Raw genomic sequence first — 144,179 nt, forward strand, 5'->3', positions numbered from 1 at the left:
AAACATCTTACTTTAAGCCAAACATGATCAAGGGAGCAATTTTGGAAAAGAAGAGGCTGCTGCACAATGAGATAGTGGTGTAGAATGGTAGACCTTTTGAAGGAAAGGCAGCACAACATTTCAAAGTTCAAAGGAAGGTGGAAGCGGGAAGGCCCTTGTCAGAGAAAATGTCAGACTAGATTCTATCTTCATGTCCAAAGATCTTGTGAGAATAAAAAACCAATCTCCACATTAATGTAGCACGCTTGTACCTACATAAAGTATTGTTTCTTTTATCTATTTTCTCTTATTTTTGTGAATTTCCAACGTTACGTTGGGCCTCTATTGATTGGTTGAGAGCTTATTTTTCCAAACCGTAAAAGGCCCCAAAATGAGCTTCCTTTTTTCCTAATGAACACTCCTGCAAGAAATATATAATTGCTAATGGGAGGAAGAGACCTTGGAGGAGCTGGAACTTCCAACATATCTTACTGAAAAGATCCCTAGGATTTTGGTTGGATAAGAGTTTTCAAATAAAATCACCATAGCTCAAGCACAACTTTATCCAACACGAGAACACAATCTCATGACCCTCAAGCTATGGGATTTGTTAGGTCAACCAACACTCACGGCACATCCTAAAAGAATTCCCTTTACAGAAGACTTGAACATGCCATGTTTGGGGTACTTTGAACATACAATGTATATTGAAATTAACCCCCGCACTTGCAAGTTTTTTGTGGTTGAGTATGTGTTGGAAGCAGATTTAATCTTGGGGCATAAATGGACTATTGATGCCCAAGCACCATTGTGCTTTGCTATCGATAGAGTCATCATGATGGTCAACGATAAAAAGTTGACAATACCATACTGCAAGAAAGAGGATCCAACTTTAATGGATTTCTTTGATGCTGAATGCAAAAGGTTACGAGCCTCTTCCCAGAAGCCCCTCTACACAATAACCTACCATCTACGCCTATAACCGACTCCGTTAGAGCATCTACTCCTTCAAACCCATCCTCACCTACTACGAAGTTCGATGCCAAAACCTCGCAATCAACAACTATTCCTAAAGAAGCTCCCATAGCTCAACCTTTTATCTCTAACAAGGGACTCAAAGGAAAAGCTCTAGAGCCTATTCATCTTCATCGACAAACCTCACCCAAAGGAGACAAGCACATGCTCGAAGGCCTTGTCATCGATAGCCACTCCACAAGAGACTCTAGCCTCATCATCATCAACAATGTCCATGAGTCTCAAACATGTAGCCTCCACGCCAACTTAAGTCAATGAGGGCCCCAAACCTTCCACATCAACCCAAAAGAAAACTCCACCAAGAAAACCACAATCAAGGTATCTTAATAGTATAAAGATATGGGTGGAGAAGCAGCTACTTGTAGCTCAAGGCTACTATGAAGGTGCCAATCAAATTTGGGTGCCTTGACAGTCAAAGCCTCTTCCCCAACGCAGCACTAAGAGGCCAAGAAAAAAGAAAATACTCCACAAAGTCCACAAAAGCCTATGCGAATTCCTCAAAAGAACTCCACCAAGTCAACAAGTGTGGGTAAAACACTACTGCAAGCCACACAAGAGTACTACCAAAGAAATACCAAAGCTTGGGTCCCCAAGCACATCACAAAATCCCCTAAGCTTGCACAAAGAAGGAAGCCTCAACACCAAGCACATCGGCCACCAGTTTATAATGTTCATCAAAGATGAATGCCTATGCATGTGCTTCAAACAACATGGATACTATAATGGTAATCCCATCATATGGTTGCCAAAATCGAACAATGTGAAGAAAGCCTCACTACTAGCTTCAATCTCAACAGCTTCACCTAAGGTTCAACAAGAATGGAGGCCCAAGAAAAAACAAGCAAATCACTCAACCACTCTCATGCATTCAGTACCAACACAAGAGCTTGAGTGTTCAAGTAAACAATTAGCAGTCTTCCCTATTGCCTCGACAACATTTGAGCAACAAATTCAAGAATCAATACCCACGTCTGCAACGGAGACTTATAAGCACATCAAGTACAAATTAACAATGCTCTTGTCACCCCTCTGGATGATGTGAGCTATAAGTGAACAAGAACCTGTTGTTCACAAGCCATGACCTAGCTGACCCATAAAATCATTTAAAATCAAAAAACCATCAAGGTCAAAACCTACAACTTCACAGGGTCAAAACCTGTATCGGATTGGCATTGGAGATGGTGTGTGGGGTTGGACCTCTCGTGAGAGCTTGTCACGCCTCTGAGCAACCGTGCTTCTCATTTGATAGTGATGTGATTGTGGTGAATACATTCGTGGAACCACTACTGTAGGTTTTTACTAGCAAGAGAGCTTAGATGAAGGAGGCATAGGCAAACATTGGAACGACGATTATGTAATCATGCCCATCAATAATCCCTATGATGCATTGTGAGATGCTTTATTGGCACCAACATCATAACATTGGACTATTGTATATTTAGTACTATCTTTCATGCTACCTTTCTTTATGCTTGAGGTTATGTTGGGCTTTGTATTTTCTTGCCATGCTTTTTTCTATGCTATCCTACTTTGAAATATAGATTATAACCTTATGATGCTTTGAAATGTAAGTAGTTCTTTCCCATGCTACGCGGAAAATCTTGACGAACCTAGATACACACACAGTTTTAATGGTGTTATTGTTGATAAGGCACAAATAGAGTTTGGTCATATACACAGATCAATTGCTTATTTAAGTAAGGTTAGAACTGTCATATTTTCTTATAGCAACATGGCAGATCTTGGCCTCTAATGCCTAATGCCAATTGGGATGTTACCATGTGCGAATGGAAAAGGTGTAAACCAACCACTTATGCACACCTCGCATAATTTTGAAGAGTCTTTTGACTTTTTTGGGAAGAAAAACATATTTGGAAAGAAAGCAAGAAGACATATAAACATGCTACTTCGGCATATATTTCAATCTAGACCCTGAGAGAGAGAGAGAGAGAGAGAGAGAGAGAGAGAGAGAGAGAAACTTGCATTAGCTCACACCATGAAAGGATAAAAGTGTCATGACAAAGATGAAACCCTAAAATCAAGCCTAACTTGGGTTCACATGAGAAGTAATGGGTTTTAAATTAAAACAAATAGGTTTAAGGTAGTACAAGCGCCCAAAGTATAAATGAGGCCAATAATGAGTTACACAACAAAGAATCAATGAGGATATGTCCCACAATCCCCCTTAATATCCAAAGTGGTTGAATAACTCAAAAAAAAATATGTGACATAATCCTCAGAGTCTACTAAAGCTACATGACAAGGATAAAGGGATGTCCCAAAAGATGTTTGCACTTGCGAATTTTTCATATGAAAGTGCCTTTGTGTAGATGCCTAATAGATGGATAGCTAATTGTTGTGTGCCACTGATTAAGGGAAATTGACTTCACAGCACTCTTGGAGATGAATGTGTCAAGATGTCCATCCAAGGTCTTGTGATCCCTCATTTACATGGTTAGCTGATATCACAACGAAATCATCTAGTTTCAATGGTATAGAGAAAGGGAATCCACAAGCTATGTTTACTGAGCTAATGGAATGCAAGCTTTCATCTTGATGGACCTAGATACACACATAGTTTTAATGGTTGTTGTTGATAAGGCACAAATGAAGTTTAGTCATATACACAGATCGATTGCTTGTTTCAGGTTTAGAACTGCCATATTTGCTTATAGAAACATGGCAGTGTCAAATCTTGGCCTCTAGTGCCTATTGCCAATTGGGACGTTACCATGTGAGAATGAAAAGGAGTAAACGAAGCACTAAGCACATCTTGTATAATTCCCAAGAGACTTTGGCTTTTTTGGAAAGAAAAACCATATTTCTTAGGAAAGCAAGTAAGAAGACATAAACACACTGCTTTGCCATAAATTTTAGTATGGAGAGAGAGAGAGAGAGAGAGAGAGAGAGAGAGAGAGAGAGAGAGAGAAACTTGCATTAGCTCACACCATAAAAGGATTAAAGTGTCATGACAAAGATGAAACCCTAAACTCAAGCCTAACTTGGGTTCACTAACTTGGGTTCACACGAGAAGTAATGAGTTTTAAATTAAAACAAATAGGCCTAAGGTAGTACAAGTGCCCAAAGTATAAATGAGGCCAATAATGAGTTACACAACAAAGAATCAATGAGGATATGTCCCACAATCCCCCTTAATATCCGAAGTGGTTGAATAACTCAAAAAAATATGTGACATAATCCTCAGAGTCTACTAAAGCTACATGACAAGGATAAAGGGCTGCCCAAAAGATGTTTGCACTTGTAAATTTTTCATATGAAAGTGCCTTTGTGTGTAGATGTCTAATAGATGGATAGCTAATTGTTGTGTGCCATTGATTAAGGGAAATTGACTTCATAGCACTCTTGGAGATGAATGTGTCGAGATGTCCACCCAAGGTCTTGATCCCTCATTTACACGGTTAGCTGACATCACAACAAAATCATCTAGTTTCAATGGTATAGAGAAAGGAAATGCACAAGCTATGTTTACTGAGCTAATGGAATGCAAGCTTTCATCTTGATGGACCTAGATACATACATAGTTTTAATGGTTGTTATTGATAAGGCACAAATGAAGTTTAGTCATATACACAGATCAATTGCTTGTTTCAAGTTTGAGAGAGAGAGAGGGAGAGTTACTAAGCAAACTTGCATCAGTTAACTCCAAGACAGGATAAAAGTGACGCTATTGAGATGAAATACTAGACCCAACCCTAACTTTGGGTTCACACCAGAAGTTTCAAACTAATAAGCCTAAGCTAGTACAAGTTCCCAAAGTATAAATGAGAGCAATAATGAGTTATACAACAAAACTATCAATGAGGATATATCCCACAATTCCCTTCAAGATCTGAAGTGGCTGAATAACTCAAAAAGAAGATGTGACATACTCCTCAAGAGTCTACTGTAGCTATTGCATGACAAGGATAAAGTTGTGCAATCCCAAAGATGTTTGCACTTGCTGAATTTGTCATATGAAAGTGCCTTTGTGTAGAAAAGTGTCTTAAGGGGTTGAAGTAATGGATTTCAAACTAAAACTAATAAGCCTAAGACAGTACAAGCACCCAAAGTATAAATGAGAGCAATATTGAGTTATACGACAAAATGATCTCTCAATGAGGATATATCCCACAATTCTCCTCAATACCCAAAGTGGTTTAATGACTCAAAACAAAGATGTGACATAATCCTCAAAGTCTACTGTAAATGCATGACAAGGATAAAGTTGTGCAATCCCAAAAGATGTTTGCACTCACTAAATTTGTCATATAAAAGTGCTTTTTGGTAGATGTATTAGGGGTTCAAAGTCATGAGCTTGACCCCCGCTTGTTGCAGTAAAGGCCAAGTTATTAATAAATAAAGAAGGAAGAGGCTAAATGAGAAACCATCTCAAAAAAATAAAGTCTAATGGACTATCTTCTATAGGAAGATAGATCACCCACTTCACCTTCTTCAATTCTTTCTTGAATGTAGTAAAATCTTGTACCAATATGCTTTGACCTCTAGTGATGGATTTATCTCCAAATTTGCTACCCCCCAACCTACCACCTACACTGACAATCTTCTCGATTGAACTAGACCAAGAGGCAAGCCAATCCTCACTAAAGAGGCAACACAAGGGGATCCGGACTACTGCAAAGGGGTTGAATTCATGAGTTCAACTCCCATTTGCTATTGCAAGGCATGACTTATTAAATAAAAGAAGCTACAGGATAAATAACTTGTGGTGAGAAACCATCTCAAAAAATAAATTATGATGGATTGTCTTCTGTATGAACATAGGTCACCTACTTCACCTTCTTCAATTCTTGCTTGACTATAGTAAAACTTGGTACCAATATGCTTTGACCTCTAGTGATCAATGTCTCTCCACATTGGCTAGATCCCATCCCCACTCCCCACACATTCCCCCCTCCCCACTACATTAACGATAATCTTTTCGAGTGGAACTAGACCAGGAGGCAAGCCGATCCTCACCAAAAGGCCACAGAGGATGATCTCTGAGGACTACTATAGGGGGTTTGGTTTTGTGACCAAACTTAGCATAAATGATCCCTCTCCCTCCAGGATCATATCTTGTATCTCTGGATCTAGGACCCATTGCCTACTTGCAGTGGGACCAAGAAGAGTGGCGTGGGTGAGATCCCTTTGCTCGAGACCTCACCCAAATAGTTTTCACCCAGCTTGGGAGATATATCCAGCTGTACACAAGCACCTATTCCAATCATCTGGAAATGTCTATGGAGCAACTTCCATCTCCACATGGTCTCATATTTTCTATCACTTATCACTCATAGAGGTCTTGTTATTATGAAGACTTGGCTTGCCAATATGGTTCACCCTACAAATGTATTTCACCCCAGATCCCCATGGAAATCAATGCTAGAATTAATGGATGAGTTCCTCCCAAGGATTAAACATCTCAAGGAGAAGCTCTTGCATATATTGATGAGGCCTATTCAAACAATTCATTAGTGTCTACTGTTCTCACAGCTTTACCATATTCATACCAAGGTTTTGCATCCACACTTTGGCTCTTGATGAAGGGTAATCCCAATGCCCTTACATTTGATGAGTTGGTTGCAGTGCTCTTGCAAGTGTTTCTATGGCTGAAAATGTGTCTATGTAAAGTTGGCACCCTTCATATAGATTGAGGGGGGGAGTATATCTCAAAGGAGTTTCATGCATATATGGCTAAAAGACGCATACAATATCAATGCATAGTGCTTCATACAACTCAATAAAATGGTGTGGTTGAGAGAAAGAATAGAACTCTCATGGAGATGGCACGTTGCATGGTTAAAGGTTATATATGCGACTTACGTGTGCTAAATAAATTCCCCACCAAGGCCTTATAGGTTATGAAGCTTAGAATGGAAGGAAGCCCTTTATGGCTCATTTGCGTGTTTTTGGTTGTCTTGCTTATTGCAACAGTCCAACTGAGAGTACCCTCAATGTGAAGAGGAGTTAACATTATTTTTTTTGTTATAGTTTTATACATTGATAACATGTTGCACCAGCTCTAATGAGGAGAAAATTTCAGTCTCCAAGGCTAAATTACATGTGTCATTTGAGATCACAGATCTGGGCTCATTGCATTATTATTTGGGCATATAGTTTATACACCATGATGATGGTATTGATATGTTACAGTCAAAGTAAAACAAAGACTACTTACATGGTTTAGTCTTGAAGACTATAAGCATGTTGCTACACTAGTAGAGATAGGGTGCTAGGCTTAGTATTGAGGATGGAGGTGAACCATTTGATGAATCACTTTATCAGCAGAGACAGCAGGTTGTTGGATGCCTTATCTATCTATGTAATATGAGACCATACGTTCAGTTCGGGGTCTTCCAGTTGAATGCACAGTCCCATAAGTAAGCATTAGCAGGCTGCTAATAATAAGCAAGTATTTCAATACTTATTGTAGAGGTAAATTGTAGCCATTTATATAGTAGTGATGTGTGGACATAAGCTAATAATGGATCGAGGTACTTTTTCCCTCCTTAGGAAGTCTTTTTTTCTGAGCATGTGTATACACTCTTATGAGTGTGTATAAGTAACCTTATCATGTCACTTCACTTGTACTTCACTCATTCTCATCAATCTACTTTAAGTGTTTTACTTCTCTCCATCTCTACTTGCTTGCTACATCTGTGTTACCTTTACCTCCACTCCAATAGGTGCTATCAGTGGGAGAGAGTGGTTTTTTATTCATAATATAAAGACTAGTGGGTGTGAGACCTCTCTCCGACAGGCTGAGCTAAGCACACCATTAAAAAAGACAACTTCGTGAGAGGAGACAACCCATCCCCATCCTCTCGACATGAGGGTACCATAGAGTAGGCCTTAAATTTGAAGACAGTCATGGACATCTCTCTCTCTCTCTCTCTCTCTCTCTCTCTCTCTCTCATGTTTATACACACACACACACACACAAAATCTCTTTGCATATACATACACACATACATCTATACTTTAGGAACTGGCACACATATATACATATACACATACATCTACAATGTCTATCCATATATATTTACATACACACACATATATGCCTAAATAGAAATGCACATATTTAAGTTTTTGTAAATATATATGTTTACACATATATATACATTATATATACACATTCATACATATACATCCATATGTATCCATGCATAGAACCAATCAAGTATACATACATGTATATGAATTTTCAACTTATCCTTATGTAAATGCATATATTTGCACATATATGTGTACATGGTACTCACATAGACTACCTATACATATGAACAACATCTATCTATATATGTGTACATGGTACTCACATAGACTACCTATACATAGACTACCTATACATATGAACAACATCTATCTATCTCACATAGACCACCTATGCATATGAACAACATCTATCTATCTCTAGATATGCATAAGTACAAACATAGCATACATGTACCTATACACACACACACTTACTTATTTACACACTCACACAGTGGTACTCGTACCTAGTGGCATGACCAGTCCCTAACGGGCAAGAGTATGCATCAGCTTGTCATGGGGTGTTAGTAGAGAGAAGCCCTATATTTGAAGCCCTTTTTAGGCCTCATCCTCAACTTTCCAACCTACATATATACACACCATACTTGCCATATATATCCATGTAGAAGCTCCTAAAACACTTACATTTCTTTGAATAAAGTACCAAACTTGGCATAAAGATATACATCTGGAATTCCAACCAAAATAGTGTTGACAATCTTAATACACCTAAACAAGCATTAAAACAATCTTTGGGCGACTGGATTATCTCTCCTTGTAAGCCTAAACTCCTCGCCTCCATCTGTCAATATTTAAGATAATAACATTAGCTATTGCAAGATTTAATTTATGCCGAGAAGAAGCAAAAAGAAAAAACCTTACAAAACTCATCTGGTGGATCAACATTTGAGACAAATGGCATTTCAATAGGCTTGTAGACAGCAAAGCATAATATTATGTAATGTCCAGTGTCTTTGCACCGAAAATCTAACTTATTAGGCTTTCCATAGTCTACAAACATTACATGTACATGAAACTAATCTGCAATCTTCTGCAATCTTCTGCAATCTTAGGCTCGTAAATTCCAATGAGCCCAAAACTATAGTTGTAGGTGTCTCGACCATACAAACCTAGCAATAATCTAGGTTCCAAAAAAAAAAGATATTCCCTGTTACAAAAAAAAGATACTCCCTATTACAAAAAAAAGCAATTATATTTTTTATCAACATAAAATACAAAAGCTATATAAAAAGTCAGTTTTCATACCGTAATACACATGTGCTCTCTAATAGTTCGATTATTAGAGATGATGTTGCTTGTCCTTCCCAAAATAGCAGGTCTACAATTGAACCATGAAAATTAAATAGATTATGGTAAACAATGATGAGTATATTATTAGCGAAAGTCAAGAAGGATATCTTCAAATCTTGTTCATCACCCCCATAAATAAATATAAATGATCTCATTTCCACATCCATGCTAAGCAATATACTTGTGATATCAAATCAAGATTTTGAGGTCAGTCTCTCTCTCTCTCTCTCTCTCTCTCTCTCTCTCTCTCTCTCTCTCTCTCTCTCTCTCTCTGGAACGTTCGATATTTCAAGTAAAGCAAGAAAAATAAATAAATCCATTGTAAATAGAAGCAAGTCAGAAGCTAAATATTTGCTTATCCAAATGTTAAAAAAACAAACATGAACCCACCAAGCCCCTACAGCCATATCAACAATTTGAACCATCCCTTGAACAATAGATGGGTCACTCCATATTGTGCATCTGTATAGTGGCTTTACCTCAATGTGAGCCATTTAATCTATGAAAGGAAATTGAAAGGATCATGTAGCTATGGCGGATCAAAGCATATATGTATGCCATCACCAGAAGATGATTAACAATATGATTAAGATATGATTAAACTAATTACACAAGCATGAAGAGGGTATGGATCAAAACACTTGTACTAATTTCTCATTCCCAAAGGTTCCTTTTCTAGGCCAAGAGTACATCCTTGAATATAGGAGAGGTGACTTGATTTTAGGAGAGGTGTGGAGAGGACTGTGGAGAGGACTGTGGAGAGGTGGATTGATTGTAGGAGAGGTGGAGAGAATATAGCTGGGCACCCCTCTCATATATCTCCTTGATTTAGAGGAGGGTGCCTACTTCTCACCCCTTTGAGTGGATTCTTATGCCTTTACAATGCTGAAGTTACATAGACAAATAACCTTTGAACCTTAGGGTTTAATATTGGGTATATGTTTGGATTATTTCCAACAATCCATAGAATGTAAGTAGATTTATATATATCAATTCAATATTACCGGAAAGGGTAACGCCATTGTGAGATAAATTGAAGAAAATTTACCATCCAACTCCTATTGAACTTTATGTCTTCACATCACAATAAAATAGTTATCATTCTAAAAGAAACATCAATCAACTTAAAAAGCATGCACACTTACAGAAAGACAACATAAGGTAGCACATGCCACATCTCTGCAAAGCATTCTCCTTTCAAATGCTTGCTTGAATAATACAGAGATATCTAGGAATGTAGTCTCTACCATTTGTAGGCTGCAATATCAATAGCTCACTCTCAACCTTTTGGCCATAGATTACATTTACATTCTTCTACATACCATTTGCAATACCTCTTTGTAGACAACATTGGCTGTGTAGACTTCTTTTGAACCTTCTATGCTGCTTTCATGTTCCATAGTATCCTTTTTACACACACTTTCATTGCATCAAATGATCTAACACGTGACATAGCAACATACAACTGTCCATGTGTGACATAGCAACATACAATTGTCCATGTGTGAATACTTGTGTGGCTAAATAAAGTCCCAAAACACACACAATGTTTGTCCTTGGGACTTATTTATTAACATACCAAAAGCTAGCCTCACAGGAAACTGTCTCCTTCTCATGTCAAAAGGCAATTCAAGCATAGTTGGTATGAATGTTGCCTAGGAAATAAAGACCCTGTCTCCAATGTTTGTACCTATAATAATTTCTACTTCTATCATCGTTGAGTGAAATTGCTTGCATATCAATCTGGTACCATTACAAAGCCCCTAGTGAGGGTCCAAATTGCGGAGCAACATGATAGGAGTTTTCATCTTTAGAAGCAAGCGGTGAGGTGGATACCCACCACCTAAATTCAAACTATTCAAGTACTCAATTGGATACATTATTATGTCATTATCTCATGAAACAATCGTGTCTACACTGAGGTATTCTCTTTCAGGAGACCGGGTAATGCACTCAAGGCTAGTTCATTGATCTCATCAACCTCTAGATTTTGTGGTGAACGAATAGCATGGTCTTTGAAGAAGCATGCATATTCCTCCACTCTTTGAACATCTTTGTACACCCATTCAACCAAACTCAAAAGGGAGTTTCCATAGACCAACATTCGTGGTAGAATTTGGATGGGGTCTAAAGAGCCATCTCCAATTTGTTAAGTTCATTTAATAAATTCTAGTTTTGTGTAATCAAATGCACTCTGTCTGACCTGCATGTTTTGGGTGAGCTTTAAAACATTCACATATCTCCAAATATATAACCAGCATAACGTTGCATATTAACGATATCCTCATGCGATCCCTTTGCCACCACAACTGGTAAGATTTAGCTGAAGTCACCACCAAAAAAGTATAATTTTCCTACCAAAACACAATCTCACTTTGCATAATGTCATGTCCAATGCTTCATAGGCATACCGATACATCATTGGAGCCTCATCCCAAATGATCAACCTTACAAGCTTGAACACCTCAGCCAATGGCTATTACCTTTGATACCACATGTGCTAGAAGCATTGAGAACCAATGGGATTTTGAAACATGAGTGATAGTAACAATGCAGCAATTTTGGATGATGCACATGCCAAAGCAACTTCACATCATCGAGATAGCAAGGCATTATAATAATATGTTTTGCCTAATCCACCTGGTTCATCAAGGAAAAAAACACCACCATTGTTCAAAGCAACAGCCTCAAGGATAGTATCAAATGCTCTTGATTGACAACTATTTAGACTCCTTTCCATGGAGACAGACAAGTCAGCTTGTTGAACTGCAGCAAACATCATCTCTTTCATTAGCAAACCATTGTTGACAGTAGCAACACTTGATCTATCAGGAATAGGCAACCCTTCAAAATCATGTAGTCGTATACCATATTGTTGTAAGAGCTCTTACATGTGCAACAGAGCTTGGTTCTTCGCTATATTAAGACAAACACCATCATCAGCACACTCTCTTTACAAGCCATGAAAAAAATCATCTGAAAGTTCTATAAAAAATCATCTGAAAGTTCTATGTAGAATTTTCTCCAAAGCTGTCCAGGGGATATAGGCTAAGAAAAAACCAGTATAGTGACAAATAGTTGACGTAGTTAGAATCCTGTTTTCTGCAATGCAACTTCTTGAATACACATACACCACTCCTCATCACTCTCGAGCATTCCTTTGGCTTCACATGCAGCCTTTAAGCAAGGATACAATTGTCCACTTACAATTCGTACATCCTCAAAAGATTTACAGCCTTTACACACTGTGAGTAACATGCGTAGGTAGTATTGCTACTCACCTGCACTTGGGCCAAGGGAAATCAACATACAACAAGCTATTTGCATCTACATGTAACTCATTAGCTCTGAACCATTCGGTGAGAGCAATTCTTTGGTTTCTACCACAACTAATTACATCACACAAATCATCGTGGTCATTGAATATCACATTATTTTGCATCGAAAGATGAACATGCAACCTTTGTATATCATGATTTTCATCATAAAAATCATATTGGTATAAGAGCCAGTATGTCTCAGACACAGACACGTACCATGCATCCAGATATTAACTAATCTCGTCAATAACCCCATGCGTATCATGCAACTCTATAGTAGCTCTATCATGTCCTTTATGTACATACCTATACAAATACTTCACTTATGTAATAGTAGATCATAATTCTATGTTAATATGCGCTTTATATCTCATAGAGAGAAAAGGATTATATAGAACAGCCCACTGACTATCCACCCTATGATTTTTTACTTGGATGAAACTACCATCATCTCGCCGCAATGTTGGATACCCATTGTCATCAATAATAGTAGTCTCATAAAGCTTCCGAGGATATCGATGTTTGAAACTCCTATTAACCATGCAAGGAGAGCGCATATTTAGTTCCCCACATGGTCCATGAATATTACAAATGACTAATTATGTTGTGCAAGTCAAGAAACATCACCTTATCTGGAAGTTCAGCACATACTAGCATATCATAGTGAGCAATCTCAGTCGGTTTACATCTACGTTTCAATATCAATAATATATGTGCATGTGGCAAACCTCTTTTTTGAAATTCAATAATAGAAACAAATCCTTCTACCCTTCCAAATAATGCTTTTTTCACCAATAAGTGCATCATATCCAAACTCATGCCATCAAGTCCGATCAATCTTGGTGGGCAATTTGATCCAACACTAAAGAATTGCTTATTTCATCTCACTTAAGATTGCAAGTAAAGGTAATAAAGAGGTCAGGCTTACCCATCTTCCTAACAATTGCCATTGAATCCTGATACAATTGATGCATATATCGAGGACCCCCAGTATAAGATGGTAGAACTATCCTACGTCCAGCAATGCCTCCAAAGACTCTATTGACCCCATCGCTTATATTAACCATATCTGCAAGCCCTTGGTATACTTTGGCATGCAATGCTTTTTGGCTATTACGTATCCATACTAATCTTGATTCTTCCATGCTAATATATGCATCAATAATGAACTGTTGCAAAAGTCCGACACCGAGCGCAGAAGGCATGCATTTGTATCAATATACATAATATTGCTGTTGAGTTACAGTCTTTGACTCCTCATTTAAATCTTGTCTATTCCTACCATGAAGTGTAATTCCAAGATTCCAGCTGTCCTCTCCTAGAGAAAACAAAAGAACATATAATAGAGGCATATATGAACGATGTAAGTTAGATATTCTTTTTATAGCACCTGTTCGGGACATTATTTGAATATCTCTATTACTAAGGTCCATATATTCTCTCTCTACAATCTCAAAGGTAGTGGTCGAACAAAGAAAATGTAGACGTGGCAAAGATCGTAATTACATAAATATTTACCATAAAAATCATCAATATTAAAACACCCATAAGATAGAAAGAGATATAGATATTATTGGAATTCGCAATCTCTTCTCTCTCTCTCTCTCTCTCTCTCTCTCTCTCTCTCTCTCTCTCTCTCTCTCTCTTTACTAACCAAGCATATCAACATTTAAATAATATATTTATCTATGCATTACATATTAACTCCAAACTCACAAATAGATAGAGATAAAAGCGCAACAATAAAACTAACCTCAAGTTGAGGAGAGAATGGTATTCAAAACCAGCAACTTTGATGCTATCTCCCTCGTGCTTGCCTCTACACAATCACACAAACATCAAAACAATTATAACTCTTATGGTCTCTCTATTTTTCTCACCCTGTCCTAGCTATGTTTCACATCGAATATACAAAAAAAAAGGACAGAGTAGTTGTATGTAGATATCAATCAATAATCTTCAAGATTATTACATTATCTTTACCAATTTCCTTAATGGAATGCACTTCAGTATTTCTTTAAAAATAAAGCGCTTTTCCTCCAAGCTACTACATCTGCTACTACCCACAAGGTAAAATTCATCTACTAATGCCAATGCCTCCTTGATTCAGAGGAGCTTGAGATTATCATCTAGCTTATAGGGGTCTAAGACTATATAAATATAGCATGGATTACGATCATCCCATCCATCAAATCAAAAGAACTTCCCATTTTGGGTGAGGTTGGTATCCAAAAAAACCCAATTGTAGGATCTCCTGAAAGAAGATTGTATCTGACAATTTATTATTGTCATAGGTCAACTTTAGAATGCTTAATGCCATGTTCTACATAAAAAATAATCAAACTATACATTAATAATAATCATGAAAAGAATGAGACAGACAAACACAGTATTTTATTTTTATAAAAACAAACCATTCAAATACCATAAAGGACCTGCTAGCACCAATGGACATAGAAGAAGAACACAACCATATTTATCTTCGAATTAACTTTTTCTTTGGGATACATTTAATAACTTGATCAAATACTTGCCCTACTTGATCTCTATCACCAAAATTATAGTCTATTTCATAAAAATCAATCAAGCCTAGGCTTTCTTTAATATTCATTAGCGTAATATTTTTATTTAACTTTGGTAAATCTAAATATATAATAATTTTAAAAATATCATTCCATCCAACATCATGAACTACCCATGGTCCAAAAAACCAGTGTGAACCACTATGTGGACCACTAAAATAGCAATGCTCAAATTCTTTAGCCAACTTCACCCTTTTCTCAAAGGAAAGAGTACTTGTGCACGAAAAAAAAATCCAAGTCACCTCCATCTCTGTCAAACATACATGCATACATATAAGCAAGTTGATGCATGACTACTATATGCAAGTGTATGAATCATAATTGTAACTACTATATGCGTATACATGGGTATAAGAATCATGATTGCAACTACTATATGCGTGCACATGGATGTAAACAGCATAATTATAACTACTATGTGTATATACATGTGTGTTTCAATTTATACATATGGGTGTTTTTCCTTTAGTGTGTGTACATGTGTGTTTGAATAAATACATGTGTGTCCTTATATTTTTCTCCATGGATGTGTGTGTGTGTGTGTGTGTGTGTGTGTGTGTGTGTGTGTGTGAGAGAGAGAGAGAGAGAGATCACTTCATTATTTACAACATGTGTGTTCTTATCCTTTTCTTGGTGGGTGTTGTGGTGGGCGGGTGTGTGTGTATGTCTCTGTGTTAGATCTCCATAGCGCCACTACGGGGCTACCACAAGAGGGGACGGCCTCTGGCTCATCACCACCCAACCCCACAGAGGAAGAATGAGGATTGCCCCTCATCCCGCAAGCTATATAGTGTGTGGCCTACCGTCCGAACTATCCTGGACGCCTATGACTCAACATGGGCGTCCTCTCCCACTGAACCCCGGATGGCCACATCCTCGGCCATTCGGTATGCCGCCGTCAGTCTCACAGGCGTTACAGCCTACGTGACATTACTCCCCCCTTAAGAAGAGTTTTCGTCCTCGAAAACAAACTGGGAAAACCTCTTGGAAATTGCACTACGGCGTTTCCAAGTGGCAGGACGAGTTGTCAAACTCATCCACCACTTGTACGTTTTGTCGGTTAATGAGAGGCTAGCTACGGGGCTGCACCCAGCTAGGCTGTTGTCGCAGCGCGTGCAAGTCTGACCACTTCACTAGAAACATGTTGACCGAGTCCTTGTTTTTGTCCTCCTCCTCGCCACCAAAACTAGGCGGCTTCAAGTCTTTTAATAATGACGAAGCTGTCTGTACGGACGGCCCCGCAGGCGCATCGCCCTGTACTCCTGCAACCACTGGCGAGGCTATGCTCACTCGTGTCGCAGGAGCTCGTCTATCACGAGGAGTCGGAGTACTAGCCGAGGCGGCTGTCAGTGCGTCTAACCATGTGGAGATGCTCTGTAGCATCGTGACTAAGCCAGCCTCTGGACTTTACCCATATTGTTCAGTTTTGCATTAAGATATTTAAAAAGTCCACTAGAGAGCTCCGTCTCTGTCAAGACGTCATAGGTCATAATCGTTGTCGTCATATTCCAAGAGGTCCTCCTCGGTCCCCTTGGCGAGGTCGGTGTTCATGTCATCGGCTCATCGGCGCCAGAAAGGAGTCATCTGCTACTCCGGCCTACTGCGGGCTCACTGGGTCCTAAGGCGGGGTCAACAGACGGGGAGGGCGCTTGGCGGATCACATGTGATCACCGAGCACACTCCGGACCGGACAACGGTCGGGCATATACAGCCTGACAATTCGGTCAGGGTCAAACTCGCGAGCGAGGACAAGAGACCTGAAAATCCTAGAGAAGTAGAAGGCGGTGGTGGGGACACACTACGCCTAGCAGACATATTTTAATTCTTGCACAAAAAAAAATGCGAGAACTCAAAAATTACAAAAAACGCTAATAAAATGAGCAGTAGAGAAAGAATAGTCACCCCCCTTATTACGGTCACTGCGACTGTCGTCGTCGACTGCCGATTTGTGTTGCGCTGCGAGCCTTTTTAAGCGTCGCTACTCCGGGATGCTCCGATCCGAGAGAAAGGTGCCTAAAGATAAATCTACATTCCCATTCCAGTCTGCATTAGAAACTTGAGAGACCTGAGCACGAGCAGCCTAGCCGTGTCTTTTGTTGATATGCCAATGCACCTTCTGCTTTCTAGAAGATAGACCACCTCCGGTGCAAGCCAAAACATTCCAAATACCCAAAAAATGTATGGAAAACGTGGTAAGGCGATGCCAGGCTTGTGTGCGGGCGCACGCAGTAGGCCGTGGGGGAGGGAAGGCCAAGTAGGGGCTGGCGTATTGCATCCATAGCTCTTTACTGCCTAATAAGCGTCTTCTACCAAGTTCAAAGCATGAGGCTAAAGGTGCTTGGCCAATGAGATGTTATGGACTGCACATCCAAGATTGGATTTTATTTTTATTTTTATTTTTTTTTCCAATCCTGCATCCGGTCGGGCTACCGCCGGCGCTGGGGCTGGCCGCCCCCGCCGATGCTAGCCTCGCTGGCCGGGGGGCTGACCGCCCGTTTCACGGAGTTGAATTTTCCCGGCCTCGCACGCGGTCCCCCCCCACTGCAGGGAATGGCAGACAACCTCACCCTCCGGCAAGGTGCCAACACCTCCACTCCAGGCTTGGAGATGGGTGCGCCACAGTTTGAGTGCGAGCAACCAGTCCTGCACAATGGCGCCAAGCATCCAAATTTTCCTAGCCCAAATTCCTCCACTGTCGCGGATCGAAGGCACTGGTGCTGGCCGCCGACAGCGCCACGCAGGTCGCCCGTCAGGGCTAGCCGCCGACTGCGACTATTCTCCAGCCGTCTTCCCCCTGGCTGGCCGTCTTCCCCCCCACACACAATGGGCTATTACACAGTCGACCTCTTCTCCTACACAGAATTAAACACAAAATTGACAAGCTCCAAAGCAAAAAAACACAGAAATTGCTTACCTGCAATGGAGAGCTTGGGTGTGTGCAAGGGAGAGAGAGAGAATAGAGGAAAACCTTTCTTCCAGCTATGGCCAACTTCTTCTCTATACACGTCTTCTTGCTGTAGAAGATGATGAAGACCCTTGGGATAAGGTTATCCCCCCAGTTTTGATTGAGAGCCAATCATTAAACGGCTGGGCCCGCTTCGCACGCCACTCGCAATCCCAACGCCAAGCTCTGATACCAATGTTAGATCTCCATAGCGCCACTACGGGTGCTACCACAGGAGGGGACGGGCTCTGGCTCACCACCCAACCACAGAGAGGAAGAATGAGGATTGCCCCTCATCCCCCAGGCTATATAGTGTGTGGCCTGCCGTCCACACTAGCCTAGCCGCCCATGACTCTGCATGGGCGTCCTCTCCCACTGAACCCCGGACGGCCACGTCCTCGGCCATCCGGTCTGTCGTCAGTCGCTCGCAGGCGTTACAGCTTACGTGACACTCTGTGTGTATGTGTGTGTGTGTGTGTGTGTGTGTGTGTGTGTGTGTGTGTGTGTGTGTGTGTGTGAGAGAGAGAGAGAGAGAGAGGAAACACTTCTTCATTATTTACAACATCATAATTCATCGAATAAGAAAGTAAAATGTGTCTCACTCCCCCTAGGTGAAAGTTTAACTTGGTTTCTTATAAACCCTAGGTGTAAGTTTAACTTGGTTTCTTATAAACCTACTATAAGATACTAAATGTGTCTCTCTCTCTAGGTGTTAAGTGTAACTTGGTTTCTTAAGATAGTAAATGTGTCTCTCCCCCTAGGTATAAGTGCAACTTGGATTCAAAGAAAGAGAGAGAGAGTAAGAAAAGCATGAAAAGTCAAACATAGTGTTTGTATTCAAAAAAAATAAAAACTATTCAAATACAATGGTCACAGAAGAATAACACAATAACATTTATTTTCCAATTAACTCATGCTTTAGGATACATTTAATAACTTCGTCAAATACTTGACGTACTTGATCTCTATCACTAAAGACATTATAGTTTATTTCATAAAAATCAATCAAGCCTAGACTTTCTTTAATATTCATTAGCGTAATATTTTCATCTAATTGATCTGAATCTAAACGTACAATAATTTTTAAAACATCGTTCCATTCATTATCTTGAATCGACCATGGCCCAAACCAGCCTAGCGTAGGAAAAAAGTGACACTCAAATTTAGTAGCCAACTTCACCCTTTCCTCAAAGGAAAGAGTACTCCTCATATTCTCAAAAAAAAAAAGAGTCACCTCTTCCATCTCTGTCAAGTAAGTAGATTCGTAACTACTATGTGCGAATGTGTTAAATCATAATTGTAACTACTATATTAGTGCGCATGGATGTAAAAATCATAATTGATGTGTGTTTGAATTACTACATGTGTGTTTGAATGACTACATTTCGGTGCTTACCATTTTGTGTGTGGAACATGTGTGTTTGAATTAATACATGTGTGTGTGTGTGTGTGTGTGTGTGAGAGAGAGAGAGAGAGAGAGAGAGAGAGAGAGAGACCATCATAATTAATCAAATGATATAGTAAAATGTGTCTTTTTAACACACTAACCATGAATATAAAGAAGTTTTTTGTTAAAACATTATAAAAACTCACCTTCATTTAAAAAACTCACACACACACACAATAAAACCAATCTCTCTCTCTCTCTCTCTCTCTCTCTCTCTCTCTCTCTCTCTCTCACACACACACACACACACACAAAATGTAAATAATCACTCTCTCTCTCTCTCTCTCTCTCTCTCTCTCTCTCTCTCTCATATACGGCCTACTACAATGGTCAATCTCGTACATTATAACTCCCAAAAATATTACACACAAACTTAAAGCACATAAACATCATATTTAAACAAAGTAAGAAGAAATTAAAAGGTTGCACTTACTAATAATATTAGCATCATGCTTAAAAAAGTAAGAAGTAAGAAGAAAACAATAAAATGTAAACAATCTCTCTCTCTCTCTCTCTCTCTCTCTCTCTCTCTCTCTCTCTCTCTCTCACACACACACACACACGCACACGCACACGCACACGCAATCCAATTGCTTGCTATTCAAATTATTAAAAATAAATAAATAAAATTCACCTTCAATCAAAAAACTCTCTCAAATACACACACACACACACAATGAATCCAATCTCTCTCTCTCTCTCTCTCTCTCTCTCTCTCTCTCTCTCTCTCTCACACACACACACACACACACACACACACACATGTAAGCCACCTACTTGCTATTCAAATTATTAAAACATTTTCTTAAAAAAATCCACCTTCAATAAAAAAACTATCTCAAATACACACACACACACACAATGAAACCAATCTCTCTCTCTCTCTCTCTCTCTCTCTCTCTCTCTCTCTCTCTCACACACACACACACACACACTTAAACAAATAAAAAGGATATTAAAGTGTCTTTTTTTTTTTAGGCTCCACTTAATCTCTCTCTCTCTCTCTCTCTCTCTCTCTCTCTCTCTCTCTCTCTCTCTCTCTCCTCTCTCTCCTATTTACTGCACATAACCAGACGGAGGAGGGACTCGAGGAGAGGAGACGGAGTTGCTTGCTGCATGCACATCAGGCTCTCTCTCTCTCTCTCTCTCTCTCTCTCTCTCTCTCTCTCTCTCTCTCTCTCTCTCTCTCTCTCTCTCTCTCTCTCTCTCTCTCTCTCACACACACACACACACCCAATAAATTATTGCATGCGCATCGAGCTATCTCTCTCTCACGCGGCGATTTATTGCACGAACCAGACGGAGGAGGGGACTCAAGGAAGCAGACCGGGCTTACCTCAGACGCTTGCAAAACTCGAGGGAGCACACGAAATAGGGGAGCTCACCCTAATAGCAACCCACAGAAATCAATCTCTCTCTCTCTCTCTCTCTCTCTCTCTCTCTCTCTCTCTCTCTCTCTCTCTCTCTCTCTCTCTCTCTCTCTCTCTCGTGTGCTTCTGGTGACCACAGAAATCTCTCTCACTATTGTGCCGATCCATAAAGCGGGAGGTGTACTAGACCCCGGGAACTACAGGACCATCATGATTGGCCATATATTGGCCAAACTATACCGGGCAGTTTTGGAGGCAGAGCTAAGAACTCATGCAGAGTATGGGGGATTGAGAGCAACAGGCCAGGCAGGCTTCTGACGAGCCTTCTCGACCATTGACCACATTTTTACATTGAGGTGCCTGATTGATCAGGCCAAGGCATGGAGACAACGGCTTTATTGTTGCTTTGTGGATTTCCGCAAGGCATTTGATACTGTGTCCAGAGAGCGCCTCTTTTGGCGACTACAGACTCTAGGCATACCCTCAGACATGATGATGTGGGGCATATACAGGCTATATGAGCAGGTCTTTGAAAGAGTCCCATGCCCAGGAGGCTTGTCCGACAAAGTTGCTAGCACCATTGGTGTGAAGCAGGGGTGCCCACTCTCCCCCACGCTCTTTGGGCTCTATATTGATGAGGTGGTGGACTACATCACACAGGGAGGAGGCTCTGGGGATGAGCTGTCAGGTATTACTGTCCATGTTATGTTTTATGCTGATGACATCGTCTTGGTATCCGACACGCAGGTTGGGCTTCAAAGACACCTTGTGGCTCTTGATGACTTCTGCGCACAGCAGGGTCTCACAAAATGAACCTTGGGAAAACCAAGGTTATGATCTTCCACACCTCACCCGCAGTCAGGAGCCACACTACTCACATTAGCAGGAGAGTGGGTCGAGGTGGTGAGCTCTTATGTTTACCTTGGCATCACATTTACTAGCTCAGCTGGACGCTTCTCCATCGCTCAGGCAGTCCGAGACAGGGTGACCCAGGGGTATGTAGCTCTTGCTGGCCTTGAGCGTCAGTGTCATTAGGCACATTTTCAGGAACCCCACACGAAGGGGTGGCTCTTTGATACATTAGTGACACCAACCTTGATGTATGCAGCAGCGGTTTGGGCACCAGGGCTTGCAGCCTCCACATGGGTACAGCTGGAGAGACCACAGATCTTGATGCTCTCGAGGATGATACGCAGCAAACCATCCGTCCTGCACGACATTGTTCGAGCTGAGTTTGCTGCACCACCTATGGTAGTGGAGGCATTGTTCCAAACAACCTCCTTTATATATAGGATGAGGGAGATGCCCACGGAGAGATTATCCCGCCGAGCTTTTGAGGCATCCACAGAGCTGGCCGAGGCTGGGACACACTGGATCTTGGTATGCACAAATGCTACAGTGGTTCTCACATCATGGGATAGACATTGAGCAGTTGCCACCTTTGGACTATGATCAGTCTGCTTCACGGGGTTACCTCTCTCTCAATGAGAGGAACAGAGTCATGAGACATGACATATGGCAGCGCTACATACAAGAGACATGCTCTCGTGTTGCTATTGGACAGCTACGAGTCTTATCACATCAGCTAGAGATAGAGGCTAGGAGAGCGGCACGGGTTCCCAGAGCCGAGCGGATATGCAGATTGTGCCGCGAGGAGGTGGAGATTGAGGATCACTTTGTATGTAGATGTAGAGCCCACCAGGGGATCAGAGATAGATATGCAAGATTGTTTGAGGAGCACTCTTCACTACATCAGTTGATAGAGGCCTCGGACCAGCGAGACGACAGCTTGGCAGACTACTACTAGAGCTTCATAGTTCTCGAGAGAGACTCCTCTAGACACCCGCTCCCACTAGGGGTGGGAGACAGTCCCAGCTCACAGATTTCTTCGAGAGAGCTATGCCAGTGCGCCAGCTGATGTACCACGTGGGGTGACCGCACAGAGAGCAGACAAATTGAGAGCCAGGAGGAGACCTAGACAGACTGGACACAGAGCACCCCAATTCCATCACCGAGAGATAGCAGCTATCCGGATGAGACACCAAATGGAGACACATGAGAGGCTAGCTCACTTTCATTCAGACTCGGGATACATGTTCACGCCACTCATAGCCTCAGCATCGGCGATGTATGATATCTTATATCCCTCTTATGGCACTGGATGGAGTTAGACATAGATCTGCATAGCATGCTTGTACTACCCCTTCAGCATATAGAGATGCATCTTGCCTTAGCACTCCATCCACATCCCCACCCCCCTTTATATTGTTTGTATATGGGCTCCACCGATCCATGATTCACAGTTGTATCCATACACATGCACACTTTTTCTTTTCTTTCTTTTCCTTTTCTTTCTTTTTCTTTTCTTCCGATGACCGGAAGAAAACAATTGTATTACTTTTTGTCTCATAGGCCGACTTTGGCCTCTCGTAGACGTCTCTCTCTCTCTCTCTCTCTCTCTCTCTCTCTCTCTCTCTCTCTCTTCTTGTGAATCATGCATGCTGCTTTGTTTTTGTGATGCTTCATTTTTATGATGCGTTATTTTCTCAAAGAAAGCAACATGTGTGATATCACGGACTTACCTCAGAGAACGCGACACGGTTGACAGATTGCAGACAACCTTCAAAAACATAATAGATAGTAAGTGAGAATAAGAGAGAGAGAGGAGGAGGAGGAGGAGGAGGAGGAGCAACGGAGTAGACCGAGGAGGAGAGGCGAGGGCCAACCGGATGCAACTGACCAAGGAGAGGAGGTGTAAGTGAAGGTGAGGCAAACAAAAGCAGACCAAGGAGGGGAAGGCGTAAGGAGAATGTCTACAGATGAAGATGAAGGGACACCACTCGAATTCAAATTTAGCTACAATATTGAAGGAGGCGGCTCTGCATGCCCTACAACCTGCAACATTGAAGGGAGTTGGCTTTGCATGGAGCGGCGACGGACTTGCAAGTTACGAGAGAATGAAACGCTCTGCAGCCACGTGGCTCCTTGGGTCGACGACGAGAAACCTCAAAAAAAGTGAACACGTGGCGTGGGCTATTAGCCTGGTTAGTTATTAGTAGAAACCTCAAAAAAACTAGATATGTGGAGGGGGTCTCAAAAAAACTAGACATGGAGGGGGTTGTTAGCCCGGTTAGATATTAGTAGAAGGGGAAAAAATGAAGGTAAAGGGGATACGTTTTTTGGGTTCTATAAAAGAAGGGAAAGGCATAAAAAGACAGAAAGAGAATTGTTTAATCCAAGGGAAAGTCACTTCCTGATACCGGCAAGGCGTCTTCCTTCCTCCCGGCACCTAGACAGTCGGATTTCCCTCCTTGGTGTGGCGAGGGGACGGAGAAGGGTAAAGCCATCGATTGTTCGAGTCTTGCAAGTTTAGTTGTTGACCCATGATCTATATCTAATTTTTGAGAACCAAATTATCCATTGTCTCATCATCCCAACTGTCCATAAGAGCATCCCTTCCTTTGCCTGATCTTCCCAGAACATCAGCATGCTCATAGCAACCATCGAAATGACTAGCACAAACCAGCCAAAACTTCCTCTGCATACCATCATCACTCTCCCAACCGACTGTGAAGTTCTCCTCCTCCACACTCTCTAGGGTGGCCTCCATATGTATATCTTCCGTTATTGATCCTTTGCATCCACAACCATCGAGTACTCCACCTCCTCTGAGCCTGTATTTGCTGGCAGGATAGGCTATATCGTATGGTGTCTGTCAAATTTTGGCTTACCCAAGCTCATTATTTGCACTAGCTTTGGCTCTAGATCCACTGGAGTGGTGGACTCTTTCAAATTCGTAATCAATGTACGTAGTAGAGAGACTATCCACAACACTAGAAACACTAGGGAGGGCTCATCCAACACTTCCTCTTCTAATCACTATCCACAACACCAGAAACACTAGGGAGGGCTCATCCAACACTTCCTCTTCTAACAATTGTTCCAAGGGCAACTTTCTCCCACTTAGATATGGATCCAACTCAGCTATGTCCACCATGTTGCACTCCAACCCCTAAAACTATGATGCCAAAGGAGGCTACGTCGGTGATGCAAAGCCCCAACGCTTTCCTGGTTACCTCCAAGATGATGATACTATTGACCTACCATCTACTACAATGACTCTATAGACTTGGGCTCCACCAGTGGAGCCTTCTGTCGTCGACATGAAGCAAACTCCAACTTGCTCCCGGGGTTGAGGTATCCCACACCGTTACTAGGTGAGCTTTTACTCTCGATGCTTTTGGGATCAATCCACCTCAGAAATGGGTATCAAATTAAAACTAGTACGCCCAACATAGTACAAGCGCCAAAAGTATAAATGAGACCGATAATGAACTACACAACAAAACAATCAATGAGGATATATCCCACAATTCCCCTTAAGATCCGAAGCCGTTTAACTCAATAAGAATGTGACATAATCCTCACACTAAAAAGGATTAAGTGCAATCCCAAAAGATGTTTACACCTAATGAATTTGTCATATGAAAGTGCGTTTGTGTAGATATCTAATATATGGATAGCTTATTCTGTGCCACTGATCAAGGGCAATTGACTTCGCTGTACTCTGGGAGATGAATGCGTCCAGACATCCATCCAAGACCTTGATCCCTCATTTACACAGTTAGCTGATATCACAACAAAATCGTTTAGTTTTCAATCGTGCAGAGAAAAGGAATGCACAAGCTATGTTTGGTGAGCTTCTGAAATGCAAGCTTCCATCTTGAAGGACCTGGATACACACAGTTTTAATGGTTTTGTTGATAAGGCACAAATGAAGTTTAGCCATATACACAGATCAATTCCTAGTTTCAAGTTTAGAACTGCGATATTTTCTTACAGCAACATGGTGGCATCAGATCTTGGCCTCTAGCGCCTATTGCCAATTGGGGCGTTACCACGTGGGAACAAAAAGCAGTATAAACGAACCACTAACCACACCTCGTGTAACTCCCAGGAGTCTGTTGACTGTTTCGGGAAGAAAAAACATATTTTTTTGGAAAGCAAGCAAGAAAACATAAAACATGCTGCTTTGGCATAAATTTCAGTATGGACACACACACACACACACACACACACACACACACACAGAGAGAGAGAGAGAGAGAGAGAGAGAGAGAGAGAGAGAGTCACTCAGAAAACTTGCATTAGCTGACGCCATGCCAGGATAAAAGTGAGATAATAGAGATGAAACCCTAGACCCAACCCTCACTTTGGGATCACACCAGAAGTAATGGGTTTCAAACTAAAACTAATAAGCCTAATAGACCTAAGCACTACAGTACAAGCGCCCAAAATATAGATGAGAGCAATAATGAGTTATACAGCAAAACAATCAATGAGGATATATCCCTCAAGATTCAAAGTGGTTGAATAACTCAAAAAGAAGATGTGACATAATCCTCAAGAGTCTACAGTGGCTGCATGACAAGGATAAAGTTGTGCAATCGCAAAAGATGTTGGCACTTGGTGAATTTGTCATATGAAGGTGCCTTTGTGTATAAAGTGTCTTAGGGGGTCAAAGTAATGGGTTTCAAACTAAGACTAATAAGCCTAAAGCTAGTACAAGTGCCCAAAGTATAAATGAGAGCAATATACAACAAATCGATCAACGAGCATATATCCCAGAATTCACCTCAAGATCGGAAGTGGTTGAATAACTCAAAAGAAGATGTAACATAATCCTTGAGTCTACTGTAGCTGCATGACAAGGATAAAGTTGTGCAATCCCAAAAGATGTTTGCACTTGTTAAATTTGTCATATGAAAGTGCCTTAGTGTCCCCGAGAACTACTGCTGAAGGTTTGATTTTTTGATATTGTGACCGAACCTGGCACAACAATCCCTCTCCCTCCAGGATCATATCTTGTATCTCTGCCTTTGGGAGAACTGACCCATCGCCTACCTGCAGTAGGACCAAGAAGAGTGGCGTGGATGAGATCCCTTTGGTCGCCAACCTCACCCGGGCAGTTTCCGCACAGCTTAGGAGAGAGATCCAGCTGTACACAAGCACCTGTTTCAATCATCTGGAAAAGTCTATGGAGCAGCTTCCACCTCAGCATGCTCTCTTATTTCCTATGACTTACCGCTCAAAGAGGTCTTGCTGTGGAGACTTGGCTTTGCTTCACCCTGCATACTCCTGTCACACAGATCTCAATGCCAATGCTATGGGGTTGCCCAGCATCCCTCCCCTCTCTCTTTCTCGTTTTTTACACTCAATTTCTCTTTTAAAGGTTGTAATCTCATTTTCCATATGTTTTTTCCTACTTGAATAAGGATCTTGTCCATCTTTCATTAACAAACAGCAAGATGGGAAAGAGAGACACAGACAAAAGAGATGAAAACAGGTTAAGGGCCAGTTCAAAAAAACAGATTCTGACCCGAGGCACTGTCAAAAGGCAATGATTAGAAACAACCCTGGATAATGTTTATATCTATGTGACTATAAAGTACAAAGGCAATGATGCTGAAGGAGCAGATCTTTTCTGCCTAGCCTTGTTTCATGATAGTTCAGATTCTTGGCATTGTCACCTGAAAAATAAGCAATCTAATCTCAGTTATCAATCGCATTCCGACTTAATCAAGTCTACTTTGACATGATTGACTGAGCTTTAAACTCTCTGATTATCACATAAAAGTCCTGAGTTTTGGACAAGCTAGAAACAACTTACTGGATGCAACTGCATCTGTTGATTGAATTTCTCAGACACAATATAGGCCATCTCTTCCAGTCCACTAACAAGCTGTGCCCTGCCAATATTCTCAACGTTGCGCTGTGTAGGGTGGGAACTTTCATCCAAGACGAGGGCCAGCCTATCTGGCCTTTGAAGTAGCTGTTGAAAAGTAGGCTGCAATTCATAGCATTGCTCAAAAAGGGAGCGCCTACAAAACACATATAAACCCAAACGTGCTCTTGACATAGCAACCACCAGCCGGCGAACGTCTCTAAGGTGCCCAACAATTCGAGTTCGCACTAAAGAAAGAAGAATGTAATCATTTTGTTGCCCTTGAAACTTATCAACAGTTGCTATCTGCAGAAGCCAAACAGAATGCTGAAAGTTTTAGCTTCAAAAACAGCATGGACCATTACACTGCCAAAGAAACTGAAAATAGACATACTTACTTTACTGGGGCGACCAAAGAGAGGGTGTCTCGCACACCGTCTCTCAATTACATCTCGAATAAGATGCTTCTGTCCATTATATGTACTCAAGATAGAAATCTTGCTTGCAGGATACCCTAGCAAACGCATGTACTGATAAACACTTACAATATACTCTGCTTCACCAAGGTTTTGATAAAACCACGGGCTGGGCTCTGACTCTCCCTGGCCCCCATAATCTGGCACATCAATAAGCTGATACTCATGTGCAAAGCCTGCATTTGCTAGATGAAACCTTTGTTCTTCCTTCACATAAAGTAGATCACCCAAATCTCGATACCTCCAGTTATAGAGCTTTGCGATGCTTGGCCTAGCTCTACCCTGCGCATTTAGTTCTACATACGGAACTCCAAGGCGTACAAACCGTGTAAACAAGCTCTGATCCATGTGACTATACTTTTGAAAGGCCATATTTTTAACTACAGGGGGCAGTTGATGATGATCTCCTATCAAAATACATCTCTTCAACCTTGACAAGCCATCCTCTTGTCGCTGCAACAGCATAGGAATAAAGGTCTCGATTTCCAAAATCTGAGCACTCTCCTCCATCAGAAGATTATCAAACTTGAAACCTAGCCGAAGAAAATCCCGCCTTTTCAGTGCAGCATGGGTACAAGTCATGGCAACTATCTTTGCCTGTTTGGTCATCAAATAGTTTGCCCTATCAGCTGTTGATTTGAGAAGCTCAAATGCCCGGCATTCCTCAAGTTCTTGAAACATAGTGGTCAAATGACGGAAGCAACCTTTTGCTGCCCGCATATCTCGCTCATAAGAGCCCCCAGTAAACACAGGCTCAGGCGTGTTTGAAAAAAATTCCTTAAAAGGGAATTTGTCTCTAACTATACTCGGCTTCTCCTGAGCTGCTTCAAGGGAAGCCATAAATTGCTCCCAACGAGAATATACATGCAGCAACCAGAAGTGTGCAGCAGTCTCACATGTATATCCTACATCGTCAGGTATCTGGAGAGTTCTGGCAAGTCGTTCAACTTCTGCAAGCAGCTCCAAACGCCGTGCAAGCATAGCATTCACCCTTCCTTGGCGACTGAACTCCAAATCTGTTTCCAATTCTTGCTCTCCTTGCCCAAGCCGTAAAAGATATCGTGCAGGCACATCCCTCTGCATCACATGACGTCTGATTGAGAGAGAGAGAGAGAGAGAGAGAGAGAGAGAGAGAGAGAGAGAAGAAAATCAAAACCCTTGTATTCAACTTGCATCCAGAATTTTTCAACATAAGCAACTTAAACACTACACTTCCTCTGCGCCTCACGCCCCCATGAAATATCCAGGGAATACCCAATGCATAGTTACAAACTACCACACCTCATTTCAGCCCAGATGCTACATGAAAATTTTTGAACACTCCAAAAAACTGAATCAGCAACAAACTGCAAAATCAGAGAGATACCAAAGCATACGATGCAAATATTTTCAACAAGAAAAATGAGGACAAGTGCAGGCAGATCCATTTAAACCGAATTCAAAAATAGCACACAACCAATCAAAACAATTTGAACAGATATTTTAAAGAGGCAGGAGTATACCTGCATGATTTTCTCAAAAAGATCATTTAATGCTTGGTTTGAGTGTGTTATAAGTAGTGTTCGCTGAGACGGACAGTTGTGATACAGCACATTCAAAATTTGCACAGCGGTATCAGTCTTCCCAGTTCCAGGAGGACCGACAACCATTGTCAATCCTGGTTGCACCCCTGAAACAATTGCTTTGATCTGGCATACAAAGACACAGAAGTCGTACGTCATACCTCTCTCTCTCTCTCTCTCTCTCTCTCTCTCTCTCTCTCTCTCTCTGGCCCGTCTGCATTTCCGCTAGGCCTGGTTCCACCCCTGAAACAATTTCTTTAATCTGGCATACAAAGACACAGAAGTCATATGTCATACCTCCCTCTCTCTCTCTCTCTCTCTCTCTCCCCCCCTGCCTGTGGGAAGTGCTGCAGAGTAAGCTCGAGGAATGGCTCCGAGCCTCCAAGAGAAGCTCGAGGCCCTTGAGACAGCAATGAAGGCACTAATCAAAGAGAACAAGAAGACATCCGATTCCAACCTCAATGAGGTGAAGAACAAACTACACCGGCACATCATGGCCCTCGAAGCACGGGTCACGGACCTTGAACAAGAGAACACAGCACTCAAGGAGGAGGTGAGTGGATTGAAAGTGGAACTGGCAGCGACACCACCAACTGGCCGACCATTTGGTCCATCTCCAGATTTGTGTCTTGTTCACTTGAGGCCAGGCCGGTGTCTCATGTGAAGGGGCCAGTATTTTGCATAACATGGACAGGAGCCAGACTGGTGCCACCCGTGTATTAGCAGAATGGTGTTGTATGGACGGGAGCCAGACTGGTGCCACCCGTGTATGACCTGGACTGCGTTCTATCCATCGCCATGGAAGAGCCAATATTTGTGCCATGTCTTGCCTATGGGACTGTCACTCCATAGGGAGGCTCGTGCCTGGATCGGTGTCTTACCTATGGGACTGTCACTCCATAGGAAGACCAGGATTTATACTTTCTGTCGTGCCATCACTGTGCCCGACAGGAATGTCTAGTACTTGTTCCATGAACGGGAGATATGTCCATGATACTGTTTGAACATGCATTCATGTTTGCATGCCTGGAACTGTTTTCACGTGACTTGTATTCTTGTGTTTGCCTGCCTAACGTGCCACTTACTGAGCGGGGACGCCTGCCAGTGAGTCGTGAAGTTTGCTCTGTCTTCTGACGAGTTTTGTTGCGTGTGTGAACAGGTGGTAAGTGTATTGCATTTGTTTATTTATAGCATTATTTCTAACCTTTGTTTTTATAAGGTTGCAGGTTCACACTCATTAATGAGTGGGCGGCCTCCTCAATATTTTATGGTGCCCTTTTGTAGGGTGGGCAACCATTATGGACACCCACACATGGGCCATGGTGGGGAGAGAAGCCCTCCCTTAATCGTGTGTGTGGGGGTGGGTGCATGGCCACCTACCCACCCCCCCTTGGGAGCCTTCGAACTGGTCGCACCCCATGCAAGGGTGGGTCGGCCAGCTGTACGTGGTTCCGCCACCATCGCTTGGCGCCTCTCTCTCTTGCACACAAGCGGGCTTCAACAGGGACTCCTTCTCCATCGCTTCGAGCTTCTCTCATATGCAAGCGGGCAGCTATAGGCATCTCTCTCTCGTGGGTGCCCAGGACACAACAACAACTGCAGCTGAACTTCCTTTTTGAAGCATGTGTGCTCAGCCGGCCAACAGCGGCCGTTTCAGTTCTTGCAGCTCTATTTGAGGCCATATTCATTCCCAAGTCCTTGGTGTAAATCTTTTGAGGGACATTCATTGCTGCTAACACCCGTTCAGGGCCGGGTAGTCCAAGCTTTTGGAGAACCACGGTCCGTGGATGTCGAGATCGGGAGAGCCAGGCCTTAGTACGGGAGCGCCTGTTTGTGCGTGGTCCTGGAACACCAGTGGGGCGCTCTCCGCGGATTCCAGTGAAGGAATGGGACCATAAAGACTGGGCTTCTTCAAGTGGTTCGCTCTACTTCGAACGTCTACTTCAAGACTACTATTTGGTAACTGTATTCATTTCAGTTGTACATGGACATCATCTGGTTCATTGAACCCATGGAACATTGTACCCCTTAAATACTCTCAATAATATATTATATATTGAGGGGGGGGTCAGCCCGTTCCGGCCCCAGTGCTGGTGTCCATTGATCATTATTTCATTTCAGTTTTTTCAGTTGTCATTGAGTTGTTCATTCATATTGTGATTTTTTAAGTTGTGCTATTACGCGTGTGGGTGTCCAACGGAATCTACTCCCACTCGACAGGATCAGTTTCATTGGTATCAGAGCAAGGTCGTTTCCCTCTTCTTAGTGGGGAAACGAACCTGTGTTTTGGACACCCCGCTTCTAGCACACTTAACACAATGGACAGCCAAGGCAACCCTCTGGAAGTGCCTAATTCGAGGGGCCCATCAAGTGCCTCGCATGGTTCTGATGCTTTGCAGGAAAGGCACAAGCCCCTTGAGAGGGTAAATGATAGTGATTTGAGGGGACAACCGTCTGGTGGAAAGACAAGAACCTAACGCATTGAGGGCTGAATTGGAGCATATGAGAAAGCTTTTGCAGGCAAAAGAGCAAGAGCTGAAATTCTTGCATGAAGATCTCCATGTACAAAGTGCCATTGAAGCAAGGAAAGCCGATGCAGTGGTGGACATGACTTTTGAGTCTATGGCACGAGAAGTGGGCAAGAAGCCAAGGGAGTTGGCACTCTCCTACCTCCTCCGCAAAGGTGATATCAAAGAGGGGGAAGATGGAGAGCTGAAATTCAGAAATCCACCTCGCTTGAAGCGTGGAGATCCCGCATCTCAAAGGTTGAGGTCATTTTTGCAAAGGGAAGAGGTGACAGCCACCTCTCGTCATGCATCTTCTCCACAAGACACAAAGGGTGACAGGTATATGTATGCTAGTGCTCGTGGAGGGCATGATGGTCACATGTATTCAAGGCATGTATCCCATGGAGGGGGTGACAGGTCTGCAAATAGAAGAGCTTTGCCTACTCAGTTGTCTCATGGAGAGACATTGCCTTATGCAAGAAGGTCACATGCATCCGATTTTCAGGTTTGTGGAGCACATGCCACCGTGCTTCATGAAACCTCCATGATGGCCCATGGAGCCCATGTAGATAGGGCTGCCCCGTTGGATAAGGGGAAAAGAAAAAGAGAAGACCATGAGCCTCATGCCAGAAAGCTCAAGGAATTCAAAGCAGGCGACAAGTCCGTTAAGTTTGATGCCTTTCATGGAGAATATGATGCCTCTAAAGTGCTAGCTTTTGTGGCACAGTTTGATATTGCTTTTAGTGATGAGGACTTCATTGAGAAGTCCAAAATTCGTCATGCAAGCATGTTCTTGAAGGGGACAGCTGCCCATTGGTGGATCACTGAAAAGACCACCAAAGAACCCATTTGCACTTGGAAAGAGTTTAAGGACAGATTTTATGCCCAATTCTTGCCACCTAATGCAGAGCAAACTCTCACCCAAAAGTGGGATAGACTTGAGCAAAAAGATAATGAAAGTGTGCAGCAGTATGTCAATAAGTTTTGGGAAGTGTTGCTTGAGGTAACTCCCTTTATGCAAATCACTGAGGATGAAAGAAAGAGGAAGTTCTGCTCCGGATTGCAACCAGCTTATCGTTCGGGCATATTAAATTGCACCCGAAACACACTTTGCAACAGCTTATAGCCTCTGCTCTTGCTACGGAGCAATTGGTGCTCAAAATTAAGCAAGATCAAGGGAGTTCTAAGGGCAAAGATAAGGCTATCCCAAACCTGCAAAAAGTTGCACAACCACCTAAAAAGACTTTCCGGGAGGTCCAAAAGGGAGGTAAAGCTAAAAATACCTCATCTAAGGATCATGGGCCAAAGAAGAACAAATTTGGCTTGATCCCCGAGCAAAGGGAGCAATATGCCAAGGAGGGGAAATGTTTTTCTTGTGGCAGCAAAGAGCATATGTTTAGACAATGCCCTAACCGCAAACCAAAACTTGAGGACAATCAAACCAAGGCAAATGTGCATGCGGTTCCCGATGTGCAGGGAAACACAAAGCATGATGAAAAAGAGAGGATGGTATACAAAAAATGGAGTCAAATCAAGGATCAGCCCGCCCTATTTATGTTTGATGATTGTGCAACAGATAACTTCATCTCTATTCAGATGGCAACCGCCTTGGGTATTGAGGTTGAGAACATGGGGCCTCAAATTGAAGCAGAAGCTGCCTTTGTTGGTAAAGAGGTGCTGGTTATCCCACTTATAGGAAAATTGCGCATACATATCCAGGGTTACCTTGATCATGAGCATTTCTTGGTTGCACCACTTAATGGATGTGATGTATTGCTTGGCAAGCCGTGGCATCATAGGCTTGAGCCCCGCAAAGAGTACAAGACAAACATGATTTCCTTTATGCATAGAGGCCGCATGCATGTTATTGATGCTGGCAAGGAAGGGGATTCTATCCCACTTGTATCTCACATCCAGATTAATAAAGCAATGAAAAAGAGTCTTTCTGCGTACTTGGTTTTTGTTCGTGATAGCATTGAACCAAGTCATCAAAATGTGGATATTTTGACTCAGGATAGGCTGAATTTTCTTCATGCATACAAAGATTGTTTTGCTGATGCATTGCCTGGGGAACTACCTCCTCAAAGGCCCGAGGATCATCGCATAGATCTTGTGCCAGGTAGTTCTCCACCTAAGAAACCTGCATATCGTGTGAGTGCCGCACAACAAGAAGTGATCATGAAGCAGGTTAATGAGCTTTTGGAGAAAGGTTTGGTTCAACCAAGTTCCTCACCTTATTGCTCTCCCGTGCTTCTTGTTCAAAAGAAAGACGGGTCATTCTGCATGTGTGTGGAATGGTGAGCTCTAAATAAGCTCACCATCAAGAACAGATTTCCAATCCCGCGTATTGATGACATTTTGGATAAGCTTGATGGCTCGGCTTGTTTCAGCCGTATTGATTTGAAGAGTGGTTATCACCAGATACGAGTGGTGCCACAAGATGTCCACAAAACTGCATTCAGGACAGCTTTTGGATTGTATGAATTTTTGGTAATGCCTTTTGGTCTCACCAATGCCCCAGCCACATTCAATCGTATGATGGATAGGATATTCCGACCCCATCGAAAATTCACAGGTGTATTCTTTGATGACATCTCAAGTACGTAGTTTTCTGGGATTATGTTCATACTATAGGCGTTTCATAAGGCATTTTGCTATGATAGCCACCCCTCTACATGATCTCACAAAGAAGAAAGCCACTTTTAAATGGACTTCAAAGGAGCAGGATACCTTCTTGCAACTCAAGCGTGCTATCATATGTGGACCCGTATTGATTGTTCCCGACTTGCAAAGGTCATTCATAGTGGAACGTGATGCTTGTGGCGATTGTATAGGGACTGTCCTAAATCAAGGTGGTCATGCAATTGCATATGAGAGCCGTCGATTGCATGATGTTGAGCTTCATATGGATATCTATGAGAAAGAGCTCTTGGCTGTAATTCATGCCTTAAAGATATGGAAACATTATCTCCTTGGGACTGAATTTGTAGTCAAGACAGATCATCAAAGCTTGAGATACTTTCTATCTCAAACAAAGCTTTCGGAGAAGCAAATGAGAATAGCAAACTTTCTTTCCATGTTTCATTTTCAGATTGTACATACTCCGGGAAAGAAAAATGTGGTGGCACATGCATTATCCAGGAGGCCTTATGTGGCTACAGTTTCAGTGGCCTCTCATGGGGACTTATCTGCCATGCGAGACTTATATCATTTGGATGCTGATTTTTGCCATATATGGACTGATTTGATGGCTGGTTACTCACATCCCTCTTATGTGATCAAAGAGGGTTATCTTATGAAGGATAACTGCTTATGTGTGGTGAAGGATATGCGTCCAAAGGTTATGGAGGAATGTCACGCTCCACCTTATGCTGGTCATAGAGGTATCATGCCCACTACACGCATGATTGACAAATATTTCTTTTGGCCAAGCATGCATAAAGACATTGAGGCATGTGTACGTGCATGTCTTACTTGTCAAAAGGTAAAATTTGACTGACAAAAGCCTCCAGGTTTACTTCAGCCATTACCTAATCCCTCGCAACCATGGAAAAGTATTACTATGGACTTTATTATGGACTTGCCTAGATCCCAGCCAGGCTTAGTTCCGTACGTCGTACGGCTCAGATCGTATGTACGATTCGTACCGTACATATCCGTATGATTAGGTACGATTTTACCCTGTTCTGCCCGTTGGAAGTAGCCGTTTTTCTGCCCGTTTTTTTGGCTGTTTTCCTTCATCTCTCCTGAGTCCTTCTATAAAAGCCTCAAGGACCAAGCCTCTCCTCCATCTACTCCAAGCCTCTCCTCCACCACCCTCCATCTACTCCAAGCCTCAAGGACCAAGCCTCTACTCCAAGCCTCTCCTCCACCCTCCTCCACCCTCCTTCCATCCCACTTGAGCCTCTACTCCAAGTTCTCTTCCTCCAAGCTCTTCCCATAGTTCATCTTCTCTACGCTCTCTCCTCTACTCCACGCTTTAGCCCTTCTCTTATCCATCATGCCTCGGGAGAAGCATGAGCCTTTTGATTTGCATTGCCTCAATGTGGAGAAGGACACCAAGAACTCCAACTCCCATCATTGGACATGTCGATAATGCGGCAAGTCATACACCAGTGGTGCAACAAGGCTTCTCCAGCACCTTTCAAAGATTGGGGGACAAGTTGCCCATTCCGGCCTCTATGCGGTGTCACACGTGCAAGCTCCATTTTCAGCATTTGCGGATGTTTTGTCCAGCTTTATGTTTTATGCAAAGTGATGATGGATATGTGTTAAGGCTGTGGCCATGTTTAAATGTTTTAATATGCATTGATGGTATCAACAAGTGTGTCAAAGGCCCTAGTCCCCCGAGCACCAACCGCGAGTTTCATTGGTATCAGAGCATAGGCTTTCTTGGAAGCGGAGGCTTCCTTCTATCAATAAGGAAGAGAAAAGATCTGGAGTGGGGACCACACTTACCATCATTGCTATTAAGCATGGCCAGCCACTTCATAGCCTATGAAGCAAGAGCATGAGCAATAGACAGCTTGGTCTAAGGATTTATGAATTCACAAAATTTATCTTGGAAGTATGAAGTTGGCTTTATGTCCACACGTTCAGCACTCTTTCCATATGGATATTGTGGATTATATTATCAAGCTTACAGGCAAGCTATATGGAGATTTATCTCAGGATATTTAAGGATATGGTGACGAGATATTTCTTTTGGCTTCATGACCAACCTGGCAAAGAAAAGCTAAGTATACTTTGAGTTTGCAAAGTTGGTGCTTTGGCTATTTACTATGAAGTGTTTTTGATGTTCACTAACCCTTGTATAGCTATGCAAGGAGAAAGGTGGTGTTGTTTGCCTTGAGATGGTTTCAGGGAATTATTGTTTATGGCTCCCTTTAATGGGATGAATTCTTTTCATGGCTCCCTTTATTGGGATGGATTATATCCATGGAGATTTCTTTCTTGGACGAGATTTATATAGATATTGGGCTTCACAAGCAATTTCTATGGACGAATCTGTCCGAGTTTATAGAGAAGAAATCTTTGGATATCTCATGGATATGATGCTTTTATGGATAAAGTCCACCTCTACTCCAAGGTGTGTAGTTAGCACAGACTATGTGATAAGAGTTATGGTATACAAGGATTATGGTATACAGGTCTATGGATTCTTGGACTTCTTTTCTAGGAATTTGGATCCATCCTCAGGTTTATCGATTATGTTTATGGCTCCCTTTTACTGGGATGGATTATTCTTTTTAACTCCCTTTATTTGGGATGCATTGGACTTATGAAACTCATGATTCACATACCCTGTGTAGTGTTCTCTTGTCCTACGTGCTCTCTTGAAGATTGTTTCTACCATGTGAGGGTAGAACAATAGAGAGCAGATGGAAGGGAACATGGGCACTTCAAAGGGTAGTGACAAGCACAACATACCCTGTGTGGTGTTCTCTTGTCTTACGTGCTCTCTTGAAGATTGTTTCTACCATGTGAGGGTGGAACAATAGAGAGCAGATGGAAGGGAACATGTGCACTTCAAAGGGTAGTGACAAGCACAACATACCCTGTGTAGTGTTCTCTTGTCCTACGCAAGGTGGTTCCAAACGTTATGTACTGTACGGACCCGTACGTACTGTACGTTGTTTGGTACGGGAAAAAAATTTAAGGTACGTAAAAATACATACCATTGGTAAAAATACATAAAATCTCAGAAATTTCAGCCACCTACAGAAAATTTCAGTCCATATCCACATTGACATATAATTTTATAAAACTTTCGAAATAGAGACACAACAAGGTCAAAAACCTACTAATTCAAAAGTGAGAAATTCGAATCACAAAGTCGTCAATCATACTTAAGTTAATCGTACTTAATACTTAATACTTATTACTTAAGACAAGTCACATTGTCACAAGTGAGTCGTGACAACTCGCAATTCACATCAAAAAATGATGAAATTTGAAAATGAGTCTATGAATAATGACAAAATGTGCCATGTCCATACAACACCAAATCAAAACTAAGGTAATCCAAATCAAAACTCATCATCCGATGAGGATGATGACCCTGGAGAATCAAGCATATAACCCTCCGTGATGACATTGCCCTCGTCATCATACTCAGGCCCTGTCATCATGGGCACAGGTGGGTGGGCTGCCTCAGATGTCCCTGTCCCTGCCTCTGCATCATCCTGCTGGGTAGTGTCCCTACCTCTGCATCAGCAATCATGCAATGCATAATAGTTAGTGGGCAGCTCAGCTGAGAGTGAGAGTGAGAGTGAGAGTGAGAGGGAGAGGGAGAGGAAGAGAGAGAGAGGGGCTGAGAGCTAAGTGCATGGTCCACAGATGGTGGCCTAAGGCTCTGAGAGAGAGAGAGAGAGAGAGAGAGAGAGAGAGAGTTATGTTGCTGCCTTGGGGGCCTGAGCAAGGGTGGGTGGGTAAAGGGCGCCGACAGCCCACCAACACAGGAGATAGCGAAGGGTGGCAACAAAGGGGGGCGAGAGCAGAAGAACACAGAAGATGGCGAAGCAACAGTAGCGGGGAGGGAGAGGGAGAGGGAGAGGGAGAGAGAGAGAGACTGTACCGGAAGGTGTGCGCTGGCGGCTGTACGGAGTCCAGGTGCTATCGCTGGCGGCAGTACGAAGTCCAACGCTATCGGCGAAACCCAGAAGAATGCGAAACCCCCAAAAAAAAAACGTTTATCGCAGGCGCACAACGAAAACCCCACCCCCAAAAAAAAAATCACACGTACGGATCGATCCGTACGTACGGATGTACGGTACGGATCGGATCCGTACGTACGTTTTGGTCCTACCTTGGTCCTACGTGCTCTCTTGAAGATTGTTTCTACCATGTGTAGGTGGAACAATAGAGAGTAGATGGAAGGAAACATGGGCACTTGAGAGGGTAGTGTGAGTTGGTGGCCAAAATGCCTACAAACTATTGGTGGCCGAAATGCCTATAAACTATGTATAGCAGAAATGCTTATGGAACAGCAGGTTATCTATGCCTGCGAGTGATTGTTTTATCTTGTTACTTGAGCCCACCTCTCATCCAAGGTGTGTGGTCAGAGTACCAACACGGAGTGCAAGTGGTAAAGTGGACATGACGGGACTTATGTCTATGCCAACGGTCATGTGGACCGATGTCTTGTTGGCAAGAGACTTATTTTGTCTCGCCCATTTACTTGGGACATAGATTATGATATCTGGACTTATGGGACTGTTTTGTCTCGCCCATTTACTTGGGACATGGATTATGATATCTGGACTTATGGAACTGTTTTTTTGTCTCGCCCATTTATCTGGGGACATGATTTTGATATTGGCATTATGGAGACTTATTTAGTCTCGCCCATTTCTTTGGGACATGGATTCTTCAGTTATATTGGATTTTTGAGACTGTGTCGTCTCGCCCAATCAATGGGACATGATTATATCTTGAATATATGGCTTGAAGCTTAAAATTGCGCACAACTTTTAAGAAGTTAGGGAGGATGTCACCAGCCTGGACATTTCCCAATCTGAAAGGGGTCTAGTGGACTCCAGGATGTTTAAATATTTGGAAAGTACAAGCTTTGGGAATGGGGGATTATCCTAGAATACAAAGGACCACACTCCTAAAATTTAGGAGAGTTGCTATTTTTGGCCCGACTCCGATGGAAATTCTGTTCGCGTCATTACATCTGGAATTGAGCAGATACCAAGAGTTGGCAAAGTGCCTATGACAGAATGTCTACCAGTTGGGATATTTTTAGAGGTAAAGATTATGGAAGGACCCATCTCTTAGATTGGGACATGTGGCAAGAAAGTGAACCAAAGTGAGACAAGTGGCCTGACACTTGTTAGAAAAAGGATCAAAGTGAGACAAGTGGCCTCACACTTGTCACTTCAGCTATTGTGTGGCTCTCCACTTGTCATCGTAACCTTCTCTTGCCATTTTAGCTCATGGGAGGCCCAAATCTATAAATTGGAGCCCTCTCTCTTCATTAATGGAGGCTCTCTTGCTCCACACTAGCCTCTACCACCGTTACAGGTTGCCCTAATGATGGCTACTCTCTTTCTCTCTCACGACTGTTTTGGAGGCTTCCATCGCGAAGAAATACTGAAGGCAAGGGTATTTAATCATTTATTATGATTTCTAGCCATTGTACTTGTTGTACCAGCATTTGTACTTGCTGTACCTGCTATACCAATCCTTGTACTGGCTGTACCAACTTCTGTACTTGCTATACCACCCATTGTATCGGCTGTACCAGCTTCTGTACTTGCCGTACCTGCTATACCAGCCACCGTACCGGCTGTACCAGCCCTTGTACTGGCTGTACCAACCTCTGTACTTGATGTACCACCCATTGTACCGGCTGTACCAGCTTCTATACTTGTTGTACCTGCTGTACCAGCCACCTTACCGGCTGTACCAACCACTATACCGACTGTACCAGCCATTGTACCTGCTGTACCGGCTGAATGGAGAGTTGTACTTGCTATACCCTCTCTATTGCATGAAGACCCGTGGTTTTTGGGGAAGAATTAGTATCCACACGGAGGTATATGGATTATATTGTTGGCTCGGCATTTCTACAGCCTATGTTCCGGCTTGGTTGCCTCGTGTTGGGCTGTGTTATGGCATTTGTATATGGATAATCCGGCATCTCCCGTGGGGAGAGTAAGGCCCTCAAAGCTTGTACATGATATTATTCTCCTTGGGTAATAAAATACTCCAAGGGGGGGGTCGGCCCATTCCGGCCTCTATGCGGTGTCACACGTGCAAGCTCCATTTTCAGCATTTGTGGATGTTTTGTCCAGCTTTATGTTTTATGCAAAGTGATGATGGATATGTGTTAAGGCTGTGGCCATGTTTAAATGTTTTAATATGCATTGATGGTATCAACAAGTGTGTCAAAGGCCCTAGTCCCCCGGGCACCCGCCGCGAGTTTCAGCTAGTTGTTATGACACTAGCATGTCCACTAGTGGCTTTTTGCTTTCGTCTCGGTGGATCATGTATATCATGGCTGCGCAAGAAACAACCGACAGTGGCCACTTCCAACTGTGAAGCTGAGTACAGGGCAACTTTTGCAACGACAATCGAGTGTGTTTGGCTCAGCTACCTTATGGCTGATTTGGGTGTAGGACAACAACCCTCTTGAAAAGTTCAATGCTTTCCGCAAAGCTTTGGGCTTGTTGCCTTTTAGGAACTGATCAGCTATCCCTGTACATGTTCACTTCATCACTTCAAGGGGGATTTGTTGCTAGATGCAAGGGTAGTGATTGGTGAACACTAATAGGACTAGCCGAGGCACTTTTTGCTCTCCAGAAGAGGGGTTTTTTCCCCCTACCCTTATTTTACTTATAAGCTTCAATTATATTGTACTTTGACACTTTACCCAATACATTGCAATTTATGCCTTTCCTTGCACTCTCTCATGACTATACTTTTGTGTGTGTTTGTGTGGGTTCTTCCCCTAGGCTGCACTTTCTTTCCAACAATATCTACAGCGCTAATGCTATCAAACAAAGCTGCCTAGCTCTGCTTTGTATATTGATGAGATCTCACCATTTTATGTCAGATTTGGGGATGCAAAGTCACGACTAGTTTAGGCAGTGGTGCCCATTCTATTATACACCGAAATCTTAGCCATTGCAGAACGATTATAGAGACATTTGGATGCACTTCAAAGTTTTTGTGACGAGAGATATCTCAAGGTCAATCTTGGTAAAACCAAGGTCATGGTCTATCACACATCATACAAGGTTACATCTAGCCTATCTTTCTCATATACAGAGAAGCCCACGTTGAGATTGTCTCATCTTATGTGTACCTTGGGATTACTTTTACAAGCCCAATCTTCTCCATGAAACCAGCTACCCCAATGCACACTTGGTGAGAGGATATTCATCCCTGGCCCACCTAGAGAGGCAGTGTTTCTAGGCCCATTCCCAGGAAACTGTTGGGGTGGGCGATACACCACCAACGATTGTGTGTGTGCGCCCCCACACAGTCGTGAAGATGCAAAGAATCTCAAACGGGGCCTTTCTTGTGGATGCATTTATTGTGTTGTTGTGGGCAATCTCTACAAGCAGTAGATACTTCTCCCATGCACTCTTTTGATATGCAACATAGCACTTGAGAAGATCTAACACGGCTGAATTTCAAGCCTCACTTTGTCCATGTTATCAAAGAGAGCCTTCCAAAAGAGGCTCACAATCCTAGGATCTCTATCCCCCACAATGGACTTTTACATACGATGATACTTTGACACTTGTGCTCAGTTTTAATGGTCTTCTTCACAGGCAGGAAATGGGTTTGCGTGCTTGCTAAACCTATCCATAATTGTCCATATAGTTTTGTTACCATATTGGGTCCTTGGGAAATCCATTATGAAGTCCACAGCTATATTTTTCCATGGCTATGAGAGAATAGACAATGGATGAAGTAACCCGGAGCCTTTTGCCTATCAAATTTCACCTTTTATATCAGGTGATGCATGCACATGCATATGCTTCTATGTCCTTGCGCATGGCTAGCGAGAAGAAATAGCACTCAATCATGCATGTAGTAGGCAATATGCCTCGATGACCACCATAAGGACGAGCATGACACTCATCCATAACCTTTTGCCTCATGTCAAACACAACACAAAGACAGTTATCCTTCATAAGATAGCCATCTTTGATCACATATGAGGCATGTGCATGACCAAACATCAAATCAATCCATAAACTTGCATCTGCATCTTCATGCCGCAAATCTTGCATTGCAGATAAGTCCAAAATGAGATGCAACTGAAATTGCAGCCACAGGCCCACATGGTCTCCTCGACAAGGCATCTGTGTGTGTGAACAACCCCTAAAAGGGTCACTATTCTAGTAGTGTGTGAGCAGACTCTTATAAGAGGATAAGATAAGTGTGCCACTCTTATTAGAGAGTGATATTTGTATGAGTCAAAAGATAAGGCTTCAAGCCTACAAAAGCGTTGTACTTGGTACGTGATCATCACATCTATCATATCAATCTAATCATCATTGAGTCGTGCAATATTCTCTCTCTCTCTCTCTCTCTCTCTCTCTCTCTCTCTCTCTCTCCACACACACATACACCATGGATCTCTTTGATCCCCATAGCTAGGCTTGTATGTAGCTAGTCAAATCATTTTTCTTTTCTTTTCCATGATTGAGTTACCTCATGGAACTATAATAACACTTTTGGTCTTTCCAACCCTTTCGAACTTTTAATATAACTTTATGTCTTTCTCTCCCCAACTCCAAATCCTCAATTTACTCCAATGCCATAGAGTAGCACCGCCACAAGAGGTGGGCATTGATACTATATCGGGGACATCTAGCTCTCGGCAAATTCAGATCCAAGATATGCTCCAGCACCATAGGGTAGCACCACCAAAGGAGGTATATACGCTGACCCTAGAAAAGATGGCACATGATGATGTCTCCTTGATTCATTGATACAGGGCCCATGTAGTACGCGGGCATAGTTTTATTTGGCAGATACGACTTCAAAAATCTAAGTTTACAAATGGATCGTATGTACCACATTTTCGGTCTCATCGACCCATTCAGTCTTTAGTAAGACATTAATAAAACCTTTCTTTGGGTCTTTAGTAGATGTCAATAAAATCGGACTTTCTTTCTATACACACACACATCATTACAATGGTATTAGAGCAACTTTCTTGAGCTCTATTTTCAAGCTACTTGGGGGTAATTCTTTATGAAAGGCAGCAAACTATTCTCATCAGGAGCAAAACCATAGTTCCTGGAAATGGCCGAAACACCGGGTTTTGGGCCGTTTTAGCCATTTCAGAAGATCCAAAGGTCCAAAACGCGCTTCATTTGTTTCAGCCGCTTGCATTTTTGAACTGGCACGTTTTGGCTGTGCAGCCATTAACCCCTTCCATGTCGGCCGTTTCCCTTACAAAACTCCAATTTTAAGCTGATATTAGCTTCTCTTTCGTTCTTTCTTCTCACCTATCTCCTTTTCCCAAGTCTCCACTCATATACTCTACTATTTTCTTACATTCTCATTTTTCTCTTCTTCTCTCCCCGATGTGGCATTCCCGTTTTACCCCCCTCAACATTGTTGCTTCCGTTTCTGTTTTCCCCATTATCCACACTACGAGGGAAACCCACCATCCCATCTCAGACTATGCTCGTGACCAGTCTTTTTGACAATTGGTTTAATAGGCAAGGGATGGTATTACAGAAATCATCAGATAATTCTCAGAAAGGGTCTACAGATAAACAAAATTCCCAATCTAGTATACACAATAAGGTCTTACACTCACGCTATAGAGGAAAGATGAGAGAAATTTTGCAAGATACCTGTACAGGAGTGAATCTAACTGTGTTCTGTTTTGGTTTGTCCTGGGGATAAGGACCTGGGTCGGGAGGTACATAAGCTTCCGCAATAACTTTTTCTTTCTCCCCCCTCTCATCAGGAGTGTCTATCCTGGACTCTGCTGCCAATCCTTTCCTTTTAGAGCCATTTGGCTTTGAAGCACTCATAAAAGCCTTGGGTAATGTCACACGAAAAGGGGGTACTGACGCCTTATCTTCTTTTCCACTTCCACAAATGAATGAAACCTGCAACAGGGAATCAAGAGTTGAAGATAAACACCACAATAATATTCAAAACCCCAGTGAAATCTCAAACACAGGGTAAATACCATGCAAATTCAGAACTTACATCATAGCCTTGAAACGAATCCTGCAGGTGTTGTGCATCCAGAAAAGTATCTTTGAAGTCAATCACATTCAATTGGTTCGGCATATTTTTCCACTGTGCAGCACCAGGGTCACCATATCCCAAGATTATATCCCGCAACCAGCCAGGAACAATGTAATCTTCATTCATTAAATCTCTGATAGATTCAAGAATAGCTTTAAAGTTGTTCTCTTTCGGTTTTCTTCGCATGAGCACATTGAAGGTGGAATAGATGTCCTCCTCCTTCTTTTCACCCATTGCAGCCACATCCATGTAATATTGAGCTGTGTCAAGGGCTACAACAACTGTACGAACTTCACCCTGTGGAGGCTTCCGTTCTTCCCTCTTCACTCTACCAGTAAAATCATTCATGAGATGCCCTCCCTCATCACGCATCTCAATAACTTCACAACCACGAACATACTGTAACCCAAACCTGTCGGGAACACTCAAATCCATAGACTCTTCTTTGCTAAGATGTTCTAATGGAGGCTGTATAGAGAGCAAAAAGAGAACATCATGTTCCTTCAGTTCATCCCATTCAGATCTCATGGATCCCCTATACTTTTGGACAGTGAACGTGACTTCAGCTAAGCAAGCAGAAGGCTTCACCTCTCCAATGTTAGGCCTTTTGACTTCACTTATTCTGAATTCCTTTATAGGAACTGCCATTCTGGCCCATCCTCTGAATGATGTGCCTCCTTCCCCATTGACATAAGCACCCATGCGTTGAAGAATGTCACGAATGTCCTCCCTTATTTCATAAGTGGATTCCAAGCGGAAGAGATTGAAATTTCGAAGCAAGTAATCATGAAGAGTAAGAAACTGCAGATTTAGCTTCGGTAGAGCAAGACAGCCTTCACCCGTGTAATTGATACTGGGCACGAGACTCTCGTCCCACATGACTTGCTCATTGGGATAAAGAGGCAGAGCATTGATGGCTTCCCTCTGTGAGAGACGTTTCTCAAAAGTTGAAACCAACACCTCCACCAGAAAATTTACTCTCTGAGACCATGGATCACTCGAAGAAAGAATATTCAACTGCAAGACATTCCCACACACATAAGAGGGGTTCAAAAATGAAGCCTGAAATCTTACTGTACATTAAATCATGACTCTGAAACAGAGAGGACTCACCTTGTTGCAAACTAAATCCTTCATCTCTTCAGGAAGCAGTACAGAAAGCTTCTTTGAAAGATCATTGCGTTTCTCTATTGCTCCGATGTTGGTCAGAGAAAGGTCTCGCAACTGCATTTACACGCATCCAAAATGTACAAGGCAAGTTACCATTGCGGGTGCATAGTGAGTGCATCAAAACAGTTAGTGTCTGCTAGGTGATGAGTTGTACTGTCATAAGTCTTAAGCCCCCCCCCCCCCCCCCGAAAAAAAAAAACAAAACAAAACAAAAAATTCCAAAAATCCAAAATGAACCTTGAAGATGAAACTGCAAAAGTAAGAGTCCCATAGTGCAAAGATTGTATGCCTTGACTCTATATTGTGCTAGGTTCACTTCTACATCATACTAATGCAAAATATATCAGCTTGTAACATTAATTTCATAAGTACTAGGTGTGATGAGCTACAAGTCCCCCCTATAAGCCTAGGCGCACCCCTACCCCCCGTTCTCTCCTTGGTTCGCACCCTAGTGCTCTCTTGCCCACCCCATGTACACTCACACCACTCCTCTTGCCCGCATTCCACACCCTAGTGCTCTCTTGCCCGCATTCCACCTACACCCCCCACCCCCGCTTTAATTCCCCCAGTCGGGGTTGAGCACAATCTTGACACACACTTAAACTATTAATGCTCGCAAACAAAGTGAATTGGCACAACACAAAACAAGATAGCAATGGTGAAAATTGAAATGACACTACAATAGGGCCGGAAAGGGCTGACCCCCCTTGTAATATGATGTGTGTTATCAAGGAATTTTACATACAAGCTCCATGAGCAATGCTTTCCCGATTTCAACATTCATGCATATGAAAACAAATTCAAACATGTTGTGTCGTTGTAGAGGTTGAATCATGGTCACAAGAAACATTTTGAGGTTTCGAAGTTTTTTTTCCAAGGTTTTGTCCGTCGCTAAAAAAAACCATAAGTTTTGAAAACATACACACATACATACATAAATACACACACACACACACACACACACACATGGACATATATATATATGTACATGTACATGTATATGCATCTATACACCCTGTGTTTTCCTCTGGATAGTATGCAGGTGGGCACGGGGACAAGGTGGACTGTGAATGGCATCAATTTGGAGTTGAAAAGGAAACCCCTGTGTGGACAACCCCGAGTGTGAAGGGGACAAAGAGATTTTAATTAAAAAGGTTCTATAACCCTTTGGTGGCCCAAAAAGACTATTTTTGGGGAGGCTACTCTCTCTTGGAGGATGCGCCTATTTTTCTCTCTCTCTTGCTTTTTGGAAAAAAGGGAGGGAAGGGGGGGGGGGGCCCTGGCGGGTAGAAAAGAGGCGCATCTCTTTTGATGAAAAGGAGCTTTGGCTTATGAAAAAATCTGGCAGACTGGTCGGGCTAGGGGACTGGGGTGCTTCTTCGTTTTCTCCCTCTCCTGACTATTGGTGGGTTGAACAAAGGAGTAGCCGGGCTAAAGCTCTCTCTCTCTCTCTCTCTCTCTCTCTCTCTCTCTCTCTCTCTCTCACAAGCGGACAGGTCTACAAGGAGGGCTCGACGGGCAGATGCAGCAGAGATACGTGCTTTTCTCCTTGGAGGACTGTCGGACTGCAGGAAGCGCACAGTCGATCTCTCTCTCTTCGCAAGTCTCGGGGAGGTTCTGGAGACTGAAGGATATGCTTTTTGGTTTGGTTTTTCTTGGTGGGCAGGGCACGCGTGTGCTTTTTCTGAAGGACGGCTGGCGGACTGAAGCAACAGCACATGTTCTCTCTCTCTCCCTCTTTCGCTTGGCACACAAGCAGGCTGGACTACGCACAGGGCTGAACTCATGCTGTGCACGCTTTTTGGAGAGAGGTTGGCTACAACAGAACTGCAGGAGTGCTTTCTCTTTGGAAGGGCTGGCGGGCTGGCCTACGGGAATTGCAGGGCTGAACAGCACGCTTTTGGATTCCCTCTCTCTGGTGGAAGGCAGCTCTGCAGGTCTGCTCTCTCTCTTGGTTCTCCAGGAGATAGGTCACATGCAGGTAGAAGGTACAGGAATGGACACATGTTTGGTACAGCCTTGCTACTGATTGGACACGGGACAGGGAATCCATGATAGAGATGGATAGTACACTTGGAAGGTAGAGAGGGTTGGTATAGGTATGTCGACTGTATGGTATGCTGTGCTGTGATACGAGTTCTTTTTTGAGAGAGAGTTTGGGAGTCTGTGTTGTGATGCAGAAGCACTGGATGTGTCAGGGTGTGATGTTGTTCATAGGGTGAGAGACTATGGATGGTTGTGGCAGCCCTAATCATGGGAGAAAGCTTCTGTATGCAGACTCAATGTGAGAGAGTCTTTCGATGTGAACAATGGCTGGACTTGTTTGTGGATGCCGAGTGGACAAGAAGCCATGATGCAGGGTCTTTGCAAGCTTCAGGGTTCTGCTGTTTCTAGCCTTATTGTAATCAAAGCTCTCTTATAATCAATTAAAGAAATACCGCAAGGGACGTCACTGCGTTTTGGAGCCAATCGATGTCCTTGTACTGTTTGCAAGAGCACTCTAGCTCCCCCTGTTTGTTTCCCTTTTCTTGGTCCTCAAAGGTGTTGAAGTGTTTTGTGTGCGAGTGTTTGTTTCACACCGCCCTTTGGTTTCGTCTGAAGATCGAGACCGGTTTACATATAGATATGTAGATATATATATATTATATTATATTATTATATTATTATATCATATTTTATATATACACACACATATACATATTTTCTCCACAGTGTGTGCGCGCGCATTTTTGCAACCCTGTTTCCAACATTTGGTATTAGAGCATATGCTCCTCGCCCCTATTGTTGTTGCCTACACGTGTGTGCTTAAGATCCCTAGGGTTCTTGGAGCATACAAATCAGCCTTAAGCACCCCGTGCTTCAGGCCAAGGCAACATAGCAGATCCTCTCATCTTTAGCCAGCATATGTGCAACCGTTCTATAGCTAGTCTTCCTCATCCTTGCGTTTAACAATCCACAGTCATCATTCACATCATTGAACAAAGTTATTTATAGTAATACAAGAAAATACTCCTATTCGTAGGGGGGACCCTTTAGTAGGTAATTGGAACCCAATCTGGTATCGACTCTCATCTTCACTCTCAACTCTTCTATTAACCCATTTCTAGGGTTAACAAGAGGCTTTGTATGGTCTTAAGCAAGCTCATATGAGAAGATACATGCATACTTGGTTGTACAAGGTTTTTACAACAGTCCTACTGACAGTACCCTCTACATTAAGAGAACTAAAGATGAATTTTTGGTCATCGTGCTATACATTGATGAGATGCTCCTCACAAGCCCTAACGATGATCATATTTCAGCTTTTATAACTGATCTATAGAGATCTTGTCAGGTCTTGACCCGTTGCACTGTTATTCGGACATTGAGTTTCAGCAACGTAATGATGGCATTGTTATGCTGCACACATTATACAAAGAGGCATTGTTGAAGCGGTTCAATCTTGGAGACTGCAAACCTGTTGCTACACCTATGAAACCTGGTTTGTGACTTAGTCTTGAAGATGCAAGTGACCCTTTTGATGTTGGCATGTATCAAGAAGCTATAGGATGCCTTGTCTTCTTATGTAACACCAGGCTTGACATTCACTATGGGATCTCAGTATTGAGCAAATTTGTGCATAGCCTAGACACAAAGCATTGGCAATCCGTCAAACGGGTGTTCCGTTACCTAAAGGACACCAAGCACTTTGGGTTGTTTTATCCCAAGGAAGTAAATCACAGCCGCATGCATTTACAAACGCAGACTGGGCAGGATGTTATGACACACGAGTGTCCACAAGTGGTTTTTGCTTTTGCCTTGGTCATTCATGTATATCATGGCTTAGCAAGAAGCAATCCACTGTGGCCACTTCTAGTTGTGAAGCTGAGTACAAGGCAGCGTTTACAGCTACAATTGAGTGTTTTTGACTCCTTATTGTTGGGTATTGGCAAGTCCTTAGCCACTACCATCTTTACCAGCAGTCAGCGCGCTATGGTAGTTGTTGCGAGCAATCTAGTTTTTCATGCTCGCACAATGCACATTGAGGTGCATTATCATTATGAGATGCTCCACAGGAGAAATCAGCTTGGCTTATGTGCCGACACAAGACAACATGGCAGATTTATTCACGAAGGCTCTCTTAAAAGAGAAGTTTGAAGCCTTTCGCAAAGCTTTGAACTTACTTCCATTTGGGGATTAGTTTGGGCTCCCTCTCATAGTCCAAAAAGCCTAGCAAATCTCTGTACTTTTAGTGCCGATACAAGACAACATGGCAGATTTATTCATGAAGGCTCTCTCAAAAGAGAATTTTGAAGCCTTTCGCAAAGCTTTGAACTTACATCCATTTGGGGATTGGTCTAGCCTCCCTCTCATGGTCCAAAAAGCCTAGCAAATCTCTGTACTTTTAGTGCCATCTCACCCCTTGTTCACATCATCACTTCCAAGGGAGATTTGTAGCCATATTTGGTAATGATGTGTGTAAACACACTAAGACTAGCCGGGACACTTGTTTCCTCTTTAGGAAGATTTTTTCTTTGTGCTAGTATACACCCATCTTGGAGTATACTTATCATCTTTATATAGCACACATTCATTATCTATCTATCTATCATCTCATTGTGTGCTCCCTTGAGCTTCTGCAGTGTGTGTGTGCACCCATTCGTACAACCCTATTTCCAACAATGACCAAGCTCCACCATGTAGGAGAACCTCGAAGGAGCATTCAAAGAGTGTATGGACTGTTTTTGTGAGTTAACTCTTCAAAAATCCCTTCCTTGAAGTTGGTGCATGATTCAAGAGGAAGGAGGAAGGGAGAGAGAGAAAGGTTACCAAAGCATAGAGCATGGTCATTGGTCCATCTCAACAAAGGCCACATCTCTCCCATAAGTGGGGAGGGTTATATGTGCATGTATATGTGTGTGTGTGTGTGTGTGTGTGCGCGCGCGCGCGCGCGCGCGTGTGCTCGCGCATAGGTGTAGAGAGAGAGAGATACAAACATACATACATACGTATGTATGCATGCATGCACACACACATACGTATGTATGTGTAACTTGGTTAAACACAATGCTAATCAATACACTTAAATACACTAAGATTTGATGGACGCTTGCTCAAATACAAGAAGTAAATTGCCGAATTGACAAGAGACACACAATGAGCCGGAACGGCCGACCCCTCCCTCAAATAAAGTATATTGATCTTGGGAGAATCAAGTACATAGTGTCATGGGCATTTCTGACCAAATTTCCATACCAATGCATATGAATACAGTATTGAAAACAAGTGGTTGTCGATGTAGACTTGCAATCCACACTACCCTCTCAAGTGTCCATGTTCCCTACCATCTGCTCTCTATTGTCCCATTGTCTATATGACTAATGACTAACCTTGGCCACCCTTTTATAGACTCTTGGCCGGTCATCGGGCGTCCACACTTGGGCGTCCGCCTGTTAGTCTATCCCTAACTCAGCTCGCCAATCAGCCTACCTAGCTCCAAGCTTCCTCAAACCTCGAAGCTAGTCTTGTGTGAGTGTAGCACACGGTAGACACACACTGTGAACATGACATACTCCCCTTCCTCTAAGAGCTCACTCCTGAGCTCACTCAAAAGCCAGGGTAATCTCTGTGAAAAGTAGTCAATGTCTCCCATGTAGCGTTCTCCTCAACACGATCCTTCCACTTGATCTTGTATTCCGTGATAAGCGTATTATGCAATCTTCTTTCACGAAATCCAAGAATCTTTTCAAGTTCGTGTGGAACAAATGTCATGCCTTCGACATCGATGATTTCTTGATCCCCATAGATCTCCTCGTAGAGCGCTCCTGGTACGAGACTCAAAACCTGCAAACAAACAAACAAACAAGAAGGGGGTGCAAGCTTGACTCACCACCCAACCATGACATCCGTGGGCAAGCCCACAAACTTGGCTGTCCCCATCGAGACACGAGCTGAGCTAGCTAGGTTGACGTACCGACCAATCTCTACCTCGCGACGTCCCAAACCGCCACGAAGCTACCCTCGCGGGCCTCGAGATTGCTGCCGGCCTGGGCTGCGTAAAGCAGGTGCACGTCTGCACTAGATCCAGGCTCCAGACCATAAAGCTCTCAAAAAAGAACACGGGAGACTCTATATGACTAATGACTAACATTGGCCACCCTTTTATAAACCCTTGGCCGGTCATCAGGCGTCCGCCTGTTAGTCTATCCCTAACTCAGCTCGCCAATCAACCTGCCTAGCTCCAAGCTTCCCCAAACCTCGAAGCTAGTCTTGTGTGCGTGTAGCACACGGTAGATACACACTGTGCACATGACACCCACCAACACATGGTAGCAACAATCTGCAAGAGAGCACGTAGGACAAGAGAACACTACACAAGGTATGTGATCTTGTAATCCGGTTCCTCCCTCCTGCTACTTGCTCCCATATTTAAGCATAAAAGCTCACCAATAGCAAGTAGAGTCGATGACAGCGAAAGTCTTCGCGATGGAAGTCCTTAGAGTGTTGAGATCTCCGATTTGTCGTATTTCTTCGTGAGAAAAGTCTTCAAGAGGATGAAGGGAACCTTGGGAAAGCTTTCCCTATGGTTCAACTTAAGAAAGGAGGGCTGAAATTAGGGTTTTCAGCAAAAAGACCAAAAATTACAGCAACAAAGAGAGCTGTTTTGCTGAATTTCAGTCATTGGGAGTGTGTAGGAGAGTGATTAGCATCCAGAAACACTCTTGGAAGCTTGAGAAACACCTTAGCAAGCTTGGAAATGGAGTTGGGAAAGAGAAAGTGCAGAAAATGCAGCCCAACAGCCCTCATGAAGGAGACGCCAATCTCTAGAGAGAGGAGGAGGAGTGAGGTGGTGAGTTGTCCAGTGTAGGTGGCACGCAGGTGCTTTGTGGAACAAGCTAGAGTGGACACATGGCGGGTTACTCCCTTTGTACAAAGGAGATAAGGTCTGGGCGGTGAACATTGGGTTATGACCACCTCGGGACATCAGTGTGTGTGAACACCGGGCTGGTCATAATTTATAAGTGAGTTTTGGTCGCCCAAAACTTAATGAAGTGTGTACACACTCTGCTGGCCAAGTTTATGACTAATACTTACCACCTGTCACATGCCACATAACCATGTCAGCAGACACTTTCACACGCACGGTTCGCAGGCGGACGTCCCCTTACCCGGAACTACACATTAGTTAAGCAAGCATAAAAACAGCATGCAATATCAATTGCAAGTAAGCACATAAAGATGCTATACAATGCAGCATTGGTATGGACAATCCCCCTTCATGAGACTATACCAAAATAGACGTGCTCCAGGCAAGTACACGAGGTACCAGACCCAATGGAACACCAATCCACCAGGCATTTCCGGGCATGTACACAGAGGCACAAGTCCCAACGAAAAGCCAAGTCCACAGTATCACATGAGTGGCATCAATCCCCGGCATATACAACTGCCATGGACACCAGTCCAATGTACATACATGATGAGAAAGCACTGGTGGACCAATTGGGTGGCCAAATGGTGACATCCCCCCCAGCTTCTAAACAGTTGTCCGCAACTGAAAAGCATCCAAATATGTCTGAAGCACATGGGGGCAATCTCTGAAGAACTCTTCATCTACCCATTTAGCATCAATGGGAAGATAGTTCCTAAACTTCACAAGGTAACACCTGACAACTTTGCCTGCAGCAAGCTTGCGTTTCTTGTGATACACAATCTGCTCTGGCTGCAAGATCTCCTCAAGCTCATCCACTTCTGGTGGATCCTCAATGACCGTTTCACTGGACTCCAGGCCTACATACTTGCGAAGGAGACTGACATGAAAAGCATTGTGTATGTGCCAATGACTAGGCAATGCCAATATTAAAGCCACTTCATTGATCTTCTCAATCACTCCATAGTACCTGGTTGCAAGCTTAGGATATGCACTCTCTTTGCCAGGCCTCTTTGCAAGTCTTGCTTTCTCAAATTTCAACAATACCCAATCATTCTCTTTAACATCTAATTGCCTTCTATGCTTGTCGGCAGCCTTTTTATGCTTGTCTTGTGACCTTGCAATGGCTGTCCGCACTTGAGCAAAAGCAATATCCAAGTCTCTTACATACTCATCAACTGCAAAGATCTCATCGTTTGTGCGAAGGAGAGGTGGTAAAACCACCTTACCATAAACAATCTCAAACGAGGCCTTTCCCGTAGATGCATGTACCGTGTTGTTATATGTAAATTCCACAAGCGGTAAGTACTTCTCCCAAGAAGACTTCTGATCCGCCACATAACATTTCAAGAGATCCAACACGGGTGAATTTGTAACCTCACTTTGCCCATCCGTTTGAGGTAGATAAGCTGATGAGAAGTCCAATTTGGTGCCCATATTATCAAATAAGGCCCGCCAAAAGAGACTTGTAGTCCTAGGATCTCTATTTCCCACAATGGACTTCGGCATTCCATGATGCTTGAACACTTGTGCAAGATATATTTTAACCATATGCTCAGCTTTGATGGTCTTTTTGACCGGCAAGAAGTGAGCTTGCTTGCTAAACCTGTCCACAATTGTCCAAATTGCATCATTACCCTGTTGGGTCCGTGGCAAGTCCATAATGAAATGCATTGTAATACTTTCCCATGGCTACACGGGAATAGGCAAAGGCTGAAGCAAACTTGGTGCCTTTTGCCTATCAAATTTAATCTTTTGACAGGTGATACATGCACGTACATGTGCCTCTATGTCCTTCCGAATACTTGGCCAAAAGAAATACCGCTCAATCAAGTGCGTAGTAGGCATTACGCCTCTATGACCGGCATATGGGGGAGCATGGCAATCATCCAAAACCTTTTGCCTCATGTCAGACACCACACATAGGCAATTATCTTTCATGAGATAACCCTCTTTGATCACATATGAGGCATGTGCATGACCCGATCAAATCAATCAAAATAGTGGCAAAATCAGCATCCGTATGATACAAATCACGCATGGCAAACAAGTCTCCATGAGAGGCAACCGAGATAGCTACTACATACGGCTTTCATGACAATGCATCGGCCACTACATTCTTCTTTCTTGGGGTGTGCAAGATCTAAAAATGAAACATAGAGAGAAAATTGGCCATCCTCATATGCTTCTCTAACAACTTTAGTTTGGGTAAGAAAATACCTCAAACTCTGGTGATCTGTCTTCACAGTGAAATCAACCCCAAGAAGGTAATGTTTCCATATAGTAAGTGTATGAATTACAGCCAAGAGCTCTTTTCCATAAATGCCAAGAGATAGCTCTCCATCATGCAATCTACGGCTCTCATAAGCCATGGCATGTCTCTCTTGATTAAGAATAGCTCCTATGCACTTTCCAGATGCATCACATTCCACACTAAAAGACTCTTGCAAATCCGGAATGATCAACACTGGACTATGAGTAGTTGCATCTTTCAATTTGAGGAATGCATCCCTCTCTACATTAGTCCATTTGAACACGGCCTTCTTCTTCGTCAAATCATGCAAAGAAGAAGCAATCCATGCAAAGTGCCGAATGAACCTGCGGTAGTAAGAGCATAATCCAAGAAAACTACGGATCTCATGCACCGAACTCAATTAGAGCCAATTCCAAATTGCATCAATCTTTGCAGGATCCATCCGCACTCCATCTTTGGCCACAATATGCCCAAGATAATGTATCTCTGACAAAAAGAACTCACTCTTCTTTGCATTTATGAAGAGTTTATGCTTACAAAGTTCTTCAAAAACAATGGCCAAATGAGCTCTATGCTCTTCTTTGGTCTTCGAGAAGACTAGGATGTCATCAAAGAAGACACATGTACCCACGGAATATCTGATCCATCATTCTATTGAATGTAGCCGAGGCATTTGTAAGACCAAGAGGCATTACAAGATACTCATAAGGCCCAAATGCTGTCCTGAAAGCAGTTTTGTGTACATCCTCAGGCACTACACGCACTTGATGATACCCACTCTTGAGATCAATTCGGCTAAAACATGCCGATCCATCCCACTTGTCAAGGATGTCATCTATGCATGGAATCGGAAACCGATTCTTGACGGTAAGCTTATTCAAACCTCTATAATCCACACACGTACGAAAGGATCCATCCTTCTTTTGAACCAAGAGGACGGGTGAACAATATGGGAAAGAGCTTGGCTGAACCAAACCCTTCTCAAGAAGCTCATTCGCCTGCTTCATGATCTCCTCTTTTTGGGATGCACTTACACCACAGGCTGGCCTATTAGGTGGTGAGCTACCCGGCACGAGATCAATGCAATGATCTTCCGATCGTACGGGTGGCAACTCATTTGGTAACTCATCAGCAAAACAATCATTGTGCTCTTGCAAAAATTTTAGCCTATCATTACTAAGAGTGTTTACATGTACATTATTTTTCTCAACATGATCTCGTACAAAAATCAAGTACGCAAAAACACTCTTTTTCATTACTTTCTTAATTTGTACATGAGATACAAGGGAAATGGTATCATCCTCTTCACCAGTATCAATTACATGCTCTCGATCTTTATGCATGAAGGTGATCTTGTTGGTCTTGTAAGCCTTGCACGGATCAATACGTGTATGCCAAGGCTTTCCAAGCAATACATCACAGCTATTCAAAGGCACCACAAGAAAATCCTCGTGATCCACATAGCCTTGAATGTGTATGCGCAATTTGCCAAAAATAGGCATGACCTGCACTTCTCTACCAACAAAGGCAGCCCCTACTTCAATTTGAGGACCCATGTCCTCCACTTCAATACCCAAAGCAGCTGCCATCTATGTGGATATGAAATTCTCAAATGCACAATCATCAAACATGAACAAAGCGGACTGATCCTTGAGCTGTCTCCAAGCTTTACATATAACCCTGTCTTTGCTATCATGTGAAGTGTTGCCCTGCACATCCGGAACCATATGCACATTAGGCTTTGATACATTTGCATTATCACGCTTCTTCTTGTTTGGGTATTGCCTTTGCAATATGCTCGGTGCTACCACAAGTAAAGCATTTTCCCTCACTCATATATTGCTTTTTCTGCTCCGGAGTGAGACCATAGTCTCTCAGTTTGAAGGGATGCTTCTTGGTAGTGTTATTTTCAGCCTTTGGACCATTTTTATCTTGGTTTTGGTCCTTTTTAGGTGGTTGTCCATCATTTTACAGGTTTTGGACAGCCCTCTCTTTGCCTTGAAATGAGGGTTTAGCCTTATTGGATCGACTCAATTTGAGTTCCAATTGCTCGGTGGCGATGGCGGCTGCGATTAGTTGGTGTAAGGTATGACCAGGATACATTTGTAGTCCCGCTTTGTATACGGGTTGCAATCTCGATTGAAACATTCTCTTCCTTTCCGCCTTGGTGACCTGCATAAATGGAGACACCTCCAAAAGCACTTTCCAAAACTTTTTTACATATGCATTTATCGATTCTCTCTCATTTTGCTTCACCCAATCCCACTTCATTGTTATCTCATTCAATGCATTGGGAGGCAAGAATTGAGCATAGAACCTCTCCTTGAACTCTTCTTATGATCTAACAGGATTCGGTGAGAGCTTCTCCGTGAGCCACCAATGGACAGCAGTGCCTTTCATGAACATGCTTACATGCCGGATCATGGATTTCTAAGTGAAATCCTCATCACTGAAAGGAATATCAAACTAGGCAATAAAAGCAAGTGCCTTTGATGCATCATATTTTCCATGATATGTGTCAAACTTCACAGATTTGTCTCCCGCTTTAAAGTCATGAGACTTTGATGCATATGTTTGTCCATTGGGACAGTCCCTGTGACTGGCATCATTTTAGGAGCAAAAGATGATGCATAAGGCATAGATACATGTGCCCTCTAAGCTGGAGGAATGGCTGGCCCCTCAACATGCATTGATACATTTTCAGCCATAGCTTCTCCCTCGCGAGCACACTAGAAGGCATGAGTGGCATGAGAGAGACATGGAATACTTGCACCAACAGAAAATTGCAACCCATGTTGCATGTGTTGTGCATGCATATTTTCAACCGACAATGGCATTTGACATACATTTTGACCACTATCATAAACATTGTATCCTTCACGGGCTACATAAGGTATTCCTGCATGACGTGAAGTCACTGATTGTTCCTCTCCCATAGCATGGAGATTCATCCTCTTAGACATAAGTTCTTGTTCGGCCACTTGTGGGGATTCCAAGACATGTGGGATGGTTGCCTTTTCTGCATAGGCATCCTCGGTACGAGCCAAGTATGCACGTGCTGCATCCCTCGGTTGCATGTGCAACTCTTGAGCGATCATTGCCATTGCATAATCCATATAAGATTCAGCTTTCTTGGCCTTCAAACGGTTATGTACCAATGGATCCTCGCGAAGACGGTAGAGGTTCAATTCTTCTTGTTGTGCATGAAGAAGAGCCTGCATACGAGTAAGTTCAGCCCTCAAGACTATGGACTCTTCTTCCTGCATCTTCTCTTTTCTACGGGATGGCTGTCCCACATATTCATGTTCTCTATTGTGCACCACATGAGTTTGCTCATCCTGTAAAGCATTGGAGGCATGCACTTCATTGTCCCTGCCTCTTGTATTAGCATCTCCAACATTCATTGTATGCTGTCCATAATGTTCTAAGTGTAGAGATAGCTAGTGTTCACGATGATCGTCTCTCACGATAGAAGTGAAAGAGAACCGTATGCTCTGATACCAATGTAACTTGGTTGAACACAATACTAATCAATACACTTAAATACACTAAGATTTGATGGACACTTGCTCAAATACAAGAAGTAAATTGCTGCATTGACAAAAAAACACACAATGAGCCGGAACGGCCGACCCCTCCCTCAAATAAAGTATATTGATCTTGGGAGAATCAAGTACATAGTGTCATAGGCATTTCTGACCAGGTTTCCATACCAATGCATATGAATATAGTATTGAAAACAAGTGATTGTCGATGTAGACTTGCAATCCGCCCATGTTCCCTACCATCTGCTCTCTATTGTCCCAACAATCTGCAAGAGAGCACGTAGGACAACAGAGCACTACATAGGGTATGTGATCTTGTAATCCGGTTCCTCCCTCCTGCCACTTGCTCCCATATTTAAGCATAAAAGCTCACCAATAGCAAGTAGAGTCAATGACGACGGAAGTCTTCGCGATGGAAGTCCTTAGTGTTGAGATCTTCGATTTGTCGCATTTCTTCGTGACAAAAGTCTTCAAGAGGATGAAGGGAACCTTGGGAAAGCTTTCCCTATGGTTCAACTTGAGAAAGGAGGGCTGAAATTAGGGTTTTCAGCAAAAAGACCAAAAATTACAGCAATAAAGAGAGCTATTTTGCTGAATTTCAATCATTGGGAGTGTGTAGGAGAGTGATTGGTATCCGGAAACACTCTTGGAAGCTTAAGAAACACCTTAGCAAGCTTGGAAATGGAGCTGGGAAAGAGAAAGTACAAAAAATGCAGCCCAACAGCCCTCATGAAGGAGGCGCCAATCTCTAGAGAGAGGAGGAGTGAGGTGGTGAGTTGTCCAGTGTAGGTGGCATGCAGGTGCTTTGTGGAGCAAGCTAGAGTGGACACATGGCTGATTACTCTCTTTGTACAAAGGGGATAAGGTCTGGGCCGTGAACATTGGGTTATGTCCACCTTGGGACATCAGTGTGTGTGAACACCGGGCTGGTCATAATTTATAAGTGAGTTTTGGTCGCCCAAAACTTAATGAAGTGTGTACACACTCACTTATAAATTAGTGCTAACTCCTAAGGCCAGGTTTATGACCAATACTTACCACCTGTCACATGCCACATAACCATGTCTGCAAACAGTTTCACACGCACGGTTCGCGGGCGGGCGTCCCCTTACCCGAAACTACACATTGGTCAAGCAAGCATGAAGACAGCATGCAATTTCAATTGCAAGCAAGCACATAAAGATGCTATGCAATGTAGCATTGGTATAGACAATCCTCGTTCATGAGACTATACCAAAATAGACGTGCTCCAGGCAAGTACACGAGGTACTAGACCCAATGGAATACCAATCCACCAGGCATTTCCGAGCATGTACACAAAGGCACAAGTCCCAACGAAAAGCCAAGTCCACAATATCACATGAGTGGCATCAATCCCCGACATATACAACTGCCATGGACACCAGTCCAATGTACATACATGATGAGAAAGCACGGGTGGACCAATTGGGTGGCCAAATGGTGACAGTATGTATACATACAGACACTTACATACAAATAGGTATGTATGTATATATGTAAACATACACACGTACATATGTATGCATGTATGTATATGTATATACACACACACGTGCATATACATATGTACATACACGCATACATATGTATGTGTGTGTGTGTGTGTGTGTATAGAGAAAGAAAGAAAGATATATTAACGTCTACGAGAGGCCAAAGTCGGCCTATTAGAAGATGTAATTTTTAACCTGCTACAATACATATACATGTGCCCTCCCACACACACACACACACAAATATTTATGTATCCAGACATCAAAGACCAAGAGCTCAAGTAGTACCAAACCTTAGGGATCTTTTTGAAGCAAAGCAATTGAAAAGCTTGTAGCTTTGAGCAGTGAGCAAGAAGCACATCATCATCACTCAGCTGAGAGCCTGTCTGATCATCAATCTCAAAGCCCTCGTAAAACCGCAGCAAATCAACAAGTTGGCCAAACAGGCGTCCTTTGGAGTGAGAATATAGAGCACTCAGTCGACACTTCGACACAATTGCGAAATCCTCAATTAAAGCTCTTGTAAATCTGCGACCAAAAATACGGCACTGGACTGTTTAAAGAAAACAGATAACTGAGTAATATGAGAGTTCTATAACGAGATAAAGTTGATGCTGAAAGACCAAGACAAGCACCTGCGTGTCGGTAACTGGCTAAGAAGATCAATCAAAAACTCCACGAAGCGCTCACAATACAATAAAGCATCCACAGCTACTGGAAGCTCATCAGAGTCCAACTCGTCTTTCCCGTTCATACCACCATCCATGAGGCTGTGATCCTTGGCATTGTGAATGCCAACAACTGAATCCAGTGTCTATACATGTAATCAGATTACATCATCAAAATTGGTCCTTTGCTTATAAAACCAGTTCGGACAAATATCACCAACCATGCCTACAACTAAAACACTGGGTAGAGCTAGCACTAAAAATGGCATTGCCAAAGAGAACGTCACCCTACTGCCAAGGTAAACTCAGGTCCATGCACCTCGGAAGGAATAGAACTGATGAGAAGCTCAAGTAGAAAATGGGGAGGAAGCCAAAGCCATAAACATTACAGCTGTCAGCGAGGTAAGGCAGTTGTACTATGTAGTGGTGCCATCCCATTCCTAAAACAAAGGAGAAAATCAAACCATTGGTTGGTCACCAATGGTATCCTTCTCCAAAAGATACTCATTATATTCATAGTGCTTGTGAGGGAAGACTAAGATGATGCCACAGCCAAAAGATAAATTCCAAATAATTAAAACCATTTTTACTCATGAAAAAGGCTCAGAAGCTTTTATAGCAAGTGCTTGTTCAGGCAAACAGGGGTGAGGTGGTAACAAGGGAGGATCCAACAACTACTTCAATGTATTTGGATAGTTCGTATGCTTGCCGAGTCTACTTACATATGACACATGCACCACCATCATATACACATCTAACACCAGATTCTTTACTATAGCATCAAAACGTTTTACTTCAACTTTCAAGCACTCACTTCGAGAAACTCTTGCAAAAGCGACGGTATGAATTTCACTTCCAACTTTTCTCTTATGCTAGTAGATCCATCCCCTTTCTTGGCAGCTCGGGCCTCTTTTTTCACCAACCTCTTCCAATGTTCAATCAACTGGTCATGAAGTGAGAGCTCGATCTGCCCATCCAACCATAACAAAAGTTTTGAGTACTCGACTCAAGTCAGCAAGTCTTAAAGAAATCTCAAGGTAACGTTTGTTTGGGTCCTACCTGAAGCCGCCCCCGAGAGAGATAATGCCAGAGTTGCAAAGTGACGAGTTTAAGAACCGGTCCTCGTACCATCTCATCCTCTAAACTCTGCAATACATAAACAAACTCAGAAAAAAAAGCTAAGACTCTGAAAACAATGAATTACCACACTCTATGGATATCTAATCTGTTGTGAAACTAAGACAGGTGTCACAGCCCCTTTCACACATGGGCACAAAACGCTCGCCCCCTTTCTCGCATAACTCTTTGATAGGGCCTTATATGAAGGCTTTCCCCCTTCTTGGACTACACATACCATTGTCCCCATCCATAAAGTAGGAGACCCCACCAATCTCAACAACTACGGGACCATTATGATAGGCCATACGATGGCCCAAGATCTATGGGGCGGTTTAGGCTGAGATCGGTTTTTTGGCCTAGACAGGAACTGAGAGCCACAGGCCAGGCAGGCTTCAGGAGAAACGAGCCACCGTTAAGGAGGTGAGGGTGCAGAGGTAGCATGCACATTGCTGTTTTGTGGATTATGATGCATAGAGGTCAAGGGAAATGATCAATCATAGATGCTTGGCTTCCAGATTTGATTTGACACATGTATTTAAGTGCTTGTGTGATGGACATGGCCACCTGCCATGTTACACACCTCCACACAATACCGGCACCAGACACGAGGCTCAAGCAGGCTGAACAAGCCCTAGGCCCTCGCATGGGACATCTAGGCAGCCCATCAACCAGTCTTGCAGACAAGGGTCCAAGTTGGCCAACCCATGTGCAGTTGGACAGGCTTGCACGTGGGTGTTGGGCAGCGCACATCAAAAGCTGTTTGGCAACCATCGTGTGTGAAACCACTCATTAAAATATGAGTCATGGCTGACCTATGGTTATTATCTCCAAAGATTGACTTGTAATTGGGTTCTTTATGAAGTAGTGAAGATGGCCAACGGGAGGAAAACACCGACTAGTACCTATCACCTGTATATAAGCAGCATTGGAGGTCCTTACAAGACATCTCAAGCATACCCAGCCAGCGTTTCTTCTACTAGGAGCAATTTTCAAGAGTGAAAGAGAAGGTTCTGATCTGCAGCAGCAGGGTTGGGCTGAGTACTTGTTCCTAACAGCAACAACTGGCTGAGATCAGGGAAAGACCTTTTCAATATCATTTGTGTTTGAATTCAGTTAAAAACCTTTTCTTGTACATTAATATAGATTAGGATTTAGGTCTACATTTGTGTATATACTTCTGTTTTCTGTTCTTTCTACTTTCTAATAACACACATAATCTACAGTGGGTATCGAAGCCAAACGTCGCCGGTGCATTAGTGAGTCCTAATGGCATCACCACAAACATGTTCAATCCTAAAGGATGTTTTTGGAATGTCAGCCCGTAAAGGTCCGAACCTAATGATAGCCACTTTTGAGATCTATCTTCAAAAAGATCTTAGCACCATTGGGTTGCTCAATCATGGGCATTGGGAACCTGTTTTTAACTATGAGCTTATTGAGTGCACTGTAGTCCATGCATAATCGTGCGGACTTATCTTTCTTTTGCAAATGAAAGAGGCGCAGCAAAGTGCAAGGATGAGGGCCGGATAACTCCAGCTCAGAGTAATTGGGAAAGCTGCTACTCCAATTCGCCCTCCAATGCCTTAGAAAGGCGATAGGGGAACGTACTGGCCGGTTCTGTCCCGCGAAACAACTCGATGCGATGAACCTCATGACGATTGGGTGGAAGCTCAGGGAGGACATCATCCTTCAATATAATATCTTGATATTGTGCGAGGAGACCGTCCATCCTTTGCTTCAAAGGGGTTGCTGATTGAAGAGTAGACTGTTGGCTACGGACATAAATCAAAGCACATTCAGCTCCTTTTGTGATGGCTCTTTGGGTCTGGATATGGGAGATGAGTGGAATGTCAGGAATGCTCCTATCCCCGCAAATCAAGACACGCTTAAAAACACCATCAACAATTGTGTGAGTGTCATGCCTCCAAGCACGGTCACGGACATACCTGACCACGATCCAAAATCCTCACATAGAGCAAGGGAAATAGAAACATTCACTGTAGTGGTAACTGAAGTAGTAGTAGCCTCCTCAATAGAATCACACAGCGTAGAATCAGGCTCCTCCTCCATAGAAGGCAAAGGGACCAGCAACACATCCTAGTCACTGGTTGACGAAGAAAGAATCGGACCTCAGAAGCTTTGAGCAAAGATAGCCCACTGTCTTCCTCAAAAACATTACCAGAGATATCATCCTGGCAAGGAGAAGTATGCACAGAAACTAAAGGCAGGGCAACACGAGAAACAAACTCCTCAGATGCAGTGAGCAAAACTGGCCCACTATCCTTCGCTGCAGGAACATCTTCAAAAGAAGTATCCACAAAATCATTGGCTACAGAGCACCCAAAAGCAGAAAGCATATGCCGATCACTGGCATCACCATACAAGTCACAAAGCAACTGCCACACATAGCAGGTAGAAGCATCATCAGGAGCATAGATGAAGTGTCGAAGAACCGAATCCTGACAATTCAGGAGGAGAAAGCCGTAGATCTGTTCGTCAGTCTTCCTCCACCGACACATCCTCCGCAGAGGGCTGTGGATTTGGGAGAAAAACGCAAAGGAGAAGGTCCTGAAAACAGGGCTGAATCTGGGGCAGCAAAGAGGTTGCTAAACCGGGAGCTTTGATACCATGAAAGACTGCACAGAGCAGAAGCAAAGTGGCACTAGAATGTGCTGAACAGAGAGTGCAAGAGAGAGAGAGATATGGAGAGAACTATGCTGAATATACTGAAGCAAAACAGTCCCAAGCAAGAGACACAAATAGTCTCATAAGTGAGGGAGCAAAATATGTACAAGACTGAATGAATAATGAGGGGTACCCCACCTATTTATAGGTGAGGAGGGCTAGCCGACTGGTAAAATACCAAAAGGGGTGGGAAAAATCCCAGAAAAATATGCAAAATAGGGGTGGCCAGCCCACAATCAAGGGCCATACAAATGGGACCAAAAGGACACTAGAAATGGGCAGAAACTGGGGATGAATGTGCTAACAGGTGGTCCAGTCTCTGATGACACGGGTGCTTGCCAATGCTTTGTGCCTGGGCTGTGCATGAATTTGCTCAACAAAGACACCCCAAAAGATATGTCTGGCCTCGTGTTACACAAGTAAATGAGACATCCCACTGCCTGGCTGTAAATGCCGGCCTCAAAAGGCTCTCCAATATCATGCATAGTAAGCCATACACCTGGTTCTACTGGAGTAGAAATGCGCTTACATTCATCCATGTTAGCAAACTTTTTATGCACTTAGTTTGCTGCATAACAATGCCATCATCTGTATGCATAAACTGTATGCCGAGATAGTAGTGTAAAGGCCCCAAATCTGACATATCAAATTCAGCTTTCAAATCTGAAATTTGTGCTTTGCTAGTACCTATAATGAGCATGTCATCTACATACAAGATGACTATGAGAATATCGGCACTGGTTTCCTTCACATACAATGTGCTTTCAGCTGGACTATTCACATAACCTTGGCTGGTTAGATGAGCATGTATTTTATCATACCAAGCTCTTGGAGCTTGCTTTAACCCATACAATGCTTTGTGTAACCTGCATACTTTATGTTCCTCACCAGGAACTACAAAACCAATGGGCTGATTTACATATACTTCCTCCTGTAAATCCCCATTTAAGAATGCAGTTTTGATGTCCAATTGATGCACTTTCCATCCTTTATGTGCAGCCAATGCAATCACTGATCTTATTGTGGTCATTCTCGAAGTAGGAGCAAAAGTCTCTTCATAATCTATTCCCTTTTTCTGGGAGTAGCCTTTAGCCACAAGTCTTGCTTTGTACCTATCAATTGTACCATCAGACTTTCTTTTGACTTTGTACACCCACTTTGTTCCAATGACATGCTTGCCTTTAGGCAATTCCACAAGATCCCAAGTATTGTTCTTCATGATAGAAGAGATTTCAGCTTGCATAGCTTGCACCCAATGTTCATTCTCATGTGCTTCTTCATAAGAAGAAGGCTCTTCAAAATCAAAGAGACCACCCATTGCTAATGCAAACTCCCCACGATGTATATTCAAAGCATGGCTGGAACTAGCCCTTGTCCTACCTGTGAGTGGAGCTGCAAGTTTGCTTTCTTGCAAAGTTTTCAGCAACCGTCTTGGCACTGACTTGGCTGTGTCTATGGCTGTTTGCTCTTCCCTGACAAGATCTTCCACTTCTTCCATAGAAGGGGGCTGAATGGCTGGCTGTTCCACATGTTCTACATGAGGATTTTCTTGTGTAAGGGCTGGCTGATCTGAATCCCCCCTTATTGCAATGGGTAATAGTCCATCAAACATGTCCTGTATGCCTGTATCATTACTTTTATACAAGCTGTACATGGGCTGTTCTGAATTTTCAACAAATACCACATCTCTACTAACAAAAATCCTTCGTGTTGTTGGATTATAAAGACGGTATCCTTTGCTCTCATTGCTGTAGCCCACAAAAATGCATTTCATTGCTTTGTCATCTAGCTTTGTTCGGAGTTGTTCTGGCACATGTGCATATGCCAAACACCCAAATGTACGCATATAATCCACTGTTGATTTTTGGCTATACCAAGCCTCAAATGGTGTTATGGTTTTCAAAGCTTTTGTTGGACACCTGTTCAACACATGAGTTGCACACATTATAGCTTCCATCCAAAATTTGTGAGGCAACTTTTGTGCTTTCACCATGCATCTTGCACGCTTGTCATAGCTGTCCAGCTTATACAAGCCTTTGTATCATGTTCCAGAAGTGACTATTTCATAACCCTTTGATGGGTCTTTTACCAAACACTTCCCATCTTCAAATTCAACCTTTAAACCTTGGTTGTTTATGGCTGAGACGGAGAGCAGATTTTTCTTTATCCCTGGAACATACAATACATTTTTCATACATATATTGGCACCATTGGCTACAATAAGTATGACATTGCCAATTCCCTTTACTGGATATGTGGTATGATCTGCACATGATGCAGTGCAGCCATTTGAAGCATAAACCAAGTGCTGAAATACATCTTTGCATGAAGTGATGTGGCTCGAAGCACCACTATCAAAATACCATGATACATCCTGTCTGTCAGATGCAATGCAAGACATATCATTGTCTGAAGCACTTGGTGTGCCATGTGACCAAAAAAGTGTACTCTTCCTGGATTACATTAGCTGATTGCTGTGCTTTGTCATCAGTAGAGTCTGCTAATGCATTGCCTGCTTCTTTCCTTTTCTCTTTTGCAATCCGCTTCCTACATTCACTGATGTAGTGTCCAGGCTTATGGCAGTAGTGACATTTGCCCTTCTTTTTGGGCTTGTTTGCATCCCCTTTGTCAGACTTTTCACCACCAGAAGAGGGCTGTCCATGACCAGCCTTGCTAGACTGTTGTCCCCCATGCTTAAAGCTCTTTGATTTACCCTTATCCTTGGCTGTAAATGCCTTGTCTCCACCACGGTTGCTCGATAAGTTTGCTCTTGTTTGCTCTTCCTGCAAGAGTAAACCCACCAGCTCTTCAAAAGTGACGGGATCACCACCTCCTCTCATTGAGAGGTTTTGAGAGGCTTGAAAGCCCAAGTAGGAAGGTGGTAAAGAATGAAGAGTATTGGTGACCATCTGTCTGTCTAGGATGACCTCATCAATGTTGAGCAATTGTTCCTACAAATCTTTCACTTTGGTGAGATGATCTGCCATGGAGACACCCTCATCCATAGAAAGAAGATCCAATTGCCTCTTCAAGTAGACAACTCTTGCCTCGTTGCATTGCTTCCAATGTGTCCCATGCAAGCTTCGATGTCTTGCAAGAACAAATGTGCGGGATAATAGTCCTTTTCACTGAAAGGGCTATCAATGACATGGCCTGTGCATCCCTAGAGTCCCATCTCTTCTGCTTTTGTGTGGGAGCAGGTTCTACATCAGGAGCTCTTTGAGCACCTCCCCTTTGACGCGTGGCTGGCTGTATGGTAAGTGGGCGTGTGTCATCACCACACACAATGCCCCAAAGCCCTTTGGCTACCAGCAAATTACGGATCATGAAACTCCAGAGGGAGTAGTTAGATCCATCCAACTTGTCCTCCTGGGTGAGCACACCAAATACATCTGTAGCATTTTGAGCCATGTCAACAAAATATACCTGCAAGCAAACCACGCACCAATGTGCACTGCCAAGCAGCCAAATGTCCTGTGCAAATGTTTGCCTGCAAACTGAAGCAAGTGTAAACCTGCACCAAATTGTCCAATTACACACAATGTGTATACATACACGACAAATCACAGCTGTAATGCCCAATTACATGCTCCAATCTGAAAAGCCCCAATTTTTATGCACTCCAATCCCTTCAATGTGCATTTAATTGGCCAATTTTCACAAAAGCCCCAAATTTTTGCAACTGAAAGAGACTCAATGTGCTGATTTTGACCTCAATTTGGAAAACCCCTAAATTGCAAGCAAAGCAACATGTCCAATTTTTCAATTTGGCCTCAAATTGAGAAAACCCCCAAATTGCCTGAACCCTATACCACCTGCAATTTTTCTTTTTCTTTGAATCTGACCTGCACAGAACTGTCTGCAGAATTTGTATGTTTTAATGCATATTTTTACTCACATGAAAAGTACCTGCAGGCGAGTGCAGTACAGATGGCAGAGACTTGTATTGCAGGCGTCAGTCCAGGTGCAGGTGTCGGGGTAGGCAAGCGCAGGTTGAGGCGGACTGCCAGCGCAGGTTGAGGCGGACTGCCACCGGTGGGCTGATGCCAGCTTTGGAGGTGCCGGCGGGGCGGGGCGGGGCGGGGCGGGGCGATGGGCGCCGAGAGGGCCAGCTGTGCTGGGCGGAGGTGGCTGCCTACGCAGTCGCGCCACCGAAGGAGCTGGGCGGAGGTGGCTGCCTGTGTAGGCGCGCCGCCGAAAGAGCTGGGCGGAGACGGCGGCGGCAGAGAGCTGGCCAGTAAACGAAGCCGGCCGGGCTAGGCGGCGGTGGAGAGCTGAAGCCGGCCGGGCTGGGCGGTGGCAGGCGGCGAAAACCAAGCGATGGACGTAATCTGCGTTTTCGAAGGAAATTCGCCGACGGGAATCCACAGTCAGCTAACTGCAGGCCCTGGACTGAAGCTCTAATACCAATTGTAGATGTGGAGCAGAAGAAGGCCTGATATAAGCGCCAAGAAACAGCCTGTGGTAACACTGATGTGAGCCCTGCAGAATGCGGCCTGGACCAGCAGAGGAAAACGCAAATATGAGTCCCTGCTGTAGGCGGCCAGATGGTACCTGATATGGTGATGAAGTGGTACATCTGTGATGAGGTATAGGCAATGCTATATATATTGAAGGAAGGTGCTGGTCAGTCACCATAAAGGTGTAGGCCAACAACCAAGACAAAAAACCCCCAAAAATATAAAATATAAAATATCCAGAAAGTCTCTTTTTAGGGCTAGAAAAAGTGTTGTTTCTTCACGCCCCCTCTCAGGCCAAAGAGGGGACCATGAGAGAAGAGGGCTTTGGCACGGATAACAATCGAGCATTGTCTGCCAGGGCTGAGGATTGACAAGATATTGATGCCTTGATGAATGATATTGAAGAGCTCTATGCTTTGCAAAGAGATCCTGATGTTCAGAGGGTCATTGAATCAAAGTCTCATGTCAAGGCTAATGTGGTCACTTTTGATGCAATTGCCCAACAGATGGGAATCGACAAACCTCGAGAGTTGGCTATTGCTTATTTAAAAAGCCGTGGCGATGTTGTTTTCGATGATGAGGGCAAGTGGGTCTTCACACGGCAGCCTCGCACGCTATCCCATCGTGAAGGGAACTCCGATAATGTTGTGAGAGGGCATGCAACCTGCACCAGTGATGTAAGGGGGTATGCAGCCTGAGCAAGTGATGTAAGTGGGCATGTAGTCTAAGCAAGTGTTTTAGGGGGGCTTGCACCCCATGCAACAGATATGAGGAGGCATGCAGCCCAAGGAGATGATGTACATCGACATGCAGCTCGAGGAGATGATGAGGGGTTTTCAACCCATTTGAGAGATGCACAAGATCTTCATGCACTGTTGGCGGTGTCTCCACCTTCTAGGTATGTTCCTGCTCCTAAAGTTCCATCCAGAGTGGAAGGTGTTACGCGTGAAATCAGCCGCCCTAGATCTAGGCACCGTCGCCATCATAGACATGACGAGAAGGATGATGTATTAGAGCATCGGGATGCTCATCATAGCAAGAAGGCCAAAGAGTTCAAGTCGGGGTCCCACACAAACACAATGGCGAAAGGAACGTATTCCCCTCTGGAAACAAAATCTAATAAAGTCAGAGAGGGCGATCGTGATGGCAAAGATGGTGTGGATGAGGTGATGTGCAACGGTTGATCGTCTCCCAAAGTATGATTTTCTCCACAAAGTAAGAAATCCCATTCCCTATGTGGTCCAGATCAGAGTTTGGAGAAGCATCTTCTGGTGAGAAGAATCGGTCCTCCGGGAGTGCGGGTAGACGATCCATGCTATGTGCTCTCGAGGTCTTCAATCCCTTTGCTCATGATAGCTCTGATACCATGTGAGGGCAAAAGGACCAAAGGACCAGATATACAAGAGATCAGAATAAAACCACACAGCATGAAATATGTGAGTGAATATATATAAAAGGGTGAGTACAGATATGTACAAGAGCCCTCATATGAGAGGTGACTCTCAGCAAAAAGAAGACCGGTGCTGAAGCAGAGAAGACGTCAAAGTTGAAGCACGATCGATGACGAAGGCTCATGTCGATGTGAGGCAAAGCACTCCAAGGTAATAGTGGCAACGGAAAAAGGTATCGTCGATGACGATGATGGTGGTCCAATCTCTGATGACACATGTGCTGCGTACCTGGAGCAGCGAGGGCTACCGTACCGAGTGCTGCAAGCTCTGGTGGCACGGCTATTGCGTACCTGAAGTAGAGAGGACTGACGTCCCAATGTAGCAAAGGGTTGTTGTCCCGATGTTGCTGTGAGGGCTGCTGTCCCGATGTGTAGCAGAGAGGGCTGCTGTCGCAATGGCTGTGCCAAAACGCACAAGATATGCTAAAGGGAGCACGGATGTGAGCCCTAATGTATGCGCTGAAGAAGGCTGAGATAAACGCTGATATAAACCCTGACGTAAGCCTGAAAGCGCAAACGTGGGCTGATCTGTAGCGCTGATGTATGCTGCAGCAAAACGCAGATGATTGCTGAAGCAAAGCTTTGATGTAAGCTGATGTATAAACGCTGATGTGTGCTCTGATGTAGGCGGCAAGCGCTGACATGTGCTGAAGTAAAACGCAGATGTGGAGCAGAAGAAGGCCTGATGTAGGCGCTAAGAAACAGCCTGTGGTAACACCGATGTGAGCCCTGCAGAATGCGGCTTGGACCAGCAGAGGAAAACACAAATACGAGTCCCTGCTGTAGGCGGCCAGATGGTACCTGATATGGCAATGAAGTGGTACATCTGTGATGAGGTATAGGTAATGCTATATATAGTGAAGGAAGGTGCTGGTCAGTCACCATAAAGGTGTAGGCCAACAGCCAAGACATAAAACCCCAAAAATATAAAATATAAAATATCCAGAAAGTCCCTTTTTAGGGCTAGAAAAAGTGTTGTTTCTTCACACCACCTCTCAGGCCAAAAAGGGGACCATGAGAGAAGATGAAAGAAGATGAAGTATGCCAGGGTCCCACACAAGCACAATGGCGGAAGGAATGTATCCCCCTCTGGAAACAAAATCTGATAAGGTCAGAGAGAGCGATCGTGATGGCAAAGATGGTGTGGATGAGGCGATGTGCAAGGGTTGATCGTCTCCCAAAGTATGATTTTGAACAGGATTCTCCACTGAGTAAGAAATCCCATTCCCTATGTGATCCACATCAAAGTTTGGAGAAGTATCTTCTGGTGAGAAAATCGGTCCTTCGGGAGTGCGGGTAGACGATCATGTTGTGTGCTCTCAAGGTCTTCAATCCCTTTGCTCATGATAGGTCTAATACCATGTGAGGGCAAAAGGATGGAAGGACCAGATATAAGAGAGATCAGAGAACCACACAGCATGAAATATGTGAGTGAATATATATAAAAGGGTGAGTGCAAATATGTACAAGAGCCCTCATATGAGAGGTGACTCTAAGCAGAGAGAAGACCAGTGCTGAAGCAGAGAAGACGTCGATGACGAAGGCTCGCGTCGATGTGAGGCAAAGCACTCCGAGGCGATAGTGGCAGCAGAAAAAGGTAACGTCGATGACGATGATGGTGGTGGAGTCTCTCATCACACGGGTGCTGCGCACCTGAAGCAGTAGAGAGGGCTGCCGTCCCGATGTAGCAGAGAGGGCTGCTGTCCCGATGTGTAGCAGAGAGGACTGATGTCCCGATGTGTAGCAGAGAGGGCTACTATCCCAAGGGCCGTGCCAAAATGCACAAGATAAAACGCAGATGTGGAGCAAAAGAAGGCCTGATGTAAGCGCCAAGAAACAGCTTGTGGTAAGGCTGATGTGAGCCCTGCAGAAGGCAGCCTAGACCAGCAGAGGAAAACGCAGATATGAGTCCCTGCTGTACGCGGGCAGATAATACCTAATATGGCGATGAAGTGGTACATCTATGATGAGGTATAGGCAATGCTATATCTAGTGAAGGGGGGTACTGGTCGGTCACCATAAAGGTGTAGGCCAGCAGCCAAGACAAAAAACCCCAAAAATATAAAATATCCAGAAAGTCCCTTTTTAGGGCTGGAAAAAGTGTTGTTTCTTCACACCCTATACCTAGCATAGTAGGATCTGGCTTTTTCATCTTGTATAATCTCAAGTCTGAGATCTTAGCTTTCAGTTTATCAATTTTAGTTTACTGTTGCTTTTTCCTTTTTCATCCGTGGCCAGATTTCATGGACACTGGACACTATGTATACATCATTCTAGTTTCATAGACCCTTTGGGTCTTTTGAAGACGTTAATTTAAATCTCTCTCTCTCTCTCTCTCTCTCTCTCTCTCTCTCTCTCGACATCCAGAAGACATTGACAACTGTACATTGATTTGTCTCATAGGTCGAGTTCGGCCTCTAGTAGACGTTAATACAGCTTTCTTTCTTTCTTTCTTTCTCTCTCCACATTAAAAATTTATCATTAAAAAGTTATCTAGAGACTATGGGTTGAAAACATTTTCCTCTGCCACGTCACCTGAAAGCAGTGTATTATGAACAGCAAATAGTTTGTCTTTTCTGCTACGTTTAGCTCTCTGCCCTATGACATGCCAATTCAAAACTCAAATTGTTAAATTTACATTCTTTAACTAAAATAGCTGAAATTCAAAAGGCATAACACCACACTAGCAAATCACCTGGTCCTTCAAGGTTAAAATGCGCTTGAACAAAGGTTCAAAGTTTTCTTTTCTGTCATGAAAGCATCTCCAAGCCGGCACATTCTCTCGGAACTGCAACATGGTGCTGACAAAGTTAGAACCAAAATTCAGGTTGCTACTCAAACTTTGGCAGAACAAAGGTGCAATATTTACTTCGAGAAAGCCTACTTGCAAAAATCAAGCCCATTACTCGTATGTGTAGGTTTATGTATAAAAATCCATCTTAGTGGGGACATCTTTGTGGTCAATCACCATACTATCACTTCTCAAGAGCTAATGGGTAAACTCAAGAGTTGATGATGTGTACGAATAAATGAGATGTACCATTTCTTCATTCAGCTTTTACAGCATTCGTTTCACGTAGGCTGTAGCTCAAACCACCTACACATAGCTAGTAAGATAAATACACTGCTGTAGAAACAAAGAACTAATGTGTCAACTAATTTATCACCCTCCTCCAAAAGGACCCTAAGCGAGGCCTTGGTCTCATGGTTTAGTCCTAGCCAGCACCTTCAAAGTTGAGGGTTCAAACCCTCAAGCAAACCGTAACAAGTGTGCTCCTACTTAGTACTAACAACTGCAGCTATTACTAAGTTTATTAGAAACACCCACAATAGTAGGAAACAATGCATGCATAGTTAAAATTACAGAAAAGAATGATAAAAAAGGAAAGAGACAAGAAAGAGTCTCTTACTTGATAAGAGGGCATGTGTTCAAATCAGCACAAGACAAAGCTGGCTAGCAAAGCTAGAGTTGTCCTTGTATTGTTCCAATAGAGAAGCGGAGGAATAAAATAAGGAGTCCAGATGTCCCATGCATGCCTTAACCCAAATGGACATGCACATGGATCTTACTTGCAGCCGCCTCTTAGACAAGATTAGGGGCACAATATAGTCCAATTTAGGCAGTTTTGACAACCCAGTAGGCACCCAAATGTGGCCAGAACATGGATCAATGGTTGGGACACAAGTTGGGCACAATATGTACATGTATTATGATATATTTGAAAATATTTTATGGCCTAAAAATGGATGGCCAACCTGAATCCGACCTACCATCAAATTATTACATAAAGGGAGGTCAAAAGTCATTCATAGACATTTAAAGGTAGGGAGAAGTAGATGCAATCTGGAGTTTGCAATGCCCAAACCCCTTGGCAACAGACATAGCATCAAGAACCTCCAATTTTTTGAGAGAATGGTTGAAGGCAGCAAGCGGAAACAAAGGAGAGACTTGGAGTAGCGAACAATGATCCAACACTTGAGCAAAATGATGAATGAATTAAATGGCAAAAAGCCTTTTCTTATATACAACACAAATAGCCAAGTTGGCCAATAGAAAAAACCCATAACTGGTGAAAATACCTACGATTGAGAAAAGTGCCAAAAATGTGGGAAAAATTACCCATGACTAAGTAAAATACATCAAATAAATATGCTGCATAAATGGTGCAATAAATGGGATAAATGCTGGTGATGAACACAATCCAACACCTTCTCTCTAACTCCAGCATGGTGGACCGACCCCCATACTGTCATGTGCACATGTGCCCATGGACAAGTTCCTCAGCTAGTCCAGCATGGGCAGCCAGAAAAAGACCAGAGTTTAGGAGCATGCTACAGTTTTGGGCCAAGGTTGGACTTGGAGCAAGGGCATGGAAGACTTGGGTGCTGTCATCTGAGACCAAGGAGCTGTCAAGAGCAAAGGCGGCTGCAAACGCTTCAGAATATATGGATATATGCCTAGTCCGCTGGCCGACCAGCAGTCGACCAGCGTTTCATTTGTCCAAAGGGCCTATAAATAGGCCAAGATGCTCATTGTTGTAGTCATTCATTCCTCTAGGGAATGGGTCCAGCATTAGGACAGATTTTGGGTGTTTCCCACCTTTTATGAAGGCAACCTATGGCTATAGATTAGGAGTACCTTTTTGTACTATATGAAATATAGTAAAGTTCCAGCCATATCTCTCTCTCTCTCTCTCTCTCTCTCTCTCTCTCTCTCTCTCTCTATATATATATATATATATATATATATATATCTGCGTTTTTGCATCAGCATGTTGCCAGGAGTGTTTAGAACTGAAAGAAGACTCCCAGAGCTTCCGCGTGTTACATTGGTATCAGAGCATCAGGCTCAGCAAAGCTAGACACTAAATCAGTCCCATATGATGGTGTACATGTCCAAGGTACAGGAAAGTACACGGATACGAAGCCCAAGGCAAGGAACACAAATCAGGAAGAGCTCCCAGGAGGTTTGTTGGTGGTGTTCCACAAAGCCAAAGGGGATGGCAGTCCTCTGAGCCAGATAGGTTCACGGGCAACGGTCCCAAGGGAGGTTTATCCTCCAAGGGTGATGTGAGAGTGCCAGACTCATTTCTCAAGAATGAAGACCAAGACAGTGTTCAGAGTCGAGGCAAGAATGGATTGGGGACTGGATGGAACAGATGCATAGATCTTATTCAAAGTCAGAGTGGTTTTGGAGACCAGGCGAGGTTTTCAGAGAAAAAGGGTTGCCAGAGATGGATGGATGACAGAGGGATTTCGACAAAAGAATGGGATGATGACAGTCATCCAAGAGCAGGTTGGAATCCCGTCATCAAGTTTAGCAGAGGGGGATGTCATGTGCATGTATGCCCATGGACAAGTTCCTCAGCTAGTCCAGCATGGGCAGCCAGAAAAAGACCAGAGTTTAGGAGCATGCTACAGTTTTGGGCCAAGGTTGGACTTGGAGCAAGGGCATGGAAGACTTGGGTGCTGTCAGCTGAGACCAAGGAGCTGTCGGCTGTACAAGAGCAAAGGCGACTGCAAACGCTTCAGAATATATGGATATATGCCTAGTCGGCTGGCCGACCAACAGTCGGCCAGCGTTTCATTTGTCCAAAGGGCCTATAAATATGCCAGGATGCTCATTGTAGTACTCATTCATTTCTCTAGAGAATGGGTCCAGCATTAGGACAGATTTTGGGTGTTTCCCACCTTTTATGAAGGCAACCTATGGCTGTAGATTAGGAGTACCTTTTTGTACTATATGAAATATACTAAAGTTCCAGCCATATCTCTCTCTCTCTCTACTCTCTCTCTATATCTGCGTTTTTGCATCAGCATGTTGCCAGGAGTGTTTAGGGCTGAAAGAAGACTCCCAGAGCTTCCGCGTGTTACACATACAAGTCGAGCTAATCAATAGAATCTCTAGGAAGAGGTTTAGTGAAGAGGTTAGCTAGGTTGTTGTGAAAAGGACAATACTCCAGAGATGCCGTCAGTGACCAGCTCACGAACAAAGTGAAAATGGACCTCAATGTGTTTGGTCTTGCCATGAAAAGATGAAGTTCGAGCCAACACCAAGGCACTCTGGCTATCTATAAGAATGTGAACAAAGGAGTCTGAAAGAACATCAAGATTACTCAACATCTGCATCAACCATAGCAACTCACAACAGGCCCGATACTCAACCTCAGTAGAAGAAATTGAGACTGTATCCTGCTTCTTGGATCACCAAGAAGTGAGGCCGAAACCTAAATTGAAGCAATAACTAGAAGTGGATCACCCGGTATCCTGATCACCTGCCCAATCAACATCAGAGTATCCAACCAAGCTCAGTGCCTCCTCTGAAAGAGAGACCATAGTCCAAGGTACCAGATAAGTATTGAAGAACCCTGAGAGCGGCTTGCTAATGAGAATGTCGAGGAGTGGAAGAGAACTGACTAAGAACACTTACACTCTAAGAAATGTTGGGCCTAGTATAAGTCAAATGAATAAGAGAACCCACAAGCCTCCGGTACTAACTGAGAACACTGACACTGTAAGAAATGTTGGGCCTAGTATAAGTCAAGTGAATAAAAGAACCCACAAGCCTCCGGTACTGCGTACTATCCTCAAAGATGGGAGTAGAATCTTCTCGAGAAAGCTTGGAGTAGGATACATCGAACAGGAATGAGGACGGCACTCTGTGAGCTACCGTAGATATCTGTACTGGCTAAGGAAAACTCCATCGGGATTTTGATAGACCTCCATACCAAGAAAGTAGTGGAGACGTCCTAAATCAGTCATCTCAAAAGTGAGCTAAATCTGATCAGAGCTGTTCAATCTTGGCAAGATGAGAGCCAGTGATCAACAAATCATCAACATATAAGACGATGTCACCTGCACCCTACACCGGGATACATAGTGACAAACTAGCATCATCATCAGTGCAACATTTGTACAGTAATAGTTCCTTTTTAAAGGAACGTTGTCGTACGTCGTGACCCCATTGTGAGCCCTCAATCCAGGGACAGTCAGGCACGAGTTATATAGGTAGGTCTCCGCGCCATAGAGGTCAGTCTGGAGTCAATCCTCTTAACCCACTTGGAGAACCCCATCAGATAAGTGCATGTTGTAAACGGAAGGGCAACTGAACACGAAAAATCTAATCAATCATGAAATCTGAAAACACATTTACGCATGCCATATAAGACAAGATGACAAATCTGCACAGTACACCACACTAGGGACCAGAAGATGGGCTGAACCCCCCCCCCCTCCCCCCCTTTATGGTTAGATTACCAAAAAGGAGTCTGCTTCCAATACAACTTTGTGGGTGCCCAGGGTTCACCACTGGCTGCACCTGTTTCTTCCAATACAATATGAAAACAAGGAAACATAACATAAACTGAATTTGCTGACAATTCTCAGCACAAGTGAGCATTCTCGGCATAAAGCATATGTGGGACAACCATGGACAGTCCATAGCATTCCCACATCAGCCCAGGACAGCTCTGCATCTTCATCTTCCTCCTGTCTGGCTCATAGAACTAGTCGACCAGCCTTATAGGGCTGTTAGCAACAGTCGACCAGCTCTCAAAAGCCACAAGAGGGGTCGCATGCCAGCAACACACATTCGAGGAAGACTCCGATCAACAAAAGATGACTTTTTCCTCCAATCGGTCAGCTTTCTCCCCTCTTTCGTACCTTGACCAGCAGCTTTTTAAGAGCTGTAAACAGGCAGCCAGCAGCAAGAAAGGCTCCCAGGGATAGTCAACCAACTTCTACCATACACCTGGATGGTTTCCGTCGCGATGGATGGTGAGAAAAGGCTGCCCACCCACTGCAAAAATTGGTCGACCAGCTCCCATGCACCCAAGAAAGCAAGCGCATGCTCCAAATTTGAGTTTTCTGCCAGTAATAAGGGTTCCCCGTCGGAAATAGCTCAAACGTGTGCTTTTTGAGTCCAAAAAGGGGGGCGCCTCCTAGAAGTGGGTATCAATGAAGTCCGGTGCCCACCTTATGGCTGCCACATGTATTAAATAAGTCCTGCCCAGTTTGAATACCTTATAAATTGTCTAGCCACTTATAAGTGTGTGTGAACCTGCACCCATAATTATTAGTATATGAAACCATAAAGCTGTAAATTGGGTTTTTGGGTACACTTACCACCTGCAAAACACATGTAGACCACGTGTCAATCCCAAACAAGTGTGCACATACACGTCCACAGGGTGCCTAGGCTGTGAGGGCAAAAGGACGAAGGACCAAATATATGAGAGATCAGAGTAAAACCACACAGCATGAAATATGTGAGTGAATATATATAAAAAGGTGAGTGCAGATATGTACAAGAGCCCTCATATAAGAGGTGACTCTGAGTAGAAAGAAGACCAGTGCTGAAGCAGAGAAGACGTCGGAGCTGAAGCACGGTCGATGACGAAGGCTCGCGTGGATGTGTGGCAAAGCACTCCGACGAGATAGTGGCAGCGGAAAAAGGTAACGTCGATGACGATGATGGTGGTGCAGTCTCTGATGACACGGGTGCTACGTACCTGGAGCAGAGAGGACTATCGTCCCGAGTGGTGCAAGCTCTGGTGACACGAGTGCTGCGTACCCGAAGCAGAGAGGGCTACCGTCCCGATGTAGCAGAGAGGGCTGCCGTTCCGATGTGTGGCAGAGAGGGCTGCTGTCCTGAAGTAGCAGAGAGGACTGCCGTCCCGATGTGTAGCAGAGGGCTGCCGTCCCGATGTGTAGCAGAGAGGGCTGCTGTCCCGAAGTAGCACAGAGGGCTGCCGTCCCGATGTGTAGCAGAGAGGGCTGCTGTCCCGAAGTAGCACAAAGGGCTGCTGTCCCAAGGGCTGTGCCAAAACGCACAAGATATGCCGGATGTGAGCCCTGATGTATGCGCTGAATAAGGCTGAGATAAACGCTGATATAAACCCTGACGTAAGCCTGATGTAAGCGCAGATGTGGGTTAATGTGAAGCGCTGATGTGAGCTGCAGCAAAACGCAGATGTCTACTGAAGCAAAACGCTGATGTAAGCTGATGTATAAACGCTGATATATGCTCTGATGTAGGCGCCAACAGATGCTGAGGTGAAACGCAGATGTGAGCAGAAGAAGGCTTGATGTAAGCGCCAGAATACAGCCTGATGTTGGCTGATGTGAGCCCTGAAGTAGGCAGCCTGGACCAGCAGAGGAAAACGCAGATGAGAGCCTCTGCTTGTAGGCGGCCATATGGTACCTGATATGGCGATGAAGTGGTACCTGGATGATGAGATATGGGCAATGCTATTTATAGTAAAGGGGGGGTGCTGGTCGGTCACCATAAAGGTGTAGGCCAGCAGCCAAGACAAAAACCCCAAAAATATAAAATATAAAATAACCAAAAACTCCCTTTTTAGGGCTGGAAAAGTGTTGTTTCTTCACACCCCCTCTCAGGCCAAAAAGGGACCATGAGAGAAGATGAAGTATGCTAGGGTCCCACACAAACACATTGGCAGAAGGAATGTATCCCCCTCTGGAAACAAGATCTGATAAAGTCGGAGAGGGCGATTGTGATGGCAAAGGTGGTGTGGATGAGGCGATGTCCATGGGTTGATCGTCTCCTAAAGTATGATCTTGAACAAGATCCTCCACTAAGTACGAAATCCCAGTCCCTATGTGGTCCATATCAGAGTTTGGAGAAGCATCTTCTGGTGAGAAGAATCAGTCCTCCGGGAGTGCGGGTAGACGATCCATGCTGTGTGCTCTCGAGATCTTCAATCCCTTTGCTCACGATAGCTCTGATACCATGCGAGGGCAAAAGGACAAAAGGACCAGATATACGAGAGATCAGCGTAAAACCACACAGCATGAAATATGTGAGTGAATATATATAAAAAGGTGAGTGCAGATATGTACACGAGCCCTCATATGAGAGGTGACTTTGAGTAGAAAGAAGACCAGTGCTGAAGCACAGAAGACGTCGAAGCTGAAGCACGGTCGATGACGAAGGCTCGCGTCGATGTGTGGCAAAGCACTCCGAGGTGATAGTGGTAGCAAAAAAAGGTAACGTCGATGACGATGATGGTGGTGGAGTCTCTGATGACACGGGTGCTGCGTGCCTGGAGCAGAGAGGGTTGCCATCCCGAGTGGTGCAAGCTCTGGTGACACGGGTGCTACGTACCTAAAGCAGAGAGGGTTGCCGTCCAGATGAGTAGCAGAGAGGGCTGCCGTCCCGATGAGTAGCAAAGAGGGCTGTTGTCCCGAAGTAGCAGAGAGGGCTGCTGTCCCAAGGGCTGTGCCAAAATGCACAAGATATGCTGGATGTGAGCCCTGATGTATGCGCTGAAGAAGGCTGAGATAAACGCTGATATAAACCCTGACATAAGCCTTATGTGGGCTGGTAAGAAGCACTGATGTGAGCTGCAGCAAAACGCAGATGTCTGCTGAAGCAAAACGCTGATGTAAGCTGATGTATAAACGCTGATATATGCTCTGATGTAGGTGCTGACATATGCTAAGGTGAAACGCAGATGTGAGCAGAAGAAGGCCTGATGTAAGCACCAGAATATAGCCTGATGTTGGCTGATGTGAGCCCTGAAGTAGGCGGCCTGGACCAGCAGAGGAAAACGCAGATGAGAGCCTCTGCTTGTAGGCGGCCAGATGGTACCTCATATGGCGATGAAGTGGTACCTGGATGATGAGATATGGGCAATGCTATTTATAGTAAAGGGGGGGGTGCTGGTCAGTCACCATAAAGGTGTAGGCCAACAGCCAAGACAAAAACCCCCAAAAATATAAAATATAAAATAACCAGAAACTCCCTTTGTAGGGCTGGAAAAGTGTTGTTTCTTCACACAGGCGTCCCCGGCCCCATGGATAACACAGGCAAAAATCTCAAGCATTGTCTAGGCAAACAAGACAAGTCATCCAAAGATAAAATCAAAGTCATGCACAGACATGAGTGCAACTAGATTGGGAGAAACACCCATCTGCTCCGTTGTATCTAGTAAAATATCCAGGGCTCATGATCCTTCCAAAACCTTCCCAGAACATAAATACAAAAGATCTGCTAGTCCCAGAGAATTTCATCATGTCAGGCTCCATGGACCATACATGTACACCATGTCATGCCCCACAAGCCACACATGTACTATCATGTCAGGCTACACTAGCCATACATGTACTGTCATGTCAGGCTCCATATGCCACATAGACACACCATGTCAGGCTTAATCCTCGTCCATCGATTTTGCATCCATAGCCGAATAGTTTTTAAACTTCACAAGATACCTACGCCCTAGCTTGCCACCTGCATGCTTGCGCTCTTTATGAAAAACTATCTGCTCAGGTTGCAATACCTCCTCAAGTTCATCAACTTCTAGTGGATCTTCCATAATTGGTTCCATACAAGGTGGTCCCACATAAGGCCTCAACAAATTGACATGAAAGGCATTGTGTATTTTTCAGTGGATCGGGCAATACCAATCTATATGCCACTTCATTTATTTTCTGCAAAATTTGGAATGGCCCGCCGCCCATAATACCTGTTTGAAAGCTTAGGAAACCGGCCTTCCTTACATGGCCGCTTCCGAAGACGTGCTTTCTCAAACTTTAGCAATACCCAATCTCCTTCCTTGAAAACCACCTCTCGCCTGTGTTTGTCAACTACCTTTTTCTGCTTATCTTGAGATCTTTCTATGGCTTTCCGAACCAGTACAAACGCAATATCCAAATCACAGACATACTCATCTGTTGCAAAGATATCATCTTTTGTTCGTAAGATAGGTGGAAGCACCACCTTGCCATAGACTATCTCAAATGAAGCCTTATTAGTTGAAGAATGCACTGTGTTATTGTATGCAAACTCAACCAATGGCAAATACTTTTCCCAATCTGACTTCTGCTCAGATACATAACACTTGAGCAAGTCAAGCATAGCTGAATTTGTAATTTCACTCTGACCATCCGTCTGTGGATGATAAGCTGATGAAAAACTCAACTTTGTGTCTATATTATCAAACAATGCCCGCCAAAATAAACTGGTAGTCCGAGGATCTCTATCTCCCACAATAGACTTGGTGTTTGAAAATCTAAGCTAAGAACAACCTTGCCATGTGCTCTCGCTTAATTGTTTTCCTCACATGAATAAAGTGTGCCTGTTTGCTATAACGATCTATAATAGTCCATATAGCATCATTTCCATGTGCCACCTTCGGCAAATCCATGATGAAATCCATAGCAATGCTTTCCCATGGTTCCTGTGGAATGGGTAAGGGCTTAAGCAAACCAGGTGTCTTGTGTCTATCAAACTTGACTTTCTAACACACTATGCACTCTCGCACATAAGCTTCAATATCCCTGCATAGAGCTGGCCAAAAGAAAATCTTTCCAAAGCCTGTGTAGTAGCCAGAATACCACGATGACCAGTATATGGCCGAGCATGACACTCTTCCATAACCTTTAGGCGTAATTCATGCATTACACAAATACGATTCTACATCATCAAAAACCTATCTCTAATCGAATAAGATGGGACAATAATACCATGATTCAAATCAGCCCAAATAAGCTGAAAATCTATGCCCAAAGCATACATATCTCACATCCCTGATAAGTCTTGATGACAGGCAGTAGTTACGGCATGCACTTGTGGCCTACGTGACAAAGCATCCGCCACCAAATTCTTCTTGCCCAGGGTATGCAAAATCTAAAAATGGAACATGGAAAAGAAGTTTGTCCACCTTAGATGCTTTTCCGAGAGTTTAGGCTATCTAAGAAAGTGCTGTAAACTCTAATGGTCTGTTTTTACCAGAAGTGGGTATAAATGAAGTCCGGTGCCCACCTTATGGTGGCCACATGTATTAAATAAGTCCTACCCAATTTGAATACCTTATAAATTATCTGGCCAGTTATAAGTGTGTGTAAACCTGCACCCATAATTATTAGTATATGAAACCATAAAGCTATAAATTGGGTTTTTGGGTACATTTACCACCTACTACAGAACACATGTAGACCACCTGTCAGTCCCAAACAAGTGTGCACATACACGTCCACAGGGTGCCCAGGCGTCCTCGACCCCATGGATAACACAGGCAGAAATCTCAAGCATTGTCCAAGCAAACAAGACAAGTCATCCAAAGATAAAATCAAAGTCATGCACACACGAGTGCAGCTAGATTGGAAGAAACACACATCTGCCCAGTTGTATCCGATAAAATGTCCAGGGCTCATGATCCTTCCAGAACCTTCCCAGAACACAAATACAAAAGATCTCCAAGATAGCTAGTCCCAGAGAATTTCATCATGTCAGGCTCCATGGGCCATACAAAGTTGGAAGTACTTCCTGGGGTCTGGAATCTTTTGAAGGACAAGGGAACTGGCTTCTTCGGCAGGACCTTGACAACCATAGCAGCTATAAAACACGTATTTTATAAAAAATACTCGACGGGACGTTTTTTTGGATAAAAAACGTCCTTTTGAAAAAAACGTGAGGTTTTTTTTTTAATTAAAAAATTTGCCAGGCTAACGTTTAACGTTATGCCTGGGCTTTTTTGTGATCCGCGTGCGCTCTGGTGCGCTCTGCTGCTTCCCGAACCTGCACGCCCAAGTTCCAACGTCACACATTCGCTTCCTCGCTGCCGCCCCCCTTTCTCCTGTACAGTACCCGGTACGTTACTCTCTCTCTCTCTCTCTCTCTCTCTCTCTCTCTCTCTCTCATTCATCTTTGCTCGTTCGCCCCTGCTCGCCGCTCCCCCCTCCCTCCCTTCGTTCGCCGTTCGCTTCCTCGCTGTGCCGGCCGCCCTTGCTCTCGCCCTCGTCTCCCCACCCACCCACCCACCCACCCACGCACCGTCCCACCCTCCCTTGCTCAGGCCCCCAAGGCAGCAACATAACTCTCTCTCTCTCTCTCTCTCTCTCTCTCTCTCTCTCTCTCTCTCTCTCTCTCTCTCTCAATACATATTACATACCATCTACACACACACTCACACACGCATACTTATTACTACCTACAGGCTACGCAGGCGGCGCACTCGTGTGAGACGCAACATGGGGAGAGAGAAATTAGCGGTATGGGATGAAGTGATCGAGAACAAGGCCGACAAAAATTGGCGGTGCAAGCATTGCAACATTGTCTACACCGGCAGTGCACCGCGTGTTAGAGCTCACCTTCTCCACATTACTGGCCAGGGAGTTGATGTGTGTCCCAGCAACATTCCCGACGATGTCATTCAGAAATTGGGTGAAGATCCAAGTGTTGTTCGTGCCAGAAAGAGAGCCCGAGTTGAGGTTCAAGGTACGGCACCTTCCATCATAGATTCCTCCCAGACTTCACCACAACAGGATGTTCCCGCATCATCAGTTGCCTGTTCTTCTCGAGCTCTAGCCTCTTTTCATCCACATAGCGGTGGTGCACATCCATCTTTCACCCCAAGCCCTCCACCTCCAAATGTGCCAAAGAAGTCTCTTCAACAAAGTTGGGCCAAAATCAAGCATGAGAATGCAAGACGAAGAGTTCGGCAATACTTCTTCGAGTGCAATGTGCCCTTTGACCATGCTCGCAAGCCGGCTTTTCTACACATGCTTAGTGCGGTGGCGGATGCGGGGCCCACATTCAAGCCTCCATCATATGAGATTCTTCGCACCAAAGAATTGAAGGCAGAGGTCATGGACATTGAGAAGGAGCTAGCACCAATACGGGCGGCATGGGCAAGGTATGGGTGTACTATTATGTGTGACGGGTGGTCGGACACCAAACGCCGCCCTCTTAAATATCCTTGTCTCTTGTTGTCTCGGCACCATGTTCTTGACTGTCATAGATGGCTCCGGGGAGGCACATACAGCTGAATTTATCTATGGGCATCTAAAGGCAGCAATAGAACAAGTGGGAAGCAAGAATGTGGTTGCGGTAGTCACAGATAATGCATCCAATTGCAAGGCTGCCGGCGCACTAGTGGAGAGAGACTATCCACAAATCAGTTGGGTTCCTTGTGCTTCGCATTCGATTGATCTTCTAATTGAAGATGTGGGAGCCATACCATGGGTGGCGGATGTGGTGAAGAAGACTGAGTTTATGGTAAACTATGTGACAAGAAAGCAACGAGTTCTTGGTATCTATCGTGCAAATTGTGAGACGGAGCTCGCAAAGCCTTCAAGTACTCGCTTTGCCTACCTCTTCATTGTCCTCCAAAAATTGGTAAAATGTCGACGTGGTTTGCGGCGTATGATTACGGATGACAGATGGATTTCATGGGATGGTAGCCGCACCGAAAAGGGCAAAAGATTTGAGGATCTCATCTATGAGGCAGTCTTTTGGCATGATGTAAACCGGCCTTCAGAAAGCAAAGGGCGGTGAAACAAACACTCGCACATAAAACACTTCAACACCATTGAGGACCTAGAAAAGGAAAACAAACAGTGGGAGCTAGAGTGCTCCTGCAAATAGTACACGGACACCGATTGGCCCCAAATCGCAGTGGCGCCCCTTGCGGTATTTCTTTAATTGAATAAAAGAGCTTTGATTACAATATAAGGCTGGTAATTCAGCCGTCCCAGTAGAACTCCTGAAGCCTGCAAAGAACCTGCATCTGGCTTCTTGTCCACACGGCATCCACAAATAAATCCAGCCATTGTCCACATCGAAAGACTCTCTCACATTGAGTCTGCATACAGAAGCTTTCTCCCATGATCAAGGCTGCCACAACCATCCATAGCCTCTCACACTATGAATAGCATCACACCCTGATACATCCAGTGCTTCTGCATCACAACACAGACTCCTAAACTGTCTCTCAAAAGAGAACTCGTATCACAGCACAGCATACCATACAGTTGACACACCTGTACCAACCCTCTCTACCTTCCAAGGGTACTATCCATCTCTGTCATGGATTCCCTGTCCCTTGCCCAATCAGTAGCAAGGCTGTACAAAACATGTCCATTCTTGTACCTTCTGCCTGCATGTGACCTATCTCCTGGAGAAACCCAAAAACATGTTTCCTCGAGAAAACCTACGACCTGTTTCCACATGAAACCCTTAGGCCTGTTCCCCTTTGAAACTTCTGTCCTGTTTCCATACATCTAGTTACCTGTTCCCTCATGAAACATCTGGCAACATAGAGATGCCCATAACTGTTGGTCCCACTGTTCCTTTCTAGCAGGAAGAAAACAATCTGCTCCATGAGCACGCAACCATGCGAGCTTGCTTCACTCCCATGCCAAGAAACATAACCAAAAGATCTGTACTTGTAGCCAGAAACCCAAGTACATAGCTGAATTTGCAGCCAAGCAAAAAAAACAGCTCGTAAGCTGTCCCAAAACAGTCCTGAATCCAAAGCAAAGAGAAGCTGAAAGTTCCATCAGTTGAACGCCATCGACATGATGTCTATGTTCATGGAAAACCAACCTCTGTCCACCTTTGTATCAAGAGAAACCAACCCTTGTCTACTCTTCAGCAGAGGGAGAGAGAGAAAGGAGAAAGAGAGAGAAAGCGGTACTGCCTGTGACTCTGTCCTGTAGCGCAGCCCGCCAGCAGTACCTTCCTGCTGTCCGTACAGGGCAACTACCACCTGGACCAGCCGCCAGCCAAACTGCAGCAGCCGTACAGATCTGCCACGTGGACTGTACCTGCACATGCGCCGCCTCCAATCTGCAGCAACCTGCAAGAAACGCAGCCCTGCAGCCCCTGCCTGAAAACGCCTCTTTTTCAGAAAACTCTCCACCCACAGCAGCCTGTATGCGCCTGTTTTCTGTCCTGTCCGTACAGCTGTCCGTACAGTCGTACAGACCTGCAAGCAATCCCCTCAGCGCAGCCAGCATGCAGTCCAGTTCTACGCAGCCATGAAAAGCACATGCTTCCTCCAGACACAGGCGCCTCCTCCTTTTTCTGCCCAACAGCCCCTCTTTTACCAAAAAGCTCACACGTGGCCCCAAAATAGCTTATGGGCCACGTTTTCTTTAATGAAGGGCTTTATAAATGACTTTTAAAGGTTTTTAAACCTTTTAAGCTAAAATCTCTTTGCCCCCTTTCACACATGGGGTTATCCACACATGGGCTTCCATCTTCACTCCCACCTGATGCCATTCACACTGTCCACCATGTCCCCGTGCACACCTGCATCTTGTCCAGAGAAAAACACAGGGTCGTGACATACCCCCCTTTGAAAAATGGCAAGCGTCCTCGATTGCACTCAATGGGACAGTAAAGCATCTCATGAGCAAAGACACCCCATATGGCAAAAACAATGGCTCTCCAATGCATCTGGATGATAAAACAATCACCCTGCACAATAAGCCACACTGTCCTCTTGCTTGTTCCTTCAGAACCTACAGCAAAAGTCTAAAACCAAATGGAAACACGTTAACTGTGTTAGCCAAAAACAAAATCATGCATCATTCTACATATGGCACACATATGCATGACACACATATGCATTCGCAAACAATATGCTCCTCAAAATGCTCTACCTACTCCAAAGTAACAGTCTAAGGGCTGCTCGCAAGCCTTACGCCCATGGGCATCCCGCAGGACCCACGACTGATGGTACAACATGAGCATATGAAAGCAGTCAATGCATCCAAACACTACATCCACTAAGTACTTTCCCACATATGTCTCATGGCCATCCCGCAGGAGTTACACCCATGAACATAATAAAGCACTTGCTGTATCATACAAACATACATGCAGCACATGACACAATGCAGAGTATTTCCCAATGTATTCTCAATGATACCAGGATCCAATGGCACCAGAATACAAAAATACCTCTACCTCAAAAAGTGTATGCATACATAAATAGAGTTCGATCCATATTTCCATGAACCAAACCAACTCTAGGACTGCTCGCAAGACTTATGTCCTCCATAGAGTTATCCATAGTTGCAGTTATAGTTCCAGGTGCGCGCGACTGTGAACCATACTCAACCATCACCTCATGTGTCTAGAACACAATATCATAGAAGTCCCATAAGCAGATGTACTGTCAGCCTCAGTACCTTCGGGTGAATACAAAGATGTCACCAAGCGACTCCTAGATGACAACTGAGCCTGTCTGTAACAAGGGAGCGGAGGTGCTACCCCCCTCTTGAGCATCAGGCAATGCTCCAGAACCCATGCTCTGCTGAACCTAAATGAGCTGTAACAAGAGTCGACTCCAACTCATAGGCATCAAGATAAAGCTGCAACTCCTTCGGTGAATCTGCTAAGTCACCCTCCTCCATCCACTTCGCATCCATCAGTGAACCTCCTCCATCCACTTCGTATCCATCAGTGAACAGCTCTTGAACTTCACAGGATAGCGACGGGAAACTTTACCCTGAACCTTTCTTTCCTTATGTGCCAGTATATGCTCAGGAATAAGAACCTCGTCAAGTTCCTCCACTTCCATCTGAGCCTCATCTGATACATCCTCAGGCACCCAAAACCTGCTTGCACTCCACCCAAGTGGTAAGCACAAGTCCTCGATGAAGCATAGTAGATCACCACTAACATAGAAAGAAACTGTCTTCTGAACCCATGAAGCCTCTATGAAGATACGACCGGTGACTAACTGTCGAATGTTTTGCACCATAATACTTCAACTGATTCTTGTTCCTGGCCGACTACTTCTTGTCCTTGGTGTCTTTTCTCCTGAGCTTCATCTTCAGCTCTTGCTCTTCACCTCATATAGGCAAAGACACAAAATCCTGTACTGTGTCCTGCACTTCCTTTTCACTTTCCTCATGTTGAAGCTTTAAAACTTGGGTAGACAAGAGCAAGTAGACTGCAGAAAATAATCAGCACAACAAACACAGAGAGATAGGTGTGTAAACTCTTCTCTATACACAAGATCCCGAAAAACTGAATGAGAAAGTGGTGGGGGCTGAGGGGCAATATATACATCTCCATGTGAGCGGTCGGCCAGCTACAGATGGTGCCCACGACTGAGAAAATACCCACGACTGCTAGAAAAGCAGTCGGCCAGCTATATGATGCCTACGCCTGAGCAGAGCAAGTCGGCCAGCACTCCTAAAGCCCACAACTGATGTAGATCCAGTCGGCCAGCAATAGGGTGCTCCTGGCATCACCTGGCAGCCCTCCAACCACTAGGAAAAAATGGAAAAAATAGGGAAAAAATACGGGGAGTGTGGAAAAATGATATACGGGCGGGCACACCCACAACAAAGGCCCTGGTGTATACAAATAGACAGGAGATGACTTCTAACACCCCCTCTCAGCTCCTAGCTGTGAAACCAACCCCAGGGAGCTGGAGTGCCGCCTGAGCGTAGCCTGAGGTAGAGACTTCGTGAAGAGGTCCGCCGCATTGTCCTCCGTCGAACAATAAAGTAGCAAGATGTCACCCGCCAAGATCTTCTCACGAACAAAGTGATACTGTATCTCTATATGCTTGGTCCGGGCATGGAAAACCGGGTTCCGAGCAATAGCTATACAACTCTGGTTATCACACTGGATGACTGTGGGCTCCCTCTGTGGAAACCCAATCTCGCCTAGCAGCCTCCGCAGCCATACAACCTCACAAGCAGCACCACAAGCAGCCCGATACTCTGCCTCTGTCGAAGAAAGGGCAATAGTTGGCTGCTTCTTGCTGCTCCAAGAAACTGCTCCTGAGCCGAGGGTAAAAGTGTATCCTGAAGTAGATCTCCTCGTGTCTGGATCTCCTCCCCAATCTGAGTCACTCCAACCTTGGAGCTTGACTCCATTCCCTCCTGTGTAAAAGAGTCCCAGATCCTTCGTACTCTGCAGATACCGCAAGATCCGCAATCCTGCGTCCCAATGAGTCTTCAATGGCGTCTGCATAAAAGAGCTCAATAGTCCCACGGAGAAGCTCAAGTCCAATCTGGTGTTAAGCAACCAGATCAATGAACCAACCAACTTCCGGTACTGCGAGGCATCAACTGGCTCACAAGGATCTGTAACGGTTAACTTTGTGTTCGGGTCCATCGGCGAAGTAATAGGCTTGCAGTTCTCCATCCCAAAGGCCTCAAGCAACTCATGAACATACCGCTGCTAAGAGACGAAAAACCCCCTCTGGGTCTGCCAGATCTCCAATCCCAAGAAGAAGTGGAGTAAGCCTAAGTCGCGGTCATCTCAAACTCCTTTGACAAGGCAGCCTTCGTCACTCCAATGTGCTCCACATGACCGCCAGTGAGAATGAGATCATCCACATAAAGGATGATAAGTGTGACCATGCCGCGTTCCCGAAAGAGATACAGGTTCGGAACTGCAACCGATCTCTGGAATCCAGTCCGAATAAAGAAGGAATCAATCTTCTCATTCCAAGCCCAAGGAGCCTGCTTAAAACCATACAAGGCCTTACGTAACCTGTAAACCATCCCTTCCGATCCTGGAACAAGAAACCCTGGAGGCTGCTCAACGTACACCTCCTCCTGCAGGTCACCATTAAGGAACGCAGATTTTACATCCATCTGGTACACGGGCCACCTCTGAGAAGAAGCAAGGGCAAGAACGGTCCGAATCGTGGTCATCCGTGCTGTCGGTGCAAAGGTATCCTCCTAGTCGATGCCTGGCCGCGGAGCATAACCCTTAGCCACGAGCCTGGCTTTGTGTTTGTCCACCGACCCATCAGACGCGTACTTGGTCTTAAAGACCCATTTGACACCAATGACACCGCTTCGACGGCCTCGGTACCAACTCCCAAGTGTTGTTCTTCTCGATGGCATCAAGTTCCACCTGCATGGCTTTTCTCCAAGTATCCTGTGAAAGGGCTTCCTTTACGGAAGTGGGCTCTTTATCCCGCATGATACGAGACATCAGAGCATAGTTCACCTGAAGAAGCTCCGCCGTGTTGCTTTTATCTCGGACTCGATGTGATCTTCGAGGGCCGTCCTCTGTGGTCCACTCGGAGGGTAGCTCCGTGACACCTGACTCCCGAAGGGTGTCTAACAACCACCTAGGTACTCGAACAGATCGTGGAGCCTCCTGTGGTCGCGGGGGCTCAACTCCAGCTGCGGGCTCAACCTCCTGTGATGACTGAGGTGGATCAACTGGAGTGGTAGACTGGGAATCATCATCAGACTCCTCTGGATCTCCAAGAAGTGGCGGCTCCTCGACAGTGGATGCTGGAACATGCTCGTCAAAGACCACATCCCGGCTGACAACGATCTCGTTCCGATCTGGATCATACAACCTGTATCCCTTGGAAAGAGAGTTATACCCCACAAATACCAACTTGCGCGACTTGGAGTCAAGCTTCCCCCTCTACTTCTTCGGAATATGTTCAACGCGTCACTCCCAAAGACACGGAAGTGCGAGACATCGGGTTTCCTGCCAAAATATGCCTCAAATGGAGTCATATGGGGTACAGAAGTCGTCGGAGAGCGGTTAATGGTATGGACAGCTGTTACCACAGCCTCACCCCAAAGTGGACGAGGAAGATCACGATGCTCCAGCATGGTCCTCGCCATCTCTACCACAGTCCTGTTCTTACGTTCAACAACTCCATTCTCCGAAGGCGATCCAGTATTGGCCAATTCCCTCTTGATGCCATGATCTGCACGAAACCGGAAAAATACAGTCGAGGAGAATTCACCTCCTTTGTCAGCCCTAAGAGTCTTGACCTGAAATCCAAACTCTTTCTCCACCATCACGTGCCAATCCTTGAACCAAGCAAAAGCTTGGTCCTTCTGTGAAAGAAAGTAGACCCACGTGAATCTGGTACAATCATCAACAAGCAGCATGAAGTAGAGAGATCCTCCCAAGGATGGTATCTGCTGTGGTCCACACAAGTCAGTGTGAATCAACTCCAATGGTTTCGAAGCCCGCCTGGAAGCCTGCTTCGGAAAGGATTCCCTGTGCTGCTTACCACGTATGCAAGAACTGCAGCGTCCTTGCCTACTACCAACATCTGGCAAGCCAACCACCATCTGGTCCCGGAAGGCGCGCCACAAAGCATCCACATTTAAGTGGCCAAAACGAAAGTGCCACAAATCCCCGACCTGAGAGCCTGTCAAAGAGGAGAGTGCAGAGAGCTTGTAGATGCCATTCTCCACACCGCCTTCCCAAACAACTTTGCCTGTCTCACGGTCCCTTAGAGCAACTGAATGCTCCTCAAATTCCACCCGAAAGCCAGTCTTGCATACCTCATGCACTGACAGAAGATGAAAACCCAAAGCAGGGACATAAAGAACACGGGAAGCATGCTTGCCCCCCTTGCCGTCGGGAATAATCTCCATCCGGCCCTCACTATGAGAATCGAAATAGTGGAGTTATCGCCAATAAAGATACGACCTGACTGCCGTTTTAGATCCAGAAAGAAGTCACGGGATGGAGTCATGTGCCTGGAAGCACCACCACCACTGTCGAGAATCGATTCCCGGGTATCCTTTGCGGTGAAGCCAACTGCCTCCTTGCTCAAAGATGATGAATCATCGGAGCCCACCATCTCTAAGTGCACAAATGCCGGAGTCTTCGCAGCTGAGGATGAGGAATCAGCACTCTTCCCTGTCCGCTTAGGGTACTTCCTCCAGGAGTGGCCTTTCTCGCCACAATCATTACAAGATCTTTCGGCCTTCAGCTTCTCTCGTTCTGGATCACGCTTCTTCTCGGAAGACTTATCTGGTGAAGCCTTCCCTTTACCCTTGTTGGTATTACGGCCTTTCGACCGTTGGCCAGTTAAGGCCTCTGAACCTCCGCCATGAGGAGGGTTCGTGAAACGTTCCTCCTGGTCCAAGACCATTGGCACAAGCTCCTCCCAAGTAATGGTGCTGAGCCTGCCACTCGTGATCAACAAGGAATAGAAAGCGGAATACTGACCAGGCAAGTGGGAAAGTAACGTGATGGCCATATCTTCGGATGATATCTCTTTCCCAGCTTGAAGGACTTCCTGCTGAAGGGCCTGCAGCTGTTAATGTGTTCCCGCATCGTCGAAGACTTTGCAGGGTTCATAACCCGCATCTGCACTTCCAAGGATATCCGCTTCATGGGTGACACCCTGTTGTACAAAGAAGCCAAGTGCTCCCATATGCCTCTCGCCAGCGTCATGTGCTTCACATGGTTGATCACCTGTGGGGTGCAATTGAGGAATATAAACGACCGGACCCTGGCGTTGACACGGTCCCACGTGTGCCTGTGCCTCTCGGTCCTTCCTCATCGATAATAACTCCCCTTCCTCAGCTTCCGGCCGTGGCACCCCTTTGATAATAAAATCAGCAAGGTCATATGACTCCAGAACTGACTCCATCATGACCTTCCAGATGCCGTAATTGGACCCGTCCAACTAACGATCCACGGGGAACGTGGGGAGAGTCGGAATCTTCACGTGCTTCTCAGCCATCTCTAGTAAATCTGCCATCTCGGAGAGTAACCTGAAAAGGTGGGTGGGTGGGAAAAATCTGAAAATCTGAAAATATGCAAGTGGCTGTCCAGCCCCTTTGCCCGCCTTCCTCTTGCACCTTCTCTTCCCGTTCAGCCCGAAACAGTCCACCGATCAGCAACCTGTTGCTCCCCCTCTTGCTCAGAAAAACGCCCAAGATCTCCTAGAGCCTAGGGCTCTGATACCATGTCAGAATATGCAGCGGAAATGATAACCAAACTTGGGTAGACAAGAGCAAGTAGACTGCAGAAAATAATCAGCACAACAAACACAGAGAGATAGGTGTGTAAACTCTTCTCTATACACAAGATCCCGAAAAACTGAATGAGAAAGTGGTGGGGACTGAGGGGCAATATATACATCTCCATGTGAGTAGTCGGCCAGCTACAGATGGTGCCCACGATTGAGAAAATACCCACGACTGCTGGAAAAGCAGTCGGCCAGCTATCTGATGCCTATGCCTGAGCAGAGCAAGTCGGCCAGCACTCCTAAAGCCCACGACTGATGTAGATCCAGTCGGCCAGCAATAGGGTGCTCCTGGCATCACCTGGCAGCCCTCCAACCACTAGGAAAAAATGAAAAAAATAGGGGAAAAATACGGGGAGTGTGGAAAAATGATATACGGGCGGGCACACCCACAACAGAGGCCTTGGTGTATACAAATAGACAGGAGATGACTTCTAACAAGAGGCAGAGCCCGAGCCAGAGGGAGAGGCTAGCATTAGTGATTGGAGTGTTAGTGAGGAGGATGAGCATGACCGTGACCATGGTGGGGATGATTCTAGCTCAGAGTCCGAGTCTTGACTCTGATGAATGACTCATGAGTCACATTTTGTATGCCACATTCCAGTATCTACAGACTAGTGGCTCATTTTTATGTATGACATATGTTCATTGTTATTATGTTGCGGCTTCGTCCTTATTTATGTTAGGATTCAGGATTCAAGATTCCCATTTTGTGATTTTAGATTCATGAGTACTCAGTACATTTCATGATTATCTTGTATTCTCTAATCTCTTTAAGCGTGATAATGATTCATAACTCAGGTCTCTCCTTGTCTTTCAAAATTAAAGTTTAAAGTTTAAACGTTCATAAGTTCATAAGTTATAACTCCAGTCTTGAGTCTTAAAGTTCAACACTTCAAGTTTCAACTTTAAACATGTATGTGACATGTCTCGACCAAATGTAATTAAACTAGTGTTTTTTATTTTTTTAAAAACGGCGTTTTTTAATTTGGCCCCGCGAAAAAGACGTATAATACGCGTATTATACTTTGCCGTATTATAAGTCCCGTCCCGTACCTAACTGCTATGTTGACAACAAAGGCCTTGGCAAAATCCTTCGCCATCTGCACTACTTCAGCCATAGAAACTGGCTTAGCATTCTTCACCAGGGTATCCAAAGGTTCGTTCTTTCCCTGAACAAACCTGGCCATCACCTGTTCTTCATCCAGTGGTGGTGAGTATTTGAGGAGGAGAGCGAATGCCTGGTGATATTCCTCAGTGGTTTAGCTTCCCTAAGTTAGTTCCAGGAACTCGTTCATCTTTGTTTCCAAGAAGCCTGGAGGACAAAATTCTTTGAGCTTGCGAATGCTTTGCAAGAGCGTGACCAAGAAGGCAGATCCCTTCACCGAGTGGGAGATGAGTCAACAAGAAGGGCAACAAGAGGATGAGGTGCAAGAGCAGCATGCCATTGAGGATGAGAGTGAGGACGAGCTTGATGCTCCTTTGGCACAAGCTACCCATGACCATGAGGAAAGCACTTCACGTGAATGATCATTCATGGATCATGATTCATGGGCCTTACTACTTAGCTCTAGCCTCTAGCCTCTAGGCTTTAGCACTTTTTGTTATTGACTCATTTGAGTCCGTCCATGTATTCTGCCTCCTTAAGACTTAGTCTTGACTCTTGAGTCATGACTCATTTTGTATCTACTTTATTATTAATACAATCAACCGTCAACGCCTTCACTCTTTGATTGGCGTATTTTGTTAATATGACTCAAAACCTTACCATTTTAGTGTAAATTTGTGCTCATTTTGATGTACTTCCAAAGTAGAATAAGTGTAGTGTAGAAAAACTTTTTAAAAAAAGTATTTTTTGAGTGTCATTCCCTCCCCCGTTCCCTGCTTATGGTTGTCCCCCGTCCCGTCCCCCGTCTATGAGCCATATCCATTGTAATAGAGCTTCAATTGTATGACTTCTTTCTTGTACATATACAGACATTCGTTTAGGACTTGTGTGTGTTGTGTGTGATTCCGCCACTCTCTCAAAACCCTAGCACATAGGCACAAGTGTTCTACACCACCCTTCGAGAGATGGGAGCCACTCCGGTACTTGGGGTGTGCTCCCTTGAGACTAAAAAACCAACCACATAAGTAACCCTCGTGTGGAAAAAGAAAATCAACACCTCTTTGTCAAAGATTCAAAACAATGGCGAGGGGTTCCTCCCTTTGTGATGAAAAAGGGTGGGTGGCCAAGGAAGCCTGCAACACCCAAAAGACTTCTTTGACCAAGTGAAAAAAACTCTTATCAAAGCCGAAAGCGCTGGTACCAATGTTTTAATGATAATCTATCAATGCTTAACAGTTGCTGAAAACTGAATGCATAGAAATTATGGTTTAGAGGATACGCAAGGACAATATTGGGTCCCAACTACCCTCTAAAGGGCCCCCACCCTTGGCCGGTGTATTTGCTTAATTTATTGCAAGAGAATGAAGAGGTACAATGACTATAAGTGCTGTCCGTGGGACTGCACTGGACTTAGAACTGTTGGGACTGATTTGGACCTCAATTTGGGTGCCCCAACGGTGTGAATTTGGCTGCCCTGCAGCCACCCTGATATGCACCTATTGGCTGGCACAAGCCGAGTTCTGATACCATGTCAAAGTCATGAAGCAGCACGCACACCACCCCAGGGCACTGAGCAACATCGGTGGCTGGGCTCCCATCTCCCCACCATTGCTCCCCCCAAAAACCTAGCCGGAGGAGATATCTCTTCCCATGCTCTTGCATATGGGATAATCCACCACAACTTCCAGTCATGCGATAACCCGAGAGTAGCTACGAGAATTGCCACCTCCAACAGTTTGCTGATGTGATTCATGTGTGGGATGATAAGCTTGATTGCCAATAGGCAGGGCTCTGTGTACTTTGGTTATTGGCTGAAGAGTCACGGGGGTGTTGATTACGAGAAGTGATAGGCCTCTTCCACAACTTCAAAGCAAACACTCAAGAGGTGGTATATTTGTGTATTTGTCGAGCGCAACGGGGTGGAAGTATACAACCAAAGGGAACACTGCTACCCCAGTTGGTGTGATGAGGTAGGGCTGTGTATACATCATGCCCATGCCTGTGTTGCCCAAGCCCCAAAGATGAGAAGCTGAGTGGAACCTAGACCATCCCATAAAAAAGGGGGGAAAAAGGGCAACTCGAAGGTTCCAAAGCCCCCCACAGCAAGGAGGGTTTTGAGGGACAGGTGTCACGTCAGTCCAGGAAATCTGACATGACACTAAGCAGCGGCTAACCAACCACATGATTCGATTATCCCATGTATAGAAAAGTTACCACATCGTAGCCCCGCATGAGAGTAACAAGGAAAATTCAGTACAAAGATAATCAGTCGCAAAGAGAATGGAAACCCTACCTTTTCGTTCACCATGAGGATGATGGACATGAGATGCTCAAAGGTGGACGAGCTGGGGTCGAAGTGTGGCCACAGGTAATTCTCCAGGTACTGGCTGATTTCCAACACCATGACGCGCTGCAGGGGAACAGGTTTGCTGCCCGAAGAAATTAAAAGTTCCGTTCTGTAGATGTCATCGACTAGCGCAGCATTGAATGCCGGTTTGACGTCATCTTTCAAGGTAACGGACCAGTTCTCGAGCGCGATCCTGGTGAGCCTATCCCGTTGGATTTCGTTTAAGGTAATGGTTTTGCCTGTCGGTAACCCTAATTTCTGCTCTGCAGATCTGTCTACTGTATCTGCAACAGGGTATTCTGCCACTCGGGCCCTCTTTGCTCTCGCAGTTTCTTCTTCTTCAGACTCTACCTTTGTGTCGGAATCGATGGCTAGCACTCCTACTTCTTCCGACGCCACAGAGCCGGAACCTTCTGTCGGAACGGGCTCCACTCCCAATGCCGCAATGCTAAAACCTGCTGTCAAAACAGGTTCCCCGCCTTCCGAGACATCCATCTCTTCTGCCGTGGCCATATCCGTCGGGCTGCAAAGCATCGTCTGCTCTCTAACCCTAGAACCTGCACTTTTGAATGTAGAGTCGAGGTCGTCTTTGCCTGTGAATTATAACATGACCAACGTTCTCGTCTATGTCATGCACTGTGTACTCATTCATTCACTATTTAACATAAGGTTACTTAGGGACACATAATCTTTGCCATGTGGCCCCTAGAGATTAGAGAGAGAGAGGGGGGGAGAACGACGTTGGTGCCTGATTTTCTCTCGAGAGGTTTCCTGAATAAGAAGTGATCACACGCATGACTCCCCCCATGCAAGACCTTCTTGTCGTGTTGAGGGGAGACAGAGGGAAAGATAGCAATGATCAACTAAGAGAGATATGCTTCCATCCTTCTGCCCTGCACATGCACACACAGATGAAAGTGAAAGAGCGCACACACATAGTTACCCCACTTTATTCCATATCGCCCATCACTTTACCACATGCATCTTTTATGGTTTTGAGTGTTTCTATATATATAATTTTACAACACAAGGGAGGTGAAGTTAGGGTGGTAAGCAAAGTGAAGTCGAGGTGGCATGTGAAGTAAAGTAAGATGATGATGTTCACCCAAGCTATGGTGGAGAATCTTTTCTACTATGCTCTCCTCCTTCCTTCTTCAACATGAGCCATGCTTCCTTGAGTTTAATCATTCTCCAAGCTGCACATGAAAGAGATCAATGTGAAATGCCAATTTTGCCTTTAAATTTATCACCATATTGAAATAAGATATTAATGTTTAAACGAGTTGCATCAGCATATTTGTCCAAGACTACATTATAGTTAAGGACTTTGCCTTTAAATCTATTCCCATACTGAAATAACAAAGTTGTTGGACAACCATGTGTAATTATCACATAGCTTTGACTCTAATAACGGACTTACTAAATCGCAAGCAATATTAAAAAAGATAAGAAATTGCCATTGATTATAATAACCCTATCAATTTTATTTCTTTTTTTGGGGGGGGAAGTGGGGGAAGTGCCTTCACATCTTCACAAATCTTGCATCACTGAAGGTATTATGATATTGTGTTGCTCATCTTTGGCCATTAAAATATTTTCTTAATGAGGCTAAAATATTGTGGAAACCCAAATACCCAAACAATAGGTGAGTGTGGAAATTATCAATGTAAGATTGATTCGGACAATCAACCTCCTATTAGCATTTGTGATCACATAGTACCTTCCCTTTTCTTTATCAAAGAAATTATCTTTGATTCTCTAACAAATTTGGTATACCTTTGTGTCTTCTGCTTGTTTTATCTTTGAAAGGTCATTATCCATTAAAATATGATATTCTTTCATATACAAAACTAAGTGCATGTTCTAGATCATGTTTGTCCAATCTTATTATCAGAGCCCTACCCCCTAACATACATAATAATTTTGACACAGGGCAGCAGAATGTAACAACAAGGGGGTAGACTATCTCACTCGGAACCTCTCCTAACACTATCTCAAGGAGCTGCTATCTCGGTATCAGTCCTCATGAGATACTATGAGAATCCTTCATCGAGAAATGCGAGGGGATTCCACCGTAAATCTACACGTCATAAGTTTCTATAGCTAAACACATTAGTTTACTCTCCACTAATTCTCATAAGCACGACCATCTAGCTAGTAGGTCACTTTCCCAGGAGTTCTTGAGTCTCACCTGCATTCCTTGATCACTCAATGCATAGATCATGTGATCAAGCCTAACCCCATTGGTTAGTCAACTGTCCGACCACTTAGTCAAAGGATCTAATTATTCAATTGTGGGTTTGGATTGTCCATGGTGGGTAGTCATGTTGCCCAGGCCTCCTAGTCGACACCTCATTAGCACTAGGATAATCATACAAGGAAAACACACATAGAACTTTATGAAAGAATAATATTGGAAAAAACTGAGAAAAGCATACTTTATAAAATTCTTAAATTCATCATCCAATCTTTTATATCTAGAAAACATAATCAAAGCAAGACCGTTATCATATCCATAGGGTTACACCAATCTTAAGTTAGTCGACACCTCATCAGCACTAGGATAATCATACAAGGAAAACAGACACAGAGAACTTTATGATAGAATAATATTGGAAAAAACTGAGAAAAGTATACTTTATAAAATTCTTAAATTCATCATCCAATCTTTAATATCTAGAAAACATAATCAAAGCAAGACCGTTATCATATCCATAGGGTTACGCGAATCCTAAGTTAATCAAATGCCCTCAGCTTTCACCCCATCCAATCTTCAGATAACCCATCTAAATTGTCTTCAGATAACCCGCCTAAGTTGTCTGGGAAACCCGACCACTACAACTCATGGGAGTTTGGTTCCAAATCATTAAGTGGGGATGTCTCGCAAACATCCTCCATATGCCCCAAGTCTTACAACATATGCACTGGCAAATAACAATGCCCATAGATAAATATCTGCACTGAAAATGCTGGAGAAATCCGAGGATCCCTGCACTAGCTTAATAATGTCTTTCAAACATCTTCCATACGCGCAGAGTCTTATAACCTCTGCATTGGCAAATAACAATGCCCATAGATAAATATCTACACTGGCAATGGCCAATAAATTCAAGGATCCCTGCACTAGTTTAATAATGCCACTCTTACACTGGCAACACAATAACTAGAAGCATGGACCCACATCCATCCGAGTTGGGTTAGAAATCAGAGGATCTTTGTGTGAACTTTTCGATGGGTGACAAACACACCGTAACTTTTTGGCACATGAGCTACCATCACAGATGGACGTTTGTACACCAAGGCACCACATCACAATATAAAACAATTAAAACATGATCTAAGAATAGTTTTCAAAAGAGGTAAGACAGTACCTTCAATCTTTTTGATGATTTCCATACTTGCGTGTCCAATCAACCCTCTCTAACTTTATGAAACTCACAACCTTAACTTAATCCTTAGGTCTTAACACAACTATAATTTACACACTACTTGTGCTAGTTATTCCTTTCTCTAAAATTCTCAGCTTATCCTTTCTCTAAAATTTTCGGCTTAAGGCAATATTATTTCTCTCTCTACAATTTTATGTGTACTTGGGCACGTCCCCTTATCAAAAAATCAGTCTTGGTAGATAAAGTATATTCAAGGCACATTTAAAAAAAGATTATGATATAATTTGTACTAACACTCTATATACTAGTCATCATAAGGTCATTCTAGTGTGAAATGTACACTTAGCACATAATTTCTAAAGATCAAATTTATTCATTTTGTACACGGTCCCTATGATTTATTGTTCCATTACATTCATGTGAAATCTTAATTTAATTTACCCAAATCAAATTGAAATCTTAATTTAATTTACCTAAATCAATTTGAAATATGCACATGCATTGTCTTATTTTCTCTCACTCTTAAATTTTCCAAGCAAGTGGGTGCAATATGCACATCCATACACTTGCACTTCTTTTTCTTTTTATTTCTATAATCATATTTTAACATTAATTTTTAAGCCCTTCTATAATCATATTTTAACATTAATTTTTAAGCCCTTCTAAGCTTAATTAAAGTTCAACTATAAGCATTATTAATTTATTAAACCATGGATTAGGCTATGACTAAGACTATGCCTAGGGTCAATTTAATTTACTATGCACCTTAGGCTAGACTACATAAATTATTCACAGCTACTCTTATTATATGCGAAAAAATTAAATCAATCCTAAACTCAAGGTTTCATAGGCTATAAAAATTAACCTAAGCTTACAGCTTAGACTAGGCCTAAAATTTGCCAAAAAACAAGACCTTAGGTTTATTATGTATTAAATTCCAGAGCCTATGGTCAATCATTTGCAAGGGATAAGATCTTATTTATTTATTAATCTCTAAAGATATTCCATATGGTCAACATGATCTAAAATGGTGGATTTACATTATTCTAATCAATTAAATATGCATATGGATGGTATAGGGTAAAGAGATATATGCATCCTTAAAATTTGCAATTTTCCTATTCTTTGTGAATTGTGCATAGAATAAAAATTACAAGAAAACATAATTACCCAATTATTTGAAAATAAATGGAGAAAAAGTACAGTTTACACTAGAAAACGACAAAATAAATGAAATAACCTAACACCTACTTAAATAGAGGCTTGAGAGAAGAGCTCCCAATCAAGAAACTCTACAATTTTACCTCCTACATTTTAGAACCTTAGACTAGCTAGAATATGATGTAGACATGCATAAAAGGCTATGCTAGTGGCACTAGTACTTTGTAGGTACTATAATTAGGCATTTACTAGGTAAAATAGCATTCTAGAAATAGGAGTGTTAAAAAATAGCTAGTAGCACTAGTACTTTGTAGGTACTATAATTAGGCATTTACTAGGTAAAATAGCATTCTAGAAATAGGAGTGTTAAAAAATGAAGGGTAGGGGCCATTTAAATAGCTTTTTACACTCCAACTAACCCCCCCTCATGCATGAAGTTACATGTAATTTGCATGCTTTAGTTGAACTAATGCTTTCCCCAAGTTAATTAGAGTAATTCTTACCCGTACAATGCAGAGTTTAGTTAATTGGAGCTTCCCACATTGTTTCTTTATGTACAATTTAAATAATTGAACAATTTACCTTAGTCCTTTATAGCCATATACTTGTTGCACATTAATTTGATTTGCGTGCCTAAGGGTTTCAACCCTTTGTAAATTCACTAAGGCTTGAACTTCATTTATTTTTCAATTGGCCTAGCCTATTTCTTTTATTATTTTCCATGCCTCATTAATCGAGTAATTTTTCCTAGCCCATGTTTACATGTGTAAGCGTGTGTTCATATGCATGCATACACTATTGCAAGCAGCTCTAAGTCGTGTATTGCATAAATTCTTTCATGGGGTCAAAAGCTTACATGACTCATAGCATAAGAACTCCTACAGTTTGCAATCCCACTGGCAATGGTAACAACTTTGAATGGTTTGCCAAACTTAGGTAGTTTTAGAAAAAACAGGGTTGGTCACCAGGGTGGTCTTCAATTTGTTAAGTGCACTTTAATACAATGGAGTCCATTTGAAGGGAACATCTTTCTTCAATAAGTATGTCAGAGGTGAAGCTATCTTAGCATACCTCGGTATAAAGATATGATACCAACCTTTTAATCCCAAGAAATCCTCTGACTTCCTTAACTTACTTAAGTTCAGGGCAATCTATCACAGTTTAAACTTTAGTAAATGTATGTAGAAAATCCATTTTTTGAAACAATAAAGCCCGAATACTCAATCAATCAGTACATAAAGTACATTTGATTTTCTTGTGTGGTGAAGAGCTTATGTTTTTTGAGAATCTCCAAAACCTTACATACATGAGTTTCATGGTCCGCCAACATTCTTTTAGAAAATTAAAATGTCATTAAAGAAGATAAGAACAAATTCATCCATGTGTTTCTTGCACTAGTCTATCGAATGTGGCAGGAGCATCTTTTAATCCAAAAGGTATTACTGTGAACTCATAATGTTTGTACCTTCATTGAATGATGTTTTTAGAATATTATGTTGCTGGATTATGATTTGATAATATTTGAATTTTAGATCTATCTTTGTAAACATTTAAGCACCATGCAATCGGCCTGAAAAGTTCATTAATTTAGGGGGATAGAATACTTATTCTTCACTGTTAACTAGTTCAAACCCCTATAATCAATACATAATCTTAGTGTCCTATCTTTCTTCTTTTGAAAAAGAACAAGAGAACCCCATGGTGATACAGTGGGTTGGATAAATCCCTGCTTCAACAATTGCCTCAATTGCCCTTTAAGTTTGATGGCTTCTAGAAGTGCCATCTTGTAGGCTATTTTTTATATAGGCCGTACTCTTGGAATCAATTCAAATCCATGATCAACATCTCTAGTAGGCGTATTTCTGTTCTCTCTTTTAAAAAAGCATCATTGTATTCACTCAACCATTTTGGTTCCTTAAAATGTGAGTTAGGATTGAGCTTTACAACATAAATTGCCTACTTCTTCCTGAGACCCTTCACCATCTTAGTAGCTTTCACTAACTGTAATCATGGAGACCCGTTCTTGCCAATTCCCTTTACTTTATTTCATTGAGGTCACAAAAGGAGATAGTCCCCTTATGGTAATGGATGTCGGCCTGGTTTTGATTGAGCCAATCCATTCCTAATATGCCATCATAAACTCCCAGGGGCATAAGCTTGAACTTGGAATCAATGGGATTACCATCCAATAGAAATTGAATTGTGTTTGTCTCATGGCAAGTGAAGATAATCTTCCCATTTGACTTGCATTGGTTTACCTTACTTCTAATTTATAACTAATTTACATAAGCATCCAGACAAAATGAATGAGCGAGTACTACCAGAATCAATCAAAACATTAAAGTCTTTATCTTGGTAATTTGCTAGAGCTTGAATCACTAAGAACTCTTAATTTTATCATTGATGTTACTGCTACCATATGGACACATCCTCTCTCAGGTTTGACTTCATTAGGAACTGTAATAGCTCTAGAGGCCAAGTGTCCATGTTCTACCATGACATGGACGTATCCTCTCTCGGGTTCGACTAGGTTCGACTTCATGAAGAACTATAATAGCTCTAGAGGCCACAGATTGTGTGGGATTCCTTTCTCTTGGATTTCTCCAGGGCCAAGAGGAAGGTCCTTGACTGCTCTACACTGTAGGGGTTAGTCTTGGTTGATTTGGGTAGTCCTTCATATGGTGTCCCAATTGCTAACATCTATTTTCATGATATAGTTGATGACGTTGATTGGTCATATAGGGAAGTCGTGAAAAGTTCCCTCTCTTATCATTGTCGGATGCTTGAGGAAAAGATCTGTCTTGGACCAATATTCCCAGCTTCTTGATTTTGAAACTGATTTAGATCATGTATTTTCTTAGGTTTGGGTGGAAGAGGGGCATTTGTTGCTCTGATGGGCCTCTTATGAGTTCCACATCCCTTCACATTCTTCCATACATTAGCATATGGGAAAGCCTTCACAAAGTCTTTGGCCATTACGATGGCTTTCGGGATGGATGATGGTTTTGCACTTTTCACAAGTCTTTCCAAAGTTGGATTCAACATTCTAAAAAATCTATTCAAGAGAGAATCCATCCATAGGTGGGGAAAACCTGTGAAGTCTAGCAAAAGCTTGGTGGTACTCCTCCAGTGTCCTTCCCTCTTGTGAATGTTCCATGAACTCATTCATTTTATCATCTTGAAATATGGGTAAGCAAAATATTTGGCATAGAAAATTCTTTATATCATCCCATTGTTGAGAAATGTGGTGCCATTGAGCACAAGGAAGAGGTAGGGAGTGAGAATGAGTAGCCAAGCAAGAGAAAAGTCTTGAAGCCACATGAGCAAAGGGAATTATCCCACGTTGATGTACAAGCCCAAGGGTGTATCTCCTCGTATAAAAGGGGGCCATTTTAAGAAATGCAAACATATCACTTGCACACATCTTAAGCCTATAATTGTTTAACTAACGTGGACAGTGTCTGAGTATAGTCAATGAGAAGTGCGAGGGTACCGATTGAGGTGTCACATTACATGAGATGTGCGAGGGTACCGATTGAGGTGCCACACTATATGAGGGTACCGATTGAGGTGTTGTATGGTTGGTGGATTGAGCGGTGGTGTGAAGATGATGATCATTTTTCTATTGTGAATCATGTATTAGACTTTTTGTACATATTATTTTTTATTTGATAATCAGTGTGACGATCACCAATTTAGGTGTCGCCTGAGTTTTTCTTGTTGGTATTCCATGTCCATAAGAACCTCTGAGCCATGCCTTTGTACCTCTGAGCCATGTTCGAACCTTTCAGTTTACCGTGCAGGTTATGACATCAATTCCTACGAACATAATCTTGTTCTCTCGACATTTTTCTTACATAACTAAGGAGAGTTGCTTCCTCAAACGGAAGGACTATTACATGTATATATTTTATCATATTTTTGATAAATTAATAATCGTAAAAAAAATATGCTTGATTTAATGTGTGCAATGGAATGTGCGAATGTGCACAAGATTATTATATGTGCAAATGTGCAAAAAGTTATTTTATGTAACAAGGCCCATTAGCAATTATATTTGGGCAAAGGTTTTTATATGTACAAATCTTAGGAGACATGATATGGTTAATGATATGTAAAGCAATACCCAAAAGTGGGAAAAGAAAGCCCAATTTGCACACACATCTATTCTTAGCTCCTTGGACTATTTTTATGAATAAATTCTCTGAACTCATGTTGTGGAAGTGGAGCTACACGACACCCGGGGGGGAGATTGCGCCCAATCTTGTCATGATGGTGATGTTATTCTATTTTCCTTGCATTATGTTATACTATGTTATTTGATTTCAATTTAATTCGTCTTTGTTTTAATTTTTGATATATTTTGTGAGTTTTTAATTATTTCTTCAAGAAGTACAAAAAGGGTCTCGTGAAAGTTTCCACCACATCTAATATCTCCCTAAAACTACATTAAACAATTTGATAAGGGAGGACATAACATGAAAAAGTTACCCAAAAAGGAACCTTAGAAAATGTACTTAACTTATTTAATTGATTATGATCTCCAAAAAAAATGATATCTATCTATGAGGAAAGTTCATACTCTAAACCAAACTCTTGAACCACACTAGAGCAAGTATGATAACATAAAACTTCTAAAATCCAATGGAGCCTTAGTTGATTGATCCCCAAGCTAAATCCAAATTGAATAAACTAGCCACATTAGGGGAGAATTGGACTCAATTTCGGGCCTTTTTCCTCTACAGAGAGAAAGGGTTTGGACCGATAAGAAGAGAGCCTCCATAACGGAACTTTTGATATTAGATGTTTTGTATATATTCTTTATATGAATATATTATTAATAAAAAATATGAATTGCATTTTCAAAATACTCAGACCATGCCTTATATTGATAGTTCATTAATGTACATGAAAACTAGAGTGTTGTCAGCTCATTTAATAAAGATAGTTTTTCCCTCTAAAAATTCTTTGAATTTCCTAGGTCATTTAATGAATACATTTCCCTCTAAGATTTTTGTAAAATTTTGAGGTTATCTCTAAGGTTATCTCTTCTTTCGTTTGCATTTGTGCTTGTATTTTCTTTAATTGCAACCACACGTCCTGGGGGTGCCCCTTTTCCTTTGTTAGAGCTACAGTATACAACAACTTTGATATGGATAATCAAAGGTGGATTCCTATCACCATCTCTATTAGTAGTTGGGTTAGTTGTAGATGAGGAAGAGAAAAATGCAACGAATGAGTTCATCGATACTTATAAAGGTAGAGTTAAAGATTTCAAGCTATCTAAACATAGGTAGGAGCATTAAGGAAGTCCTTATACAACATGCTTACATGCACTCAGAACTATATTTGCAACATTTGCCTAATGGCATCTCACTCCATAGACCAAACTGTAAGTGAGTGTTTTTTTTGGAAGGGTTTTACATAATGTTTATGTAACATGTTTCATTTTTATACTTAACACTTATCTTGTATTTGTATGTACAGATATATATCCTTCAAACATTGTAGACTGGAAACCTATAGACATTATAGTGGGAATATTCGATGCGTTTCATGCTTCTAGTGGTGAGCAGCTATACAAAGAAATATCAAGAAGGTCTTTGGCAAAGAGGGGAGTTTTCTTTTATGATAAATTTTACATGGCACATTATAGTGTTATAAGTTATGGATCTTTGAAAGCATTACCACTACCTTCATTTGAAAGTCCAGAATGGCCAATACCCATTTTAGAAACAAGTGAGTGCTTTAGGTTAAAGATATACCAAGACTTGCAAAGATATATGTGAGACCAAATGTAAAAAATCGCTAGGTGAAAATCATTGTTTGTATGCCATGGCATGTTTTTGTTGACTTCTTTTATGATGAGGAGGTCAGAAAAACATTGTCAATGTTTATTTGTAAATCAGAGAAATGTTTGGATTTCTTAGATCAAAACTAGGATGTGAAAGAATTAAATGGGGTTCCTTGAAAAATCCAACAAAAGTCTATTATTTATAAATTTATGATTGTCTCTCAGAATTTTATTTTAGCCTTTCATTATATGAGATGGCATTATGTCAATGGAAATCTTATAGCAATTGATTAAGACTTGGAGGATGACATTGAAAATCCACTAACCTTATTAGATGTATGGTTTGAACATGAGCTCTTGAGTGACAATACTCAATATTAGGTCAAATGTCTCCCTCGTCAAGTGGGAACAGGCTTTGGCAAACGAGGACGACCTACAAGTGCTTGATGAGATTATGTGTTCGAATGCAACGACGATTGTAAGATATGCCAATCACTCTAACCTTGAAAAAGTTCGGATTTTAACAATATGCCATAATCATTATTATTTACATACAACTGTCATTTCTAGAAATAGGTACCAAGGAGAAAAGAAAGGAGCATTTCATATAAATACATTACTAGGAAGCAAGTTTTCTTAGTGCAACCAACTATGTTATAAGAATCATTACAACATAGAGATACATATGTGACACATAGCTTGGCCTATTGCATTCTTGATGGCAAACTATTATGAGTGCAATTATTTTGTGAGCTTTGCGTTTCAAGCTTTTATGCAATTATCAACAAAATTTCAAGCTTTTTTTGAAATGTTCTCATCAATATAGAAAGGTTAAGCTCATAGTACTCATTATTGAGCACATAATTGTTACTCATCATCCATGAATTTTGCACCATGATGTAGCTGGATGCATAAAATCATCATCACCTATGCAATACATATTAAATGAGGCATATATCAATGCATTGCAATTATAATCAAACATACATTGATAGGACTTTTTGTGTTGTCGATATAAACCATACATTCATATGAAGAAGAAAAGGCATATATCAAAGCATTGCAATTATAATAGAACTTCACCTACACAATAGTGAAGAGTTACATGCCATATAAATTTGTCAATAAGTCAACATGTTCTTGAATTTATAGCAGTAGAACACAACCAAGATGTCAAAAAAAAAGAGCTATAGAGCTTTGCTACAAACATAGTCACAAAAAAACATAACAACATCAAAAGCCATCACCTACATAATCCATAGGAAATAAAGACTTATAAAGACAAGTCCAATCTCTCTAGAGTGCTACTCCAAAGGTGGACCACACACCACCTTCATCAAGCACTCAATGTATGCATAGGAGTCCAATTCTAAGCATAAGCAATGCCGAAACAACTCTGCATAAGCTGAACCAAGGCCTCCACAAACTGCAAAAATATCAAGTACCAAATTTGACTCCATCGTGAATGTGGCGAGCAACCACTTGCATAATAACCCCAAGAATTAAAAAACCCACATATCTTCATGTACATTTCTATATTCTCTTGCAAATGCTAAACAAAGAAAGTTGTTTCACATACCTAAAAAAAGCACGCAAGCGTTCAACACGTCCCTGACGGATACTCCATCCACCACACTGTGCGGTCTACATCACTTATCATAGTTTCCTGAAGAAAACTCCTTATTACATGGAACATATAATGAGACACCTTCTCTCCCTCCTCTCTATCATAGCAAGGGATAGGCACATCGGCATGGTAGAACAAGCCTATAGTGAGGTCAATTACCTTCATACCACCAAAATGACCATAGTTCAAGATGAAGGTCTTCAATGAAGACACCATCAAACATACAAAAATAGCTAAATGTAAACAGACCTCCTCGCCAATTTTGGGATGCATATATCCTCTGTTGCACATGAGAGTCCATGTACAACAAAGTTCCAACCCACCTCTACTTACATATCTCGAAATCTTCCCAAAATGTTGGTCAAGGCATAAAGTAACTACAAAAGCTTGGTTTGCAAGAAACTCTTGTGCCAAATCTATAATTCCCTTCATGATCCGTGTAGAGAAAACATTCCACTTTGGAACCTCTCTTTCAATGCCCTCTACAATATTTTGTGTCATGCAAAAGAGAACAAAGTAAATATTTTTTCCACAAACAGAGAGAAATCACATAAAAGCATATGCTTGCTTGAGTGGTCACATAACTTACCCTCTCTCATTGTCTTGAAATATCTGGAAACTAGTAGCAAGGTGGGAAAATCGGCAAAGACTGTTGAAAGCATGGATCGAGCTCTCCTAAACAACTTTCGCATAACAAGACATTTACCTAATCATAAATTAATTCTATAACTAATGACAACACTAATCTAAGGTGGATAAAAATGAACAAGACTCCTTGTGATGAGTGTGTGCTAATTAAGTTTAGACTCAAGTTCAGTTAGGTTACATGATGGAAACATGTACACATAAAAAGACTTGAGATGTTGTGCTTGTATTCCAATGCTTGAAATGTCCTCCTTTTATATGACGAGAGTACAACATGGCCTTTCTCTTGCATATAGGATAATTCTCACTAGGTGATGTGACTACTCACACTCACTCCATAATTTCCTTATGCTCTTTGGCACCACATTTCTCAACACCCCCCCTTCGTGCCAAATCTTTGGGCTACTCAAGGTGGTTAGATGTTGGTTACATAATGTTGTTTGAATTTTTCCTTTCTACATTCCCCTATGTGCTATGAGTAACTTTGGTACTTCCCCCCCTTAATGCTACTTTGGCTCTTAGGTGAGGGATGAATTTTTAGCTTGGGTACATCATCACTCCCAGAGGCTAGTTATAAGCACTTTTTGTAGGAAGTAGGATTTTTTCAAATTTTTTGGGTAGTGAGGTGGGTAGTTTCTTTGATGTGGTCTAGATGCAATTTTCCATTTATAGTTTTTACACATATGCTCGTATATTCATGTGGTTGCGGCATTTTTACAAAGATTGTAATTTTTGTTTTTTACACACACTAACGTGCTCATTTGGCCGCTTTTATAAAGATTTTGTCGGTAAATGCTCCCCCTTGATTCAAGTATTCTATGAATGATAGTCCAGTGCCGATGCCATAGTAAATGTTGTTGCCAAAGCATATGATGACATTGTCAATGTTGAAGATGGGTGCAAAAGACCCCATGAAAAAGTCTCTAGGTAGCACATGTGAGTGCATCTTATCTTGGCTTTGCAAAGGGTGTGAACACTCTCTAGTGTAAGCTTTTTTTACACGCCACGTTTAAGGATAAGGTTTTAAAATCTTATCTAGAATTTTAAAGCACAAAGAAAACGAATGGCACTACTGTGTAGGTTGTCATCTCACGATCGTCGCTCGCTGATGAGATTTAAAGATGTCGCCTCTCTTGTTGAAGCTGCGTATGACGCTGCTGAGCACTTGACTTGGAGCTCTTGGCCGATGATGGGCCGCCAGTCTGTAGCCTACTGAAAGTCGAGGCCGATGCTGGCCGCCAGTCTGTAGCCTACTGAAAGTCGAGGCCGATGCTGGCCGCCAACTATTTCTGCAAGTGAAGGCGTCGGTAGTGGAGACAAGACCACGATGATGCAAAAGAGAAAGGCGTATTGCAAATAGTAGATTACGAGGAAAATAGAGCAGGGCATCAACTTTTGAAATGTCTGCGTAGGTAAATGGTAATTCTTTGGGCAAAAAGAAATGTTGATGCAGCACAGCTGCAAAGAAAGCCCGGAGCCTGCTTCGCCACCGCTATGCCTCTTTCTCTCACCCTGGTTGCTGCGGCCCGCAACTGTGCCCTTGTTATTGCTATAAGGGTGCTTTACCTTGCTGATCTACTATTTCTTGCTTAATCAGATGATTATTGTTTCCACGTAGAAGGGTTTTGAAGGTGCCACTTGTGTATTGGAGAAACAATGCTCTATCTTGTCCACTATGTGCCTCCACACGTGTTGTTGCGTGACAGTATAGGTGATGATGCCTATCTCTGGTAGTTGTATTGTTGCCAAGGGGAAAAGTGGCCCTAATGAAAAAGAGAGAAAGACCTAATTCTAATGGCAAGATAAGAGAACATTAGTTTCCTAAACTTCATAACCTACACTAAGCTAGCTAATGGAGAGATCACCATGGCTCTGAAACCAAACCATGTTGAAAGCATGGATTGAGCTCTCTTAAACAACTTCCTAATAATAAGACATTTACCTAATCATAAACTAATTCTACAACTAATGATAACACTAATCTAAGGTGGATAAAAATGAACAAGACTCATTGTGATGAGTGTGTGCTAATTAAGTTTAGGCTAAACTTCATTTAGGTTACATGATGGAAACATGCACTCATAAATAGACTTGAGATGTTGTGCTTTTATTCCAATGCTTGAAATGTCTTCCTTTTATATGAGGAGAGTACAACATGGCCTTTCTCTTGCATATGGGATAATTCTCACTAGGTGATGTGGCTTCTCACACTTACTCCATATTTTCCTTGTGCTCTTTGACACCGCATTTCTCAACAAAGACAAGCTGAGCAACCCCCGTTAGATCGTGCACCATGATAGGTATACATGTCATTCTTATGAGATTCCATGAACTCTTAAATATGTCACATAGGAATTTACTATAAGTCATCAAATAATAACCATTTAAAATAAAATACAACGCTCAAATATATGTATGCAAACCTTTTGCGACAAGCAAAGTCATCAATGGCCTCCACATCCATGGGTAATGCATCAACCGTAGTAATATATTGAAAACCTAAATTGGGTCACAAGTAAATAAGTATAATATTAACTATATGCATGCCCTTATGTCTCAAAAATATAGTCAAGTGAAGGTATTGGAAATATAACTCTTTGTCGTATAGACGGTCGCCTCCCAGAGCACTATATCCATTGATGACTCTCCTACAAAGGAAGACAATCTACTCCTGCCTGGGTTTTTTGCACTCAATGATTACGTTGGGTCACTATCATGTGCCTCTCTCTTGGACGACATCCCTCCTCTCTTGTTTTTTGTCAGTCTCCTCTTTAGTAGCATCCACCTCTTAAGAGGAGAGAGCTATAAATGTGGGATTTTCATCTCCTCTCTGACTTTTCTTCTCCTTCCCCTTTCTTACACTTCCCCTCTCCTCTGCATTGTTCTTCTTTGGGGTTGAGGATTTCTCCCTCCCATCCGTAGGACAACCTTCCTCAAGAAACCCTTACAAATCAATGTAAATGACACAAAACATATAATTTTACATAGTCACAATGATATACATATCCAAAAGACATATTTGCTAAACAATACTCACTTGCATATAGGTCACACAATGCTGACCCAAATCACCAAGTAGCTTTTTCAGCCACATCACCTCACATACGGCCATAGCCGCGCACCTCTATACTTTGCCTCTGTACTAGACAAGGCAATTGTGGGTTGCTTCTTGCTACTCCAACTCACTGCAGCGTTCCCACAATGCTAAACGCATACCCACTAGTAAATCTTCTGTCATATGAACTTCTTGCCCAATCTGCATTTGTGTAACCATACACATTCAACTCTTTCCCTGACTCATAAAATAGACCATAATGGGTAATAGCCTTCACATATCTCATAATCCTCCTAATAGTATCCAAATGAGGCTTCCTGGGACTCTGCATGAACTAACTCACTAGTTCCACAGCATAACATAAGTCCGACCTCGTAATAGTCAAGTAGATAAGACTACTAACCATTTTCCTGTACATGGTGACATTTTCCAGTTCATCACCCAAATCAGCATAAGCTTCATATTCTGCTCCAAAGGTGCCATCATAGGCTTACAATCTGTCATTCCATACTTTGCTAACATGTCTAAGGCATATTGCCTTTGCACAAACCATATACCATGAGATGTCTTGATCACCTCAATACTAAGAAAGAATCTGAGTTCACCCAAATCCTTCATATCAAACTGTGTGCTTAAAGATGTCTTCACATCCTCAATGTCTTTCCCTTGATCACCTGTCACAATCAAGTCATCCACATAAATGACTCACAACCAATCCATTCTGTGTCTTCTTCACATAAAGTGAAGAATCTGAGTTTCCCACATGAAAACCAATACTCATAAGATACTTGCTTATTTTGTCACTCCAAGCTCTTGGTGCCTGCTTTAAACTATACAATGCTTTCTTCAATCTGCATACACATGTGGGGTACTTGGCTGTTCCATAAATACTTCCTCTTGTAGCTCACCATCGAGGAAGGCATTCTTCACATCCATTTGAAACAGATTCCATCCATGAGAAGCAGCTATAGATATCATAGGCCTTAACTATAGCTATCTTAGCCATTGGGGTAAATGTCTCATCATCATAATCCAAACCATGTGTCTGTGCATATCCTTTTGTAACCAACCTTGCTTTATGCCTCTCTATTAAACCATCTGATTTACACTTCACTTTGTAAACCCATTTATAGCCAATCAAATTCTTGCCATCTGACAAATCTACCAAATCCCACGTGTCATTATGCATCAAGGCATCCATCTCCTCATCCATGGCTCTATCCCATGTCTCCTTGTCAATAGCCTCTCAAAACATGAAGGCTCTACATGCTTTACCACTGATGTCATATATGCATAATGCATAGCATAACCCCTGTATGTCAACCTCTATACAGGGTATCTCACTCTCTGTGATCTCCTCACTGGTTGTGGCTCACTACGAGCTTCATGTGCTCTAGCATGTGGTGGCACATACCTGTCATTTCTAACACTTGGAGTTCTTATTTTTGGAGTCCCCAATTCTTTATCAAGGCTTTTTGAGCTTGATGAATCATAACCTGTAGTACAAATGCTAATACCTTCCACTTTCTTCTTTCCTTTGTCCACAGCACTACTCTCAGTGCTCACATCATGTCTCAATCTTCTTGACCATGGACTCACATTATCACTGGATGACTCAAGTGGTCCACTCATACTCGTAGATTCCTGCATAGGAAGATTCACATCCTCACATTTGCATCTATGTCACCAATTATGACATGCTCACTTTCTTTGTACCAAGTTTCCATCCCATCAAAGATCACATCTCTGCTAATGACAACCTGTTTTGTCACTGGATTATAGCATTAGTATGCTTTTCTCTCTTGCACATACCCAATGAAAACACAGTTTTCAGCCTTTGGATCCAATTTCCTTCTTCTCTCATTGGGTACATGAACATATGCAACACATCCAAAGGCTTTCAAGTGACCAATATCTAGCCTAAATCTTGTCATCCTCATTAAAGGTGTACTCTCATGTATAGCTGCGGCAGGAGTCCTGTTCAACAAGTACACTGCAGTAGCACATGCTTCTGCCCAAAATTAATTTGGCATAGACTTCTCATTAAGCATAGCTCTTGCAATCTCACCAATGATCCTGTTTTTCCTCTCAGCAACACCATTTTGCTGAGGTGTGTACCTACATGTAATTTGTCTTCTTATCCCATGCTCTCTCAAGAAGGCATCAAATGCATGTGATGTGTACTCACCACCACCATCTGTCCTCAAACACTTGATCCATTGACCATACTATTTTTCCACCAATGCTTTGGAGTCAATGAACTTCCCAAGTGCTTCACTCTTCTCTTTCAAGAAGTAAATCCAAGTCATCCTGCTGTAATCATCAATAAATGTGACATAATACCTACAACCATTGATAGTTAGAGTCTATGTGGTGCTGGACCCCATATGTCACCGTGAATGATTTCCAATGGTTTTTTGCTGATTTGACCATCTTTTGGAAATGGCAACCTTGTGTGCTTCCCAAATCTACATGCTTCACATATATGATTACTACCATCATATTTAAACTTGGGCAAACCACCAACTATTTGCTTGCATAGATTTCAGCCTTTGAATATTCACACGCCCAATTCTTTTATGCCAAATATCAATGTCTAGCACAACCCCTTGACTTTTTTGAAAACATGGCATACTTCAACTCTGGAATGCATGCACTCAATTTGAACAATCTACCTTCTTTCTCCCCCTTTTGCCAGTTAACTTGTAACCATTTTTGAAGTCCTCAAGATGTAATGTGAATCAGATAGATGGGAATGAATGGATGGATGGATGTGATGAGAATAGATGTGATGAGAATGAGAGGTAAATAGATGTGATGAGATGTGATATAAATCAGATAGATGAGAATGAATAGAGAATGGATGTGATGAGAATAGAAGTGATGAGAGTAGAAGTGATGAGAATGAGAGGTAAATAGATGTGATAATATGTGATGCGAATCAGATAGATAGAAATGAATGGATGGATGCGATGAAAATAGGAGTGACGAGAATGTAAGGTAAATAGATGTGATGAGATATAATGCGAATCAGATAGATGGGAATGAATGGATGGATGGATGTGATGAGAATGAGAGGTAAATAGATGTGATGAGATGTGATATGAATCAGATAGATGAGGATGAATAGAGAATGGATGTGATGAGAATAAAAGTGATGAGAATGAGAGGTAAATAGATGTGATGATATGTGATGCGAATCAGATAGATGGGAATGAATGGATGGATGGATGCGATGAGAATAGGAGTGACGAGAATGTGAGGTAAATAGATGTGATGAGATGTAATGCGAATCAGATAGATGGGAATGAATGGATGGATGGATGTGATGAGAATGAGAGGTAAATAGATGTGATGAGATGTGATGTGAATCAGATAAATGTGAATGAATAGATGAGATGTGATGTCATGTGAATCAGGATGTAAATGAATGATATAAGATGTGAATGAATGTGTTAGCATGTGAATCGGGATGTGAATGAATGATATAAGATGAGAATGAATGTATTAGCATGTGAATCGAGATGTGAATGAATGATATAAGATGTGAATGAATGTGATAGCATGTGAATCGAGATGTGCATGAATGATAAGGGATGTGAATGGATATGATGTGATGTGAATCGACGATAAGGGACGTGAATGAATGTGTTAGCATGTGAATGAATAGATGAGATGAGATGTCATGTGAATCGGGATGTGAATGAATGATATAAGATGTGAATGAATGTGTTAGCATGTGAATCGGGATGTGAATGAATGATATAGGATGTGAATAAATGTGTTAGTATGTGAATCGGGATGTGAATAAATGATATAGGATGTGAATGAATGTGTTAGCATATTAATCGGGATGTGAATGAATGATATAAGATATGAATGAATGTGTTAGCATGTGAATCCGGATGTGGATGAATGATATAGGATGTGAATAAATGTGTTAGCATGTGAATCAGGATGTGAATGAATGTGTTAGCATGTGAATCGGGATGTGAATGAATGATATAAGATGAGAATGAATGTGTTAGCATGTGAATTGGGATGAGAATGAATGTGTTAGCATGTGAATCGGGATGTGAATGAATGATATAGGATGTGAATTAATGATAAGGGATGTGAATGGATGTGATGTGAATTTGGATGTGAATGAACGATAAGGGACGTGAATGAATGTGTTAGCATGTGAATTGAGACGTGAATGAATGAGATGTGTTAGCATGTGAATTGGGACGTGAATGAATGTGTTAGCATGTGAATCGGGACGTGAATGAATGTGTTAGCATGTGAATCGGGATGTGAATGAATGAGATGTGATGTGAAATGGATGTGATAAGATGCGATGTAAACTGGATAGATGTTAATGTATGTGAAGTGATGAGATGTATGGGTAGATGCAAGTGGATAAGATCTCATGAGGATAAATGAGGAAATAAGTGATGAGATAGAAAAATAAGTGATTAGATGAGAATGGGAATACTTATGAAATGAATGTGGATTGACGTGAATGGATGTATGGATGATGTGGATAATGTGGATTGATGTGGATGGATGTATGGATGATGTGGATTGACGTGTGGATTGATGTGGATGGATGTATGGAAGATGTGGATGGATGTGTGGATAATGTGGATTGATGTGGATGGATGTATGGATGATGTGGATTGATGCGATTGGATGTGATTTGATGTGTGGATGATGCGATTGGATGTGATTTGATGTGTGGATTGATGCGATTGGATGTGATTGATTTGATGTGTGGATGATGCGATTGGATGTGATTTGATGTGGGAATGATATGATGTGATAGGGATCAATGAAGAAAAAAAATTGTGATTTGATGTGGGAATGATGTGATGCGATTGGATGTGATTTGATGTGGGAATGATGTGATGTGATAGGGATCAATGAAGAAAAAAAATTGTGGGAAGATGAGAAAAGATGGAGACTAATGTGAAAGGATGTGGAGTGTGAGAAAAGATGGAAATATTATTGGAACTGTATTTGTATGTGAAATCTGTTTTTAAATGACTATTTTATTCAAGAATGCTGGAGAAGCATTTTGACCATCTTGTGAATGAGGTCATGGAGACCTATCTGTTAAAGTTGCAACTGCTGACGGAGAGTCAACGAAGGACGTCTCGCGTAGCAAGGTCGGCCGAGGTCTTGACCAGCCTCGGTTTGATTTAAATGGTGAGCTTCCGGTGTGCAGTGGATGAGGGACCAAGGAAGCAGCCTATGAGTGAAGCGCTAGGTGACCAGCGAAGGATCCTAGAGGGTGATGACCATACGGTGCGGGCTCTGGGTCACCGAAGATACCCACACATACGTCGGGGAAGATATTGGAACAAGGAGTAAGAGTTGTTTTCTGAATTCGGACATGGATTTGATTGATTGACCTTGCTAGTCCTCCGGATGAGTCCATGGCTCTTTTATATGGATCTGTTGGTTGATCTTGCTGATCTTCAACGGAGACTCCATTTTTGTAAAAGTGAATACTTGCCAGTTACTATGAGCTAGGAGCTATCGAAAAGGCCCCTGAGTGGACAGGGGGTGAGCGTTCTGGTTGCCAGTGATGCCATAGATACACCGATGAAGGAATGTTTGGAAATAAGGATTCAACTGGATAATTAGAGGATTATGATCAATGACTCTATGGTTTCAATAAATGATTGTTTTAAAGACTGTTAAATCTGTGAAAAAGGCAATTTCATATTGGATGTGTAAGTGGTGTGACTAGTTTTAAGTTTGTATAAATATCCGGCTAAGGGGGCCTGGGAACTCTTTTCCCTGGTACCCGAGATAACCTAACCAAATTCTTAATTGGATCCCATCACTACAGTGGTTGGGCGGTTGGCTAACCCATGGGATTGGATGGGGTTAGAGGCTGGACTGATGGATCCCTAAATTGAGACTCAATTCTGTTCTGGTTCGATAGATGAAGTAAATCCCGGACAAAAATTGTTCTATGGAAAAGAATCAACAGCTGTGCCTCTCAAACAATGAGGAAAAAAGCGTTGGTCTCTATGATCCAAGTACAATCTTTTCCCTGATCTGACTATGGGACTTACGGGTTCGGTCAGATCAGTTCAGTTAGTTAAGGCTTTTGACTACGTTAGAGAAAAGTTATCCTGGAGAAATCGCCCATGCTTTCCGGGCAAGGGAAGTTTTTCCGAGTTCGGTTTTGGAAGAGCCGATGGATTAGTCTCTTGTCCGGATATCCGTGGGCGAGGCCCCGAGTGTGGGACCCTACCCCGCGCAAGAAGTGCTACTTCCGCTGCTAGCACCCTTGAATTTGTTGTGCGGTGGGGACAGGGATCTCACAAAAGGAGCCCTATGATGGCTATGAAGCAGAACACCTGAAATTTGACATGAACCAAGGGCCATCAGATAGGGGAATCATGCTTTACTACCACCGACTCCGATGTCTTCCAGGCTACATGTATAGGGCTACATGTATATCACTTTCGAAGACATGGTGGATATAGGATTCTAGAGATCACATTCAGCATTTTGACGCACACTCAAGAAGCTCCAATCCAAGAGGAACTTCTACCGCCATGAGTTCGGTGACCAGGTCTTAAGATCTCGAACAGGTTCTGCGGACATAACCTACATTAGGAAGGGGGGGATGTTAATCCCATTTTGGATTAACAAACATGATCCTCCAATTGAGGACATTAATAAGTGTCATGAAACGGCACTATAAAAGTTGTACATTATGAGATCTTTTACGATGCCCTCATCATGGACACCACCTATGAGCTTGGAACTATTTAAAAGGTCCCTGAGTGAATAGGTGGTGAGCGTTCTGGTTGTGCCAATGATGCCATAGGTACACCGATGAAGGAATGATTGGAAATTAGAATTCAAGCTAGATATTTTGGAGGATTATGATCAGTGATACTATGGTTTCATTAAAAGATTGTTTTAAAGACAGCTGAATCTGTGAAAAATGCAATTTCATATTGGGTGTGTAAGTGGTGTGACTATCTTGAACTTTGCTTGAAGCGCCGGCTAGGGGGCCTAGGAACTCTTTTCCCTGGTACTCGGGGCAAAACATAACCAAATTCCTAAATGGATCCTATCACTACAGTGGTTGGGCGGTTGGCTAACCCATGGGATTGGATGGGGTTAGGCTGGACTAATGGATCCCTAAAATGAGACTCAATTCTGTTAAGTTACGATAGTTGAAGTAAATCCTGGATAACCCTTGTTCTATGGAAAAGAATCAACGGCTGTGCCTCTTGATGAGGAAAAATGCGTTGGACTCTGTAATCCAAGTGCAAGTCTTTTCCTTGATATGACCATGTGACTTACGGGTTCGGTCAGATTAGTTTGGTTATTTAAGGTTCTTGACTATGTTAGAATAAAAATATCATGGAAGAATCGCCTATGTTTGCTGGGCGAGGGAAGGTTTTCCGGGTTCAATTTTGGAAGAACCGAGGGATTAGACTCTTGTTCGGATATCCGTGGTGGTGGGCAAGGCCCCGAGTGAGAGGTTCTGCCCTGCGCAAGAAGTGCTACTTCCACTGCTAGCACCCCCAAAATTCATTGCGCAGAGAGGACAGGGATCTTTCAGCTGGTATCAGAGCAAATTGGCTAAAGTGGAACAACCAAGAAGCCAGAAATGTCAAAAAATTATGAAGTACCAGTAAAAGATTGTAATTGTGTGATGAAATTTATACAAATTGATATTCAGAATGAAGATTCATAAATTGGAAATTGGGTCTTCAGATGGAAGTACCGCAATTGTATGGAATCCCTGACTTGCTTGAGACCTAGATATGATGGTATTTACCTTATAGCTCCAAGGACCGTGACTACCCCTATATACTGTGGGTATATATGCAACTCTTTACTGACAATATATACAAGTAAATCTAAGACCTTGAAATTATGAGCAAAAATGCTATCCAGAGGATGAATTCGAATGTTGGTGAATATGATTTTAGAATTCTGGTTGAGAATTGATGAGTTGATTTGGATTCTGATTGAAAGATAAGGATTCCTGAAATCTGGTTGAAGGAAGATAAGTTGAACAAAGTCACAATCAGGATGAATGGGACGAATCCCAGTGATGATGTTAGTAACTGGAATGATGATTATGACTTCAGCAAATCACTATGAGATTAGTGGATTGTGCTGACAGATTGCTGCTGTTAACCTTTGACCTAGTGGATCTAATTAAGGGATGACAAATTGAGAACCTGCATAACTGAAATTCTCGTTGGTGGAGGAATGTTCAAATGAAATTTTCGGTCTGATGGACCATTATTGTGTTAAGGGTATGAATGATATGTTTTGAATGAATTGTTTGAAAAGATGCAGGGGAGAAGAGAGCTTGAGCTCTTGCAAGCACACACACACTCACAAAACCCTAAAAGAGAACACACAAGGTGAGAGACTGAAAATCTTCTTCTTCTTCACACAACACTCAACACACCATATACAAAGATAAGAGTACACACCATATGAAAAGGTACTCAACCAAATACATACTAGGGTTCTCTATAGTGTGAACCCAACTAAATGAGCTGGCGCTATAACTATGCCAGTCTCTAGAATGGCTGTCACACAGCCTGTCATCCCACTGGCCGCATATCACCCATGATCTCACCAACCATGCCAGTGGTGTAAGTGTGGGGCCTATCCCCCAGGTGGGTCATCAGTGTCCACCACCGCCTCACTAGATGAGCTCGATATCTCAACACTTTCCCTCGAGCTCAACTCCATCTCATCTACACCAAGCGAAGCCCTGAATCTGCGGAGCTTCTCTGTACCCAATGCTTTGGTGAAGATGTCAGCGACCTAATCCTGTGTGCTGACATAAACAAGGTCAACGTCTCCTGCCAAAACCTTCTCTCTGACAAAATGGTAGTGGACCTCTATATGCATCATGCGAGCATGAAAAACTGGGTTCTTGGCCAATTGTATACTGCTAATGTTGTCATAGAAAATGACAACTTGTCTATCCACTGATAGACCCAAATCTGCAACAACAAGTAGCTTTCTCAACCAAGCTACCTCACATGCTGCCATAGCAGCACCTTTGTACTGGATAGAGCAACCGTAGGCTGCTTCTTGCTGCTCCAAGTCACAGCAGCACTCCCCAAAGAAAACATGAAGCCACTAGTAGATCTTCTATCTAAGATACTACCAGCCCCCAATCAGCATCTGTGTACCCATGTACACATATCTCTGTCCCAGTTTCACAAAATAGTCCACAATGCAAAGTAGACCTCACATACCTCAGTATGCATCTCAATGCATCCAAATGCAGCTTCCAAGGAACCTGCATAAAAACTGACTCACCAACCCAACAGCATAGCTTAAATCTGGCATGGTGATCATCATGTAGATCAAGCTTCCTACTATGCGCCTATACATAGTAGGATCCTCCAAAATCTCCCCTGAATCTGCACTCAACTTGCCATTCTGATCCAATGGCACTAAGATAGGCTTACAGCCTGTCATACTATACTTGGACAACATGTCCAAGCCATACTGTCTCTGCAGTAATCCAATACCATGTGGTGACCTAATCACCTCAATGCCCAAGAAATATCTGAGCTCCCCCAGATCCTTCATCTCAAACTTCTGTCTAAGCAAGATCTTTACATCAAAGATCTCTGCATCATGGTCCCCCGTAATGATCAAGTCATCTACATAGATGACAACAAGCACAACCCCTCTATCACTGTGTCTCACATATAGCGAGAAATTTGCATTGGCTACATGAAAGCCAATAGTGACAAGATATTGGCTACATGAAAGCCAATAGTGACAAGATATTCAGAAATCTTATTAGACCATGCTCTTGGTGCTTGTTTTAAGCCATACAAGGCCTTCTTCAACCTGCAAACATGCTTGGGGTGACTCACATCCTCATAACCAGGTGGCTGCAACATATACACCTCTTCCTGCAAATCCCCATGCAAGAATGCATTCTTTACATCCATCTGATGTAAAGACCATTGCTTTGATGCAACCACTACTATCACAACTCTCACTGTTGCCATCTTGGCAACTGGGCTAAAAGTTTCCTCATAATCAATGCCATATGTTTGCACATATCCTTTGGCTACCAATCTAGCCTTGTACTTGCTTATGCTTTCATCACTGTTATGTTTTACTTTGTACACCCACTTGCATCCAATGGCTTTCTTGCCTTCAAGCAATTGCACTAAATCTCAAGTCTCATTTCCATATAGTGCATCCATCTCCTCATCCATAGCTTTCTCCCAACACACATTTCCAACAGCCTCATCAATGCATGTGGGCTCTACAACCTGTACAACTTTTGCCATGTATGCATAGTGATGTGCCACATAACCATCATAGGTAAACCTCTGCATAGGATTCTTCACTCTCCCAGATCTTCGCAGCTTTGCATTCATGGCTTCCATAGCCTTCTTTACACCAGGTGTTCTCAAAGCTGGTATCCCAAGATCCTCATCAAGGCTCATCTCTGAACCACTATGAGAATGCCCTACAGAAATGTCAGGCATACTAAGGGGCTCAACCACTTTCTCTTTGCCTTTATGTGATGTACTAATCACATTTGCAGGATTGGTATTATGACGCAGCCTACCACTCCATGGTCTATCAACTGAACCACTAGATGAGGACTCTCCTGGTCCACTCAAAGACTGTGATTGATGACTTGCATTCTGTGCAACCACATTTCCACTCACATCAGCCCCAACAGCTTCTTTTTCAGCAACATACCAGCTGCTCATGTCATCAAAAACAACATCCGTGCTTACCCTCAACTCACGTGTAGCAGGGTTATAACACCTGTATCCCTTTTGCTCAAGGGAATATCCAATAAACACACACTTTTTAGCTTTTGGATCTAGCTTAGTTCTTAGCTCATCTGGCACATGCACATATGCAATGCGTCCAAAGACTTTTAGATGAGACAAATCGGGTTTTCTACCAGTAAACCTCTCCTCTAGAGTTACATCATGTATGACTGCAGTTGGAGTCCTATTCATGATGTAAACTATTGTAGAAAACAGCCTCAGCCCAATAGCTATGGGGCATATTCTTCTCTCCCATCAATGCTCGCGCAATCTCAGCAATGTGCCTGTTTTTCTGCTCAGCAACTCCATTTTGCTGCGGAGTGTATCTGCATGTAAACTGTCTCCGAATACCATTCTTCTTCAAAAATTCAGAGAACTCATTCGAGAAGTACTCTCCCCCTCCATCTGACCTTAGGCACTTTATATATTTCGCTGTTTGCTTTTCAACCATAACTTTGAAATTTTGAAAATGAGTGAACACCTCACCCTTCTCCTTCATGAAGTATACCCACACTTTCCTTGTGTGGTCATCAATAAATGTCACATAATACCTACAGCCTCCCATAGACATGGTCTTCGTAGGACCCCATACATATGAATGCAAAACATCTAGTGCATTTCTACTCACATTTCTATCACGTGGAAATACATGCTTTGTTTGCTTTCCAAATTGACATGCTTCACATATTTTCTACATACCTTCAACTTTAAACTTTGGTAGCCCTGTCACAATTCCTTTAGTCTGCATAGACTTCATTCTCTGCACATTCATATGTCCAATTCTTTTATGCCAAATGTCTGTATCTGCAACAATTCCTGAACCATTTGCAAACATCGTAGCACACTTCAGGCATGTTTACATTCAATGTAAACATTCTATCCACTCTGTTGCCTTTTGCAACCAGCTTGCACTTGTCTTTAAAGTCTTCAACATAACAATCATCACGATTAAACTGAACCTGCAAACCCTGCTCAATCATCTGGCCAACTGAAACCAGATTCTTTGTTATGTTCGGAACATGAAGTACATCTGCAAGGTACTTCACTTTGCCATCCTGCATAGACAATGGCAAGTGTCATCCCCTGTTTCCACAAAACCTGGTCTTTCAAGGTTTTTCATCTCCTTGAACCACTCCCCATGACTTGTCATGTGGTTCGAAGCACCTGAGTCAACGTACCATCATAAATCGTCTTTACTGCTTCAACATTTTCAGACATGGCATTAACGACATGCTGCATAACAAACAACCTTTCATTATCCTCAATGTTTCTGCTCGAGGATGCATAGTTGTTTTGCTGCAATTTCCTATTTTGCATGTTAGCCTCCTTCTTATAACAATCTGCCTGCACATGTCCAGGCTTAGCACAATAAAAGCATCCACATGTATCATTATTCACAAACATACTCTTTTTCTCCACAATATGAAGTTCATTCTTCAACTGTATCTTTCGTGCCTTGGTATTCGTTTCATAGAGTTTTACCAAGGTGTCCCACGCCTCCTTGGGGGACTTGGCATCCTGTATGAGCCCAATCATGGTGTCTTGTATACTGATAGAGAGCCAAGACATGACTTTTCTGGCTCTTTGGTTCCAATCCTTGAAGTCTTTCACATCTGCAGTAGTCGGATTGATCTCCGGTATCTCCAGTGCCTCTTCATGCTCACCTTCTATGTAGTCCTAGTAACCTTTTCCCATCAGGAAATTTGTCAACCTAAACCTCCAAGCATGGAAGTTGTTCTTATCAAGCTTCTCAGCAACAATCTGGTTTATTGACATCTTGCCAGACACACAAATTTACCAGAAACAGCACTTTGGTTTGTCCTGCACAAACTGCTATATTTTTTATAGCGGTACTATATTACACTCAAATGTCACAACCAGTGACCTCAATGTGCATACATACACCCAATGGCAACTGTTGACCTCCTTGCAGCACACACAATGTCTGCACAACCAATCTGTCTTCCTGCAGTTCTTAAAACTGCAGAGAATCGATGACTTACCCGCAGTGCTCGAAATCGCCTGCTTTCCAAAAAACAGAGGTCCTAACGCGCCCAAAATGTATTTTCGGCCTAAAAAATATTGTTCGATAGTCCAATAGGACAGAATAGTTTCCCTATAGCTTTACTCCCGCAAAGAAAGCTCCTCAATCAGAGATCGTTTGCCGGTGCCTCCCGTAGAGCTCCTGACAAGGGTGTAGTCGCCAACACAAATAGGAAAGAGTAGATGAAGCTCTTACCCTCGTACCGCTTCCTGTGCTTCTCTTGCTTGTAGCTCAGCCCTTAGCATGAAACAGGCTCTGATACCATGAAAAGATGCAGGGGAGAAGAGAGCTTGAGCTCTTGCAAAAGCACACACACACTTACAAAACCCTAAAAGAGAACACACAAGGTGAGAGGCTGAAAATCTTCTTCTTCTTCACACAACACTCAACACACCATATACAAAGATAAGAGTACACACCATATGAAAAGGTACTCAACCAAATACATACAAGGGTTCTCTATAGTGTGAACCCAACTAAATGAGCTGGCGCTATAACTATGCCAGTCTCTAGAATGGCTGTCACACAGCCTATCATCTCACTGGCCGCATATCGCCCATGATCTCACCAACCATCCCAGTGGTGTAAGTGTGGGGCCTATCCCCCCGCAGGTGGGTCATCAATGTCCACCGCCTCACTAGATGAGCTCGATATCTCAACATTGTTCTCTGATAATGAGTTCTATATGTTCTTATTGTTGAAGGGATCTTTATTCCAAGATTCTGCGTGGGTTGACTAGACTATAAGGAACCCTAGAATCAGTTGGATCTTAAGGTGAAAGAGTTTATCCTCCTGCCTGCTACGAGATGAGGGCATCTCGCGTTTTTTAAGTGGGGTAGGATGTAAGATTCCTCCCTCCAGCTTTTGAGGTGTAAGGTTGTAAGAAACTCTCATTCTGTTCTTGTAATTATTCCCCTCTCTGAAATAGGACAAAGATCTTGTTTTACCCTGTTTTGGCCTAGAGAGAGAAAATATCTAGAGAGAGGTAATCCAAAATTGAGATATCTTTGGATATAAAAATCCTCCTAGTGTCTAAAATGGTTTCCCCTGAAACAAAAGTTCAAAATTAACTTTCCAACGTGCATTAGAAATCAATTAAAAATGATATAAGGGACCTTAGCCTAAGGGTCTAGATTTTCAGAAATTTCTGGATTATGGTCCAATTAAGGTTCCTATGGGCCAATAGGATTAATCCAAGTGTTGGGATGAGATAAATCCAAAGAATAAAAGAAAATACCCAAAAATGAGTAAATGCTCACATAAGATGAAGAGTTGACCGAGTATAAGGTTTAGTAGTTAAAAATTAAGAGATATTACTAAAAAATTGAGATATTTTATAGAAATGATGAATTTTTGACACCTTGGTAAGGAGGGGGAGACCTTTGAGGTAGGCACCTCCTTCACATGTGTGGGAAGGTTTTTTAATTCAATTTTTTTTTTAATTTTTATCTCTCCTCTCTCTTGGATCAAACTGGATCAAAATGGGAGCTAAACTGGTCCAAATCTTGTCCAAATTCGGCCAAACTGAAGCTGGAAAATTCAAGAACTTAGTTGGACTCAGTTAGTGACCTCCCTCACCTATAAATAGACCCTCATTCTTTTGTATTCTCATATGTGAGCTATACCATGGAGTATTACATTAAAATAATCATATTTTCTATTATCCCTTAAAAATCCTCTACTTTTGGGGAGCTTGGAGCTTCTTTCTCTCTTCAACAACTCTTGGAGCTTTCTTCTCAACTCACTAAACCAATTGATTGGTTGGGGGCTTCACTTCTAGATAAAGAAGCAAGCCAAACCGAGGTAAGAAGGAATTTCATGGTTTTTGTTAATATTCTCAAATGATTTCACTTCCCACCCCTCTCAAGCTTGAGAAGTTTCTAATTAGTTGTTTTTAATGCAAATCAAGCTTTCTCTAAGAACTTTAATGAGATTAATCACAAAAAGCTAATCTTTATGTTGATTTAGAATGCTTTTTATGTATATATCTCTCTCTCCCAAAAGAATAGTCATTCCTATGGCTAATTCTCTTCTCATTGATAAATTCTTAATTCAAAACCAAACTCTAAGCTTGTTAAGCTAGAGGTTAAGAAAATAGTATTTTTATGCTTTTATGTTAATAAAATTATAATAAATTTATTATTTAATTCCATAATTTGGATTTAAGTTTAAGGATAGTTCTTCTATCATAATTGTATTTACTTATTCTTTTTAGAAAAATTAAAAATTATGAGTAATAGCAGCGAAGCTATGGTAAAAATTTTAGAAAATAATACATATCTTATTTTTATGCATAATGCTAAAAGAGGACTTCCTACCATATTCTAGGATTGGACATCCTATGCTAAAAGAATGATTTTCATCAAATTCATGGGAAACAAAATTTTAGTGTTTATGCATAAATAATCAATTAAAGAAAAGAGAAATTTTTGGTAAACTTATTTTTATGCAAAAAGAGGAATTCCCATGATATTTGAGATCCAAGTAATTAAATGGAAAAAGAGAAATTTTTGGTAAACTTATTTTTATGCAAAAAGAGGAATTCCCATGATATTTGAGATCCAAGTAATTAAATGAAAAAAGATGAATTTTTGGTAAAATTATTTTTATGCAAAAGAGAAATTTTCATGATATTTGAGATCCAAGTAATTAAATGGAAAAAGAGGAACTTTTGGTAAATTTATTTTTAAGAGGAATTCCCATGATATTTGAGATCCAAGTAATTAAATGGAAAACGAGGAATTTTTGGTAAATTTATTTTATGCAAAAGGAGGAATTCCCATGATAATTGAGATCCAAGAAATTAAATGGTAAAAGAGGATTTTTTGGCATAATTCAAATTATGAGTATTTATCAAAAGTGAAATTTTGAGCATTATTAATTTTATTGGAAAATATTAGTAGAATTGATTTTTGCAAATCCCATGAATCTTTTACTCAAAAGAAGAATATTGAATATAATTCACTTGAGACATTTGAGAAAGAATATGAAAATATCCATCGAGAAAAAGTACCTTTAATTAGGGCAAGCAATTGGCAAAAACTTAGAAAAGTCTCATTGGTATCGAAAGTAGCAAACAATACTAAAAGTGGATGTGATAAGATGTGATGTAGAGCCAAATGAATGTAAATAAATGTGACGGGATGTAAATGGATGTGATATGATTAGATGAGATGTGAATGTGATGTGATATGATTAGATGAGATGTGAATGTGATGTGAGGAGATGTGAGTGGATGTGATGAGATGAGATGTGAATGTGATGTGATGAGATAAGATGTGAATGAGATGTGGATTAGATGTGATGTGATGTGAATGGATGTGGATGTGAATGTGATAAGATGTGAATGTGATGTGAGGAGATGTGAGTGGATGTGATGAGATGTGATGTGATGTAAATGGATGTGGATGTGAATGTGATGTGAGGAGATGTGAGTGGATGTGATGAGATGTGGATGAGATGTGATGTGATGTAAATGGATGTGGATGTGAATGTGATGTAAGGAGATGTGACTGGATGTGATGAGATGTGGATGAGATGTAATGTGATGTGAATGGATGTGGATGTGAATGTGATGAGATGTGAATGAGATGTGATGATATGTGAATGGGGGTGATGTGATGTAAATGGATGAGAATGAGATATGAAGTGATAGATGTGTATGTGAATGAATGGATGGATGTGGATAGATATGAATGTGAATGAATGGATGGATGTGGATAGATGTGGATAGATGTGAATGTGAATGTGAATGAATGGATGGATGTGGATGGATGAGATGTGAATGGATGTGATGAGATATGGACAGATGTGGATGTGATGTAGTGTAGACGTAATGAATGAGATGTGATATGAATAGATGTGGACGTGATGTAATGTGGATGGAATGAATGTGATGTGATATGGATGGAATGAATGTGATGTGATAAGGATAGATGTGGATGGAATGTATGTGATGTGATGAGGATACAATGAATGTGATGTGATATGGATGAAATGAATGTGATGTGATAAGGATAGATGTGGATGGAATGTATGTGATGTGATGAGGATATAATGAATGTGATGGATGTGAATGGGTGTGATGGATATGAATAGGTATGATGGGTGTGATGGATGTGAATGGGTGTGATGAGATGTCAATGGTGGTGGATGCGATGAGATGTCAATGGATGTGATGAGATGTGAATGGAAATGAATGTGATATGATGATATTGTGAATGGAAATGAATGTGATATGATGATATCTGAATGGATGTGATATGATGATATCTGAATGGATGTGATGTAATGTGAATGGATGGATGAGATGTAAGGTGGATAAATGTGGATCTAGGTAGATGTGAATGGATGAGATGTGATGTGGGTCTAGGTAGATGTGAATGGATGAGATGTAAGGTGGATAAATGTGGGTCTAGGTAGATGTAAATGGATGAGATGTGAATGGATGAGATGTGATGTGGGTCTAGGTAGATGTAAATGGATGAGATGTGAATGGATGAGATGTGATGTGGATCTAAATAGATGTGAATGGATGAGTTGTGAGGTGAATGGATGTGATGTGATGTGGATCGGGGTAGATGTGAATGAATGAGATGTGATGTGATGTGATGTGATGTGATGTGATGTGAATGAGATGTGATGTGATGTGGATATGGGTAGATGTGAATGGATGAGATGTGATGAGGATGGATGTGATGTGATGTGACGAGGATCTGAATAGATATGTAATTGGATGTGATGAGATGTGATGTGGATAGATGTGATGAGATGTAATATGATATGATTGGATGAGAATGGATGAAGACGATGGGAATACATGTGATGAGATGTGATGTGGATAGATGTGATGAGATGTAATATGATATGATTGGATGAGAATGGATGAAGACGATGGGAATACATATGACCTGATGTGGAATAAGTAATGTGAATTGATGTAGAAGAATATGGAATAATGAGAGATAATGAATCCAAAGAATAAAAGAAAATACCCAAAAATGAGTAAATGCTCACATAAGATGAAGAGTTGATTGAGTACAAGGTTTATTAGTTAAAAATTAAGAGATATTACTAAAAAAAATGAGATATTTTGGAGAAATGATGAATTTTTGACACCTTGGTAAGGAGGGGGAGACCTTTGAGGTAGGCGCCTCCTTCACATGTGCGGGAAGGTTTTTTAATTTAAAGAAATTGTGATATTTTTATCTCTCCTCTCTCCTAGATCAAAATGGAAGCTAAACTGGTCCAAATCTTGTCTAAATTCAACCAAACTGAAGCTGGAAAATTCTAGAACTTAGTTGGACTCAGTTAGTGACCTTCCTCACCTATAAATAGACCCTCATTCTTTTGTATTCTCATCTGTGAGCTATGCCATGCAGTATTACATTAAAATAATCATATTTTCTATTCTCCCTTAAAAATCCTCTACTTTTGGGGAGCTTGGAGCTTCTCTCTCTCTTCATTGGAGCTTTCTTCTCAACTCACTAAACCAATTTATTGGTTGGGGGCTTCACTTCTAGATAAAGAAGCAAGCCAAACCTAGAGGTAAGAAGGAATTTCATGGTTTTTGTTAATATTCTCAAATGATTTCACTTCTCAACCCCTCTCAAGCTTGAGAAGTTTCTAATTAGTTGTTTTTAATGCAAATCAAGCTTTCTCTAAGAACTTTCATGACTAATCACAAAAAGTTAATCTTTATGCTGATTTAGAATGCTTTTTATGTATATCTCTCTCTCCTAAAAGAATAGTCAGTCCTATGGCTAATTCTTTAGAAAAAGAATGCTTCTCATTAATAAATTCTTAATTCAAAACCAAACTCTAAGCTTGTTAAGCTAGAGGTTAAGAAAATAGTATTTTTATGCTTTTATGTTAATAAAATTATGGTAAATTTATGATTTAATTCCATAATTTGGATTTAAGTTTAAGGATAGTTCTCCTATCATAATTGTATTACACAGTCTTACTCTTTTTAGAAAAATTAAAAATTATCAGTTATAGCAGAAGCGAAGCTATGGTACAATTTTTAGAAAATAATACATATCTTATTTTTATGCATAATGCTAAAAGAGGACTTCCTACCATATTCTAGGATTGGACATCCTATGCTAAAAGAATGATTTTTATCAAATTCATGGGAAATAAAATTTTAGTGTTTATGTATAAATAGTTAATTAAAGAAAAGAGAAATTTTTGGTAAACTTATTTTTATGCAAAAAGAGGAATTCCCATGATATTTGTGATCCAAGTAATTAAATGGAAAAAGAGAAATTTTTGGTAAATTTATTTTTATGCAAAAAGAGGAATTCCCATGATATTTGAGATCCAAGTAATTAAATGGAAAAAGAGGTATTTTTGGTGAAATTATTTTTATGCAAAAAGAGAAATTTCCATGATATTTGAGATCCAAGTAATTAAATGGAAAAAGAGGAATTTTTGGTAAATTTATTTTTTATGCAAAAAGAGGAATTCCCATGATATTTAAGATCCAAGTAATTAAATGGAAAACGAGAAATTTTTGGTAAATTTATTTTATGCAAAAAGAGAAATTTCCATGATAATTGAGATCCAAGAAATTAAATGGTAAAAGAGGATGTTTTGGCATAATTCAAATTATGAGTATTTATCAAAAGTGAAATTTTAAGCATTATTAATTTTATTGGAAAATATGAGTAAAATTGATTTTTGTAAATCCCATGAATCTTTTACTCAAAAGAAGAATATTGAATATAATTCACTTGAGAAATTTGAGAAAGAATATGAAAATATCCATCGAGAAAAAGTACCTTTAATTAGGCCAAGCGATTGACAAAAACTTAGAAAAGTCCCATCGATATCGAAAGTAGAAAACAGTACTAAAAGTGGATGTGATAAGATATGATGTAGAGCCGAATGAATGTAAATAAATGTGACGGGATGTAAATGGATGTGATATGATTAGATGAGATGTGAATGTGATGTGAGAAGATGTGAGTGGATGTGATGAGATGTGGATGAGATGTGATGTGATGTAAATGGATGTGGATGTGAATGTGATAAGATGTGAATGTGATGTGAGGAGATGTGAGTGGATGTGATGAGATGTGATGTGATGTAAATGAATGTGGATGTGAATGTGATAAGATGTGAACAACGTGATGTGAGGACATGTGAGTGGATGTGATAAGATGTGGATGAGATGTGATGTGATATAAATGGATGTATATGTGAATGTGATGTGAGGAGATGTGAGTGGATGTGATGAGATGTGATGTGATGTGAATGGATATGGATGTGAATGTGATGAGATGTGATGATATGTGAATGGGGGTGATGTGATGTAAATGGATGAGAATGAGATGTGAAGTGATAGATGTGCATGTGAATGAATGGATGGATGTGGATAGATGTGAATGTGAATGAATGGATGGATGTGGATGAATGTGATGAGATGTGAATGGATGTGATGAGATATGGATAGATGTGGATGTGATGTAATGTAGACGTAATGAATGAGATGTGATATGAATAGATGTGGACGTGATGTAATGTGGATGGAATGAATCTGATGTGATATGGATGGAATGAATGTGATGTGATAAGGATAGATGTGGATGGGTGTGATGGGTGTGATGGATGGAATATATGTGATGTGATGAGAATGCAATGAATGTGATGGGTGTGAATGGGTGTGATGGGTGTGATGGATGTGAATGGGTGTGATGAGATTTCAATGGATGCGATGAGATGTGAATGGATGAATGTGATATGATGATATTTGAATGGATGGAATATATGTGATGTGATGAGAATGCAATGAATGTGATATGGGTGTGAATGGATGTGATGGGTGTGATGGATGTGAATGGGTGTGATGAGATTTCAATGGATGCGATGAGATGTGAATGGATGTGAATGTGATATGATGATATTTGAATGGATGTGATGTAATGTGAATGGATGGATGAGATGTAAGGTGGCTGAATGTGGGTCTAGGTAGATGTGAATGGATGAGATGTGATGTGGATCTAGATAGATGTGAATGGATGAGTTGTGAGGTGAATGGATGTGATGTGATGTGATGTGGATCGAGGTAGATGTGAATGGATGAGATGTGATGTGATGTGATGTGGATATGGGTAGATGTGAATGGATGAGATGTGATGAGGATGGATGTGACGTGATGTGATGAGGATCTGAATAGATGTAATTGGATGTGAGGATCTGAATAGATGTAATTGGATGTGATGAGATGTGATGTGGATGAATGTGATGTGATGTGGATAGATGTGATGAGATGTGATGTGGATAGATGTGATGTGATGTGATGTGGATATGGGTAGATGTGAATGGATGAGATGTGATGAGGATGGATGTGACGTGATGTGATGAGGATCTGAATAGATGTAATTGGATGTGAGGATCTGAATAGATGTAATTGGATGTGATGAGATGTGATGTGGATGAATGAGATGTGATGTGGATGAGGATCTGAATAGATGTAATTGGATGTGATGAGATGTGATGTGGATGAATGTGATGTGATGTGGATAGATGTGATGAGATGTAATATGATATGATTAGATGAGAATGGATGAAGACGATGGGAATACATATGATTAGATGAGAATGGATGAAGACGATGGTAATATGATATGATGAGAATGGATGAAGACGATGGTAATATGATATGATTAGATGAGAATGGATGAAGACGATGGGAATATGATATGATTAGATGAGAATGGATGAAGACGATGGGAATACATATGACCTGATGTGGAATAAGTAATGTGAATTGATGTAGAAGAATATGGAATAATGAGAAATAATGTGGAACAATGTGGAAAGATGAGAGTTTGTTAGAAACTGTATTTATGACCTATTTTTAAATGACTGTTTTATGTCAAGAATGCTGGGGAAGCATTTGGACCATCTTGTGAATGTGGTCGTAGAGACCTAAGTGATAAAGTTGCAACAGCTAACGGAGAGTCAACGGAGGATGTCTCGCATAGCAAGGTTGGCCGAGGTCTTGACCAGCCTCGGTTTGATTTAAATGGTGAGCTTCCGGTACGGTGGATGAGGGACCAAGGAAGCAGTCTATGAGTGAAGCGCTAGGTGACTTGCGAAGGAGCCTAGAGGGTGCTGACCATACGATGCTCGGGCTCTAGGTCACCGAAGATACCCACGCGTGCATCGAGGAAGAAAAATGGAACAAGGTGTTAGAGTTGTTTTCTGAACTCGGGCATGGATTTGGTTGATTGTCCTTGCTGGTCTCAATGGATGAGTCCATGGCTCTTTTATATGGATCTGTGGTTGATCTTGCTGTTCTTCAATGGAGAGTCCATCTGGATTTTCTTATGTGATTATATTGCTGGGCACTATGAGCTTGGAACTATTGAAAAGGCCCCTGAGTGAACAGGTGGTGAGCGTTCTGGTTGCCAATGATGCCATAGGTGCACTGATGAAGGAATGATTGGAAATTAGAATTCAAGCTAGATATTTTGGAGGATTATGATCAGTGATACTATGGTTTCATTAAAAGATTGTTTTAAAGATAGCTGAATATGTAAAAAATGCAATTTCATATTGGGTGTGAGTGGTGTGACTATCTTGAACTTTGCTTGAAGCACCGGCTAGGGGGCCTGGGAACTCTTTTCCCTGGTACCCGGGGTAAAACATAACCAAATTCCTAAATGGATCCTATCACTACAGTGGTTGGGCGGTTGGCTAATCCATAGGATTGGATGGGGTTAGGCTAGACTGATGGATCCCTAAAATGAGACTCAATTCTATTAAGTTACGATAGTTGAAGTAAATCCAAGATAACCCTTGTTCTATGGAAAAGAATCAGTGGCTGTGCCTCTTGATGAGGAAAAAGCGTTGGACTCCATGATCCAAGTGCAAGTCTTTTCCTTGATATGACCATGTGACTTACGGGTTCGGTCAGATCAGTTTGGTTAGTTAAGGCTCTTGACTACGTTAGAATAAAAATATCTTGGAGGAATCGCCTATGTCTGCTGGTGGGCAAGGGAAGGTTTTCCGAGTTCAGTTTTGGAAGAATCGAGGGATTAGTCTCTTGTCTGGATATCCGTGGGCAAGGCCCCGAGTGAGAGGTTCTGCCCTGTGCAAGAAGTGCTACTTCCGCTGCTAGCACCTCCAAAATTCATTGCGCAGAGAGGGCAGGGATCTTTCACATTCGGACGAGGAACATCGAAGACAAGAAAGGGTAAAGAGCCAATTACTACTAGGACTACCTCAAACCTCGAGGGATATTATCACAATATGTATCTAAGCTACACCAAGCCTACAACCTCAAATCCAAGCTATCATAGGAGGACAAGTGCCATTGGAAACTGCACATCCAAATCCCATAGGGCAAGTAATTCCAAATCCTAAAATATATGGTTTTGTGCTACCTTTTGTTTATGTTCCACAGCCACGTGATGCAAAAGATGTGCTTACGATGATGAAATGGGAAGGGGGGTTGCCAACATAAGCATAGAACCGAGAGATAGAGAATCGAGTAAAAATAAGCTAATCCATATCTCAAGGATGATGACTAGATTTGATGGAACTAGAGATCCCATTAAATACCTAGAGAAGTTTGATCAAGTTTTGTGATCAAGTTTTGTGAAGCCATGGGAAGGACACTAATATTTGCACATTTAAACTTTACCTTGAAGGCCGAGTGGTTTAGGTCTCTAAACCCACTTGATAAGGCCATCTATGAGGTCTTGAGACAAACTTTTAATGTGGGATTCTGGCGCCCAATGGAGCTAGATGGAGCCGCATTGCACAAATCCTCTTCCTCAAGCAAGAGGAAGATGGGATTACATAGCTAGAATGAAGTATCTCCATATGAGATACAGTCTCCAGAAGGAAAGGACTTATCGCTTTATGATTGATCTTAAGAACAAGAGGCTTCATAAAGAAGTAGACACTACATCTTTGATGAGTGTTGTTGTGAGGTAATAGACCTAGTAGTAGAAAATATTAAGATAGAAATCTAGAAGTTATCCACTCAAACCAAGAGATAGGAGGTGCATCATCCAAAGCCTTTGCACAGCTAAAGGAGCCCAACTAGCACCAATAAGAGTCCTCGTCATCAAGGACATTAGCATGGATGAGTTGGTAGAAAATTTGCTTAACGAGTGTGCCATCAGTGGATAGGGCTAGCCCTAAAGGGCAACCTCAAGGCTAGCCCCATCCCTAGCTAGTTCCTAAGGGCTAGCCTCAAGGTCAGCCCCAACCCCAGCTAATTCCTAAGGGCAACCTCAAGGCCAGCCCCCCAACCCCAGCCAGTTCCGCAAGTTGGACACCCACACTTACTTCCATGAAGAGATATATTTTGGTGTGTAATTTTTTATCAAAACCATACAAGTATGCAGTGTTTGTTTGTTGCTAAGGCCTAGATAACAATAGTTTTGTGCTTATTGAACCACAACACAACCCATTATTGGTGCCAAAAAGGAAACTCAGTAGGGTGGACTCCACCACCACAACCCATATGGGCTCCCAGCTCCAAATCAACCACTAGCCGTACCAACCATCCCAGATGTCATTCCATATATAGGCACATGGTACAAAAGTGTGGTACAAAAGTGTGGATTCAAGCATGTATTCAAGGATTTTTCTAGCAAAATGACAATCATCCCAGTGTGCAAGAGCATCAACCACTTGCACAAGCCTTAACTTGTTAAGTGTAGAAGAAGAGTTATGAGTCATATGAGCAATACAATTCATATGGAGGCACATGGTACAATTGTGGATTAGAACATGCCTTCAAGGATTTTCCCAATCGAGTGAAAATCACCCCAATGGGCAGGAGCATCAACCACCACTGCCCAATCCCCAGTGATACAATCACCCCAGTGGGAAGGAGAATCAACCACCACTACACAAGCCTTCACTTGTTAAGAGTAGAAGAAGAAGAGTTATGAGTCATATGAGAAAATAGAATTTATATGGATATCCATAGCAGCCCCCATCCATTGATTATGCCTATTCGAATCTATGGTGTAACAAAGAGCAAGAGACTTTAATAACATGTTACACACACCACCTCTTTAATGTTTCCATTTCAAGGGCTTGCACCGTGTTGCTAAGTGTCATCATTGAGTTGTCACCACCAAGTGCGCCCCAACTCCATCCCCTGAATCCAATGCTAAACCCTAATGTCATTCCATATGGAGTCACATGGATTCGAACATGCCTTTAAGGATCATACTATCAGAGTGAAAATCACCCCAGTGGTCAAGAGCATCAATTATTGCGGAGCCTTAACTTGTTTAGTGTGTAGAAGATGGGATTAGTCATACGTTCCCACCTTAATGCCACCACACAAGGATCCAAGCCAAGAAAAGGGTAGTAAAAGTTTTCTTTTTTGGGCAGAGAAGAGGAAAGACATCTTCCAACGTAGAAGTTAAGAAGACATATTTGGGCTACTTCTACGGGCATAGAAGTGTGAATACATCTTCCCACATAGAAGTTAGGAAGACTTCTTTAGGCAACTTCTATGGGCATAGACGTGTGAAGAATTCTACAGACATAAAAGCATGCCTTGGTTAAATGTTTGTTTTTACATGGCCCTAAATTGCTAACTTAATCTTCTCTTTCCATGCTGCTTTACCGTAGCATTTCTTTCACATTTTTCTCCTTCCTTGGACATTTTTCTTTTACTCAATTACTTCGACATTTCTCCTGCTCAGTCTACTTTCTTTGACATTTTTCTTTGTTGAACAAATTGCTCCCTCACCCTACTTTCCTTGACATTTCACCAACACACTACTTTATTTGACATTTTTAGATCAGGTTGATGACTCCCTATACTGAATTTTGTGTTGCCTTATTGTTACCTCTAGGTTATAATAAATATGCCTTAGATCTATCTCCCATGTAGTTGATGTGCTAGAGTTGAGAAAACCACTGGGATGGTTTGCTTATCTAACATGTTTAGCTTAAGACTCGCTACCAAATTTTATGTTTCCCCCACTGCTACCTCTAGGTTATAATAGATCTGCCTTAGATTGAACTCCCATGTAGCTAACATGTTAGAGATGCGAAAACCATCAAGTCTGAGTATTTTTTATGTCCTCAGTGATGTAGGCTTTTGTTGGTTTTACTTTGGGTGGAATCTAAAATAGTAGAGGCCTTTATATGTGCGAGTGCCTTCTTGGGATGGAAAGTGGCCTCTCTCAATGTGCATTTGTTGCTTTCCCTTAGTAACCCATTTATTTCATTGCACTTTTTACTTGGAATATTGTGTGCATAAAGCCTTTAGCTCGTCCAAGAAGTTGAGGCTACTTCCTTGCGTTATGATAGCTCATGATCCTTGGGCATCCCATTCCCGTCCATTCTCCTTGTACCCTTAGGTAGCTTGCCTATTGTAATGCATGCTGCCTGCCTTGAGTACCAAAATCTCGACAAGACCTTCATATAATCCTTGAGCTTGTGTAGCAACCATTTTGTTCCCATATGGATTTGTTTACATAAAATGAGTTCTTCCGTTATCTTTTAGATGATTTGTGTACCCAAATCTTGACATCAACTTCATAGAGGCTTTGGGGATTGTAGCAATCATTTTTGCTACCCATATGGTTCTACTTTGGGCATGTATGGTGAACATTCATCTAGTTATCTATATTTCAAGTTGAGATAATGGTATATAATCCACCCCATACTGTTTATCTTCCAAAGTGTGAAGAAAATTTGGATAAACATTAATTGATGTGGTCCTAACCAAAGTGTTTGACTCTTCTACTAGAAAATCCCCAAACCATTGGCTGAACCTTTTAAGTTCTCAAGTTCACCTTGAGAATTTGGTCCTTCTTTCTAAGGTAAATATGATTAATATCCCAGTCATGGTCATGGACTTATGGTCATGGGGACTAGTCTAGTTTCATGGACCAGTCTAGTTTTCTTCATATAGAATCACCCTGGGATCACATCATAAGATCTTGTTTGCTTGTGAAAATTCATCACTACAAATGTATGATGGTAACTTAAACCAAAGGTTTTGATCTTCGTAGTGACTTAGTTATTGTTCTAGCCAATTCCACAACCAGCCTCCAATTCTCAAATCTCATCCACAGTCATGTTTGTACCTCATCCCACTAGTCAAACAATCGGGGTCTAGCAGGTGATTGACAGATGGTGTTACATACTCTCCAAGTATGATCCACGCTGTTGTTTTATAAAACCACATACCTAGACCATTCTCTCATACCAAATAAAGAAGGATCTGGAACACCTTGCCCATAGTACTTGATGCTCTTTTTGCACTTACCATCTTGGCCACCTAACCATCCTTGGCAAGTTACCTTACTGTGTAGAGATGTTCGACGTATAGCCCACATTGAACCGTGTATGTCACTCTCCACAATTTCTTGCAACTCTGCTTCAGTTATCTCTCCCTCTGCATTTTTTTGACCACTTGTAGTTAAAGGAATAGTGGGTGAAAAGCTTAATCTCCTACCTTGTTTCTTGTGTGGCTAGTTTTCTGCCCGTGATATACTCTGGACGATGTGATGAGTTATCTTCCTCAAGATTTATAACTGTGGGTCTTTGACGCTGGCTCTAACAGTAATATTATCACCAAAAAACTTTGGTTGCACGTGCATTGGTGTGCCACTCACTGCTTCTCCCACCAATCTACTAGTGCTGCTTGACGGACTTGGAGCTTTTGATGTTTTGGCCTTCTCCATCAACTTTGTTATTGTAGGACCTGCTCTGTGATATTTTCCTTGCATGAATGCATGCTTCTTTGTGGATTACAAGAGGGAATTAGCGAGGTCTGAAACAGTTGCATCATATAAAGAGATGGTTCCCCTAAAACCCTCTCCTGCTAACCAACTTGCATGCTTCGTTTCTGCTAGATTGGTAGTCGGCATGTGCGGCACACAAGTATCGGTGACATCCTACAAAAAAACAGGAAATTAAGTTAATTGCATCCTCCAACCGCATTCTATAACCAAATAGTTAAGTTGATAATTTAGATTCAAAATACAAGCTATTCTTTTCGAGAACCAAGAAAACAATACTAACCTCTACAAGATGTTTCCTCCAATGGGGATATCTAGTATGCCACCAACTAAGCCAACAATCCATGGCTGGTAAGTTTGCATCAGCGAAGTTACTATTCATCCACCACGATCTAATGTGTCTGTATTTTAAAAGTGCCTCTTCCTTAGTTAATGCATGACGCCACTGACAACATAGTCACTTGTGCTCTTCCTAAAAATTCCTAACTACATATTGTAGTGTATGAATGTTCAAGATTTTTTCCCCAGATGAAAAAGACATGAACGCTCATGACCTTCCAATATATTCTTTGGTCCTTTCATTATAGACAATACTAACTACCCTCTAGTTGGCTCCAGCCTCATCAAACACAAAATTGTTAATCATCTCCCAAAAAATCACTTGTGCCACTATGTCCTCCTCTTTCATTTCACAAGTTGCAATTGTCATGAGCTCTTGCAGGCTGCATGCCATCATACGACAATTGGAAAAGTAGTAAAAACAAGGTCAATTTTTTTCAAGAACTTAACAAGGCCAAACTCTACCTTGGATCATATACATGTTCAGCCATTGTTGTCCATCCTTGCACACACTTGACGTGATCAAAACAGACCCAAGCCTTCCTCAAATCCCCATCTCCTTTTTGGCGCATACGGTTCACCAAATCTAAACCCAATGCAGGCCCTATGGTTGACATTTTAAACACATAAAACCAGTCTGACTTATCCAAATCTTTCCCAGCAAAACGACTACCATGGAAGAACTCAAAAGCACATTGTCTCTTCAATTCTAGGATACTTGACTTTGCTCTCCTTGCACTGAACTATTTGTAAGATTCCTCCCCCAACCCCTTTTTGATGTCTAGTATCTTCCCCTGTAATCAACCCTCTTCAGAAATATAAAGACTCTGTTGCTAACTATTTTAGCCTAGAGAGAGGAAAATTATTCTAGAGAGAGAATATTCAGATTTTGAATATTTTTGGATAGAAAAATATCTCTTATAATTCAGATGAGTTCCCCTGAAACAGAAATTCAAAAAGAATTTTCCAATGTGCAATTGGAATTAATTGGAAATAGGTATAAAGAACCTTAGTCTAAGGGTCTAGATTTTCAGAAATCTTTAGACTATGGTCCAATTAAGGTTCCTATGGGCCAATAGCATCAATCCATGTGTAGGGAAGAGATAAATCCAAATTTGTAAAAAGAAGATACCCAAAAATGAGTAAATGCTCACATAAGGTGAAGAGTTGAAAATGTACAAGGTTTATTAGTAAAAAACTATGAGCAATATTAAAAATATGAGATATTTTGGGTATCCAAAAATGAGTAAATGCTCACATAAGATGAAGAGTTGAAAATGTACAAGGTTTATTAGAAAAAAAACTATGAGCAATATTAAAATGATGCCATTATGACACATATATAAGGAAGGGAAATTCTTTAAAGGAGGTGCATATTTCACATAAGATGAAGAGTTGAAAATGTACAAGGTTTATTAGTAAAAAACTATGAGCAATATTAAAATGATTCCATTATGACACATATGTAAGGAAGGGGAATTCTTTAAAGGAGGTGCATATTTCACATAAGATGAAGAGTTGAAAATGTACAAGGTTTATTAGTAAAAAAAAACTATGAGCAATATTAAAATGATTCCATTATGACACATATGTAAGGAAGGGGAGTTCTTTAAAGGAGGTGCATATTTCACATGCTTGAATGAGTTTTAAACTCATAAAAATTGAGATATTTCATCTCTCCTCTCTCCTCATTCAAGTCTAGTTCCAAAAAGTTAGCTTAACTGACCTAAAAATGGTCAAATATTGACCAAATTGATCTAGAAAATTCTAGAATCAGTTTGTTTGGTTAGGAGCTCAATTTTTCCTATAAATAGAAGCCTCCCCCTTGTTGAAAAATAGATAATGTTTATGCATCGTTACTCTACTCCACCTAAGCCAAGAACTGTGAATTCATTTAATAATTCACTAGTTTTTGGAGCTTCCCTCTTTCTTCAATCCCCATTAGTGGCTCCATCAACATACTTAACCAATTGATTGGTTGGGGGCCTCTACCGTGAACAAAGAATCAAGCAAGTTGTAAGGTAATTAGTGAATATTGATCTTTCTATAATTTCTTAATGTTTCTCTCTTCTCAATCCCTCTCAAGCTTGAGAAGCTTAATTGGTATGTTGTTTTTAAATGCTATTGAAGTTTATTGGTGAATAGTAGTGAAGAGTTACATAATTTAATAAATGCTATTGAGGTTAATTTTCATTTATGTTTAAATTCTAATGATTTTTATGTAAATTCTCTCTCTCACTCAAGAAATGGTCATACTCATGACCCATTCTCAATCCAAATCAAGCTTTTCATAAAGCTTTTCCTTAACCCAAGATTAAGCTATGCTTGAGGCCAAATTAATGGCTTTTTTCTATGCTTTTAGTTTATGTATATTGATGATTCAATCCATTATGGATTAAGGATCCAATTAGAGATTATTTTAATTATTTCCTTAATGATAAGCTTTATTCCTTAGAAAAATTGAGATTTATCAGTCATAGCAGCGGAGCTATGGCAAAATTTTTATAAAAATTATGCATAAAATAATTTCATTCAAAGTATAAAAAGAGGACTTCCTACCATATTCTAGGAATTATCATCCTAGATTAATTGAAAGAATTTCATTATAATCATGGAGAAATTAAAATTTAATATCATGCATAAAGGATAAGTTTTTATATCAAAAGTGTTATTTTTACCATTTTTATTTCATGCATAGAAGTATGCATAAAAGAAAAAATTTTATATCAAAAGTGTTACTTTTATCATTTTTAATTTTCATGCATAGAAGTATGCATAAAAGAAAAATTTTTAT

General features: G+C 42.2%; 1 protein-coding gene across 3 annotated transcripts; it reads right to left on the reverse strand.

Annotated features, from left to right (window-relative positions):
- Nucleotides 1-27,244: 27,244 nt before the first annotated feature.
- EMB2765 (P-loop containing nucleoside triphosphate hydrolases superfamily protein) lies at nucleotides 27,245-98,695 on the reverse strand. Of its 3 annotated transcripts, XM_086804943.1 has the most exons (14): nucleotides 97,732-98,695; nucleotides 73,501-73,593; nucleotides 73,341-73,403; nucleotides 62,151-62,237; nucleotides 61,906-62,058; nucleotides 61,059-61,237; nucleotides 60,717-60,951; nucleotides 46,147-46,257; nucleotides 44,992-46,050; nucleotides 44,628-44,888; nucleotides 29,729-29,914; nucleotides 28,149-29,303; nucleotides 27,697-28,056; nucleotides 27,245-27,556 (listed from the first exon to the last, which is right to left on the reverse strand). In XM_086804943.1, exons 1-14 carry the CDS (start codon nucleotides 98,317-98,319, stop codon nucleotides 27,536-27,538), a joined length of 4,551 nt encoding a protein of 1,516 aa, XP_086661069.1. In that variant the 5' UTR covers nucleotides 98,320-98,695; the 3' UTR covers nucleotides 27,245-27,535. The 3 variants fall into 3 exon arrangements, with proteins under 3 accessions (XP_086661069.1, XP_086661070.1, XP_086661071.1); XM_086804944.1 differs by lacking the exon at nucleotides 73,341-73,403 and having other exon boundaries at nucleotides 97,732-98,431; XM_086804945.1 differs by lacking the exon at nucleotides 97,732-98,695 and having other exon boundaries at nucleotides 73,341-73,398; nucleotides 73,501-73,554.
- Nucleotides 98,696-144,179: the final 45,484 nt, after the last annotated feature.

The sequence above is a fragment of the Cibotium barometz genome, chromosome 11, assembly GCF_041138505.1.
Source record: "Cibotium barometz isolate CiBa-2024 chromosome 11, ASM4113850v1, whole genome shotgun sequence".
Classification (NCBI taxonomy): domain Eukaryota; kingdom Viridiplantae; phylum Streptophyta; class Polypodiopsida; order Cyatheales; family Cibotiaceae; genus Cibotium; species Cibotium barometz.

Bases quoted from the DNA above. Each gene is read 5' to 3' on its own strand.
- EMB2765 (XM_086804943.1), bottom strand. From the start codon at position 98,319: ATGCTTTGCAGCCCGACGGATATGGCCACGGCAGAAGAGATGGATGTC. The intron at 44,889-44,991 runs GTAAGTTCTGAA...TCCCTGTTGCAG, and splicing joins ATTCGTTTCAAGGCTATGAT to GTTTCATTCATTTGTGGAAG. The intron at 29,915-44,627 runs GTATCTTGCAAA...TTTGTATGCCAG, and splicing joins TTAGATTCACTCCTGTACAG to ATCAAAGCAATTGTTTCAGG.